At 30.4% G+C, this 143234-nt stretch overlaps 1 protein-coding gene and 1 pseudogene across 6 annotated transcripts; one reads left to right on the forward strand and one right to left on the reverse strand.

The window, feature by feature from the left end:
- The first annotated feature begins 6301 nt into the window (after positions 1–6301).
- On the forward strand, positions 6302–108121 carry LOC142331320 (uncharacterized). 6 transcript variants are annotated; one of them, XM_075377146.1, is made up of 7 exons: positions 6302–6410; positions 22951–23015; positions 49709–49825; positions 86721–86945; positions 93475–93714; positions 97340–97463; positions 107588–108121. In XM_075377146.1, exons 3-5 carry the CDS (start codon positions 49724–49726, stop codon positions 93511–93513), a joined length of 366 nt encoding a protein of 121 aa, XP_075233261.1. In that variant the 5' UTR covers positions 6302–6410; positions 22951–23015; positions 49709–49723; the 3' UTR covers positions 93514–93714; positions 97340–97463; positions 107588–108121. The 6 variants fall into 6 exon arrangements, 4 of the variants coding, with proteins under 4 accessions (XP_075233261.1, XP_075233257.1, XP_075233260.1 ...); XM_075377142.1 differs by having other exon boundaries at positions 22951–23010; XM_075377145.1 differs by having other exon boundaries at positions 6310–6414.
- LOC142331432 (cytochrome b-like) lies at positions 29378–30336 on the reverse strand (annotated as a pseudogene).
- Positions 108122–143234: the final 35113 nt, after the last annotated feature.

Here is a 143234-nt window from a genome sequence, read left to right on the forward strand (position 1 = left end):
AGGCTGCTTTCACTAATCGTATTGTTTTGAATGATCTTGTCTGTTTTCTGAAGAGGATGGTTCATGATGAGTGGAGGAAAAGTGAATGGAATGCTACCACCAGCAATAAACTTCACCCAGTTAAGAACAGTGTCACCGTGGAGCTCTTCCTGCAGGAAAAACTATCGAGGAGAGGTTATTATTTGCCATTTACTAATAGTAGGATACACTAGACTCAATCATGGACATTCATAATGCAGAGCGATGCACCCTTTGGGTCCGCTGCTATTGCTGACTAACGCTACACCACATCCCTTATGACTGTGTCTGTTATCCAGCATTGCATCGGAAATTTAAATTAGGGCTAACCTCAGAAATATTTCAGGAAATAATATGACAATTTTATAGATTACCTTGTAATTTCTTAAGACCTTGCATCTGTGTTCTTATACTTTATTATTGTAGTGTTTTGTATATTTATGTTATTTGGCATGTATATCAGATTGTAATTTTGTTTTGATCTAGATTTTTACTATTGCTATTTCATTGTGATATTGCTGGTTTTAATTATTAATTCTATTTGTTTTATATTATGGTTGTTTAATTTTTAAGTTTTACAGTTGATATTGTTAACTTACAATATTATTATTATTATTATTATAATTATTATTATAATAATAATAATAATAATGTAATTATTATTGTATATTATTATAAATAATGTATATTATAATAATAATAATAATGGTCTCTAATTACAACTCTTCATTGTGTGTCCAAGAATAAAAAAAATCCCTTTTTTAATTTCAAATTTCCTCCTATAACCGGTTTTGTCAGCTATATTCAACTGCTTGTAGCCTCTTTTGATTTTTTAAAAATATTGCTTAAATGGGTATATGCCTTTGAAATTTATCATAGATTCAACAACTGCCTGTATTTTGAACAAACTGAAATGGATTTTTAAAGGCCTTACTTTAAAAAGTCTATCATAATCAGGGTCTTCCTGTTTTTGCATGTCATTGTTATCATTTAGAGGTCTATGTGACACAAGCCAGTCAAAGCAATTTACACTCATAGTCTGACTGACATAAATCTTCAGCTGAGATCCAATAATCCTTGTAGCTAGCAGTTTTATTCCCAATAGTAAACTGATACCTATTAACAACTTTACGTCATACTCTGTAATATGTTTGTAAGTTTTCCACTGTTTAATTTATTTTGTACGTATAAATTAGTTTCATCAGAAATAAAAAGATTAAACAAATCTTCAGAAGGTAATTCATCCCTTTCTTATTATTTTATTTTATCATGGCGGTGACCCACGTTCAGAAATATTTCTGGGGCATTTGTAACATATTTGGTTTTCCCTGAGAGAATTTCTGGAGGGACAACTGATTTTTCAATTGTAGGGCAATTTGAATCTATCATTATCTGTTTGAATTACTTTTTTATCAACAATAACTATATCTGGATCAATTTTGTTATATCTGGAACATTTTTCAGAATTTCATAAAGCTCTTTATCAGTACTGTGATTTCATGGTGAAATCTGCATTTGAAAAAAAAAATGGTAAAGACATTCTGCTAATGATTTATTGAAAAACGTTTTATATATTTTCTATACCTGAAGGAATTTACCAAAACTAAAATCTTTTTCTCATGTTTTAATTATTTATTACTTCATTGCAGAACTGATATAAAAATATTATTTACAAGTTGAAAGATGACTCATATGATTACACAAAAATAAGTATGATAGTGATGTATGGTTGTACATATTATGGACTTCCAAAATAATGATAAAATTTAGTAATATTAGCTAAGTCAAATTTAAAATACTAATACGTTTAAAATAGTACAAAATATTAACTTAAGATAACATAAATAATTAAATGAAGATAAATTACTAATAATGACTGGACCCCCTGTGTTTATTAAACTTATGCTTGTGAGAATAATAATAACATGAAATAATAAAGAAAAAATAAAATCGGTTCAATTTATAAACACAGTGTATTGTAATTTCTTGAGAGCAGCAGTTTGGCCAGTGAAGGCCTTAACTTTGAGTGATGTAAGAGTGTCGGTTTCAAAATATTTGGCCTCCATTTTAAAAATAGTTGTAACTGGTTACCCATATAAAGTACTAAAAATCATTTCTGCCACTGAATTATCAATTTTATTAATTTTCTTTATAAACAAAAGTTTAGATTTATAGTGTAGAAACGACTGGGTGAAATGTATAGAAAATATGGAATATGACACAGACAACGGAGGAGATACAAAAGTTGATGTGGATGCCATGGACTGATTATTCTCGTTATTTGTAATCTTTGAGCATTTTTCTGAACAGCTTGGGTCTCCGGTGGAATCGAAACATTCAGTGATTTCAAAGTGAACGTGGGTATATGGTGGTACAATCCTATGTGTTTTCGCTTTAGGTGTTCTCGTAAATTTGAGGTGTAACTGGATCTTTTGAGTTCATATTTTACATATTACTGTTTGAGAATTGTTCTCAAAAAAATTTCCCAGTAACAGATCGTTTATTCATTAAAAAAATGTAACGGGACGGCTAGTGACTCATAAGCACTGAGGGTCTGCGGATCTACCGGCGTGCCTGTAATGAGTATGTTCATGCCACCGAGGAAGCCAGACTCAAGTTATGGAAAGACTCCATGTGCTAGTTGGAGCGCAACCCCTGGCAGCTCGCAAAATCATGTTACCGGCCAAAGCCATTGCACGTGCTGTCCAGTGTTCGATGCGGGTTTGGTGGTCGTACACTTTAACATCTGTGGCGACACCAGGCGTTCCTCAACACTTTCCAGATGCTCTGGAGGGTGAAACAGAGGTCGGCGTTAGGGCAGGGACTATGCCCTTCCTTGGCGTATCGGCTGTGGATCTCGTAGATACAGACCAAGTGGTTTCTCGAATGGCACTGAAAAAGACACAGGGGATTAACCAACTTGACCCCAATATATTCTACCATCTGCTTCCTGTCATAAGAGAGCGGCTTGCAAGGCTGTTCTCTTGGTGCCTAAGCTGGGGCTGCTTCCCAACTTGTTGGAAAGTGGCTTTGGTGAGGATGCTCTTAAAACCAGGAAAGGATCCTAGTGAGGTCGGCAGTTATCGATCCATCAGCCTCTTGCTTGGAATTAATCGGCAAGTTGCTTGAAAGGCTGTTTGTGGAACTGCTCTGGGAAAGCATTGAAGTGAACTGTTTTCTAAATCGAGGCCAGTATTGCTTCACGAAAGGGGTTGGCATCGAGGATTGCATCTTAAATCCTCCTTCCGAGATGTAAAGCGCCGACTGTAAATATGCTTTAGCAATTTGTAGGCATTTCCTTCCTTGTGTTGGAATGCAATGTTCCCGTAGCCCTGCAGGCCGTGGTACGTGACTATTTGTCTAACCGTACGGCTCTGTTTAAGTATGCGCATCTAGTTGTGGAAAAATCCCGCAGGGTTCCGTTCTCGGTCCCCTTGTGTGGAAGCTGGTATTCGACGGATTTCTGGGATTGACATTTCCAGAAGAGGTTACGGCTCAGGCTTTCCCTGATGACTGTGTCTCCTTTTAGTTCGTGGTAATTCACGACCACGGGTTGAAGACCGGGCGCAGGCGGCCTTGTCAACCGCAGAGGGCTGGATGAACATTTAAAATTTAAAGATTTCTGTGCCCAACACAGAGTTTATGCTTCTCAAGGGTGTAGACAAATTATCGTACAGTCGTAACCTTCACATTAAACATAAAGGCTGTCTAATCAGCCGTGTTAGAGTTCTTAAGTACCTAGGTGTTTTGTTTGATGAAAAGTTACTGTTTAGCAACCACATTAGGCAACTAGCGGCGGACGCCGTCTCAATAATGCACAAACTTAGGAGGATTGCTCGGAAAGACCTCGAAAGCATGGCCTCATACGCGGCGCCAGTTTGGGCGCATAGGTTGGGTATGAATAGAGAGAGCACTTGTCAAAATTAAAGGAGTGCCCAGCGCAGAGCCTTAATTGTATGCACTGGTGTTTTTAAAACAATCTCCTACCAGGGTACCATCATATTGGGAAAGGCTCTTTCACTCGATTTAGTGGTAAAGTTCGGGCAGCTATGGTGGAGATTGCGAAGAGGTCGGGAGCCGAAGTACTTGGATGCGGTTTCGAGCCGGGCCTGTACCGCAGCGGAACTGTGATCACAATGCACCGGATCTAAATTTCGTTCATTTAAACCCGTCTCCCGCCTGCGGAAGAAGCTGCCAGCCCCGTGTTGGAAGCATGGCAGCTGGAATGGCACACTACGACTAAGGAAAGATCGTTGTATAAGTTTATACAGGATCTGGGGAGATGATTTGCCTGGAGCTCGTTTTCAAGAGCAACGGGTGCCCGGGTCCTCACCAACCATGTTAATTTAAACCAATATCTGTTTCGGTTGCTTCTGGCAGCTCATGAGCTATGCGTTTGCGTGGAGGTCCAGTCAAATGAACGCCTGATGTTTGATTGCCTTGCTCTTGTTGGGGGGGTGGCAGAGACCGGGCCACCCTGGAACTTAGAGGTCAACAGGAAAATTGGCCACTCACAAGCGGCGAGAGCCGCATTTTCGGACTGTGTGTAAGTTCCTTGGTTCGGTTGCTACGTTGAACCAACATCAGTAGTTTATCTAAGGGAAAAGACTCCTACCGCACGTTCTGTGAAGCTAACCTAGAGACGTATATGGCTGATCACAAGCCAATTAAAACTCCAAGCGATTTAATATGGTGGACAGGTACTTGCTGGCAAACAGCGACCTAGGCGTTGCAACGAATTGCTGTCTAGACGAAGTAAATTTTAATTTATGAATGTCATATTTATTTTTAGTAGTTGACGGGGTGCGCCTACCCATTTTAGTAAATATATGACACGTGAGGGGTTGAGAAACGTAAGCCGGTGGCGTATGGTACCGTGCTTAGCCCGCTCACGTTGTTAGGTAAACTCTAGGAGCTATTTAGGACACTGGTCGCTAAACTGTTTCGAGGCTCAATAGCCGTTTGTGGCACAGACATTTAGTCTTATGCTTTTGGGCGACCGAATGGGGTGGTGATGGAGAAATACAAAGCAAACCAAAAAACTCGTAAACAACTATAACGGGACAGAGTAACTAACTTACAATTACGAAAAAAAAATTATTTAATTATGTGTCGGACCTAATAAACTACATAGAAAGAGAATTATAAAATAAGAATGAATCCAGTATTTTAAATAGTTACTTAAGATTATTATCGTCCAGCAAAGACTAACAGCAGATTTTACAATTAAACTCGTCGTTTAGTATAAAATGCGTTGCAATAAATATTTATGCAGATAAGTAGAGACTGTGATGGAATATTAATGTGAGTGAATGTCTTATTTGTAATTAATTGTACAATGATGAATAAAGCCGGCATCATCTTTGTTGCGTATGGGTGCGCCTTATTTAATACTTACTTTTCCCGACTAATATTAATCGGAGTAGTCGATTATAAAAATTAATCGCTATAATAGATTAAAGAATTTAGTCGATAGTCTCATGCCTTCTCCTTTTCTATTTAGCCTCGGGAACCACCGTAAGGTATTACTTCAGAAGATATGTGTGAATGTAAGTGAAGTATAGTCTTGTACAATCAGGTCGACCGAGACCATTGTTAGGTATTGCTACATAAGATGAGATATGAACGATTTGTAGCGTATAAAAATGCCATGCCTGACCGGGATCTCCGGATGAAAGGCCAAGACGCTACCACTCGCACCTCAAGGGCCGGCTCCGAGATGATTGATTAATTGAAACCCAACCACCAGAGAGCACTGGTATTCACGATGCCTACCCGACGCTATTATTTGCGTAAGCAGATGTCCTCAACGACGTAAAAAAACCCAAAAACTAAAAACTAATTTCTTATAAAATATTTGAAGTATAAAAAAAATATATGTAAAATTTGGTTCAGTTTGTCGCTATATAGATCTCCGATCATGGACAAATATCTGTAAAGTAATTAAAAATGATTAACGGTTGTTCAATATATTAACGTTAATATTATTTGATTTTTATGTTTAACTACTTTCGTATTTGTATTGTATTACTTTTATGATGAACAAAAAAAACATTATTATTAAATGCAAGCCCATATTTTTTTAATAAAGTAATAGATAACAATTCTTCTAAGAATTTTTTTAAATTTCAGTAAATTCATTTTTTTTTACATTGAACTTTTTTAAATGTTCGTGAAAAAAAACATTTATTTATTAATTCTGATGTGCATTATCTTTTATATATATATATATTTTTTTTTCCCCCCAAACACATCGTATATTGTAGTATAAAACTTTATGTATTGGCATCATTGATCACGGTTACTATTTCTGTGGAGGGATTGTGACAGAATGATATATATAATTTAATTTCTTTCCTATTTTTCATTTGGGTTCTCAATTGTTTATCTCAGTAAGTAAGTAATTTTACACTATAATTAGAAATTAAGTTTAATTTATTTTTTGTAATGAAAAATCGATAATGTGGGCGTAATCCTGTGATGTAAATTCATTTTACGTAAATATTTATTCCATGACGTTGCCTCTCATTGTTCATAATTCAAGTTCACAGAATTTTATAATTCATATTGAATTTTAATACCGATGAGAATCTCCATTCCTTTAAGCAGATGATAATCCTTTTGTGAATGTATCTGCTGCCTGTTTTTCAGACAATGAAGCTTCCCGCTTTCACAAGCATCCTCACATAATGGTCGTATCTAGTTTCGATATGATTTGTATTTATTGTGGAACATCGGTTTTTTTTGTAACTTTAATGGCACTCTGATTAATATGGCTTTGAATTAACATAAAGTGCACAAACTTCCTTTAACTGATGTCAAGTCAAACCAACCATTTGGTTGTCTCTATTGCAGCAACATTCAGCTTTCATAGAAGAGAGTGATGCTCATTTCTGCAATTACTTTACCACACAACTGGTCTGCCACAGTTTTTAACCCTTTGAGGTTCAAACATTTTTTGGAGATTGTTTAAAAAAAATATTACATGCTTATATTATTGTTGGTAAAAAAAACTCTACAGTGCCTAAACCTGAAAATTTCATGATTTTTGACTAGAAATTGATGAATTTTAATCAAATCTGTAAAATTAAGTGTTTTTAGAACTGTCAGTACACAAATCACTATCAGATTGAACATTCCTAAGATCCCGATCAATCTTAATCGTGTTTGAAATTTACTACCCATTTTATGTATTATAGCAAACATCAGAAACAATGATAAACGTACAGTGTTCTCTGCTTATCTATATACTATACCAAAGGCCAATAAATACAGTGTTGTAATATAAATAAAATAAAGCTCCCTTTTCATTCTGAACAACCTATGATTTCACAGCCAACTCAATACAATAACAATTATTTGTTTGTTATATTACACAACAAACATGATTAAATGTTCTATAAAAATAAGAGCATAAACAGTTGTTAAGTTCAAAGTAATTATTTTTGCTTACCATCCGAATATTAATTGCGATGTTATGTTTGACTTTGAACAATAACAAATGTAACCTCTATCAAGTGGACTGTCCTGACACCCAAACATGTGATCAGTACAAACATCATTTGGGTACTGATGAAATTTCATCAGTTCATCTTTCTCGCTCAAAATGAGATGACAAAAAATCAGCTGTTGGTCTTTTTAGCATAAACTGAACCTGATGAAAAACTGTCAAGTGGTCTTTAAAGAATTAAGGAGAGTTCCACTAGTTGATCTTGAAGTCACTTTGCCACTAACATAGTTTACATCACTGTGTGCCTCAATTTTCTACTGGTTGTTTTACTGTATCTAATGCCATCTTCAAAAATAATTTCAAATATCTGAAAATTCCTTTTTACCAAATTCAAATGGTCCTTTATTGCCTGACTGTGCTCTAGATGCAATAATTAAGGCAAATCTTAAGTCTGGTGTGTGTGCCTGAAGCTAAATAATTTAAGTTTCTAACCATTTCCCTATAATGTCCACCGGGAGATTAGAGGAGAGTTTCCAGGTTTACAACCAAATTTAAGTGGTAAAAGTAATGGTTTACAGTTGTCAAAACTATATTTTTGTAAAATTATCTTTGCATGGTCATATCTATTGCATAACTTGTCTATCTGTATAAATTTTTCCGTTAAAGTAATCTTTATCCGAAGATAATTGTCCACTTCGTGTGATTATAATTCAAATTCAGAATTTAACTTTGTTATTATGCTCATGATCTTTGAAGAAGGACTTATAATAAGACTTATCAACATGAAAAACCACAATTTCTTAATGTGATGCATCCAAGGATCATTCTTGCTTTCTTCTAGAACACACTGTTATAAGAAGTATGTTAAGTATTTATACCAACACTTTGAAGCTTGTTTAAGGCCGTAACAACTTTTTCATAGTTTGCAATCTCATATCTTTGTGATCTCATATCCTTGAGGTTATCGCTTGAGTACATGCTTGTTTAGTTGTCCATTGAGCGATGTCTTTACATGAAACAGCGTTATGTTCCATCCTTTTTCCAAGGAGTAAACGAAAAGTTCGTTGGATGTTGGCTATAGCCCTTAGCAATGAGTCTTGCTTTATAATTAATTATGTCATCCAAATCAGTTTTGACAGTAAACACCTATCCACCCTTGGCAATCTTAGCCTTAGTCTGCGGTTAATTAGATTCTAATTTGAATTCCTTTTGAAAGGATTTTGTAAGTCATAGGTAAAGAGGGTTATTCTTTTGTAGTTATTTACTTCTGTATCATTTCCAAATTTGTGTAGTGGATGTATTAATGCATTTTTCCAATCTTGTGGAATTTTTTTGCCTTGTCCATATCTCTTTCAAAAAGTTTTTTCTTTGCTGTTTGCATGGTCCTTTTGTAATTCTGCTGCAATCAAGCCATCACCTGTTACCTTGTTTATCTTCTTGATGAATTTGTCTATTTTTATTTCCTTATGTGTTTTTGATTTGTCAGTTCATATTGCTGAATTTTGGAATTGAAATCTGACCTTAGGTTCCTCGTAGTTTAATAGTTTTTCAAAGTACTTGCTAGAATTTTGTTACTGTCTTTAGCATTTTTAACATTTAAATTTGGGTGTTAATATTTAACAAAAGAAAGGTTTTTGTGATTTTCCCACGCAAAATCTTGCACATTAAAGTCCCCTAATAATAATAATAATATAACAGCCGCTGAACTGTTACTGTGTGTTGTAAGTGAATTAAAGTTGCAATTTATTTTTATTTTTATAAATAGAGTATTATTTTTATAAGAGTACTACGTATGAGGGGACGCTGAAAATTTCCTGGCTTTGCCTAGAAGGAATAGAGCCAGAGTTTTGAAATTATCCGTTTATTCAATATATTCTTCCCTGAGACTGATACACTTAGTACATCGTTGTTGCAGCTTTTCTGGTTTGTGCAAATAAAAGACCTGTGATTGGGCGCAAAACCAGCCTCAGCAGTCTGACATCTTCATTGTCTTCAAAATGTCCAGTATCTTGGTATATTTTTGGCAGATATTCGCCGGTCCTCAAGAATGAGCTCATGAACAGCATGGCATGTTGCAGTGTCAGCTGTGATTTGAGGGTGCTCACTGTGGGGCTCATCTTCAACAGTGAAATGGCCAGTCTTGAAACAGGATATCAAAGTTTTCACAGTGCTGTAGGAAGCACACTTCTCTCCCAGTGTGCTTCACTGACGAAGTGTGTAACTCCACTGACGAGAAACTTGCTTGAAACCCTGCCACCTTGGGTTTTACCTACAACAAAAAAAATGTGTGATTCCTGAACACCTGATTGATATTTGCACATACTAAGATTTCAAACTTTCAGATGAGCCCAAAGTTGTTTTTCTATTTCAACCACAAGGCATCAAAGCCAGGAACTTTTCAGCACCCTCTCGTACACTTTATTATTAAGTAATTTTTGATAAGTAGTTTTATGAAGTTTATGGAGTTTTTCTATAATGTTTATTTCATAATAATGTACTGTATGTTCAAAAATTGTAATGTATTGAGAATTCAAATTATCTACGTCCCGATTTGTTTGAATTTTTAATGTTTAATTAAACATAATTTCTAGTTTTTAATTAAACGTGAATGTCTCTTTTCTTTTTACTTTTTTTTTGAAAGCGTTATGTATTATTTTTTAATTTATGCATTAGGTTGAATCGATTACATTTATTACCAAATGCTGGATTTATAACAAAAGGTCTTCTATAAAATTAAAAAACTAAATAAAATTATTGAAAATAATGAATGCTATAATAAAAGATAATGTTAATTCTTGAATTTAAAAATCATAATCTGTTTACAGATATAAAAAATACTTAATTATTATTCAGAAGGGATGCATTAGTAAAAAAAAAAGATATAGAATTTTAAGTTTCTTAGTTCTAGTTTATAAAACTGGAAATGAAACTCTAATGTCAAAAAGAAAAAGAGGGTTAGTATAAAATATTGAACAAAAGAACTAAAATTTGAAAGGATTCAGAAAAAAATTCTAATTTGCTTTCTAAGCGATTATTACCCTGAGCAATAAATATAATAAGCGCTATTAAGTTTATTCATTTCTTACAACTAATAATGACTTCCAATTAAAAATATAAATACTGTATTTCATTGATTTTTTGTCAGAATTATGAAAAATCATTTTAATATTTGATTTTGTATTTTATTAAAGTAGTACTTCAAAAGAAACTTCTTTAATAACTGGGTCTAAGCCACACCATCAGCCAGGTGAAAATAAATTATAGCGTGTGATTATAACAAAGAATCTTCTATTTGAAAAGTTATATTTTACAAACCAGGAATAAATACTAGTTAATTTGTGATATAATATACATTATACTTGTTTTTTTGTGCGTATTTATTATTGTTGAAGTTTGAAGAGAATCTTTAGGAATTCTGAAAATTACAAATTCATAATTATTATGTAAACATTTAGTCGTACATAGCTGCACAATGTTCAATTAAAATAAAGATGAAAAAGGACTGTAAATCTAACAAGAATTTCCACTACAACTGTTGGCAATCTTGGCCATCACTTCATAATTATACGCAGAAAAAAAGATTTGCACTAATTAGCATAATTTTGCTAGCGTACAAGTATTCTAGACAAACATGGAGAGACTATTTATTTTTAACCAATGACTGAGACCGAGAAGGGTTTCAAAGAGAAGCTTTCTCTTGTGTATACAACTAAAAAGTTTTATTGAAAATAGAAACATTTTTTTTCTAAATTTAACTAATATTGTACTTATGTTTGCAGTAAGATACACTTGTCTCGTACAATAATAAATAATTTAACTGTAATCTGATAAATATTTCTTGCTCGTTGTTTCATTATTCCAATCTTGTGGAATTTTTTTGAGTTTTTCATATCTCTTTCTTAAGTTTTTTCTTTGCTGTTTGCATGATCCTTTTGTAATTCTGCTGCAATCAAGCCATCACCTTGTTTATTTTACTGATGAGTTTGTCCATTTTTATTTCCTTATGTGTTTTTGAATTGTCAGTTCATATTGCTGAATTTTGGAATTGAAATCTTACCTTAGGTTCCTCGTAGTTTAATAGTTTTTCAAAGTACTTGCTAGAATTTTGTTACTGTCTTTAGCATTTTTAACATTTAAATTTGGATGTTAATATTTAACAAAAGAAAGGTTTTTGTGATTTTCCCACGCAAAACCTTGAACATCAAAGTCGCCTTATAATAATAATAATATAACAGTCGCTGAACTGTTAATGAGTAGTTAAAATGAGTAGACCTGGAAATGTAACCATTCTTTATAATGATCCTGATCTGACTTCCACTTTCAGATCACTACATTGATTGGGCACTATGGTCATGGCTTATCGCAGATTATGTATAATAGAAAATGATTTTGTAATCGAACTTACACCACCATTATAACTGGTAGTGTGGCAGCCAGGGTTGATGTGATAGCAGGTGTAAAGAGACCCTTCTCTACTCGCTATACACTTTACTATGTAATGTTGAGAGTAACAAATAGTATTCAGTCTCTTTGTACATCAATTTTTTTTGGATTCAGAACAAACAATTGTTTTTTTGGGTCTTTTTTCAACTAAAAATGTTTTTTTTTTTTTTTTTGGAAGAGGATAAAGTATTATTTTTTCTGGTAGTAAATTGGAATTGATGTGATCTATTCATATTGAGTTAAGGTTATCTAGACAAATTCTTCTGATTTTGGTTTGGTTATCATGCTTAGTAGTAATCCATAATGCAGATAGTGTGTTCAGATATTTTTTTGCTAGAATTAATGATTCATCTATTGTATTTATATTAAAATCACTGCTAATTTTTCCCCTGATTTATTTCAATTTTCAGATATTCTTCTAGTTCTTGAATAAATTCAATTATGTTTCCTGATAGTGGTCTATATATTACTATTAAGTGATGTTTTTTTTTTAACTCTTGATAATTTCAATTTCTATAGATTTTGCTTTTTATAGTTTTGGCTTTTGGATTGTATACCTTACATTCTCTTTTATAAATATTATAATTCCATTTTCTTTTTAATGTTCTCTGTATTGATATTTTATTATATCCATTTACATTATAAACATTACTTTTACATAAATTGACTTCTGATAGACAAATTATGTATTTTTCAATTCTCATTCTTTTTAATTGCATATTTAGTGTACACCAGTTTATATTAAGCGGTTTCTGTTTAATGAGGATTATATTTAGATTAGGCTTGTATTTATTATTTGTACTGTTGTATTTTCCAATTTGTATTATATATTTTTTCATTATTATTTATTAATATTTCATGATCTTGCATTTTCAGATTCATTTTCGTTTGAGTATGTAAATAAATTTTTATAGTGTTATACTTTTTGTCCAATGAAGAAACATCAAAACCAGTATATATAAAATTGTGACTAAGCTTGGTCCTTTTCCGGTGAGTGGGTACCACCTTTTTCAAAAAGTAACAAAGTACCCATATTTTTTTGTTTTTTAATAACCAAATTAACCTCCAAAACATAATTTTTATTAAAATAACCCAATAGCTCTTTAGGGTCACATTCCCTCTTATTGTGATTTTTAGCTCACCACCATAAACTTTCATTACTTTGGGTATATGCATCTGTTTTTGGATCAACAAAGTTTTCACTATGGTTTTCTGTATCACGTTTGTAATTAGTCAAGGTTGCCGAGCAAAAAGAGTGTAGGATAAGTTTGGTTAGATTATATTTATAATTTCTCTACAAATGCCCACTGATTTGAAAGAATTCTGCCTGTATTGTATTTTCTTTTTGAAAATGAGGACTTGTCTATATCTACTGTCATTTGTGTAAGTATATAATTCATACCTTCTAAATCTTCTATACAATCAAATGCTTTTCATAAATCTGATATGATTTTAGTACCTGGTTCAATACATGCTACAACTGTAGACATTAATGTCTCCTTTGTTCTATCAGGAACAGCACGCATGAAACATTTTTTTTGTTTCATGATAAATTTCTCCAAAAACCCGCTATTGTGGTAACATTCAATCTCTATTGTATTTTCTTTTAGAAAACAGAGACTCATCAATACTACAATTGTTCCAGGTCCACCTAGTTTTGTAATAATTTAAAGGCACATATCTCAGTAATAAATATAATAATAATTATTTTAAAAAAATGTTATTTGGTTATTGTTATATAAATGTAAAAATGTTTTTATTATTTTTAAAAACAAAAAGAAAAAGGTTATACCCGCTTACTGAAAAAGGTCCTTAAGCTTTTATTTGCTTTATATAAAAATTATATTTGGATTTAGTTGGATTTGGAGTTGGTTTTACTATATGTTCTTATCAGATGTATAGTTTTGATTTCCAGAAGAATCTTTTTTGTTGATTTGTAAAGTTTTTGATGTAAGTAAATCTTTGGTTTATATATGCATATTTTTTTTGTCGATTCATTTCCATTACCTCTTTTTTGACCGAGATATGATCTATTGTTTCTCATAGTCCTGACCATTCAAAAAGGACTTTTCCTTGAAGAACTAATTGGATTACTTCCCAAAAGAATTTTTTTTATTGATTTGTGAAGCTTTCACGCATAAAAAATATTCTGTTCATCCAGTTTGTTCTCTACATCTGTATTTGTTATAATTGTTTTTCTTTAGTTATAAATTTTAATCCTTGTTTGAGTTATATATGAATTTTACTATGATATTTCCTTCTCTTTATCTTTAATTTATTTTATTGGGCATGTATCTGCTGTAGATTTCCTCTATGTCTTTTCCCCCAACTTGTTCATCATGTTTCTTTTCTATTTTATAAATAATTTGTTGTAGGTTTCTGTTGTTTTGCTTTTTTATGCCTATGATTTCAAAATTAGTTTTTCATTGGTTATATTAGAATATTTTGATTCTATTTGATGTTTCTTGCATTTTTATTTCTTTCTCTTTTTCTTTTTCTTCTAGTTTGGTGAATTGTTTTTTAAATTCATAGATTTCTTTTTTATTAATATTTTTGGGAAAGTTGTTTTTGTATATTAAATTTTTGTTGAAGACTTTTGTTTTGTTATTCTATTTTACTTTTTAATTCTTTAAAGGACTGTTTGGAGTTTGTGTCATGATATTCAGTTTCTTATTTATTAATTTTTCATTGCTGAACAATCTATTGTAACTTAGGGTACACGTAAACCCTCTCGTTATGAACCAGCCGTGTTGTCAGAGGTGAAAAGAAAAAAGAGGTTTAAATTATCACGTGTTCATAATGAGGTAAGGAGTTTGCAGAGAGCTGTTAACTAGAAGAGTTCACTCAGACCTTAGTACCTGGTGATTATGAGGGAAGGTGGTAATTTAGCGAAGATAAGCCTTTTCTTATTGTTCATGAAATAAGTAGTTATGCGTTAGCTCAATAAAAAAAAATCATAACTACCAAAAAAACATTAAAAAAAGTAACCATTATATAAAGAAAATTACATAACGAAGCTGTTTTACTGGTTATCATGTTAGTTATGTTTTTTTGGTGAATGAAATGTTGTGACTTTTCATAAGAAGCTTAATAACCATTACGGTAAATAATTCCATTCATCGTTTTCTTGTGCGTTTTCTTCACTCTTGTGTTTGAGGTTTTAGTGGAAATTCACTTGACTTTCAAATGGGAAGTTTTGCTGAGTATTTACTTACATGAAAAATTTTACAAATACATTCAATGGCTGTTTGAGTAAATTAAAAATTCTTTTGAATGAAAATAAAAGTGCATCTGACAGATTAAAAAACCATATAAAATTGAGGCTAAGGTTCAGGTACATAATCCACCAGATGAACCAGTTATGAAAGTAATTTTTTCAGAACCTCCTCTAAAGAGCCTTTGATGCCGTTTTCTTCTCAGGTGATCTTACTTACCAAACCAGAGAGACCATTTAAAACAACATAAGGGGTGACTGTTTCTCCTTTTTCACATACTTGTAGACAATGAAGCAATTTTTAGGATGGAGAAGAAGATAAAGGGTCGGCCAAAAGTCAAAGTCGGAAATTAATTCTCTTACATAAATAAATTGATTTGCAGTGAAGCATCAAGGATATTTGACAGTATCCTTGAGTTTCTATGATTGTTAAACGATCTGGACCCTATTTGTATATATCTGTAAGAAACCCATTTTCCCCAAGATGATATTTTAAACTAAGAAAGTTTAATATTCATCTGTGAGATCAACCTTCAAGCGTAAGGGTCAGAGGTCACAATCAGAATGAGGCACCCGTTAGATTACTCTCTGCAACATACACTTACCAAACTTTAACTGGAAAGAGGATGACATAATGCAATTAATTGCCCAGCTTCCTCCACCCACTACCCTATTACTAATGGGTAACTAATGCACATAATGCTCTTTGGGGATTAGACTGAATAAATCCCCGAGGAAGAGAGTTGGAAAGGCTCCTTATAAATACTGAAATAGTTATATTAAATAATGGCTCAGGAACTTGTTTTAATGCCAGAAGTTTAATGAAATCCTGCATAGATTTATAGTTGCATCGATTGCATCAAAGTACTCTTTCAAGGTTTTGAAAAAACCTTCACAAAAGTTACCACTTTTGGTGGAAATTCAACCGGTGCTCTAATGAAAATGAATCCCATCTGTAAAAGATGGTTATTCGACAAGGCAGCTTGAACAAGCTTCATTGCTAACACAAACCTCCCAGAAAAAAACTTGAGTTATTGAAATTGATGTCATCACAATAACTGATTTTATATTTGACTCGGCTTTTACAAGACTTATTTACAGAACATCTGGGAGACCCAGGAAACCACCGTGAATGGTGGAATAATGAGATTTGTGAAGCGATCAAAAAAAGAAAAAACATACAATGCTTTCAAGAAATGTCCAACATTAAAAACTTTAGTTGCCTTTAAAAAATACATTATTTGCAAAAAGGTGTAAGAGATTAAAACAAAATGATTGCAACAACATGTGATCCATTAGCAGAAATATGACTGCGGCAGACATTTGAAAGAAAGTGAAGGCTTTCTGTGAGAATACATACTTTCACCCAGGCATGGCCAACATATGGCCCGTGTAATGAATTTATGCAGCCTGTGAAAAATTCTTCAATATTAGCTTTTTTTTTATAAGCAATTAAATAGTGGAAAATACAGAAATTTAAAAAACTTGCCAAGAAATATTTAGTAATATTCAGCTCAAAATATATTTGTGAAGAAACGTATTTTTTAATGAATCTAAATAAAAGTACAACAAATTCTATAATAAAATTTTGTTTACTCGAATCGTTTTTGTATTTAATATTTTTTTAATTTTAATATTCTGTTTGGCCCATAATAAACAGTTTTTTTTCTAATTCAGTCTGGAGGCAAAAACTGTTAGCTACACCTGCTTTAACCAAATACATTGCCTTCAATCTGAAGACATATAGTAGATTCATCAAATGAAATTGCTGAACCATTAGCCAATCAATTTGAAGAATTTAGTAAAATGGTCAACTTTGACCTATGATGACCTATTTCAGACCAGCTGGAATACGGTATCGTGAGTAAGCAATTAAACACGAAGTTGCTTTGCCTGATACTTTAGCAAAAGATTTATATGAAACTTCAGTGTAAATCTATGATGAAAATTACAAAACTATGTCCCACTCTCTATATTTGGTTGCTTACCTTTTCTTACTTAAACATCTATCGTATTTGCATATAATTCAAAGTTAATTATGTTAATATTACAGTTTTTGCTGTCACTGCAAAAGAAATAGCCTTCAATAATGTTATTAAATGTTATCTTTCTGGTAGGATTGTTTTCAAGTAACTAGCCTTCTGTCAAATGCTAAAAAAAATGCAGTGCGTTTTATTACAAGCTAATCACGGAAACGTTTCAAAATATTAATATCGCCTCTTGTTACAAAATCTAGGTATCTCGCATTTTCAGATTTGAATATTTACAAAACCTAACTTGAAAAAACATTTCTGAACCTTAAGATTTTACTGAATAAGTATTGTTTTTGTTGCTGGACTAACAATTCACGAGAGAATTGTTATGAGCCGTACTTCTGATGATTTATCATGCAAATTTATTTTGATTGATTGTATGATGATATATATTTATTAACTCGACCAAGAATGAAAGAAAAAATTTATATATAACGGTTATTAATATCAATAATGGAACTTTTAATATATGACATTTTAGATAACTAAAAATACTTTTTCTTAAATGTAATTTTAAAATGATAAAAAAATTTTTTATTAATATCAAGAATGACAGATGTAATAATAATATTGAACTTTCATGCGACTACAATAATAAAAATGTAACTCTCATTAATAGAAGAGTATTAGTTGAAAAATAACATGTTATAATGAACTTCTTATTTAAGTTAGCTGAAAGCATACAGAAAATTCAAGGTAATCAACAAATTTTTGTGATGAAATTTTTTTACGTGAGCTTTCAAACATGAAAAACTTTGAAAAATAAAATATAATAATATTATGAATAAAAAATTAGAGGTGTATCTTATGAAAATTATGTTTAATTTTGTGAATAGTACTTTGTAAAACTGAGGAAGATGTAACTGTAAAAATGTAAAATAATCTCAAATTTTAGAAAAGTGTTAAATTATATTTTAGTCATCATCGCAGATGACTGTGTACCGTCTTATCATATAATTTGCTTCAATAATTTATGAACGCTTCATTTATTTTTGTAAAATTATAACACAAATAAAGCAATTATGATTAACTAAGACTGTGATTGGATATCCTTTCCAGATTTATTTCACCCGTCGTTCTATTTGTTTGAGAAAATTGTATTAATTTCAAGAGATTGCAGTAAAACAATGTTAGGCCTTTCAACTACAAATCAAAAAGTGTTTTAAGGACATCTAACAATAACAATTCATTGTGCTGCAACTATCAGAATAGAAAAAAATTTCTAAAAATTATACAGCTGAGCAAGCAATTTCAGTTAATGTTACTGCTATTCACGTTTATTTGCTATTCTTGAAATTTGTTATTCTTGTATTTTTACTAATGACCTCATCTGTTTGTATATATGCATTCCACATATCTCCCAAGCATGTCTGATTTAAAGTGTTAGATATAAGCTTATGTAATTTAAGGTATCCCAGATATTCGGGTACTATTTTATCTGCAGAATAATTTGGGTAAGATGATGTGATAATTTTTAATTAAAACTAAGTTTGAACACAATGAAATTACATCCACAGATATTCTGCTTGTATTTCTCTTTTTCTTTACTCATGCAGTACTCAAAACCAAATGAAAATTCAAGGGAAATAAAAAATCCAAACTCAAAGAAAATATTATAAACATATTGTAAACTTTACATTTATATTATTTCACTTCCCAGATTATTGTAAATATAAATTTATTTATCACATTAGAAATAAGTTAAAGTCAATATAAATGTTAACTTCTGCATTACTACAAAAAAAAAACTTCCTAATAAAAATAAGATTTAGTTAATAAACATCTGCAGCATATATTAACAGAAAGTTATTGTTGATTGATATTTTGCTTTAGATACTATTTTGGTTGTGATGGTCCATAGTTTATTTACGTAGTACATAGGTTCTAGCCAACTAGTTCAAACTGAGTTGTTAATTGAAACCCAACCTTCAAAATACAACATTTACAGTATTTGAAGATGAAATTAATGTTGAATTTGAACTTAACACACCAAAATCAATCCATTTCTTATCCTTTCCTTTTGTTTCTTGAAGCTGTTAATTTTTTAGGACCGAGGTAGAAGAATATTCATCCACAAAAATTTCATTCATGGTCTTGCTTTGAAGCAAGACCTCAAAAAAACAAATTGACCTCATTTGCTGCAGGAAAGGTAATATTCTGATTGTACCTCTATAGCTAGTATGAATAGCATTATCTGCTATAAAAACCAATTCCATTATCATTTTCTTGTAGATAGTAGGCGTTTGATGTGAAATGACCCTGTGAAACTAATAAATAAGTATTCTTTAAAACATTAGTTTCTTTTACACCATATGTTACAACTATTAAAAATTTATGAATAAATCACACAAAGAACCAATAAGAAGGTAAAAAGTAGTTTTTGTTTTGCATTGGTAATTCATTTTTTTGATCGGTTTGTTTAAGCAACATTATTTTGCTTGTTATATATAATAAATGCTCTATAAAAGTTTTAAATTAAGCATCATATAATTCTTTTCCATATGAGATAAAAACGTTTGTAAATTTTTGAGCTGAATATTTTTCAAGTCTGTTTAATTTTTTAAGAATGCAGCAGTAATCTACTTCATTATGATGAATGAAGTTTAACTTCGCCATCTTTCTTGACGAAATATATTTTGTTATACAATAGCATGCCTGCCAACTGAAGGAGGTATTCATCATCACAAATTTAAATATATAAATTTTTATTTTATTTTAATTAAACATTTATATATTGTAATTTTAAAAGATTTGATAATTAACAAAATACCTTTAACACTAATTATCCTAGATGGTTCATACAATACTGGTATTGAATTTTATAATCTACATTGCATAAAAAAAAATGTATAAAATGGTGTTTTTAGTCATATACGTATTCATCATTTAGATCATTATTGTTATCAAATATAAACATTCCACCTCTTAAAGAAATATATTGAACTGGTATATCATCCTTATGTTTATCTAAATATTTTTTAATAATGTATGCGATTAAAACTGTTAATGAAGCTTGCATTATTTTCTTCATTTTTATAACATGTAAATGTGTTGAGCTGTATGTAAAATAATCATAAATTAAGGGTACAATTATTGAACCAAAGCTTGTAATGAAACCAACAGCAATCCATGTTATGCACCCAAATACAAAAATGAAGAATATTAATAATATGTAATTTGACAAATATATCCTGAAAAAAAACACAAAAAACAAAGTTATTGAGAATCATACAATTATGTATTATTATTATTATTATTGTTTTTTTACAAACAAATTGTCTCAACATTCACGCTCACAAGTATGCTTTAAAATACCTGTGACTGTTAAGGAGCTGGTTCAACCCATATCCAGTTCCCCATGTCCAGCCATCTCTGATCTCTGGGATCAGTCTGTAGGTCTATCTGCCATTTGTCGATCGATCCCATCTTTTGCCACCTTCAGAGACTTGTTAAATACTTTAATTCATATTTTTAATTTTTATCATTGTAAGAACTCTTAAAATGAGAACCAGTGATGACAAGTTACTTTTACAAAAGCGTTTATATTTCACTGAATACTACTCTACAGTGCACAGAATGTAGATTAACTGGAACTTAATCTCATAATAGTAGTATTGTATTAGTAAAAAAGTGCTTTCATTTTTTTTAATAATGACTTTATCTTACAAAAAAGCTATTCAATTTTATTAAAAAAGCATAGTGATATCTTTAATCATCTGTATAAAAATCCACGTGTTATTTGTTATACATCAACCGAGGCACACTACATACGATACATCACCCTTTTGATGATGTCAAATGGAATGAGATATTTAAAAATTGTGTCGGGGTATAGCTAATGAATAATATATACAATTTGTAGAAGGATAGTTGCTGTTATAATAACAAGAGAAAATTTACAAGATTTAATTTTGAAAGGAATTGGGCATGAATACCTCAGCCTATGATTTTTCTTAACTTGTACATATAATTAATGAAAAAGCAAGTTTAATAAATATAGGTTAAAAATAAGGATTTAGTTAATGATATAGTTGTTCTAGTGGAAATAAAAAATTAATTAAAATAAATTCTGGTAGTATTTTGATACAAAATATAAGTAATGAAATATGACTGACATAAAGGTAGATGTTCAAAAATGTTGAAAAGAGGTGACATATCAGAATTATGAGAATTTTGTTATTTAAATGATAAAATCACAAAGGAATGGGAAAGTAAAGATGATATTAAAAACAGATTAGCACCAACTAAGAGAACCATTTATGCGGCAAATAAATCTGCTTGTACCAAATATAAATGTAGGGATCGGTCAGAAAGGAAAGAAAACTTTAAAATCATTTGTATAACAAGAAAATGATGCAGGTTCATAAAATACATGAACAAATTTAAAGAAGTTGAACTATACCCCTTTGTAAAATGTAGTATTAGATCGATAGGTTTAACGGTAATCTTTCCAAATTTGGTTATTGAGGTTATGTAGAGTATAATAACGGTACGGGAAAATAGACATTAGTATAAATTCACTGACTAACTACCGACTAACCTCCACCCCTGGTGATTCCACCGCCTGGGAAACCGCTAATAAAGCATTACTTCAGGAGGGGGGTAAACGCCCACACACATATTCGGTTTCCACTTGCAAACATCATCCGTACCAAACCTCTACAAGAATACCTAAAGAGAAAAACATTCAGCAAAATAGAACACCTAACAGGTACTAAGACGTACCACACCCATTTATACATTCATACAATCAAGCCGACACAAGACAAGTGCACCACAATCAAGAAGACATGGCCGCAAGATATAACTTATTCGCAAAGTACACTCAAATGTTAATTAAATTTCCATAATCTCACCCAGAGTACATAACACACACACACAAAACTCAAGTACTTACCACTTACCCACGCGACCGTCAACCATAATCATTAAAAACGTGAGCAACGCCCTCAGTTTGGGAAAATTGATAACAGTATAAAATAAAACATTAATAACTCATTCTCAGAGCAGTAGGTTTTTAGAAGTAGTATTATTTGAAAGTATAAAATTTGTTAAATGATATCACATGATGAAGAATGTTATATAAATATTTTTGAGATTAGCAGAGAAGAATAAAAACAGAGAATACCATCTAGTGTAATGCCTAATAAAAAAAGATTCAGAAAAACTAACCGCTTTGCCCTTTTCTTTGCGGCTGGAATAGTTGACAAATTGTCTTTTAATAAGTATTGTCTTATTCCTCTCGTATAATTATAAAAATATTCTTCCTGATTAATATCTTCAATATTAAATGGAAATATTTCTTTATCTTTTTGATCTAATGATTTCCACAAATCTTGAGTATTCTTGTTAGAAAAATCCCATTGTCTTGTAGAGAAATGCGATACTAACTGCGAAAATTTGTCAACATTCTCTGATATTTTTAGCTGCCTGAAAGTATACCAACAAAAATAAAATGAATAACATGTTATTTAATGAATAACATTAAATGAATAACAGTTTTTTTTTCACTAAAAATATTCACCAAGACTGCTATAAATAAATACATGCATAAACATTTAATAAACAATAAACATTGTATTTCTGATATTAACCCAAATTTAGAAGTATTCGAAATTAATAAAGATTACATAAAATGAAATATATTAGAAAAATATTACACGTATAAATACAAACAAAATTTCAATTTGATAGCCATCGACAGTATTAAATACTGCAACATATAGCAGCACGCATGAAAATTAATACGCAATTATTATTTTAGTATTTTTATTTTTATATTTTTATTACAGAATAACTTCAATCATGACTGAGGATGCAGGATCCATGAAGTACTTTAATGAAAAATTAAGGTAAGGTATGTCTTATCTCAATATACTGTACTAGGTGTTTTATTTTTAAAAAAATATTAAATATAATTTTAACAATACAGCGGAATAATATGAATTTTAAAAAGAATAATTTCAGTAAAGTAAATATAGATATCGGTATTTAATTAATTTTTATTTTAGAATTGTTTCTAACTTAATGTTATAATTTAGCATTAGGAAAGTGTATGAAGATAAAAAAAAATTGTAGGTACAAATTTTCTGGATTAAACACTTTGTCTACTCGGCAACTTTTTCAACTAATATCCTCATTTTCTGATTCTTTTATAAAACATTTATCGATAGAGTGTGATTAATTGAAATGTGCTAAAAGTGAAGTACATTTGTGCATTTGAAAGTGAAAGTAAATGAGTGAAAGTACATTTCTACAGCACTAACAGCAGGACTTACAGCAGTAGATGAGTAGAGTGATGTAATTACTGAAGGTCAAATATTCAGAAAGAAGTAATCTTTAAAATGTTATAGAAACTATTCAGGAAAGTTGAGCAGTTCTTATACTTATCCTCTCTCCTTTTCTGTTTAGCTTCTGGAACAACCGTAAGATATTACTTAAGAGGATGAATGAGGACGATGTGTATGAATGTGAATGAAGTGTAGTCTTTTACAGTCTCAGGTCGACCGCTCCTGAGAAGTGTGGTTAATTGAAACTCAACTGCTAAAGAACACCGGTATCCATGATCTATATTCAAATCTGTATAAAAGTAACTAGGATTTGAACCTTAGAACTCTCAACTTCAAAATTAACAGATTTGCGATGATGAGTTAACCACTAGACCAGCCCGGTGGGCACTTACCCTGGGAAAATAAACGTATCTTTACCTTGATATAAATAGTCTGTATCTTTTTTTAAAAGTATAGGCTTTAATTAAACTTTTAAATTATAATTTCAACCATTTTGTCCACCTCTATGATAGAGTGGTAACATTTGGCATGATTCCTTTTCTTAAGTGGATAATAGTAATACTTACAAAAGTGTAATCAAGGAATAAACTCTCGCCAGTCTTGGCTCTAGTTTCCTGTTATAAATTGTCATTAAAAACAAAAGCTTACCTTTTTTCTTTACCAAAGATTTGCGCAATTATATCTATCAGTAATTCTGGTAGATAATGAAGAAAGAACTTAAAAATGCTGAATTTAAATTTGTCCTTTACCAGAATGAGAATGGGAATTGTATAGGCAAAGATGGAAATTGACCACAATCTTTTGCCAAGTTTACAGAAATTATTCCATGTCATTGGATTTTGTGTGCCTTAATTCGTTGGTGGATCTTTAATACTGTCCTTTTTTGTTCTGTAACAAATTTTTTAAAAGTTTTATGGTAGCAATACAGGAAAAATAGTATAAGATTAGCTTATTTCAGTTTGAAAAATATCTCATTAGTATTACAGTAATTATATTTCCTCAAAATTCTAAACTTTTTGAAGTTACAGGAAGTAGTAAACCTGCAGATTCAAACTACAGCTACAGCTACACAAATTCAACTAAGAAATATACTACAAATGGATTCTTATGTATAATGTAAACATAAACAGACTGCAGTAAATAACTGAACACCTTTTTTTCTCATATTAAATTACACTGAAGCTTAAAATTTAGTCATCTTACTTGAAAATTATTCTGAATATCCTATTTAGATTGTACAGGCAATGAAAGTGTACCTAATAGTAGATGAAGGATTAGGTAATTAAATAGTGTCTTTGTAAATACAAAATTTGTTAATGGTACATATGTAAAAAATCTTAATGTAAAATATTAAAGTTTCTGTTTTTCACAAGATTTTGTCATACTGTTCTGAATTCAGAAAGAAATTCATAAGTGTATTTTTACAGCAATGTTAATGGGCTTAATGATAATATTACTCCAAGTAAAAATATTTTACTGTAAACCTTGAAGAAAATCCTTAAAAATACAGCAACATTCTAAAGTAACTTTACTCTTATCTGAGAGCATTTTTTAGGTGATTTTTTTAAAAATAAATATTTAAAGGTTTTTTTTTAATAAATATTTTTCAGTTTTTTAACATCCTATTGTGTTTTCTTTACTAAAGAGTTTCTAACCTAATATAATGTGTTTAACAATCATACATTCACTCTTTCTCAGATTATATTGTCTTGTATAGATTATATGAGAAGACCCAACAACAATCAATCAACAATTTTTATGTGTATACAATGATCAATTGTAATTGATAAGCACTTACTTCTGAAATGTGAGCTGCTACAAAACTGAAGGAACAGAACTTCTGGAGCATTTCTCTACGTGTAATTATTCTGATTTGGTAGGCCAGGTTGTAAGTCTTGCTAGGAACCTAGAATTGTCCTAAAGATTCAGAAGAATAGTAGTACAAAAAAGCTTTTAGGCTGAAATCTGGTTCTCTCAAATTTAATGCGAAAAACAATCTATGACTAAAACTATTTTTATATATTGAGACTCCTTTAGAGAAGTGGTAGTTAAATTTAAAGTACATTTAACTTTATTTGTACCTTCGTTACCCATAAATTATGAACACTGGATTTTCATTAACACAAATTGCAAAAAGAATTTCAGAAAAAGTGCACATTAGATTTGAAAATATGTACTACCTGTTTATTATAACTAATAATTAAAGGTGAAATTAACCAAAAAACAAATATAAATGTAAAAAGTATCCTATTATATATAATAACGCCAACATTTCTGGGTAAAACATAAAGTTTATCTTAAATGGTTGAACGCAATTAAAACAAAGTAAATCAAGAGTATCGTGCAGAAAAAAGACTGAAAATTAAGATTTCCAAACTATAGTTAAAGTAAATAAAGTTAGAGAAAATGTTAGACTTGAATAGACACAATTCAAATCTGATCTTTTGGCAAATTTTTTCCTGAGTGTACAATGAGATATTGCTATCAGCCCAAAATTACTATAGTAAATGATTACAAATTAACAATCAAAATTTACGTTATTCAGATATAAATTACCTATGCGATATTATAAATGCAAAATGAAACAAAAATAAAAACAATATAAAGATTAACATGAAATAACGAATTGCTCTACATTAAAAGTCATAAATAGAGTTTAAAAGCCTGACATTACAGTTAAAATCAAATATTTGAATCCAGATATACAGCCTTAAGAAATTGTAAGACATTAATACTTTGGATATTAACTCCTAATTTAAACTTGGGACGCAATACAGCATAACAGACATAGTCCACAAGGATGTGATATATTGTTAGTTGGTAGTCGCAACAAACATAGACTGGTGCATCGGTCTGATTCATGAGGTGTCCATGAGTAAATTTAGTGTGCCCTATTCACATACCTCCTCTCAACGGTTAATCCTGCATGAGGAATTCTACGATGACATAGTGTTCTTAACTGGACGATGTTTTTTGTAGATGGTAGTTTTCCATTCATTTTATCTTTCAAGATAACAGGCAAGGTCATCAGAAACAATGCGATTAGTTGAAGTAGGCTATCAGATAGATTATATCATGGTTAAGCAAAGATTTAGAAATCAACTCGTTGACTGCAAAACTTACCCTGGAGCAGACATTGATAGCGACCATAATTTGGTGATAATGAAATGTAGATTGGGGTTTAAAAACTTGAAGAAAAGGTGTCAGATGAATCGGTGGAATCAGTGAAATTTATATAATAAATTTTTTTTTTTCTATGTAAATTTGAATTTAAACCAGGATTAGTTACCTTGTTATTCTTAATTAGTAATATTTTTCTAAGGTAGTATATTTTTTATAATTGAAATTTAATAGATCTGGCGGTTTTTAAATCTTTTTAGAGGAACCTGTATTTTGTACCTTTTTTTTCTTGTATATCTCTGTCGTTGAGTGTAATGAAAATTTATTTTCTTTTTCTTTTTAAAGATTTATGTTAGGTCAAGATGCAAGAAGGATTATAAGAATATAGGATCTTATAGGATTATAAGAAATATATTATAGGTCAAGATTATAAGAAGGTTATTATGGGTTACATTAATTTTTGTTTTTTGATTTTTTAATTTGATTAAATTTGAATTTGGATTTAATAGTAATTTTTTTTAATAAATTTTTTGAATTTTGCTCATAATTATGTACATATCGCCCGTCACTCTCATAAATTGAGATAAGTCGTAACAAAGTAGATGTACTGGAAACTGTATCTAGAATCGGACTTCGGTTTATTCTTATTTACAATAAGATTTTCTACTGTTCAATTCAGTTGAGTCTGAATTTTAGTACCTTTTGTATCACGGTTAATTAATTTTTTAAATTTATTTTTTTTTCCCGAATAGTGAAGATCTATCTTAATCTGTATTTTATTGTGGAATAATTATTTATAAGTTTGGGATTGTTTCGATATGAAATTCATTTCTTTTTATATGTGGTTATCTGGTAGATTGATTTAATCGAGAATTTCTTTTTGTTAATTTTTTTTTTTTTCATTTTGAAATTTTATATTAAGGATAAGCTCTTTTTTTTATATATAATTTATTTTTTTTTCTTTTTCTTGTTGGATTAGAATCTTTCATCATTTAAAGTTCGTTGTAGATTAAATTAGGTTTTTTTTATATTTATTTTTTTACTGGATTTTAATTAATTTTTTTATTTTTAATTATGATTAAATTAGTAGATTTAAAAATTTTATTTATGAATTAGGCAAAAAATAATTTCGGCTGTTTATCAAAAACATGTCCTTTTGTAATTTATTTAAGGTTTGGCCTGCTCAATGGTTTAAATAGCCGCAGTATTTTGACTGTGCTAAGGTAGCATAATAATTAGTCTTTTAATTGAGGTCTGGAATGAAGGGTTTGATGAAAATTATACTTTATTTTTAAAATTTAATTTGAATTTTATTTTTAAGTTAAAAAGCTTAAATTTAGGAGAGGGACGATAAGACCCTATAGATCTTTATTTTGTTTAAAATTTTTTTTTTAGTTTATTTTAAAAATTTTTATTAATTAAATTTTGTTGAGTGACAAATAAAATTTTAATCTTTATTTTTTTTTTACATTTTTTTATGTATATTTGATCCTTTATTTTGATTAAAAGATTAAGATACCTTAGGGATAACAGCGTTATAAATCTGGAGAGTTCTTATTGATAGATTTGTTTGCGACCTCGATGTTGGATTAAAAGTTTCTGTGGGGTAGGTTTTACAGTTTTAGGTCTGTTCGACCTTTAAAATTTTACATGATCTGAGTTCAAGCCGGCATGAGCCAGGTTGGTTTCTATCTTCTTTAAATTTATTCTAATTGGTACGAAAGGATTTTTGGTAATATAATAATTTATTTACTAATTTGGCAGATTTAAGTGCTTTATATTTAGAATTTAATAATGTATTTTTACAGTTAGTAGATGTTTATTCTTAGTTCTTTTTTTTTATTTATTTTTATTCTTTTGGGTGTTGCTTTTTTACTTTGTTTGAACGTAGGATTTTAGGTTACATTCAATTTCGTAGGGGTCCTAATAAGGTTGGTTTATTTGGTTTATTACAGCCTTTTAGAGATGCTTTAAAGTTATTTAGAAGGGAATTTTATTTTCTTGTTTTTGGGAATTATTTAATTTATTTTTTGTGCCTATTCTGGGTCTTTCTGTTTCTTTAATCTTTTGGTTAATGTTTCCCTTTAGTTTTAATTTTGTTGGATTTTCTTATTGTCTTTTTTTTTTTGTTGTTCTGGTTTGTCAAAACTGGTATTTTCAGTTGGATGTTTGATTTATTTTTTTTTCTTTTCCTTTATTTATAATTTTTCTTTCTTGTATTTTGGCTGAAACTAATCTTTCTCCATTTGATTTTTCTGAGGGTGAGTCGGAGTTAGTTTCTGGATTTAATGTTGAATATAGATCATTTAGATTCTCTTTATTTTTTTTATCTGACTATAGAAATATAATGTTTATGAGATTTTTTACTTGTTTAGTTTTTTTGGGGGGTGATTGTATAAATTTTTTTTTTTTATTAGGGTTATTTTTCTTATTTATTTTTTTGTATGGGTTCGTGGTTCTTTTCCTCGTTATCGTTATGATAAATTAATATATATGTGTTGAAGGAGTTATTTACCTGTTACTTGAAATTATATATTGGTTTTTATTTTTTTTACGGTTTTTTTGTTTTTCATTATTTTAAGGTGATAAAAAAGTTAATAGTATTTTATACTTTCCTATAATTTCAAGTTATATTGCTTTGAGCTTATTAACTTATAACTTAAAATTTATCTCATATCCTTGCAGACATGAGATAGGTAATAAAAAATGAAAAGTAAATTGTGGTTAAGATTTGTCCTGTGATAATATAAGGTTCTTCTACTGGTCGTGCTCCGATTCATGTGAGTAGAATAAATGTATTTACTATAGTTCAGAATATTACTTTATTTATTGGGTAGAATGATCTTGTTTGAAATTTTATTTTTATTGAGAATGGTATTGATATAATAATTATAATTGATATTGTTAGTGCTACTACTCTTCCTAATTTTCTAGGGATAGATCGTAGAATTGCATATGCGAATAGAAAGTATCATTCGGGTTGAATGTGTGGAGGTGTTCTTAGTGGATTTGCTGGTGTAAAATTTTCTGGATCTATGGTGAGGAATGGATTTAAATTAATTATTATTGTAAAAATTATTATTGTTATTACTATTCCTAAGATATCGTTTGTTGTGAAGTAGGGGTGGAACGGAATTTTGTCAATATTGTTTTTTATACCTAGTGGGTTAGATGATCCGGATTCGTGTAAGAATATTAGGTTTAATATTACTATTGTTGATAAGATGAATGGTAAAATGAAGTGGAATGTGAAGAATCGATTTAGTGTAGGATTGTCTACTGCAAATCCCCCTCATACTCATTGAACTACTCTCCTATGTAAGGAATTGCTGAAATTAAGTTTGTAATTACTGTTGCTCCTCAGAAGGATATTTGACCTCATGGTAATACATATCCTATAAATGCTGTTGCTATTAATGTTAAAAGGATTAACGATCCTGATATTCATGTTTTCTTTAATTTAAATGAACCATAATATATTCCTCGTCCTGTGTGTATAAAAATTAAAATAAAGAATAATGATGCACCATTTGCGTGAATATTTCGGATTATTCATCCGTAATTTACCTCTCGGGTAATATGCACAATTCTTTTAAAAGCTTTATCAATTCTTGATGAGTAATGTATTGCTAGAAATAATCCTGAAATAATTTGAATTATTAAGCATATTCCTAGAAGTGATCCAAAGTTTCATCATAATGAAATATTTGATGGTCTTGGTAAATCAATTAAGAAGGAATTAATTGGTCTTAATTTACGTATTGATTTAAACAAGTTTTTTTAAGTGGTCCTTCAAATGTTCTTACGATGTTATTTACTGAGATTATTGTAATAATTAGGATTAATATTATTGTAATTGTAATATTTATTTTATATATTCTAAAAAATTTTCTTGTTGATTTTTCTTCAATTAGTTCTGTTGTCATTTCCTTTATTTCATTAAATTTAGTAATTATTTCTGTTGTTGGGTCTAAATTTCTTATTATAATAGAAATTAATGTAACTAATATTCAGATTAAGAAAACTTTTGTTCTTGGTTTGAATTTTTCATTTGATGCAATTCTTGATATATATATGAATATAATTATTAGTCCTCCTACTGTTATGAATGTAATAGAATATGATGTAAAGATATCATGATGATTTAATTATTATTGAATTATTTCTGCATATTAGGGCTGTTTGAAAAATTAGTATTGATCCTAGTGATATAGGGTGTTTAAGTATTGGAGATATAATAATATTTGATAAAATTAAATATTTTGTGAAAATTCAGTAAGTATTTTAATATAAAATATTAGTTTTGGATACTAAAGATGATTTTTTCTTTACTGATTTTGTTTAGATAATTTTTTTTTTAAATTATGATTTACAAGATCATTGTTTTTTTTAAACTATCCTAAACTTTACTTATGATAATTATTTATTTTTTTGGTTATTTCTTTAGATTAATTATTTTTTTATTTGTTCGTAGGCATTTTCTTTTGGGACTTGAATATTTATTACTTTATTCTTTTTTTTTTATTTTTGGGTTTATAGGTTATTTTGATTTTGATTATTATTTTTTAGTTATTTATTTGGTGTTTGGGGTTTGTGATGGTGTTTTAGGACTTTCTTTATTGGTTTTTTTTGATTCGTAATTCTAGAAGAGATTATTTAGATAGATTGACCTTATGTTAAAATTTATTTTTTTTTGTTTTCTTTAATCCTTTTTTGTGTCTTAAATAATTGATTTATGTATTTAGTGGGTTTTTTTTTTCTTTGATTTTTTTTGTTTCTATTTCTTATTTTTTTATAATCGATAGGGTTTCATATATTTTTTGTTGCTTAAGTATTTGAATTTTTATTGTTGTCTTGCTATCTGTTTACTTGCATTGTTATTTTGATTTGTTGTCTAAGATTTATATTTTTTTGTTTTCATTTTTTATTATTTTTGGATTTTATTGTAATTGATTTTTTTTATTTTTATTTTTTCTTTGAGTGTAGATTGATTCCTTTATTTTTATTGATTTTTGGAAGAAGGTATCAGCCTGAACGTTTAAGTGCAGGATTTTTTAAAATTTTTTATACTCTTTTTGGTTCTTTCCCCTTTTTATTTAGAATTTTTTATTTAAATAGTTTTTATGGTTATTTTAATTATTTATTTTTTGATTTTTTATTGAATAATTATTTGATGTTTATTATTTTATTTTATTTTTTGATTAAGTTTCCTTTATTTGGATTTCATTTATGGTTGCCTAGGGCTCATGTTGAGGCACCTACCTCAGGTTCTATAATTTTAGCTGGTGTAATATTAAAGCTGGGGGGTTATGGATTTATTCGTTGTTTAGGTTATATTTATTATTTTTTATTTAATTATGGTTATTTTTTTGTTAGTATTTGTTTATTTGGCTGTTTTTTTGTTAGAATATTTTGTATAATTCAAAGAGATTTAAAGGTGCTTGTTGCCTATTCTTCTGTTTGTCACATAAGTTTGGTTATTTGTGGATTATTTACTATGTCTGGTCTTGGGTTTGTTGGTTCATTATCTTTTATAGTTGCTCATGCTTTTGTTTCATCTGGTCTCTTTTTTTTAATCGGTATAATTTATGATCGGTTTGGAAGCCGAAGATTTTTTATTGTTAGGGGGTTACTTAACTATTTACCTTCACTTAGTTTTTTTTTGATTTTTGTTTTGTGTTATAAATATATCTTGTCCTCCCAGATTAAATTTATTTTCTGAGATTTGTTTAATTATTTCTATTTTAAGATGAAGATTTTTTTCAGTTATTTTTTTGATGTTTATTTTATTTTTTTCTGCTTGTTATAGAGTGATGATTTTTTCTTTAACTCAGCATGGTTTATATTCTGGTGATTTAATTTTAATTAATTCTTGTTGTGTTCGTGAATTTTATATTCTTCTTCTCCATTGTTTTCCTATTTTTTATATAATGTTTGACTTTTTGAGTGATTATTTTTTTTTTTTAATTCCTTTTCTATAAGTTTGATTTTTTTTTTGATTGAATTTCTTGTTTTTTTATGTCTTTTGTATTTTTAATTAGAGGTTGTGTTTTATTTTGTAGTCTTGGTTATATAAGGGGTGATTTAAATTTAGTTCGTTTTTATTATTTGGTTTTTTTATTTATTTTAAGTATGTTTTTTTTTATCTTAATACCTGATTTTATTTGTTTATTGCTGGGTTGAGATGGTTTAGGACTGGTGTCTTACTGTTTAGTTATTTATTATCAAAATAGAGTTTCTTTGTATTCTGGCCTTATTACTTTATTAATGAATCATATTGGTGATGTATTTTTAATTTTGTGTTTAGGTTTATTTATTAATTTTGTTTCCTTTCATTATATTTTTTATATTAATTTTTTTAATAATGATTTTATTATTTTGGTTTATTTAGTTTTATTTGCTTCTTTTACTAAATGTGCTCAGTTTCCATTTTGTGTTTGGCTGCCTTCAGCTATAGCAGCTCCTACTCCTGTTTCTTCTTTAGTTCATTCTTCTACTTTAGTAACTTCTGGTGTTTATTTAATTATTCGTTTTAATTATTTTATTTTATTTTGTGATACTTATTTTTTAATAATTATTGCTGTAGCCGTAAATAATATAACAAACTGCATGCGAAAAATCATCTATGTGTTCTTTTGTAGATTGGTTTTCTATGTATGTAGTATGTAAAACATTAGCTATTGGTGAGAGGCTGCTTCAAAACACAATAACCCGCCTAGAATCGTGGTGTAAATCTACTGGATTCACATTTTTTCCGGAAAAAATGAAGTATATTTGTTTTACCCGGTCGAGAGGATATGTTGACCCTCAACTGTATTTACATGGTGAACCAGTTGAGGCGTGCACACGGTTAGATTTCTAGGAATGTGGTTAGATCAACGATCATGTGGTAATACATTTGAGGAAGCTGCAGGTAAAATGTCTAAAATCGTTAGACATGCCTAGGGTTCTATATAATACTCGTTGGGAAGCCGATCAAATATGCATGTTGCACTTGCTACCAAACTGTAGTCCATTCCCGATTAGACAATGGCTGCATGGCTTATTCATCGGCGCGGGCCACCGCACTAAAAACGCTTGATGCAGTCCATCATTCATTCATCCGTCTTGCTACATGTGTTTTTTGCTCAAGCTCCGTGGTAAGTATGCTGGTGGACAGCGGTGAGCCATTTCTTTGTAGCAAATGGAAGCAAATAAATAATACCCTCCTACATGGCTTGCATTAAAGTGCAATCAACTCATCCAACCTTTGATGCAGTGCTCTCTAACCCAAATTTTAATCGATATCAGGAATAGCTGAGATCTACTGCTCTGCTAGTCTTTAGAGCTCAGTTTTTTTTCTTATCTTTCAACATACAATTACCTCCAGTTCTTACTATTACTTAATGTTATTACTCACCTTGGTGGTCTTCTCTAGTAAATTACTGCTTTAATCTTTGTCGATACTGTAAAAAGTACAGAAATCTGGTTATCTTACAAAAAGAATTTTATAATATTGTAAGTAGCTTAAATCCTGATGTAGTTTACATCAATGGTTCTAAACACAAACTTTGTTGGTTGGGCTTTTGTGGTCGGCAATAAAACACATGTTTTGCCTTCCCACCATTACCAGTGTTTTCTTTACAGAGCTGTAAGCTATTAATAAGGCTTTAACTATAATTAACCCAGCATATCAAAACATACTTGTTTGTTTAGATTTCATAAGTACCTTACTGGGGATTAGTGAAATTACTATAAACATCCTGTTTGTAAAATACAGTCCATTATTTCTGAAACGACTGTGTATTACAAGTGTGAGCTTCTGCTGGATCCCCAGCCAGATAGGAATTTCAGGCAATGAGCATACTGATAGTGCGGCAAAAGAGGCTTGTTTACAGTCTCTTTTCACTAATTGGATTGTTTCTGATGATCTTGTCTGTTTTTTGAAGAGGGTGGTTTGTGATAAATGGCAAACCGAATGGAAATGCTACCATCAGCAATAAACTTCGTCTAGTTAAGAATTCTATTTCATCGTGGGAATCTTCAACCAGGAGTTGCCGTCGAGATGAGGTTATTATTTCTTCATGGACATCTCATGACCTGGACCAATGCCACTGTTTGTGTTCGCTGCGACTGCCGTCTAGTGGTACACCGCACTTGTGCATTGTATGTGTTATGCGGTATTGTGTTGGAAATTTAAATTTGTAATGGAAATAACATTCCATAGCTAACATCTGTAATATTTTAGGGGAAAATACAGCGATGTTATCCAATGTCTTGTATTTCTAAAGGCCGTGCATCTATATTTCACATACTTTACTATCCGTATTAAATTTGTCACCCATTTATGAAGTTTATGTGCATATTAATATTGACTTTATTTTGGTTTTATATTGCATTTAGCATACCTCATAGGCGTTTTAGATCTGTTTAATTTTTAAGGTAAATTTTAATATTTAATTTATTTACTATTGTAATTTTATATACAGGTGCTAATAATGACATCTTGTGTATTCAGGGAAAAAATGGAGGAAGTTATGAAAAGATTTCTTTTTTATCTTGTGAAATTTAAATTTTTAAATATTCACCAAACTTGATACCTTATCCAGCAACTGTAAGAAAGATTATTAGATTAGTTTTGTTAAATTCACTGTAAGCAAATTATTGATATACATTTAAATTTCAATTCAGAATTAAATTTAATGTAAATTTATATCATAATTTGCCTGTAACAGTCAATCTTGAAGGTACAGTAAAGAAAGTATAAAATTGTAAGGGGAAATAATTTCTCTGAAAATTTTATTTCAAGTATTTTTTTCTTATCCATATTTTCAAATTAATCAGTAGAAGCAAGGATGACACCTTTTTTCCAGGAGGGATCAAAGAATGTAAAAATTTTTAAAACTTCATAATTTTTTTTTACGTATGAGTAATAGAAAAAACAAATACCAGGGAATATTGTTAAGTCAAAAAGTTCAAATGACAATTTCTGCTAAAACTGATATTTTTTATAGATATTTGAAAAAAAATTACATATAGTGATGAAGGGGGAAAGAGGTACATATACGTCTTACCCCGTTTATCTCTTACCAAATTTAGACAGCAACTCTATTCCATAGATCTTGCTGTGGTATTGTAACGGGTAACTTGCCAGAAGAAGAAAGAGTAAAAATAAAGAACAAAGAATCCAGAAAAAATAAAAAAATAATTCTTTCTAGAAAGAATTTATTGAAAAGCATAGACGGTGCAGACAATAGAAATCATTACATTTGAATAAACGAAAGGGAAGGTTGTATGTTGGTACTGGAGGTCATGCCTTAGGCTCAAAGGCATATATACTGCCAAGGACCAGCAATTTACAGTTCAGTTTCCATTCAGTGTGCAATAAATGCAAAGACAAGCGGTAAACAATATAACTTAAATTTTTGAAACAAGTGGCAATAAATATTAATAGCTGGAATACGGCAAGGGTTAACATAACCTGAAATTTTTTTAATGAAAAAATTATTTTGCAATGAGAATTAAAATGACGCAACCTTATCCTACACTTTGGTCCTTCTGATGCGTATAATCAAAGTTGTTGCCGTGACTTGAGTCTGCTTTGCAGTCTATTTAAACCGTTGTCAGGTGGTTACCTTCCCACGGTTTTGAATTCTTGCCGACTAAGGCTTTAACAGCATCTGTATGAAAAACGTGGAGCGTTCATGATTTGTTCGTTTTCACCGTGTTCCTTGTTGGTATCTAGTGCTTGATTTAGACATGCATCTGCCTCAGAGTGGGCCTTGTAAATCGATCAAGTTTTGTTATACAAAAACTTCTTTGCAGGTGGCGAAGAAGTGCCAACGACTGCCGGTGTAAATACCCTTACCCTGTAACAAGCAATGATTCGTCCAGGTAGGGCGGCAAGCCTTATTTCGGCTAACCCTAGTACTATTTTGACTAATCGCTTTAGCACGACTAAAGCCATTAGTTTTGCATACGCTGTTTTCAGAGCGGGGACCGTAATCACCGTTTTTGTAGTTGCTTGTACTTGCATAAACTATTAAGCAGCGACGAGAGGTACGAAAAATGGAAGAAGACAATCAGACCTCCGGCAGTTGTAACATATGTGAGCTTGCCCGACAAAATCCCAGTGACTCCTCTTGCTGGCTGTTATAGGCGGTTTATAGAACAGTCTCGCGGGAGGCAGTCTTTGTTATAGCCGGAGTCAAACCCTATCTTGGCTAATGAGCGTAAGGAACGCTATATCTCCAAGGTAAATAACTTAATGACGTCAGAACGAAAGCAGGAATTGAAGACCGGGGCCTTGCGTCTTGGCAGGTCAGGTCGCTACACCTGGTGTATTTCCTACAGTGTCTAATTTAGGTGCGATATATCACACGGTTTTTCTCCGGGCGAGTTTGGTGGATTCCACTCGATGGACTGATGATACACTGGACCACGTCCTCTACGTCTGTCCCCGATACGAAGTCGAACGTTCACGAGCTGTTAGGGAACTTGAGAGAATACATTCCTTTCTGGATCTCCGTATTAACCGGATGATCCGCGAGGAGTGGTTGGTTTCCTCCGCGCCCTTGCGGTGTGTAGGTCTGCAGAGGGAGGAGTCGAGGTATTCGACCGTGGTAGGATCTCGGATGGCTAGGGTTCCGGCTTAGGCGTTGGATCGGTTGGAGGTAGGCGTACTGGCATCGTGCCACGCTTATATTGTATTGCTTGTGATTCGATTTGGGGCTCCCGCCGGGATATTTTAACCCGTGCGACCAGGGGTAACCGGTGGCGGTCCTGATCGTGACTCGGTAATGCCAAGCAAGACACCGTGATGGGACCGGATGGAGGTGCGGGGTTTGTCCCCGGCTTCTGCGCGGACCGGAATGAGTTTGCGTTCCCCTCGTTAGGTGACCTAAGTCGGTCGACTTATTTGGGTGCAGGTCTGAATTTCTATGTTGCGTAAAACATAATTTTAATCGGTATAAGTGTAGCACCGATTTAAGTTTAAATTCGTTCGTTTTCTGAGGCATTCACAGTCACGAACGGTGTTGTCAAATCTGGGCTAGACGCGGGGTTCGCGCTTCCACGTTTTCAGTCGGTTTGTAGGTTGGATATGAAGATGTCCGTTTGAGACTTACGTGAAGGCAAAATTTGATATGTAGTTTACCGATTCAAATGTTTACCGAGGTATTTACATCGGTGACATTCCGACTGAGGCCTGAATGATGACAGAGATGTAATCAGTTAGAGAGTCTAAAGACGACCTCCGGTAAAGGGCTCGGAACGGAGGAAGTGGTGTGGCGACCGGTAACGTCACAAACTGGGTGTCTTCACTTTACGGGGTCGGGATGCCCGACAAAATAGTAGATAGATTAGTTTTGCTTATTTTATGTACTTAGGGAAGCGTTGCCGATGACATCGGTTGTAGAGTCTAAAGAATTTTATGGGAAAACTCAGAAGGAGGCCTGGAGTCACAGCTTGAATTAAGGAAAAATATTCACACAAAATTAATGTACTGGCTTCTAGGTCAGCCGGTCATAGGTTTAATCATCCCTGACAAGGGTTCGCCTATCATTTTAAATATATTATCTTAATAAAATATTCATCGCCAATCTGTGGCTCAGCCGATTGTTATTTTTATCATTTTTATCTTAGGCTTGTCACCCGTTGACAATCAGCACGTTACCAGTTACTGACAAGCTGTTTGTCGCCTCTGGGTGACCGGCGAAAGGTAAAAAGCCGTGGCTCAGCGTTGGACTGGTGATACGCTGCGGCCGAAGAATTATCTTACCTGAATTGCGGCTTTCTATCTTTCAAGCCGTGCCGGCTAACAACAGCTTGTCAGGGCGCCCAACTGGAAACATCCTGCTTGTCACCCGTTGGCGGCCTCGTCTCAGCGAGACGAGGCTCAATGAGCACCAGTCTCTCAACTGGTGCTCAGCCACCCGTTGGCGTGTCATGGTTCCATGGCACAAACCACCCAGTGACAAGCCTCGAGGACGTACTGTACATCTTTACTTTTCTTGTGCTTAATGAATTTTATTTTAGTCACACTTTTTGAACTGTTGTTATGAAACAGTATTTATAATTATTTTATTGTTACTTTAATTTTATTTACTTTGAATTATTATTTTTATATACAGAGTACAGTTTTTACCGGTATCCACATGAAGTAATTGATCATTTCAGTTGTGCTTACCGATCTAGTCCAAAGTTTTCAGTATTTCGATAGATACACAGTAAAAAGAGTACGTAGGTAGGAATACAGAATCGATGGCCGATCCCGTTGCCGGATCTTTGTCAAATGAAATCTTGAGAATTTCCTTTTCCCTCGGTGGGTGTCCACCCTAATTATTTTTTACAGTTTAAATATTAATTATTTTTATTTTACTTAATTAGTTTAATTTTCAAAGGTCGGTAGCACCGTCGAGGACTCATCCCAGTTTTGATATTTTTTTAATGTAATTTTTTCCCGTTCACAATTTTCATAATTAATTAAATTTAAGTTTTAATTTTCATCAATCAGACGCGTTTATATACTGTAAGGTAGACTTCATAAGGAAACTACCTATTATAACGGGTACCGTGATTCGACTAACGGAAAATTTCGACGTATCTTCCCGTTTCACATCCTCGAGGCCTAAAAACCGCCGTCAGTTATACATTTATATATATTTAACTTTCTTACGGATACGATAACTGCCGTAATTTTTCGCCAGTCACTTTCAAATCGATACGTGAAATATAACGACCCAAAATCTCGGTCCAGTTCGTTAATGGACAAAATCGAACCACGGGCTACCTTTCGAAAAACAAAATTTCGCTATAATTTTCTTATTAAGTAAGATATCGAATTCGTTTGAAGTTCCTACTATTCTTTGGATGAGAGTCTAAAACTTATTTAAGAAAAGTTTATTGATACCACCGACCACCAACCATCGACCCAGGGGGTGGAAGAAATCGAGTTCGAAGACAAAAAAAAATCATTCCTTCCGTAATAGGCACAGTATCGAATCGGTTTAAAGTGGTCGTTAGTTCTCCAAACATTACGTAAAACGTTTTGATATGACCAACCGACAAGGAATGGTGCTGGAATTGTAAGAATATGGGGCTTGTCGTATGCTAAACATGCAACCATTGTTGTATTGAATAAATTTGAAGTTTTTCTTAACTTTAAGGTGGAAATCTTTTTTATCCCCATTAATAAGGCTTTAACATAAAGTACTATGATCTGTGTTTAAACAATCTATAATCGAGTTCATCTAAGTCGATATTTTAGATAAATGAAAGTTTATTTAAATCGTTATTATATGTATTCTGTTAGGAACCGAGTATCTTTAATCGATTGCTCGATCGATTAAAGATCGAGCAGTAACATTTATTGCTTAATCTGTGCTATCGTAGTAAAGAGCATTTGTATGTGGGTCTGCGTGTGTGTCCCGCTTATCTTACCGGAAAATACCGATCACCAGCGGAAAATCCCGAATCGTTAGTACATGTCTCGTGGTGGTCAGGTGTATACTTGTTATATTATTATACATCGATATTATCGCATATATATAGATGTTTTGGAAAAATATAGTACTTTTTTACCAGATATGAATTTTCGGAAGAAAATCGCAAATATCTCGAAAACGTTCGGTCCTAGCGCTCTGAAAAATTTTCTCAACCCCGCTGGACAAACCTATCCGTTCTCAGCGGTTCCCGTCAGACGATAATATTTTCAAGCGCCCCCGGGCCGCCATTCGGAAATCGTGGAGGGGATGCGATGGGTGCCACCGTAATATCTCGGCAACCGCTCGTCCTATTTTTACGATTCAAACGGCGTAAGTATCAGCAGGTCGAGCGCTAACCGTTTAACTCATCGGGTACACTGTTGATCGACCGGATCTTGGTTATCCGGAAATTAATTCGTTTAGCCCTATGTTTTGATCGCACTCACCCACCGTAAAACATACCGATCCGATCTTTCGCTAAATACGCTCAAACCTGTGCGCTAATGAAGCTGTAAAGTATAAACTTATAAAGACTAAGAAGTAGAAAATAAAAAATATTTTAAAGTACCACTCCTAAATTAAACGCACTAAAATGTAAAAAATAATTTAGGGCGGTATCTCAGAATGGATTTGACAACCTTTAATGGTGATATTTAAGTTACGTGAAAGTCATACCTTCAGATTCAAAATTTGATTTTTTTGGCCTAAAGAGTGAAGTCCAAACACGCATAAGAAAAAATTTAAGAGTGGTGGTTTTAAATATTTTTTTACAATTTTTTATGTAATTGTTTTTGTTCATAAAGTAATAACCCAAGACGTAGGCACCGGGAATGTACTGATCACTACCGGAAAATCACGATTCGTTAGTATCAATTTCTAATTTAACTTTCATTATATCAATATTCATCATTCAAAAAAAATAATATATTTACACAAGAGGTAATCGATTTTTAATAATCTACCTAATAATCCAATTCCGAGACGCCACCCGCCAGGGCAACCCGTTTGGAGGGCGTGCCTTACGCACGACTCTGCAGCTAGTATATTCGCTAAACTGGGACGACGGAAGCAAAGAAGAATTATAATCATAGAGTCCTTCTTAAAAAAAATATATATTATAGTTCGAATAAAATCGTGTGCGCGCGCACGCACGCATCTGTGCATCAGTATTACGGTTCTTGTACAAAATTGAAAGAGCATTTGAAATGCAGTTATAAGTGTTATATACAGAGTGATATTTAAGTATGGAAACAGATTTATGTTGCATACCTGAGAGGTCTTTGGAGTGAGAAAGAAATGAGGTTCACCGCAGTTAAAAAAATCTGCATTATGGTGGGTTTTTATTTTTTTCCGCCATAATGAAAAAAAAATTATTTATTTAATTTCACCTTCGTATTTAAAAAAGGGCGTTAAAAGACCAACGCCGTTGGTCTGTTAACGCCTTCGTTATTGAGTTATAAGCTATCAAATTGAGTTATAAGCTATCAAGCTGGAACGATGGAAAAATCGTGTTAACAATAAAACGCGCTGCATGAGCAATTTTATTGCTCATTCTTCGTTCCATTCATAACGCAGAAAATATCGATGCTATAATATCGTAATAATAAACAATAAGTGATTATTAACAACAAATTGTATCGCCGATATTTTCTAAATAAAATTTAACTTCCGCTGTTAATATCAGTTGATATTTGTTACTTATCGTAAATGAAATAAATCAGCTGGAAATAATAAAAAAAATTATGTGGACACCACATAACTTCCTTGTGCGCCTACTAAACTACATATATACATTTTTTCGTTCATTATTTGTCCGTTTTCGCCGAGTTCCTTCTTGGTATCTGGTGTTTGATTTATTCATGCATCTACTTCAGAGAGGGTGTTGTAAAGAGGTCGATTTTTGTTTTTACAAGGCACGTGGTGAAGAAGTGGTAACGACGGCTAGTGTAATTACCCTTCAAAGAGCGATGGTTCACCGAGGTAGGGCGGCGAGTTCTACCTAGGCTTGCCCTAGGACTATCTGGACTAATCGCCGTAGCAGAACTAAAGCGAATAGTCCTGCATACGCTCTTTTCAGAGCGGAAACCGAAATCGGTGTTTTCGTAATTGCTTCCACTTGCGTAAACTATCCATCAGCGGCTAAGAGGTGAGACATGTGACAAGTATAATCAGACCTCTGGGCTGCTTGTATCTCGCTGCGAACAGTTGTTACATGTGTGCCTTTCACGACAAAGTAGTAGTCAGGGAGTAAGTAGATAGATTAGTTTAGCTTACAAAATTTACTTAGGGAAGCATTGGCGAAGAGGTCGGTTTGTAACAGCCAGAAGTCATATTCATAAACAGGAAGGAAATCTCCACAAAAACAATTAAGAAAATTAGAAAGGAATTTCTGGTTACCTTTTGGGAAACTTGAAAATTAGGAACATAAAGTATAGTAGGAAAAGTCTGGTTGTCGTAGCGGATGACAAAGAGACAGAGTCGTTTCAGAATCTGTCGTTAGTAAAACGCTGGACGACATCAGAAACGTAAAAGGAGGCCTCGAGTCATTGTCTATGATGAGGGATTGACCCACTTCCGAAAGCGAATCTGAGCAAAGAGAGAAGGGTATGTTTTTGTTAGAGGCTTATTAAATTTGTAAATATGTTTCTTGATTTTTAAGTAAATCAAGAGGGCTTTGAGTAAATTGAATTGTAGGGCAAAATAGTCGTTGGCAGAATAGTTTTGTTGGCGGGATGATAATATTTTTGGCGATTAAAGACTCAAAAATGATTTGAGTGCGTAGTCTAATTGAAGCTAGATATAGGGAGAATTTTTGTGTGAAACCTTCGGTGTTAGGGAAGACGCGGACCTAATATACCATACCACCCCCTTTAATAAAAAATATTATGTCTGGAAATTAATGTATGACCAAATTCATTTTACATTTACCAAATTTCAAGGATAATTTATGGAATTTATATTTAACAATGTTAACCGATATTAATTAACAAGTTAATACCTTCTTCTACCTTAGAGAATATAATATTACAAAATTTTTTTCTTACTTTTCATAACTGAAAAAATATATACCGGTGCAAAAAGCAAAAGTTCTGTAAATATTATTCAAAAAAATTTTTGTTAATTTTCAACTAGATCGGCAATTCTGATGACGTAATTTGTTTTTAATAAATAATATTTTAATACAGGTTAAAGTAAAAAAATCATTTTGAAATTAGTTTCTTCTTTTTATTTCAAATTCAAATATATATTTTAAAGCTATTATATATTGAAAATTATTAAGTTACGTCAGGAGAGATTCATTAGAAGGATTAAACAACTGTAATACCATTGACCGATCGGAAACGCAGAAAAGTAATTAACTTGTTATTCAATTCTTGTAACAAAATTGTTGTTTCTCTTTCTTTTAACGTCGGACGGAGCAGATACATCACGAGGTAGTCGCTCGCTCGCGTAAACAACTTGATATGATTGACCAATCAGAAACGCAGAAAAGCAATGTAGTTATTTTGAATCGTGTAACGTCGTACGAAGTAAAAGACATCTCTCAGTCTCGCTGGAACCGTTAAGTGTGTACATTTCGTTTGTGTGGCAACTTGAACAATCTTCTAGAAGGAAAAACCACACAATTTAGGACATTATTTTAAAGTGAGGGACATTTATTTTATTGTATACAACATAGATTTTTTTTATTTTTATATATAAGTTTATTAAATATTTTTTTCTTAATTTATAGTTTAATGGAAATTAAAATTTAACGTGGTTTTTTAAAGTACGTTGTTGCACAGTTTATTTTATAACTTAACAGAAAAATGTTATTGATTTGATGAAATGTAACTTACGGGATTTTTCTATTATTTTCAATATTAAAAATAGAAGATTTTTCAAAGAAATCAGTTACTCAGAGAGTTTTTAATCATAATGAATTTACTTGTATTTTCCATATTTTCTTTTTTTCCCTTTTGCACTTGTGCAGATGTATGCATTACCATCCAGACCTCTTAATTACCCCCTTTAAGATTCTCTTAAGAATGCATTTTCACAGCATAATATCGGCAATCCCAATTGGAATTAAAAAAACAAAAGTCTATAATCTATATTATTGAAAAAAAGGTAAAGTTACTAATGAATAGCAAATGGAAAAAAGTTGTGATTGATGACAATCCAAGTGAAAAAGGGGGTATTTATTAATGCAAATACTAAATGTAATATTGAAGTTACCTTTATCTGTAGGATTATAGAAAAAAATTAAATCTTATTATTCAGTAATCCGTAAGGAGATATTTTTTTATCAACAATATAAAATATAATTACAATTTAATTCTATATGTGAACAGTGGGAGGTGTAAAATGATTAATAGCAGGTGACAGGTACCGATTAAATCGCAAATTCTAATCTCGTATAAAAAAAGAGAATGTGCTCGATTTCAGTTTTACATGGTTTTGGAAAATGGTTTATAAAAAACATACATTTATAGAAAAATAAACTAATAATTTCAGTGGATAACCACCAGGCAAGATATGGCATATACTCTAGAAGACTAAAACCAGGGTTTTATGTATATAGTTTGCTCATATGAAAGGTTTAATGTAGTATATTTTTACGTTTAACATTCCTGTAAAAATTATCAATAGTAATAGTGATGGGTCTTTTAAATAGAACTAAAATGATCCCTGACGGATATACTGTAATAGTTCCTTGATGGTTCTCTGCAGAAGACCAGAATACTTTCAAATACTGTTTGATGGTGTCAAAAATAGATTTATATAATGTTAGTTGGTTAGAATGAGATGGAATTTTAGTTAAAGTGACTATCAACCGCAGTTTCAATTGTGGATTGAATAAAAAGTAAGTACTGTAAATGTCTAACAGAATTTTTAAAATGCAGCAAAATATTTAAAAAAAAACACATCTAGAATTGGGCATGGTGATTTTAACAAATATTGGGTGCTGAATTCAAAACTTATAAAATTTTGTGTAATACATTGCATTTTTAGTTACATACGATTTATTTACCAATAAATGCGTAATCATGTCATACCAATATTTCAAAAAAGTTATTATTTTTGTGTATTCATTTATAATTTGTTTAAATCAGCTCAGTTTTTGTTATTCAAATACAGATGAATTGAAATATATTCAATACAGTTTTTAAACGATTAAATCATTGGAACTAAATTTTTAAAATAAGTTGACAATTGTTTTCTTGCTTGTAAGATGTTTTATCAGTTTCTCTAAATAAAAACCAACAATAGTCATCAATCATTCTAGCATCCCATCTTCCTTGGTAGTGATGCTGACAAAAACAGTCTCCCTGCTCATCACTAGAGCACAAATTTTCAGGAAAAAAGTCTAGGTGAGACTGTAGGAAATGAATTTTTAATGACATCCTACATACTAAATATTTGTAGTTTTTAAACAGTTTATTAACCATAAACATAGTTTTCATCTTTTCTGTTGCCTAAAAACACCAACTATGTCTCTGAAGGACTTCCTGTTATTTATCATGCATTAGCTTGTCGTATCCTGTTGAACCGTTCAGTTACTGAGCACGATATAAAAATAACATGAGGCACCCAGAGTCCCTGATCCCTGAGTGCGCAATCAAAATTAACAGGCAGTTTTTATCGATTCATAAATAAGTTTTTCTTTGAGATTTATGCAAACATTTACCTCTAATGTAACAATAATGTCTGGATGATTTGAGTAGCCACAAACTTTTACAGAGGCTATGTAGCAAATAAAAATTAGGAAAAAAATCTTCAGTATTATAAAGAATTTATGAAAATATAGCAAAACACTAACAACTGTGTGAACACAACACACAGTATAGACAATTGAAGCTAGACTGAATAAAATTTTAAGCTCTGTAATGGCAACAACAGATGTTTGTATGATATCATCATACATGTCTCTTTTCATGATACAATGTACACATACTTTATTTATTTTTTCTTTATTAAGCATGTGTGCATACTATTTAAAAGTAAAAATACAGAAACTATTCTGAATATTAATGAGTAGTTGATCAAAATGTAGTTAATCACAATGTAGTGATGAATATAAAGTGCAAAAGAGGCAAGAGGTACAATTGCTTTCTATTTCATTAAGAATAATGATTTTTACATATGCGACCAGTCCCAGTAAATTATTTTACAATTATTGAGGCTTTTACAATTATTGTTAACCATATAGAATCTGGAAGTTATTTTTTCAGCAAGTTGCATTTTGTTAACTGTTATGAAAACTTGCTTCATGCTAGCAGATGTATACAGTGAATTTTTTGTGCTGAAGAAATAATTCAAAATTTTCAACTACAAATCTTAAATTATTTGGTAATTTTATGGCATTAACTGAGTTTAACTTTTAATCAAATAGTTATGAAAAATCATTATTTCAAATTAAAGGTAATTGTTGACAGAAAATTTTGAAATATTGTTTTCTCTTTTCAGTTGCAATTTTCTAAAATGGTACTTAATAATTTTATTTAAATAATTTTTGGTAACATGCTCAAAACTACGTGTAAATACTTGTCTATACAAGTATTATTATACAGTTATTAAATTTAATTATTACCTTTTCTTTTAATTTTCATAAGTATTAAGTTTTTTTTGTTCAGAGAGATCCAAAAGTTGCACACATCAGAATTAAAATGTATATAAATAATATTACAGTTAAAAAAGCTGTATCGGCTACCACGGGCATTAACAACAAGAAAGCTAAACACCATTATGATTTGTATTGATTACATGATGCTTGCAATATTGCTTTGTTTATTGCTTGGTAAACATGTTGTTTTTTTGGGAGCAACAAGTTTTCAATGTTTAACATTATCTTCCCAGTCATTTTTATGCACATATTGTAGACAACTTTCATTAGAAATATCTGGATGTAGCAGTGCCTAAAAATTTGACCATAACGAGATTATCACCTGTTTTAGAGAGTATGGAACAGTTGCAGATGAGAAGAGAATCGGGAGACCAGCCATTTTGACTGACGCTAAATCAGCTTGGGTTAAGAATGCGATGCAGCATTCACCTTTAAAAAGCTTGAAGAGACAGACTATCAGTGCACTCTCAGATTTCATATGCAAATGCTCAGCTAACAAAGAAGCAGTTACACTGTCATGCATGTCATGTTCACAGTGTTCAAGAATTGAAGGAGCCGAATAAAGAAGTGCGTAGTCTACTGTACGTTGTTTTAGTCATTTGTTGACAACTATGGAATTGTAGAGCTTGAACATTTTTTCTTCACTGATGAGGTGTGGTTTCACCTTAGTAACTATGTTAACAGTCAAAACAGTAGAATTTGGTCAACTGAAATTCCACTTGTGTTATATGAAAATCCCTTACGCTATCAGAAATGGGAGTATGGTGAGCGTATCACATCATCAAATAGTGGCTCATCTTTTTTGAAACTACAATGAACAGTGTTGTATACATCAGTACACAGTTTATTGTGCTTCTTGAAGATTATGAGTGTGATTGTTGGTTCCAGCAGGACAGTGCTACATGTCACACATCTAATGAAACCGTACATTTCTTGTGCGAGTTTTTTGTATGAGTGCAACATTTCTAAAGGATTATGACCCCATGTTCACCCGATTTGACATCCCTACATTTCTTCCTGTGGGGTTACTTAAAGGAAAGGTCTATAATAACAGGTCACATACATTCAAGGAACTAAAGATGAACATAATAACAGAAATTAATTATCAGTATACATGTGTTTCACAAAGTGACCTCAAAACATGGTAAAAAGCATTTATATACATTACTAAATGGGGCAGCCACTTTGAGCATATGTTGTGAAAATAAATAATTTTTTAAATATTATTACTTAATGTCTTTTTTTTTATTACTTTGATGTGTATGACTTTTGGATCTCTCTGTAATATTCCTCAATATCTATTAATTATAATTGTTCCAACAATTGAAATGACATCTTGTTTTAGATTTGTTTTTTTTGCTTGATGACTTAATTTACCACAGAAGTTTATAGAGAATTTTCAATGTGGGAATATGGAAATGGAATCTTGTAACTTATGAAAAATACCATGCCTGACTGATATTTGAACCAGGAATCTCTGGATGAAAATACACTACCATGGAGATTGATTTAAATTTTTTTTTGTAATTTCTTTTTGAATATTTTGTAGTTTTCATATTTATTTATTATTGCTATTTATATTTAATCTGAGTTTTATATTTATATTATGTTCTTTCATTTGAGCTCAAAGTGCCCAAATTATATTAATTACTATAGCTTTAAATCATAAATAAAATCAGTCAACATAAATCATAACAAGTTATGTATTAAAAATTTCAAATAGTTTTGAATTTGTATCTATAACCTTTAAATAAAATAAAAAATACAGTTTTTATTAAAAAAAAAAACATATTTTTAACAGTTTTATGTAATAAATCTTTATTTATTGTGGTATGTTTTCTACTATGATCTACTATATGCTTGTTTCAGCAGTATAATTTTTTTACTCTAGCTTGTAACTATTGTATTTCATTATTCTCTCTTATACATCATTGTTTTGTCCAACCGTTGTTGTAAGTGGCATGCAAAGTTTATATTGTCAACATGTACTGTATTGTTATTTTTTTTTTTGTTTTTTCATGTATATAAGAGTTTTGTGGATTTCACATTGTTTTTTTTCTCTTTGTACAGGCAGTCATTTTCAACTCTCTCATCTCTTTTTTTCTTTCCTGTCCTCATTTTTCTCTCCATCACTTCTCTTACCTTCTCTTTATCCTTCTTTCTTATTTTTTCTTCCAATATGCCATTGGAGGATGTAGATAAAAAAATTATATATATTTTCTTTGACTATTGTTCTGTGGTTTATCTCTATCTATCTGTTGAATTATGTAATAAAATACACAGAACTGTATATTATTTCATTTTTTTTTTCTTTGATCTTCAAAGGATGAGATGAGATAATTCCACCTGATTGAACAAATTAAGGTGGCTGAAATTAACTAACCTTAGATCATAATTTCATTTATGCAAATATATTATTAATTGTACAACAGGTTAGAGCCGACTACATTCATGTAATCATTTTTTTACTCTATTTAACAAAATAGAGTAGAAACAGCAATGTATCGTTTTATTCTATTTAACAAAATTCAATTTAGGAGCCTATCTTAAACGTTACGTTTGTCTTCACTTATTTTTTTTAAGATTTCTGATTCAATTTTTCAACTCCTAATTTTTTTTCTAGTCATTCTGATTGTGGAATTCTCTCTTATACTTATTTATTCTCTCCTCTTACAGTTTAAATCTAGAGCTTTATCAGTGTTATTTTTCTTCCTATTTCAATCTTCTTCAAGTAAAAAAAACTTTGGTTATTGCCGTCCCCTTTTTATTGTGGTGAAAAGAAAAAATAAGGAAGAGTTATACTCTCTGCCAATTTAATGAATTAAATGTGTTTTTTAATTATGTAGTGATTTGATTTTTTTATAACTGAACTATGTGACTGTGTTTTATACGCGGTCAGTGCTTGCTTCATTCACCCTTCCTGTGTAGCCAGGGGGCTCTATCCCTGACTGCTATACCTCAGAAGTCACCTTGGTTTGGTAGTTTTACGATGGCACCTTTAGAAATTGAAATTTCATTTGAAGGATTCACTGATTTGATTTATAAAGTATTTTCTTTTGTTTTGTTTTAGGTTGAAAATGTGAGGATGTTAGATTGTTATAATATGAGGAAACCTTCACAAGGAACCTTATATCTTACTGCTACTCATCTTATATTTGTGGATCCTGAAAACAAGAAAGAGACATGGGTATGTATGAACGTAATATATTTACTAAAAGTTATAATAGCAACTGGCCTTTTATTGCTGGTACTTATGTGTGATATTTTAAAATAAACTGAAGTTTTTTTGGAAAAAGGTTCATCAGAGTAAATAATTTTAAATTATACTTCTTTTATTTAAGTATATGCCTTGTTGGATATTTATGTCATCCATTGATCTCTCACCTAAAACCAATTCCTTCATCTCTTCTTCAATCACCCGAAACCTATCTTCCCTCTTGGTACATATTCCGTAATAATTTTTAGAATTCAGTCTGCATCCATTCTTCTTATGTATAGAGCTGTTGTTATTTATAATCATTAATTTTAGCATTTAAATTAAAAATGTTCAGTACTTGCTTGTATACTCATTACACATTCTGTTCAACTTTGGATATTCTACAACTGCTTTCAAGAACCTCATCTCTCTGTTTTACAATGTTTGCCTGTGCGCCGATCTTATTGTCCATGTCTTGGACAATAAACAACCTGGAACTGACATTACCTGATAAATTTCAGGAGGATTTCTCATCTTATTTTATTTTTAAGCATGTTTCACTGCGCTACTCATTCTGTTGACTCGTTTGGTCTTATTTTTTATTTTAACCTTACTGTGATAAGATTTGTTACATCCAAGAAAGTTAAAACAGTTGACGTACTCAACAGAATAATCATCAATTACAATCTTTGATCTAGGGGTCATTGCTCTTGTAAAAGCCAAAACTTTGCTCTTTGTCACTGAAAATGTAAATTAAAATCTTTAAAAAAACATTACAAAATACCAGTGTGCAGACCTGACATGACATGACAACAGTATTGTTATATGAACTACTATGCTATTGTTGAAGTTAATAGACGTTGAATAACAGTCATAGATGAAATTTAATTTCCTATTTTTTTATCCATTTATATCTATTATTTGTTATCTATAGTTATTTATTATTATTTTTTATTGTTATTTATTTATTATTATTATTTTATCTATTGTTATTTTTATTATTTCTTTTTTGTTATTTGTTATCTGTGAGATGCTCTACTTTATGTAGAGCATCTCGGAAATTTTACTGAGTCTCATTCACCTAACCCTAGAAAAGCTTTTGTTAAAACACAAGAAAATTTCATTGTACCCTAAACCAAAATAGACAAAAGATATCCTGTTAATTGATAGTGCCCCATCTCCCAGTGATCAATTTTAACTACATATTGGAAACCCTTTTTGGTAAAAAAATTATTTTGTGAATAACCCCTTCCAGTGAATTGTTTTTATTTAGTAGCGATCAATAATTTTATTGGTTTAAGGTAAATTAATATTTCAGAAGTGATCTATTGAAAATTAGTGCTACTGATTTAAAGGAAATTCATTTTATTATTATAGTCATTAATCAAATTGATGTTAACAACTGGAAACAGTTATTTCCATTCTAACAGTTGTGTGAGCTTTATGTCGGTCTTGTCACAATATGTTAAATTTGTTAATTAATAAATAGATAGTTTTTGCTAATTCTAAACGAAGTTTCTAAAAAGTTCAACATCTCATTAGCTTTATTAGCAACAAATCCTTCTTTCTTTAATGTACTTGTAATTTAAAACTTTTTAAATGCAGGAAAAGTTTACTTTTTATAGCTTTTGTTTTGAACTGTTAATATTAAATAAATAATTAGATTTCTGTCTTAAGTTAACTTGTTTATCATTCGTTTTTGTTACAATATTATAGCTTTTATGTTAGTTATTCTTATCTTTCTTATATACTTTCAACCTTTGTTAATGCCACCTTTTTGTCTCTTTTCTTCACCTTTTTTTGTCATAATATTTCATTACGCTCCTTGAAGTTGTAGAATATTCAGCCAAATTTTATTCTCTCCGCTCTTCGTTGGCATCTCCTTATCTTCTCTTATCTCTTTACTTCTCTTTCCACATATTCTATTCAGGTTTTTAAATCCATTCTTTGCCTCTCTTTGTTTACTATTCATCCAGTCTCTTCTTCAGTATTCATTTCGACATACTCGTATCATTCATTCCTTCCATACGATCATATAATCTAAGTTGTCTGTTTTCTAAGAAGTCCACCACCGGGTTCTGCTTTAGTTATCTTCTCATGCTAACAATCATGTTGATGCGATCTTTTTATGTCTTTCAATCAATTCCTAGATATTGGAGCTCTGTTCTTATTAATTAGCTGTCTTTAACACAAGTTTCTGCTCCATTCTTGGTAGGGAGGAGGCATCAACTATTCTCTTCCCTCTTTATCAGCGTTTCCTTATCTTCTCTTACCTCTTTACTTCTCTTTCCATATATCCCGTTCAAGAATTTTTTAAATCCATTATTTGCCTCAACATCTTTAAAAACATCAACATATTTATATCACCAGTGCTATACATTTGTTAAAGCATATTACACTTAATACAATGGTGATATAATACATATTAACACCTTTAATACTTCAAATTTGGTGCGTGCCTCCATGTGGTTTGGCTGGATAGTTCTTTTTGTAGAGAAAAAAAAGACCAAGAGAGCGAACTAAAATGGAATTCCTCCGGTAACTGGTAGTGCCGGTTGTATAGCTGATGCCAGAATTGTACAACTTCTAACTGTCGTCCTTTTTCAGGAGTTCTAAACTTCTGTGCAGTTAAGAAACAATAAAAATGGAAAGTTCATTTTTGAAGAATACTACCAAAGATGGTTCTAATCCATCATGTCTTAAGAATGTGTGACCGGCCATCTCGGATTATGCGGGGTCAGATACAAAAAAGTCTTGTTTAAGACTTGAGATGTGTTTTGTTCATTAGAGTTCTTAGTTAGTAGTACATGGATGTGAATGTTGCTGTTGGCATTCATATTGGTGGCATCCTGGCCTAGGTTAAGACTGGAAGCTGTCATAACCGAGGTATTAAAAATGACCCCCAGTAAAGCCCATAAGGGCTAGGTACAGAGGAGGTGGTGTGGCGACTGTAACTGTCACATGGAGGGTGTTGGTCTCTACTAGTTTAGGATGTCCCTCTTAATTTAAATATGGAAAAGAAGCTTTAGTGATTTCAAATAAAGTAATTTAAAAACAAGAAAACTAATGACAATTTATATGTATTTTTTTGTTATGAAAGAGTGGGAATAAAAAATTATGTTCATTAGCCCGATGGAAAGTTGGTAGCGTATGAAAAGACCCTGTTCCTGACCGGGATTCAAATCCAGGACCTCGTCATGAAAAGCCGAGAAGGGTATTTTTTCAGAACACTGTATGGAACTTCAGTTGATATTAACAAAACCTTTGTTAATTAGATGAGCTCCTTAAGGTTCATATTATATTAATTTTATTTGGATCAATTGCTAAGAGATCAGTTAGATCAATTTTTAATTGTCACTCAAAAATATCAACGTTTTATGAAACCGAACTAGTGTTCTTGGTGGTGATGTATAAGAACCAGCTTAAGCATAGGTTTGGCTATTAAGGCTTTACCCTTTAAAATACTACTCTTTATTTAACTGGCATTGACTGATAAGGTCACTAGTCACTGACTAATTAATTCCAACAACGTGCAGTGAAACTGCACCTAGCATTGTGTTTAACTTTGATTATCTACAGACACTAGTTTCGTAAACATAACTTGGTTACTAGTATTTCACCATCTACATTCAGTTACTATTGCTATACTACTGCTATAAACAGCAGATAAACTGCTGTTTATCGTCTTACCTGTTTTCTGTTTCTTGTATCTTTTAACATTATACTGTCGCATGTTCATGGCTCGATCAGGATATTGAGAAATTAACAATTTGAGAATGTTTATATAATTACAATTTATTAGTTTAACAGTATAGAACATAAATAAAATAAGACCAATCAACAATAACAAACATTAATTTTTTTTGTCTTCAGTCATTTGACTGGTTTGATGCAGCTCTCCAAGATTCCCTATCTAGTGCTAGTCGTTTCGTTTCAGTATACCCTCTACATCCTACATCCCTAACAATTTGTTTTACATATTCCAAACGTGGCCTGCCTACATAATTTTTTCCTTCTACCTGTCCTTCCAACATTAAAGCGACTATTCCAGGATGCCTTAGTATGTGGCCTATAAGTCTGTCTCTTCTTTTAACTATATTTTTCAAAATGCTTCTTTCTTCATCTATTTGCCGCAATACCTCTTCATTTGTCACTTTATCCACCCATCTGATTTTTAACATTCTCCGATAGACCACATTTCAAAAGCTTCTAATCTTTTCTTCTCAGATACTCCGATTGTCCAAGTTTCACTTCCATATAAAGTGACACTCCAAACATACACTTTCAAAAATCTTTTCCTGACATTTAAATTAATTTTTGATGTAAACAAATTATATTTCTTACTGAAGGCTCGTTTAGCTTGTGCTATTTGGCATTTTATATCGCTCCTGCTTCGTCCATCTTTAGTAATTCTACTTCCCAAATAACAAAATTCTTCTACCTCCATAATCTTTTCTCCTCCTATTTTCACATTCATTGGTCCATCTTTGTTATTTCTAATACATTTCATTACTTTTGTTTTGTATTTGTTTATTTTCATGTGATAGTTCTTGCGTAGGACTTTATCTATGCCATTCATTGTTTCTTCTAAATTCTTTTTACTCTCGGCTAGAATTACTATATCATCAGCAAATCGTAGCATCTTTATCTTTTCATCTTGTACTGTTACTCCGAATCTAAATTGTTCTTTAACATCATTAACTGCTAGTTCCATGTAAAGATTAAAAAGTAACGGAGATAGGGAGCATCCTTGTCGAACTCCCTTTCTTATTACGGCTTCTTTCTTATGTTCTTCAATTATTACTGTTGCTGTTTGGTTCCTGTACATGTTAGCAATTGTTCTTCTATCTCTGTATTTGAACCCTAATTTTTTTAAAATGCTGAACATTCTGTATCTGTATTCTTCACATTTATCTGCCCCTGCTTTCTTTGGTATCATGACTATAACACTTTTTTTGAAGTCTGACGGAAATTCCCCTTTTTCATAAATATTACACACCAGTTGGTATAATCTATCAATTGCTTCCTCACCTGCACTGCGCAGTAATTCTACAGGTATTCTGTCTATTCCAGGAGCCTTTCTGCCATTTAAAACTTTTAATGCTCTCTTAAATTCAGATCTCAGTATTGTTTCTCCCATTTCATCCTCCTCAACTTCCTCTTCTTCCTCTGTAACACCATTTTCTAATTCATTTTCTCCGTATAACTCTTCAATATATTCCACCCATCTATCGACTTTACCTTTCGTATTATATATTGGTGTACCATCTTTGTTTAACACATTATTAGATTTTAATTTATGTATCCCAAAATTTTCCTTAACTTTCCTGTATGCTCCGTCTATTTTACCAATGTTCATTTCTCTTTCCACTTCTGAACACTTTTCTTTAATCCACTCTTCTTTCGCCAGTTTGCACTTCCTGTTTATAGCATTTCTTAATTGCTGATAGTTCCTTTTGCTTTCTTCATCACTAGCATTCTTATATTTTCATCCATCAGCTGCAATATATCGTCTGAAACCCAAGCTTTTCTACCAGTTCTCTTTATTCCGCCTAAGTTTGCTTCTGCTGATTTAAGAATTTCCTTTTTAACATTCTCCCATTCTTCTTCTACATTTTTTACCTTATCTTTTTTCTCATACCTCTTGCGATGTCCTCAAAAATCGTCTTTACCTCCTCTTCCTCAAGCTTCTCCAAATTCCACCGATTCATCTGACACCTTTTCTTCAGCCATTTAAACCCCAATCTACATTTCATTATCACCAAATTATGGTCGCTATCAATGCTCCAGGGTAAGTTTTGCAGTCAATGAGTTGATTTCTAAATCTTTGCTTAACCATGATATAATCTATCTGATACCTTGGAGTATCGCCTAACTTTTTCCAAGTGTATATTCTTCTATTATGATTTTTAAATTGGGTGTTGGCAATTACTAAATTATACTTCGTGCAAAACTCTATAAGTCGGTCCCCTCTTTCATTCCTTTTGCCCAGCCCGTATTCACCCACTATATTTCCTTCCTTGCCTTTTCCAATGCTTGCATTCCAATCTCCAACTATAATTAAATTTTCATCTCCTTTTACGTGTTTATTTGCTTCATCAATCTCTTCGTATACACACTCTACCTCATCATCATCATGGGCGCTTGTAGGCATATAGACGTTAACAATCGTTGTCAGTTTAGGTTTTGATTTTATCCTTATTACAATGATTCTATCGCTATGCGTTTTGAAATACTCTATTCTCTTCCCTATCTTCTTGTTCATTATGAAACCTACTCCTGCCTGCTCATTATTTGAAGCTGAGTTAATTATTCCTAAATCACCTGACCAAAAGTCGCCTTCCTCTTCCCACCGAACCTCACTAATTCCTACTACATCCACATTTATCCTATCCATTTCCCTTTTTAAATTTTCTAGTCTACCAACCTTTTTTAAACTTCTAACATTCCACGGTCCGACTCGTAGAATGTTATTTTTTAATTTTCTGGTGACCCCTTCCTTAGTAGTTCCCACCCGGAGATCCGAACGGGGAACTAGTTTACCTCCGGAATATTTTACCAAGGAAAGGCGCCTCCATCATTGCTATATGAAAATGCAGAGAGCCACATTTTCTTGGAAAAAAAGCAGCTGTAGTTTTCCATTGCTTTCAGCTGCGCAGTACTCAGAGGATTGAGTGATGTTGATATGGCCATATAAGTCATTCTGACTCACGCCCTTAACAACTACTGAAAGAGCTGCTGCCCTCTTTCAGGAATCATTCCTTAGTCTGGCTCTCAACAGATAACTCTCCGATATGGTTGCACCTTCGGTCCAGCTAATCTGTATCCCTGAGCACTCAAGCCCCCTCACCAACGGCAAGGTCTCATGATTCATAGAGGAGGTGAATTCATTTATCATAAAGTAATTTTAAGTCATTGTAAGCCTCTTATGTTGAAAATAAATAAGTAGATAAAATTAATTTATTACTATTATTCTGTTTTTTATTTACATTAAGTGTTGTAATTACTTAAATTGTTGAATATTAGCTTGTAATATCAGTTTACTTGCTTTTTTACAATTTCACATTAACAGTTAATTTATTTGAGTAGTGGTCCTCAACAAGCTACATTATAACATTAATGTTTTCTTTTTTGAAATAAATAATGATATTTATATTTACTAATCAGAATGTGTATTGATGAATAAATATTAGGTCCTATTAAGTCATAAATAGGCTATAGTAACAGACTAACCTGGATGGTTAGTGAAGAGGTTAAACTAGTCATCGCAAAATCAGCTGATTTTCGAAGTCGAGAGTCCTATGGTTCAAGTCCTTGTAAAGGTAGTTGCTTGTATATGGATTTGAATGCTAGACTGTGGATACCAGTGGTTTTTGGTGGTTGGGTTTCAGTTAACCACACATCTCAGGAGTGGTCGTCCTGAGTCTGTTCAAGGATACACATTTACCGGTACATTTACAATTATACGCCAGACTGCGTACACACGCCTTGGCAGTTTAAATATGTATTGTATGAAAAAAAATTAATTCCACAAACTCTTTCTTTAAAATGATATTTTAATTTTAAGCATGAAAATGCATAAGGAGGAAGTTAATTGTGAAAGGTCCTTTATTTTGCAGTTAGACCAACTATGGAACACATAAAATGTCATTTCTTCTTGTTTCTTTTTCTTTTCTCCCAATATTCTTTCATTCTTTTTGCGTATTTAGTTTTTCCCCTTCCTACTATTTAACTGTGGTGCGATTCTTTTCCTGCCCCACTGTTTACACTCAACTTCAAGTATTTTTATCTGAATAGTTTTCTATCTTTCATTTCCTGTTCTTGAATTTTTAAGTTCTATAATTCTTTCTTCATTTGTGATAGATACCCGTGGTTGATCTTTTCTTCCCAAAGTTTAATGTATATGTATTTAGTCTGTTTGTTGATTCTGTACTTCTGACCCAAGAATCTCAGCTTCTTCTTTTTACCACTTTTTCAGTATTCTCTATTCTCTATTTCTTCATAGAATTTTCGGTTGGATTTCAGTTTGTATCCTTAATGTTTCACTTCTGTATAGTACTAGTATTCTCACCAGGTTAAGATCGGTTTGGCTCTTTTTGAGTTCTTTTTATTGTAGATATCTTCGGCCAGGAAACATGATTTATCCAATTTGCTTGTTCCCAATTCTGTTGGCACTCAATCTATACTATTGTACTCTATTGTTTCCCCTAAGATATTTAAAACTAGACACCATTTTAAGATTTCTTTCTTTTGTGCTAATTTTCTTTTTGGAGTAGTTTTTGATACTGGGCATTATTTCTGATTTTTTAAAGGATATCTGTAGACCTGCTCTCTCACCCTCCTGTTTTAGACCCTTTTTTCTTCTGCAGTTTTATTGGTTTTTTTTTTGAGGTTTCAATTAAACTATCTTTTTTATCATTAGTATTTCAGCAAATTCACAACTTTGCCCCCATTTTAAAACAATTTTCTGAAAAATAAAAAATTTAATATATATGATTAATAACTTGATAAAAACGTGTAATACTTTAAATTAAGTTGCTTATGATATAAGGTTATTAAGAAAATTTTTGCTGTGTTACTTTTTGAAAAATCCATATCATATCATTCATACATCTTCAAAATTCAACATCTTCATCTTCTAAATATCTGTCTACCAGATAATTTTGCAATAGAACAAAAATATGAAATTAACTTGGGATTATGTCAGGGCTTTGTAGTAGATGTTGAAATGTTTTAATTGGCTTCATAAATTTTTTCCAGAGTGATTCAAGCCATATGGATCTGACATTATTAAGTTGGAGTATTATTCCTCTAGTCAGCAGGTTTGGACAGACTTTTTTTTCAAATACAGTTCAAAGCAACACCTGAACTTTACAATATGATTTACGTTATTTATATACCACCAGCATCTTCAAAGAATACCAGAACATTATATCCTTACCAGCTGAGAATTAAACCTTGAATTTCTTAAACAAAGGTGAAAAATGATTACCACTGGATTGAATCATTCAGTTTGATAGTGGAAATACTCATTATTCATCCAATAATAATTCTGTTTAATAATGACTTTTGCCATTATTTTATCAATTATTTTTACAAACCTAATATATGTAGACTTAAAACACTAAAAAAACTTATTTAGAATGTTTTTTAACTCACTCTAAAAGTATGAATTGACTTGTTATTACTCTTACCAGCAATTCCACTACACTACGGTCCTTCGCTGTTATCCAAAAATTCTACAGCACTGTAAAATCACTTCACTATTCTCAAAACTTTGTTTTTTAAGAAAAAAGTCTAATAACTTAATTAATCCGTGACCAAAACTCAAAATATTTCACACATATGTCCGTTAACCATACCACTAAAGATTCCAATGTCCAAATCCAATAAAATATCCAAAAATACCAGTCAAAAAGCATAAAAACGCAGAGCTAAGAACACACGTCTGTACTCAGTGCCGTCCAGAACTCTACTCTATCCTTATTCATCCTGTAAAGTAATAACTGAACGGTAATTCCCGGAGGCTAAACAGGAAAAAGAAAGTGAAAAATTGATTGAAGTGTTTGTAGTATTGCTTTTAATTTGAAGTCTGTTTTATTATTTTAAAGATAATTATTTTATTTATGTTCTCATAATGCATTCTAAGAAATAAAGTTGCAAAATAATTTTTTATACAACTTTCATTAAAACTTTATTTTGGAATTTTGATCGGTAACAAAGATTACATCCAATTTTTTCCATTATTGTATTTTACAACTTTTTATCTTATAATAAATCTTTGCGAAGATTTTGAAGCTATGAAAATAAAAAAAAAAATCAGTTCGTAAGATTTTTTTTTTGTAATTAACTTATCAAATTTTTTGAGTGTGGGTTCCTTCTTTCCATCCTCCAGGAATTTTTTTTTTTATTTACTCTCAGGGGATGTAATTTATTTAATTATTTTACCTGACTAAGAATTAAAATAAATAATATTAAAATTTTTTTTTTAACTAAGGATCTGTTCCTGGTAACGTATAAGAATATTAACTTGTAGCAGGCCTTACAAGATAATTGAAAATTATATATTAGTATTCATGTGGTTGTATACATCAAGATTTTACATACACTCTCGCGCACGCTTGCACGGGAGTATAACAGAGTAGCAATTTTATTACAATATATCTATGTTGCGCTGAAAATAGTTAAGTTAGATATTTTAATTAAAGGAAAGCGTGTCAGACCGGAACGGCTGACTGAATCGAGTAAATCCATTGTCGTTTATGTCACGGTCACTGAACAATATTAAATATACGGTGCAATGAGAAGCACTTACTATTCACTCGTGATGCATTTGCTAATAGTCCTGAACAACAATCGTTTTTACTCTCCCTCCCACCCACTATCAAATACAATTATATTTCCCTTAATATATTCAGAGATTAGTTTGTTTTTTTTTTTTAATTTTCCACGTTAATTACTTAATTTCAAAAATTGTATTTTAGAAAAACTTTTTTGTTTCAAGGAAAAATAAAAATTCATTACAATCATTTTTAGTAGACTCATATTTTATGTTGTTTATTTAACCTCAGGACCACCGTAGTGTATTACTTCAGAGGAGGAGATGAATGAGAATTTTTGTAGCGTGTGAAAATTCCATGCCTGACCTGGATTCGAACCCGGAATCTTCGGATGAAAGGCGGAGACGTTACCACTGACGCCACGGAGGCCGATATTTTGTGTTAAACTAAACAAACTTAACTTCTATTTCATCGGATTTTAGATTTTACTTATTACTCGGAAGAGAATCCTTACTCAAATTTTAACAGAAAATAAAATAAATTTTATGAAATGTTATTTGTTTTAATTCTTAACCTTTTGAAAAATTAATTCGCAGTATGTAAATTACAAAAAAAAATCTCCTCAAGATATGGAAAAACCACCTACTTTTAAAATTTCAAAAATGTTAGTTTAAAAGTTATACGTAACAATTTGATTAGTTCTAATTTTAGTCGCTTGAAACTATTTGCTTAAATAAATAATTTTTAATATCGATGATTATTAGTACTGTTAAATCTTTTATCAAATATTAACACGTGTTGCTAAAATTTCAGTCGTTTAAATTCTAATGTCTTAAAAATAAACTAGCCGGTCTAGCCAGGGGGCTCTACCCCCTGGACCCCGACACGTTCGTATTGTCATATTTGTGAGAATATAAAGTATTTTATAAAAATATTCTAAGAAAATAAATATTAGTGAGTAGAGATTATTTTTCTGAACACATCTTGGTGTTTTTTTTTTTTACTTTTAAGGCCGCAAAGGACCGACCACTTTAGTCAGAATAATTCAAGTCTTTTTTGCCGATCTTTTGGCCTTTAAGTTCTTAGCTTTTACTTTCTCCCAATATTTAGTCGTTCTTAATGATCTTGCTTTACGATCCTCTTCTGAATAAACCCTTTTTGTATAATTAAAAGTTCTTACTTTAAAGTCGGTATTCGGATCTTTAATAACAAATTTTAATTTTTCGGATTTATTAAGTAAATCTTCGTAAGTCAAATTTAATTCTTGCATGACTTCTTTAATTTCTTTGATCCATAATGGCGGATTTTTTAAAGACCAAAATCGATCGATAATTCTCTTAGTAATCCTATCCTGCGGTAATCTTAACGAGTGTGCTCAGAAAGAAATTCCCTTCATTTTCATTGTATCGATTAAGGATTTCAAGTTTTCTTACAGAAATTTGTTAGGCGATAATTCTGCGTTCAACTTTAAGCAAAGGTTCGGTCCTATTTTTCTGATTTAATGTAAATAAAGTCTCGCTCGCGTAAGTAATTACCGGTTTAACCACAGTTTTGTAATGTCTAATTTTAGTGTTAATCGAGAGCGATTTTTTGTTGTAAGTATTTTTTGTTACTTGTGGCACTTTAAATAATTTATTAAGTCCTTCAGTCCGATTTTGTTTTTCGTTACGATTACAAGTAATGATCTCTTCAAGATATTTAAATTTTTCTATTTTGTTTACGTTAATATTCACAGAATTAATAACTAAAGGATCTATAGCCATCATTTTAGTCTTTTCGTAAGAAATTTTAAGTCTAATTTTATTCGCAAGTTCTTCTATACTTGTTATTTGTATTCTGGCTTCTGCGATTCTATTAGCTAATAAAGCTAAGTCGTCGGCAAATCCTAGGCGATTTAAATTTAAGTTATCTCTTTTGTATCCTATGTGAATATTTTTTGGATTAATTTTAAACCGTTCGCGCATCAGAAATTCTAGTGCACAATTAAATAATAAAGGTGAAAGTCCGTCGCCTTGTCTCAGTCCAGATTTTATGTAAAAAGGTTTGGTGTTTTTATATTTAAAATAATGTGAAAAAGTGAGTAGATATAAAATTTAATACTTTTTAATAGAAATACAATGTTTAACGCTAGCTATATTGATAATAGGGAGTTGGCTTGTTGTGTACGTGTGAGGTTGTGTTAGTTGCCAGTCCAGCTGCTACTACTGGCGCAGACCGTACCACGTGGTGCGCCGGCCGGATGCGCGTCAACGACTCTGCCGCTTAACTAATAATCCCTTTCTTTTATTAATGAAACAAGTATACCCCTGACCACCACGAGACATGTACTAATGTATCGGGATTTTCCGTTAATGATCGGTACATTTCGGTGCAAGGGAGACGGCTTTTTACTCACCGGGTTGGTCTAATGGTGAACGCGTCTTGGCAAATCAGCTGATTTCAAAGGCAGTTACTAGGAGGTTACTTTTATACGGATTTGAGTACTAGATCGTAGATACCGGTGTTCTTTGTCGGTTGGGGTTCAATTAACCACACATCTCAAAATAGACCCCTGTACAAGACTACACCTCCCTTACACTCATACATATCATTCTCTTTTATCCTCTGAAGTAATACATGACGGTGATTCCTGGAGGCTATACAGGAAAAAATGTTAAGAGGGACGGACACACACACATACAAATGCCCTTTAGTAGGGTAGGATTAAGCTCCTTTTTCAAGTTCATTAAAACAGGTGTTTCCTTTGATGTGTACAATAAATTACAAAATGTAAATAATGATTATAAAGTAAAATAAATACTCTATTAAAAAGCAAAAGCTTTATTTTTTTATTGAACGTACAGATAATATAAAAATAAAACACTGTTTAAAAATTTAATTTAATTTTATATGAGTATGTACTGTACATAAATTGAGCTAGCTACAAGAAACAAAATTACGTCACTCGCATACCAATTAATTCGTTCATATTTCAGGAACAGGTCACCCTTTCTTTCCCTGTTTAGCCTCCGGTAATTACCGTTCAGATAATACTTCAGAGGATGAATGAGGATGATATGTATGAGTTTAAATGAAGTGTTGTCTTGTACAGTCTCAGTTCGATCGTTCCTGAGATATGTGATTAATTAAAATCCAACCACCAAAGAACACCGGTATCCACGATCTAGTATTCAAATCCGTGCAAAAATAATGACTTTACTAGAACTTGAACGCTGTAACTCTCCACTTCCAAATCAGCTGATTTGGGAAGACGAGTTCACCACTAGACCAATCTGGTGGGTTTAGGAACAGGTCACCTTATATTAGATACATCTAACGTACATGATTTACTTGCAAAGGAATATGAGTTACGAGTTTGAGTGGTTTAAACGTTTTTTAAACTAACTTTCCGCTTTCGATTGGGATTGTTTAAAAGTATACTTAACAATTTTTAGACGCGGTTCCTTTTAATTTATATATAGCGTGTCCCACGAAGAGGTATACGCTTTTGATTTAGTATCACTCGCCCATTACCCCACCGAGTCTATTAAAAATTTCAGCCTTCTAGGATTTATTTAAACAAAATGGCGGTTTTCAAATTAAAACATCAATTTCAGATAAACCATTATTTTATTCTTTACAAAATAGCTGATAAAAATGACTAAAAACAGGTGAAGTATTGTTAAACAGCTGTTCAAATTGAATAAAACAAGGTAATAATTAGTTATAACTACAACTAAAATTATCTAACTGTTTTCAATTATTCTACTTTCTAGTTTAAAATTTATTCTGAAAACTTTATAGATATTTTCTATTTCTCTTAAACTACTTACCTTATACTACTACTCTATATAATCGCCACATGAATTAAGACATTTATCGTAGCCATGCACCACCTTCAAGATCATACCTTCTTCGTATTTTTCTGCCGCCAGTCCATTTAGCCACTGATTAACAGCATTTTTAAGTTCATGGTCACTCGCGAATTCCTTACCGCTCAAAAATTCTTTCAATTTCCCAAACAAATGGTTGCTAAGTCCATCAGGAGCTAAGACTACATGGTGGGTGATTGTAAATTTCCCATCATAATGTTCTCAGTAAATTACGTGTCGGACCCGCAACATGTGGACATGCATTATCGTGCAGCAGGACGACGCTGTCGGTCAGCCGCCCACATCGCCGATTTTAAACGGCGCGCCGTAACTTAGGTAGAGGTTCGCGGTAAACTTCTGGATTTATAGTCGTTCCACGTGGCACGAAATCAATCAGCAGTATGCCAAACCGATATCAAAAGACTACGGCATCAGTTTGCTTCCAAATGGCTGTGGCTTGACCTTTATCGGTCTGGTTGGTGATTGTGGATGACGCCATTCACTTGAATGCCGTTTTCTCTCTGGCGTGTAATACGAAATCCGTGTTTCATTGCCGGTTACAACCGAATTATGGAACTCGTCACGTTTCTCTGTGTAGCGCATCAAAAATTCCAAAGCAGATCCCATTCGGATTTTTTTGTAACGTTCCGTTAAGACGTGCGGAACTCAACGTGCACAAACCTTTCTGAAGCCTAAACGGTCATGAATAATGCAGCCGATAAACAGCTCTTGAAACATCAGGAAAAAAAGGGCCAGGTCGGAAATTGTTGAATAAAATCAAAAAAGATCGGTATTGTCCGATCTTTTTTGATTTTATCATCGACGCGTTTCAACAAGTCCTCGGTGATTATCGAGGGCCTCCTCGAACGTTCTTCATCATGCAGATTAATTCTATAATTTCTAAACCTTTCACACCATTTTCGCACGTTTCTTTCATTCATTATATTATCACCGTACACAGTAATCAACTGCCTATGAATTTCATCCGGTTTAAGGTTTTGATGGTTTAAAAAACGTATCACCACGTATTTCACATTCGGCGGCAACATCGATTTTCCTATTCATTTTATAACGTAATAACTTACACTTAATCAAAGATACTGCAACGCGACAACTTACAGACATCAGTGCAGCGTATACATTACTAGCGTGGACATGAACGACGCATGTTCGTTAACCTTAAGGAGAGAAATTTCCCAGCGGTCTTTACTTTAGAGATATCCCTCTTATATACCGGTGAGATTTCTGAGGTTTGTACTGCGGTACAAACCTGGTTACTGTGTTTAGTGCTACAACATTTCGGGTGTCATATGAAAACTACAGTTAAAATTTCCTTATAATTGGTGAAAATCAGTACGTTTCTGACTGCGCAATAGTGAGGATGTCGGAAGCGAAAAGTCAGTTTTCCTGCGCAGAACTGCAACAGAATTAACTTACTTTATTTTCTGTGTAGCCTCCAGAACCACCTTAAGGTATCACTTCTGATCATGATGTCTATGAATATAAATGAAGAGTATTGTTGTATAATCTCAGATCGACCGTTTCTACCCACCGGGTTGGTCTAGTGGTTAACGCGTCTTCCCAAATCAGCTGATCTGGAAGTCGAGAGTTACAGCGTTCAAGTCCTAGTAAAGCCAGTTATTTTTACACGGATTTGAATACCAGATCGTGGATAACGGTGTTCTTTGGTGGTCGGGTTTCAATTAACCACACATCTCACAAATGGTCGAACTGAGAATGTACAAGACTACACTTCATTTACACTCATACATATCATCCTCATTCATCCTCTGAAGAATTATGTAAACGGTAGTTACCGGAGGCTAAACAGGAAAAAGAAAGAAAAAAAGGTCGACCGTTTCTAAAATCTGCTGTTAATTGAAATCCAACCATCAAAGAACACCGGTACCCACAAACTGTTATTCAAATCCGTATAAAAGTAACTTTATTAGGATTTGAATTTTTGAACTGTCGACTTTGAAATCGGCTAATTTGCAATAACGAGTTCACCGCTAGCCCAACCCGGTGTGTAGCATTAATATACTGTACAGAATTTAATTTTTTACGTATCTTTTAGTATATTCTTTAGCCGTTAGAAGCACAAATCTTTTTTTCTTTTTTTTGTTTAACCTGCGGAACCACCGTTAGGTATTGCTTCAGAGAATGAGATGAATGATTTTTAGCGCGTGAAAACGCCTGCCTGACCGTGATTCGAACTTGGGATCTCCGGATGAAAGGCCGAGACGCCACTCGCGCCAAGGAGGCCGGCTAGAAGCACAAATATATAAATTTATTTAATATTAGTGTCTTATTTTCCATTTCAAAACATTTCATAGGTCAACGTACATAAAAATTAACGTTCAATTTAAAATAAAAGTGAAAAATGTCTAAATATTCATTAATGATTTTAGTATACTTATAGTATTATATCTTATATTTTTAAAATCACATCGGTAATACAAGTGAAAAGGACCTGCTAATTGAATAATATAAAAATTTATTTACTCGTATAATCACTGTTTCCTATTTTACTCTAGTAACAGATATATATATATACTAATTTGATCTTTTACTCTCTCCGGTTATTTTATCGGTTATTATTCATATAAACCATCTAAAATGCAAGGAATATTCATAATGCCTTTCTACGAAAGTATTGAAATAAAGTAGAGCTGAATATCAGCTAGATTCCGGTAAAGCCGATCTTAATGATGTACTTTTCAGTGAAAAAGAAAATGAAAAACCTTTTCACTTTTTATTTTCTTTAATAAGCGTATTCGTTTTTTCTTAAAAATATTTATATTATTTTTTGTGAGATTACGTGTGTTTATTGTTACATTCAGTTATATACGAGGTCTGTAAATAAAGTAATAAGACTGGTTTAGAAGAACTTTTAATTTACAATCCGATTATACATGGACCCTATCGCTTTCGAAATAGTTCACTCGGGAAGCCACACAACACTTCAAATGGTTTTCCCGCTTTTCATAGCAGCGTTGGAACTCAGAATTCGGAATATCTTTCAAACGGTCGATTACATGTTTTTTTAATATTTTCTAATGTTCCAAAACGGTGTCCTTTAAGGTGTTTTTTTTAAAGTCGCGAACAGGAAAAAGTCGCAGGGACTCAAGTCAGGTGAATAAGATGGTTGAGGAACTACAGGACTATTTTTCTTTGCTAAAAACTCATTAATTGAGAGTGCAGTGTGACAAGGTGCATTGTCACGATGCAGAATCGAGTTGTCTTTGATGGCTTGTCTCACGCGGGCAACTCTTTTTCAAGAATTTCTCGGTAAAGATATTTATTTACGGTTTGTCCTGTAGGCAATAATTCCTTATGGACAATGCCGTTACTATAAAAGAAAAAAATAGCACGGTTTTGATTTGATTCGTGATGCTGCATCATGACAATGCACCTTGTCACACTGTACTCTCAATTAATGCGTTTTTGGCAAAGAAAAATATTCCTGTAGTTTCTCAATCGCCTTATTCATCTGACTTGAGTCCTCGTAACATTTTGCTGTTCTCGATTTTAAAAAAATCAACTCAAAAGACACCGTTTTTAGACAGTAGAAAATAAAAAAAATGTAACCGACCGACTAAAGGATATTCCGGTTTCTGAGTTCCAACACTGCTATGAAAAGCGGTAAAACGGTTTTAAGCGTTGCGTGGCTTCCCAAGGGAACTATTTTGAAGGTGATAACTATGTATAATCGGATTGAAAATAAAAGTTTTTTTGAACCGGTCTCATTGCTTTATTTACAGACCTCGTATAAATCATTTTCCTGTTATTTGATATGATTTTATTATAAATCAATTAGTTACCGTAACAAAATAATAAAATAAAATAAGGGTGTTTTATTTTATAGTATGTGGATGTTTTATATATACAAAACGATGTTTATAATTTAAGGGAAGAATGTGGGGGAGGTTGTTTATCTTCTTTTATTTTAATTCAGAAGTACTGACCCAGACAAGGTTATATTTTTAGCTTAAGTAATTTAATGATGTATGTAGAAATATATATATATATATATATATATTATAAGTAAAATGTATGTGTAAACGTGTGTATGTATATGTGTTCATTTTGCTTTCTATTGTTAAAAGAGTAGGAATTGTAATGATTATACATGGCTTTGTCTGATAATAGTAATAATAACTATTATTATTATTGTCGAATCACACTTCGTATATAGCGCGGTTCCGGTTAACGCTGTGGTGGGGATTTACTGACGACAAAGTTTCCCCGTTCTTCCGGTTTTAATTTAAATTATTATATCAAAGCGGTGTACCACAGAAAGCACCATCATACCCTATATAATACTACTGGCTAGCTAGTTACAGTTTTACAGTTTGATATATGCACGTACAGTGTTGCTACCGTTCCTTGCACATTTTAAACGGATGATATTCGAACTACATATTTCATATCGAATTACTATATAGTACAGTTGTCAAAATATAATTTCTAGAATAATTTTTGGTCGTCTTGTGTAATAATTTTTATTTTTATGATACAAAACATATATATATATATATATATATATATATTATTAAATTAATTTTATAATTTACTCCTTTTTTTTTGTAACAAGTTTCATTTCGTCCTTTATTCTTTTATCTTTGTGAAATTATTTATTTTTATCAGTTACAATTTTTTTTTTAGTCTCCAGAATTATCGTTAGGTACTGCTTCAGAGAATGAGATGAAATTTTAGTTATGCTATGTTTTGACCGGGATTCGAACCCGGGACATTTTGGATGAAAGGGTGAGATTCTACCGCTCGTAACATAGAGGCCGGCTTAGCACCAAACTCTTTCCAAGTTCATTCGTAATATCGGCGAGATAAGTTTTAATCTACATCTCTTTAAGTTTTTAAAATTGAAATACGAGTATTTATATTTTCTAGGTCCTTATCTATTTCTAGATATGAGATGTGTAAATAAACGCGTAATTATATTTTTGAGCGGTCGGATTTTTAGTTCAGATTAATTTAATTTTTAGATTTCTATAAATCCCTAACGGATATTTCATCGGTTTTTGAACTATAATTAAGCAAAGCGTTTGGACTGTTTCTTCTTCTTGATATGTGGCTGGCGTTTCGATCGGATCGACTCCTAACCACGTACGCTGCTGCGGGTGCCAATGGTTGTCTGATTTCAGTAAAAAGACGCTTTCATTCGTGGCGATCCACGGCCGTTTTTCTGGTCTCGTTTTTTTATATTATCATCGATTTGCTTGATCTACGTTTTCTTTAGAGTCGTTCGTCGGATTTTCCAACGGTCGGATCGTTCGTGCCGTGGACCGTTTAAGAATTTAAAATAATAAATGGCCGACCTTTGGTCAAACGAAAGGTGTAACTGCTTCATTTACCGTTCCTAACGACCTGACATCCACAGTAGAAATTACAACAAGAATATCAAGAAATAAGCAGACATTTAATAAGAAGGAAAGACTGCCTTGTAAATAGTCAAACTTGACGTTAAGGAAAAGATTAATGACGTAATTTAACGACGGGTATGGCGTAGAATGATAAGTGTCAGATAGCAAAACCGTATAACAAATGAAGAAGTGTTAAAGAGAATCGGGGAGAACAGGAAAATACTAAATGTTATTCGATATAGGAAAAGGAACCGGCTAGGATATTGTACGAGATGTTTATTAGCGGATGCGATAGAAGGCTTGGTGAATGAAAGCAAAGAAAAGGAGGGAAATGATTTCAAATGAACGGATGGGATTATGGGAAAAGGAAAATATGCGGAAACAAAGCGTTTAACAAAGGATAGCAGCAGCCGTAACAAGACCTGTCCTAATGGCAGAACACTATGAATGAATTGTTCCTAAAGATTTCTGTAGGATTAGCAAAACCTTGATAAAAATCGTAGGCAAATTATTATATCTCCAACTGGAAGTTACCAAATCCATTTTTTTTTTTTTTTACCTCCGGGACCAACGTTAGGTATCGCTTCAGAGGATGAGATGAATGATTTTTAGCGCGTGTAAAAAACCATGTCTGACCGGGATCCGAACCCGGGACCTCCGGATGAAAGGCCGAGACGCTATTACTCACGCCAAGGAGGCTGGCTACCAGATTTATTTGATTTTATAACTCATACAAGAATAGTTTACCAAAAATTTTGAAAAAATAATTTTATACAGTCAAAAAAGGTGAGAAATTCAGCTTGTTTAAAACATTTGAAAAATAGATGTAGTTTTTGAACTTTTATTACATTTTTAAGTTTTTTTTCCAAATTTAACAGCTTTGTCATCAATTTAAAAAAAAACCTTACTGTTTAAAGTGTTTAATTACGAACATTTATGAAATTATTATTTTACAAATACAATATGAATCTGTTTAATTATAGAATAAACCTTCTCAACATTCTCTCTCTATATCTCTCTCTCTCTCTCTCTCTCTCCCTCCCTCACTTTCTCTCTCTCGAACTCTCTCTCTCTCGCTCCCTCTCTCACACTCTCTCCCTCTGTCTCTCTTCATCATTATCTGTTGTCCCCTTTCAGCCTTCTTCATTCTCATTTCATTCTTGCTATCTCATCCCTCTTTTTACTCCCCTGCGGTTAATTTAGAAAACGTCACCTTATATTATGTCACTGTAACCGACAACCTGTAGTTTAACATTAACAACGAACGAATTTATGGAAAATAATATTTATTACGATTAATCTTGTTTTATTAAAATAGACCTCATTCTATCCGTGCCCTTTTTATAGATTATGTCGATAATATTTTTGGAATCTATTTTTTTTATATTTTCCTTTGTTTCGGCTGTTATAACATATATAACAGAAGATTTATAAAAATCTATCGATAAAAAAATCGGAAGATTATGTTTGTATAAGATTTTTTTTTTAATTACTAATTTTTAATTTTTGAAAAACTCCAATTTATCCGATCGATACATTTTTTCTTTTATTTTTTTTAATTAGGAAGGCTTCAGCTCCCTGAGCATTAAATTGTGTGCTGTACGATCGCACAAAATTGTGATAATTTTTATTTATAATTCTTGCATTTAATTCTATCCTTCTGCATTTGTTGCTTTTACGGTAATATATTTTTACGTATTACAAATTTTGTTCTTTCTCAAAGATGATTTTTTCAACAGCTGTTTTTCAATGAATTTTTACATGATATTTTGCTTTTTTAATTTCTTGTACGAATTAAAGGAAGTATTGTGATCGCGAAAAATTTAGATTTTCAGATTTCAACGGAAATATCAATTTTGACCATCCGTGAATCCATTTTGACTAGTTTCGGCGTGATCGTACGTACGTAAGTATGTATCTCGCATAACTCAAAAACGATTAGCCGTAGTATGTTGAAATTTTGGATTTAGGACTGTTATAACATCTAGTTGTTCACCTTCCCTTTTGATTGCAATCGACTGAACCAAAAGTGTCCGAAAAAGCCCAAAATTTAAAACAAAATCTGAATTTTGGACTTTTTCTTGATCGCAGTTAATCAAGTTTAATAAAAACTTTTCAGTGATATATCATAAGCGATACTTATTTTCATCGGTTCCACAGTTAAACCAAATAAAAATTTAATTAATGAAATATTTGGATCTTACAAGTGGAAGGAACATCGGTTCAAATCCGACTTCATGTCATATTTTTTAACTTTTTTTTTTTAATTTAAATATGTTGATTTATTAATAATTATTAACCTGTGATTCTAAAAAAAAATGTACAATAAATAATAGCAATAAAAAGAAAATATGAAAAATATCGGAGGTTATTAGTGAAATAACACTTTATGGACTTTTAAAAATGCGTATATAAAAATTAATAGACATTATTATATATGTGTATATGTAATAGATTTAGTTAAACATCTGATTATTTAATATTAATTGAAAATTATAATTTAGAGGCGTATTATTTTTGGATTTTCTAGTTTAATTTCTGTTTAATTTTATTTAATTATTCTGGAATTTCTGTTTAATATTTTCATTTTTTTTCTTTGTCGCCAATCATTTAATCGCTCTTTGGATCGATATAATTTTTCTGATCTTAATTTGCGTATACGTTCTCTATTTTTCTCTCTCTGTATTCATCATTCTCTCTTACTCTTTTTATTCTTTCCTTGATCTTAACGTTTTCTTCCTCTTTATATTTATCATCTTATCTTTTTATTCTTTCGTCGGTTTTAACATTTTCTTCTCTTTATATTTATCATCTTCTCTTAATTTTTTTATTCTTCCCTTGTTCTTCACATTTTCTTCCTCTTAATATTCATCTTCTTGTCGTTTTTTTTTAGATGTATTTTTGTATATTATCTTTCTTTTTCCTGTATGATTGTTTCTTTTTCATTTTTGATTATTCACCAAATAATCCGATAATTAAAACTGAATATTTTACACGGTTAAGTAGAAATTAACATTTGTAACCGGTATACAAGAGTTCACTAAACGGAATAGTTTAATTATTATTAACTTTTAATTATACGCCGCATCAGAAATCTGAAACCTTTGTTAATCAGCAACTCATGAAGAAACGAATAATACTGATGTAGTAGTAAGAGCAATAAAGGTACTTTCGCTCTATCCTAATATTTCATGTAAAATTACTGAATTAATAATTATATAAATATTTGATGTTAATAAAAACTAATATATCAGCAATCGTATAACTGTCCACTTTATTAAAGAAATGGAAAGCTAGTATCTCACTGTCAAATTAAATAAGTTTTAATGAGTGCAGCAAAAAATGTGTATTTAATAGATAATATTTAAATAAATGATTTTAAATTTTAATTTAATAGACGTACAGGGAAGTCAGCAAATTTTTTTATTGCATGTTTGGCTCAGTATATCATTTCTACCATATTTTTTTTTAATACAACAATATCTGTATTCACAGGACTTAAATCTCAAAAATATTTATTTATTTTCCTAATGTATACGTTATGTAATCTCTTCAGTTAGTGTACAGTAAACAACCCACCCACGATTCAATGATATGAGATTATATATATATATATGACGTGTAGTCTTGTACAAATCATTACTGAGACTTGTGGTTAATTGAACACTAACCATCAACGTACACCAATAAATCCGAGACATCACCGATGACATCAAATTATCTCTGAATTACTATACGGTATTCACTGTCTAGTATTCAAATCCATAATAAAAGCGACTAACTTTTACTAGGATTTGAACTTCAGAAACTTTGACTTAGCGTTTGAACCTTTGTTAGGATTGAAATTCGTATTCTGAAGCTCAAATTTTTGTAAACGTTAGTCGCTTTTATACGGATTTGAGAACTAGACGGTGGATACCGGTGTACTTTGGTGGTTGGGGGTTAGATTAATCACACGTCTCAGGAATGGTCGGCCAAAGTCTGTACAAAACAATACCTCATTTACATGTCATATATATCATCCTCGTCTCATCGGGGCGTGGGGTTGCTTATTGTTTACTAGTTGAACAGATTGTAACGTAAACGTTATAGAAATTTCAAAAATAAGAAAAAAAATAGATAGAAAGAAAGAATTTCGGAAGTGATGATACCCGGTTATTTTAATTTAATATTATTTTAATTCGGGCTTGTTAAGTATAAATGTTATTTTAAGTAAAAATTTTCTTTAAAATAACCGAATTTAAATCATTTTTTAACTTTCCAATTACTGCGTATTTATTTCTTTTATTTTTTAAACTAACGGGTTCGTATTGTTATATATCTCGGGACGAATCGTTTTTGATTTTCTTACCCTAAGATAAATCCTATTACACCCCACGGCACGATCTTAGTCTTCATCATTCTTTACTATTCTTTTTTACTAGATTAACTATAATCTTTTTAATACCCCGCTTGTATCACCCTCGCTTTTTCGTTTTTAAACTTCTTTCTTTTGTCCTTTATTTCTTTTTATTTTAACAATATCCCTGAAATTTTCACTTCGATTCCAACAATGTAGAAAAGAAATCGACTATATTGTATTGTGTTCATTCAATTTAGTTGTGTTTTTCTTCTTTCTTTTATAAATCTAGAAAATTCAATCTCGAATTTTCTTGTAATTTAAATCGTTTCTTCTTGTTTACATTCCTTCTATTTATAAATTTAAAATCATTCGTTTGAAAATTAATCGTAAATTACATAATTTCATGCATATTTTATGAGAAAAATATTATCTTAATTTAAAAATTAACGGGTTTTTCCTGGTATGTATGATACTGTAAAAATCATTCGCGTTTCGTTTTTCTACTTAGCCTCCGGAACCACCGTAAGGTATTATTTCAGAGGATGATATGTATATGAAGTGTATTCTTGTAAAATCTCAGATCGACCGTTCTTGAGATGTGTGGTTAATCGAAACCCAACCGCCAAAGAACACCGGTATCCACGATCTAGCATTCAAATCCGTATAAAAGTACTTCTCTTTACTAGGATTTGAACGTTAGAACTCTCGACTTCCAAATCGGCTGATTTGCGATGACGAGTTAACCGCTAGACTAGCCCCGTGATTAACGAAGTGTATAACTAATTTTCAGGTCGTGTTCTATCGGTTAAAATAAAGAAAGGTCATATAAATATAGATTTTGAAACGATTCGTTAGCGAGTGTCGTCTAGCAAATATTTTCGCCCTGGTTTTACCCGGTTTAATTAAAATTAACCAAACTATAATTCTTGGTCCCTAAATTGAAGTTTAAATTTAGTTGTTTTGTACGAAGCTGACCTGAAATATTGAAAAATGTTGGTTACAAAACTGTATTTTTAGTAGTTTTTGAGAAGTCTGAAGTATTAGACGAAAGATTGAGTTCGAAAAATTAACCATTTTATATTTGGATTAAAGCAGCTTTGTTGATATGGCGGAATGATAGCGCCTCGGTCTTTCATCCGGAGGTCCCAGATTTGAATACCGGTAAGGCGCGGCATACTTCATACTCTACAAAATTCTGTTTCCATATTTCCACGTTCAAACTTTTCAAAGCTTCTGTCATGAATTAATTCATCGATTAAAAATATATATATATATATTAAACCAGAAAAATTGACTGGTATATTATTTAATCAATAAATATTAAAAATTCAAAAACATTACTGCCGAAAACAAGCAATGCTGGCAAACCTTGCTCTTTGATATAGGATAATTTATAAAGCGTACGGGTGACAATTTCGTATACAGTATTAGTGTATAGTATAATTTTTATTTTATTTTTTAAACGTATTTAAACATATATAGTTTTTTTATAGCCTATGACATTCCCGGTAACGTATGGTTTCCAACGCGGGATCATACATCTAAATCGGTTCAGCCATTGAGCTACAACGGTGGAACAAACTACATACATACACCCTAAATACATTACACTCCATTGTCGGCAGTCGAGTACCAATTCTAAGAAGAACATGAAAGAACATTATTATGAAATAACCCCTATAATTTATCTCATTTGACTCGGGCAAATATTTTTTTCTTCTCTATAAAACAAGAATGAATTTCTTTATCGTCTTTAATATAGTCCGTGCCATAGTGTTTAGTTCAATTGAATCTCTTTTCCCCTTCTTCATCCTGAATCTATATTGTTCTTTCATAATGAAGGATTAATTCACGATCGATTATTATTAATAAATTATTTATTTAAAATAAAATATGTGAAGATATTAAATAATAAAAAAGAGTGAAAAAAAGTTATAAAACATTAATATAAGTTATTTCTACACATAATACGCGTTAGAATAAATTATAAAAATCAGTTTGTTTTATCGGCATCATTTAAAAACATATCAACATAATAAAATTTCTAGATCTGCAAAAAAATCTTTTAATTTAAAAAAAAAAAAACAATAAATTACCGAGATATCAATAAAAGCATAATAAAGCTTCTTTCTTTACGCTGAAGTATTGTTCTGGACAACATAAAAACAATTCTTTGATAAGAATGGATACTTATTATTTTTTAAAGTGATTCTTTTTATTTTTATTAAAATTAATGCATTTATAAATACATAGATAAGTTAGAAATCTTAATTAATAAGTAAGTGTCTATATGAATCCTGTTATATATATTTTTTTGAAAGTGACAGGCAGTTCGTTAAAATTCTTACGTTTATAGAATCTAACAGACAGGTTTATTTTTATTCTTTTACCGATTTTCTTTGTTTTTTTTATTTAATAAAAACCTTTTTACAAGACTACCCAGAAAGGATTGCAACGTATTTAGGGTGTATGAATATATATTTGTTCCACCGTAGAAGCTCAACGGCTGAACCGATTTAGATGTATGATCCCGCGTTGGAATCCTTACGTTATCGGGAGTGTCATAGGCTATATATATATATATATATATATATATATATATATATAAATTAAAAAAATTACAATGAAATTGTAAACGGTACGGTAAGAGTCTCGCAGATATCATTTCTCCAGCTCAAAAGACAAAAATTTCTGTAGTATAAATAAAACTGTTTTTAACAAAACGATAAAGATATCAAAAAAGGTAAGACACTAACATTTCTCTTATCAAAATCTGTTATTAATTTAGAATTCTCTTTAAAAAAGAATACATGGTAAATATATTTAACAGACAATGAATATACAATAACTGATAATAAACAATGTTTAAGCGTTCCATATAATAAGCAAAAGATAATAATAAAAATTTGTTACATAATTCTTACCGGCCCGATTCGTAAAATAGACAGAACGATTATTTTAACCATCCTTTTTTTATTTTTAAGAGCAAGTAAGAAGCGAGTAATCTTACCCACCGGGTTAGTCTAGTGGTAAACTCGTCGACGTAAATCAGCTGATTTCAAAGTTGAAGTTCTCAGGTTCAAATCCCAATAAAGGTAGTTACTTTTATTCGGATTTGAATACTAGATCGTAGTTACCGGTGTTCTTTGGTAGTCGGGTTTCAATTAACCACACGTCTCAGGAGTAGTCGATCTGAGTTTGTTGAAGACTTTACCGGTACAGTTACATTACAGTGGTAACTCGCTAATGACTTTAATTGTTGATGCTACTGTAAATAAAAGTATTAAAAAAGTAATTAATTATTTTTATATATTTTAAATATTTTTGTATTAATTTGCTTAATGTTAAAATTTATAAATATTTTGTATCATTATATCACCTGCGACATTAAATAGAATATTGTATAAAAAAAATGTATTTTTTTATTTTAATTACAGTAACATCATCTCTTTTTCTATTACATTAATACGGGTTTATTTACATATCCAAACACTTTAAACTTAATTTTTTTATGTAAATTCAAATTCAAAATAAGCCCTGGTATCAAAAATCTTTTCATTACTGTAAAATTAAGCAACGTTAACTTTATCTATTTATTTTCTGCCAAATTTTCATGTTTTTTCAATGCAGATTTCGGATTCCTTTTTCGCTTTCATTTGAAATTCCACATTATCTAACATCATAATTAATATTTTCATAATTTTGTATTAATTCTGTTATTTTTTTGAAAGCATTTTTACTTTTTTTAATAAGTAGAATCAAATCAAAATGTAAACAATAATACCAAAGTAGTGCTATCACTTCTATCTAGCGGTCATTTGTATAACTAATATGTGATTGTGGTTACACAAAGGAATTATTCCTATTATTTTATAAAGAATTTGTTTTTAAATACGAATAAAAATCTTTATCTTAAAAAAAAAATCGAAATTAAAAGAAAATAATTTCATAAAAAAACCTTTTTTTATAATTCTGATCTTAAAATCCTAAAAGATGTTAAAAAGAATCAGTAAAAGTAAAAACTATCTCTTTCTCACATTAATATTATTATTTTATTTATTTATTTTTAGTTTTTTATGAGATGACGATCGTCAAATGCTTTGATCATTTTGCCCTTTGAGAATAGAAAATTGTAGCGTATGAAAAATCCCATGCCCGATAGGGATTTGAACCCAGGACTCCGGTTGATAGGTTGAGACGCTATCATTCCGTCACGCAGATCGGCTGATGAAATCTGTAATTAGCTCGAATGAACGTGTTACGGAATACTCGTGTGTTTAATAAGCAAATTACCGTCACTTGTTGAGGAACGTGTATTGATTTCAGTTTGTAAGAATTAGAATCGTTTGTCGTGATTGGTTATATTTTATTCTGTTTACGCAAAATTATTCACTGTTATAAAGGAACAAAGTTTCAATGTATTTTCAATAAAATCTAATTGAATTTGAACAAAACAGTAAAGGTATCTTAATGTTTTCTTTACTCGTATATATTTGTTACCCAGTCAATTTTTTTTTATACATAAATTATTAGATTTTACATAAATATGTATAACTTCATTTTTTTTCCGGTAAACGTATACGCTTTCGAAACATGAAGTAGGATACAGTAGAAAAAGTCATCAATTTGACATTTAACAAAGAATGAAACTATGCAATAAAATTTCACGTAATCTTGCTACTAATTTAAATATATATTACTGCATTCTATGCAACAGCAAAACCGCGTTTGATGATAACACATTCTTGCCCCCTTGCTGCTTCACAGCGTTATTATACATTTAAAAAAATCTGAGGTGGATATCACATGACTTTCTTGTACGCCTATTAAATTACATATAAAAATTTTTTTGCTGCACCTCATTTAAACTTATTTCATTTGAAGGTGAGATACGATCCTCCAGTTCTTTAATAATGTGGACAGTTTCACAATTGCTAAAATATTAGTTTTTATTAATATCAAATATTTATACAATTATTAATTCAACAACCTTACCTGAAATACTAGAATAGAGTAAAAGTTCCTTTAGTACTCTTTAAATAAATGTAAGTTTACAAAATGAAAACAAAAACGATTAATCAGATGTTTCATAAAATCTGATTTAGAAAATGAATATGTGAGATACGAAATTTACGACAGGATTTTGTGAAGACGAAATATTTGATAGCTTTGTATTAGTAGATACCCGGCTACTTTAAGTAGCCGGGTATCTACTAACACAATCTGATAATAGAGTAATAGATAATATAGTTTCTGATAACAGAGATAAAATACGAAAAAGGAAAACAGAAGTTTGAATAAGAGATAACTGAGGCATTAAGTTATAAGAAATATGTTGAAGTTAAAGATTAGCAGAGAAAAAGCCAAGTAGAATAACTTCATCTATCTTCTTTGCGGAGTAGTAACATCTCGACCTTTCATCCGGAGGTCCCGGTTCGAATCCCTGTAAGGCATGGCATTTTTCACACGCTACAAAATTCAATATCATCTATCGGTATCTTTAAGGGAGCGTAATCCTGTTGTTACTGTAAAAATAAATAAATAATTTATTAAAAAAAAGCCGGCAAAAGAAAAAGTTAAAAAAAGAAGAAGGATTCTGATTCGGACCTATGTGCCTTCCCCTTTTAAGATCCAAATATTTTATTATTTAAAATTTCATTTGACCATAACTCTGGAACCGATGAAAATAAGTACCACTTGTGATATATCATTGAAAATTTCTCGATGAGGGCTTATTACTGCAATTAAGAAAAGTCCAAAATCCAAAAAATTGGATTTTGGGCTTTTTTAGATACTTTTGGTCGATTGCAATCAAAAAGAGAGGTACACAACTAGATGTTATAACAGTCCTAAATTCAAAATCTCAACACCCTACGGCTAATCGTTTTTGAGTTATGTGAGATACATACATACATATCATATATACCTACATGTCACCCCGAAACTAGTCAAAATGGATTCATTCCATTTTGACTATATGAGTGATATTTAAAATAAATACAAAATGGTATTAATTAAACGGTGATATTTAAACTGGTAGTGGATTAACGGAGTAGAATACAGTTAAGTTAATTTTATTGGGTAAAATAATGAATCGCAACTAAGCTTGAATTACAGTAACAAAAAGCAATGACATACTGTTGACTAACGAATCGTGAATCTTTACTATACGATTAATACCATCTAGTGGTGACTTACAAAACTGAGATGTGATCTGGACATAGTGATAATGTCTGCAGGGTATGTAACAAAATTTAACCCGCAGTTGTTTAGGTTTGATGTCCAATAACTTTGTTAAATTGCCAATAAACAAATAAAATTTTGCAAACAAAAGTTTTTAGAGAATTTTTATTCTGAGAAAATCAATGTAAGTAATGTTAACTGAACCCGAGAAAGAAACTTGCTTACAAATTAAAAATAAAACAGACAAATATTTATATACTCAATGGGCAACTAAAATATAATGCACACTGGGTTGTAAAATGAAGAAACCTCAAATGCCTGTGTGCATAACTGGGATGTAACATACATTATGTTTGTTACCTGGCTGTTATGTATTCACATTGAATACATTTTAATTAATAACTTTAGAATCCGCACACCGTATAACTTTTTCATAACAAAAGATTTGATACATCGTTTATATTTACACATATATTAACTTTTAAGTTGCTAATACAACCAACACATGTTGTCTCTGGTGAATCTTTAGAGAATAAAAAAAAAAACAAAATCCATTAATAATGTGTTAAAAAGAAAATAACAATGTGTTTAAGTTAAGGGCTCTACAAAATATAGAAGAAATATTTACATGATTACTTGATTTCATGTTTGACTTTACTGCCCGTCAAAATATTGGGCAATTTTTATTTAAACGTTTATTGACATAATTAGATAAGAAACAATAACATATAAATAAATCTTGAATTGAATAAGTTTTATAAACATATAAATTAATTAAACAAATAGAAACTTGTATAAGTTCTATGAGTAAATAAATCAATAGATTTGAACTGAATAAGTACGTAAAATAGATCTTACAATAAAGTACCTTGAACAAGTAGATTCCTTAAATAAATAGACGCATAATTAAGTAAAAAGTAAATTAAATAAAGTAATTAAGACACCTGATTAAGTAAATATTTTTAAGAAATAAATACCTTAAATAAATAGTTTCCTTGTTTAGACAGATACCTTGATTGTAAGTACTTGTTCAATTCTTTAAGACTGGCGATAAGCATAGTTTGTGTATTGATCTACAAAGTATTTCAGAATACGTTTTGACATTTGCAAAACATACTAAATCATCTGATCCTAAAAATGTTTTTACTGTTAAGCCATGTTTTTCCTGTAAAGGAGGAGTATTTTCATCTGATATAAGTACTTTTTCCTTCACAAGTGTTCCTCTTAGGAGTTTTGTCATTTGTTACATTGTAATTAGTTTAAATAATCCTTAGACCATTTATTCCAAATGGATTGGATATATTTTTACATTAGTTGTCTATGGCCTAAACGATTTATAGAAATTTCAATGAAATCAGGTTCAGGAATTGAGGTAAGAGGAGATCAAATAAGAAAATTTTCAGATGTTAGTGCTTGTGGATCTCTTGAATCAAAAGATACAACATATAATGGGCATGAATTTAAACAAGCTTCGATTTACGTAAGTACAGTGTATAATTCTTAAAAATTAAGAATAGATTGTCCTATTTCATGATAAAGATGAAACTTAACACTTTTTATGCCACTTTCTGACAATGCACTGAAATGCGAGGGTGAAGCAGGGATGAATGTCCAATTTATACCTTGCGATGTGGCAAAGGACTAAACATTGTATTGAAAGTCCTTTGATTTAAATATTATAAACAATGAATGGATTTTGTTTGTAGCCTTAAAGTTTGTTCCATTATCGGAAGATTTTTGATTTGGTATACCTCCATGAGAAATGAAGCGCTTCAATGCGGCAATGGATACTTCTGATGTTAAGTTGGATATTAATTCCAAATGTATAGCCTTACTTGAAAGACATATGAATAAGCATACATAAGTCTTCGATATGGTCTTTTATCTGCCTACAATGCTGAGTCATTAATGGACACTGTAATTGACAACGAAACAAGAGAACGGTTTAGACGGAGTAACTCAAACAGATGTTAATTGTCCAAGTTGTTGATTTAATCTTTTAGCACTGAAACGAAAGCATTTTATATATTTTTTAATAATGAATTTTAGTACATGATCATATCAATGATATTCCAGAATCAGCCATATAAAGAATTGTGAACTAATTGAATGCCACAATGTAAAAGATGCAGATATTCACTTTTGATTTTCATTTCATGAAATATTTAAATATTAATGTGAGTTAGTGAATATTAAATGTGTGTGAAATATTAAATATTAATATTTAATATTAGTGTGAGTTAGGATGTAAGATAAATCAATTTTTATTGTTATATGATAGCTTGAAATTCTAAAGGTGATCCCCTACAAGAAGTATGCCTGATGAATCTATAAATGGATCAAGAGAGAATAATTTACTTTGTTTTGAAATCTGTTGCCCAGATTGAATGCCACTGATTTCTGAAATAGAGTACTTTAATTGTGATAATCATATGAGAATATTAAGAGTATTATTTAATTCCTTAGTGGATAATCAATCAATGATTCTTTCAGAGTAATCTGATTTAGGATCCTGAAACAAAAACTAAAGGTTCGAATTAATCTAGATAATGACAAAAGATCTTTAGTAATTGAGTAATGTAGGACCAAACAAGAATTGAATTCCTTTACATTCTTCTGTATCATACTCAGGTGCCTTCACCGGAGTAAAGTCATCAGATAAAAAATTATTATTTGCCCAGTATATTGAATCTTGTAAGAACCAAAAAGGACCATGCCACCGTAAATTAAATTCAGAGAAACAACCTCAAGGTAGGATATCAGCAGGATTGTTAGATGAGAATTGATATGGTGCCATCTGGCCGTAAAGTTAAACTGTAGAATTTTTTAAATCCTATCAGTAACAAATACCTTCTACCTTGATGATTCATAATGAATACAATGAAGTGCAATCATGGAGTTGGAATACAAAGTAATTTCGTAGATATTTAAAGGTGTAATCACTTGATTAGTCAAATGTACTAGTAGTAAACAAATACAAACTCGAGTTTTTGTAGAGAGAACTGTTTATGTAATGTAACTGTAGTCTTTGAACAGAGTAGATTGGATGAAATTTTTCATTAGAATAAATAATTCTGACATTTATACAACGCGCATAACTTCTAAATGATGCATCACCATATTCAAGAATTTTTAAAGATTTAATAAAACTTTTTATTTGATCTATTAATGAAAGTGTTGCTGACTAATCTTAATTGACTGTATAGATCTTTCCATTGTAACAATAAATTATCAGGTAAGCTGTCATCCCAATGACATTTAATTTACCATAATTGTTGCATTCAATGTTTAAACAAGAATACTACCAGCCCAAACAAGCCTAATGGGTCATAAATTTCAGTAACAACAGAATATTACTTTTAGTCAGTATGTTCAGTAAATTCAAATATCCTTTTGTCAGAATGATTGTTACATAAAATACCTAATGCATTACACTTTCACTTTTTTTTTTTTTTAATACTAAGAGCACATATATAATTTTAATTATCGTCCTGCATGAAGATAGCAATCCTGTGCCATTTTCTCTACTATCAACAAGGTGGTTTCTCGCAGAAATAGCCTTTGAGAGTCACTGCATTTTCTTGTAGAAAATGTGTTTCCTAGAAGCACATTACTAAAGGTTCTTGGGCACGTACAATACCCTAACATCCTCAGTCAGGGAAAGACCCCAGACATTCCACTGAATAATGTTCATAGATGGAAGTAACTATATATATATAAAATTACAGATATATAAGATTTATTTATAGATGATTCTGATTTTCTGTTGTAAATAGCACTGTGTACAGATTATTTGTCAAATATTATTCGATTTTTCTTTCTTGTGTTTATAACTTTTACAAAGTGCTTGGCTTTTTCGGGAATATCATTCCCTACCATATCGTCGAAGAGACCTCATGATGGTGATGCAGATTTTGAAGCCTGGGATAAAGACATTGATGTTTTGATAGATCTCTTTAAAGGGATGTTTTAGTTTGCTGTGAAGGTGGAGTAATGGGGATTTTATTTGGTGGTATAGCGATTAAAGTGGTTTTTGGCAAACCTCCATCAATCTTTTCACTAACAATACCTTTTTTCTTGCCTGAACTCTTACTTAGCAGGTTTCATACTGTTTATTACCTGCATTTGCAAGGGCAATTTAGATAATGATAAAAAAGCTACAATCGCTTTACATTTCTTTACTTCATCAAGTTTACTTTTGAAGGTATGGTAAATAATAATTTATTCTAATTAGTTTTATAATGTAAAATATAAAATAAAAAAATATATTTTTTTTTAAGCCATCATTTAATGATTCTTGATTGTATGATAATTTTTAAAAAATATTTATTCAACTTGCAAATAAACATGCATTTTTAGTCATTATCTAAAGATGGTTTATATTTATTACTTTTGGTTTTTATTAATACTTTTGTCTTTTTAATTCTTTTTCTTATACCATTTATCAGAGTTCTTATCATATGAGTTTATCAAAGTTATCAGTGTTGAGTCATCTGATAAAGGATTAAAGGAGCAGAAAGAAATTTATATGTTTTCAAAGTAGGCTTTGTACTGTAATTAGAATTTAATAGAGAACTGAAAACAAAAATAGTGAAATACAATTGATGGTATACAATTCAATTACTATTTTATGTAGGAGAAGTAAGACTGAATACTGAATAAGCTTTACACAAAATTTATTTATTAATACTTAATACGTATGCAAAAGTATGGAAGGATCTTCATAAGGTGGCTTTTGGGTTCTATGGATTTAAGGTTCTTACTTAAATAAATGTTTAATAGGGTCATAATACACAAGAAAAACAAATTATCCAAAAGGTTTAATATGTACATGGTAGGAAAAATTCCAATAATAGTATGAACTGAATAGATAGTAAAGTATTTTTAAACAAATTATTTAAGTAATATTTAATAATTCAAAATGGGGAAAAGTAATTAAGACTATTTTTCTTCATCACTGTTTGACCATTTTGAAGCAGCTGCATCCAAATATAGTCATTGTAATTGATCTTCAAGACTTTACTCCTTTGATATACATTTGTATTCCTCAGACATTAAATTTGAGATATTTACTGATGTTAAGAGACCCCTTGCCAACCCAAGCCTTCATTTGATTAAGATTGAAACTAATGATTTCTGATTATATAAATGATAACTAACTATTTTCTGACTTTAAAAAAAAAAAAAAATATATATATATATATACTGTTTCAACCATTCTTTTTCAAAACTTTTTAAAGTTTTGAAAAAGATTATTTTCAAAATTAATAAAGATCTCAATCATGCCAAGGCCTCCTGCTGCCACCCCTTCTACAGTTCTCTTCAATTATAAAGTTCTAATGAACCTTGAAATTAGCATACAATTAATATTTGAAAAAAGTAATTACTGGAGTTTACATTTATAAAATTAAACTTATTTTTATACAAGTATTTTCATCAACATGTCTTATTGTTTTAAAAAATCCTGATGTGCACAAGCCCATTATTTTTGTCAGTTATGTTTTTTATCACTCAACCACAGTACCAATTTTAATAAAATTTATGTGAATAATTACTCATAAAGCTGATTAAAATATTCCATTACTTCTCCTTCCTCTTTCTTTCCTGATATGTATGTTGCAATCTGTTCAATTAGTGAAGAATAAGCAACCCCCCCCCCCTCCATGGCCCAATGAGATGAGAATGATATGTATGACATGTAAATGAGGTGTAGTATTGGACAAACTCAGGCCAACCATTGCTGAGACATGTGGTTAATTGAACCCCAACCATCAAAGTATACTTGTATCCACTGTTTAGAATTAAAATCTGTATAAAAGCAACAAACGTTTTCTAGGATTTGAAACTCATAACCTTCTGATTTCAAAAATCAGCTGTTAAACAACCAATTTGCAACTAGTTAACCACTAGACCAGCCTGGTGGCTCTGCAACTTTTAACATGAAATATTTGTGGGTAGGCATTCTTCTAATTGTCATTGTTCAAGTGATTCTTCAATTTCATAATAAAAATTAAAAAGTTGTACCTTGTGTCTATTTGGAATTTTTAATTTTTTTTTAAGACCAATATAATTTGCAGCTTCTAAGGTGATGTTAAAGAAATGATCTCTGCCTGGATAAACCTGGTTTTTATGTTTCAAACTTTCTTTTACAGCTCTGATGATAAAGGTACCTTCAAAAATATTTAGGCAACTAACAAAGGTTTGTTTTTTATTTATAGATTAAATTTATAGGTGCAGGATAGGATTCCAATATATTTTTCTATATGCACATATAATAAATATAAAATAAAAATATGTAGGCCTATTTATTTTGCTATAATTTTTATATTTAATATTTTTTTATATACATTTTACTTAATAAAGTAATGAAAAGTCAAAAATTCCTGACTGAACATATTTTTCCTTCATTCTTTATGTTTGTAAATGTTCATCACGCATATTAATAACAATCTGTGAAATATATTATGATTATGATTACTGTTAGCCTACAGACATTTTATACTATCCATATGATTATATCAGTTTGTTGATTAATTAAATTAATTTAGTTGTATATTAATTCTGGATTTATTTGTAATATTTTCTATTAAACATTACAAAACAAACAAACATTATTTGATTTATTGTTATTTTCATCTCAATTATTAATAATCTTTATTATCAATAAGTGAATATTTTGTACAAGTGAGTTTTTTGTTTTTTTTGTGTATTAGTGACTAATTACAACATATACATTTATACAGTTTTATATATATGTATATATATATAAATTTAGATTTTCATTTTTTTAATAATTATTATTTATTAAAATTAAACCTTTAATTAATTTCAATGTTTTTATTTTAGTTTCCGCTGAGTTCTGAAATAGAAGTTAGCTCAGTAGCTGTTGGGCATATCATAAAACTACCTTACAATAGTGAAATTAAGAACAGTTCTTTGAGTTATGAAATTAAAACTACCATTTATCAAATACCACCGCCTCAGAAAATAAAAATTCCACCATTATGGATATATGTTCTCTCTGTTTTTACTGTTGGAATAATCATCGCATTGGTTTATTTATTATATAAAGTTTGTATACATTATTTTACATCTTATCCAATTTGAAATTTGATTCAAATTAAATATTGTTGACATTCAATTTCTTTTTTGTAGTGATGGATTAGGCATATGAACAAAATCCTTACAACTGTGCCAAATATTTTTGCCGTATAAACACTAAGCATGTGTTTTTTTTTATAGTCATCAAAATTTTTTTACATAAATTAGTACTTTTAATAATCAGTGTATGAGATTTAAAACAGCTTCGGACCTAAGATGCAAATAACAAAAATAGGTCTGTTCACGTTTAGGCTTTGACATTTAAATTTACGTAAATTACTATTGACACAATTGTTTTTGCAGTATACAGTAATTAAATACCATAGACTATTTTTGAGTATACACACAGATTTATTTAATTCTTTCATATCATTTAGGGTATACTATTTGCACAAATTTTTTTTATAGTCAGCATCTGTTGAATTTTTGTTTGTAATTTGCAAATGAAACTGTCTCAGTACTACTCACTTTAGCATTGTTTCTTTATATATAAATAATATTTCTCATTTTTCCTACTGTAATGAATTATGTAAATCTCTGTACGTTGTAGCTTTTATTTAATTTATAAGTGGATGGAACATAATTTATTCATAACAGCATCTGTGAGTAAATTCTCTTAGTATGTATTTGTCTGATTAACAGTTTTATAATACTATGATCTAAATAAAGAACTATATTTTTATCATATTTCAAACATATCACTTAATGAATAGTATTAAATCCATCTTTTACACCATTACCTGTGTAGTACATAAAAAAATCAATTATATTCAAGTTTTATCACATAGAAAGCACTTTTATTAAAAAAAAAAAAAAACTAAAGTGAAATAACACTGATAGTAAAAAAAACAACATTTTTTTAATGTTTCTCTAAATGTGATACCATTTCTTGAATTACTTTTTTTCGTACATTACAGATCTGTAAATACAATTTTTCTATCACGCTTAGTTTTAAGTGAATTACACTTCAAAAAAAATTAAGGAAAAATATAGTTAAAATCTTTGCATGGCCATACCTGTGTTAGAATGATTTCACTGATGCTTTTCTTTTATAAATAGCCATCCTAAATTAATTTCCAACAGTAATCAGCTAGCATGTAAGTATTCCATTTCCCTTTATATAGTGGCTTTCCATCACCGAAATGTCTTGGTGGAAATGTTCACAGTGTTCGTCACTTATGTCTGAGGTGGTCTGGCAAAAAATCCAGATGTGAGTGGAGGAAATGTATTTTCAAAGACATATTACATCCCATAGCTTGGATGTCCTATTCGCAAAGAAAACACATGTACGTAGTATAGCCTAATTGCATGTCTAACAAAATAGCAATAACTTTCAAATCATCACATATGTACCAGCTATGTTTTTATAATATATTTTTTCAAGAATGTCTTTCATCACATCATATGTCTTTCAAATTAATACCATAAGCAATTGATATCGAAGGATATTTGTTACCGTTATGTAGTAGAACCACTTTTAAACTATACTATGAAAAGAAGTCAGTCCTTAGGTTTATAAACTTGTCCAAAATACAACATAAGCTCATCAATGTTGGTGCAATAAACCAAATTATTTTCATCAATAAAGTACTGAAAAAGTTCTTTTTGTTGGCTTCGAAAGTCTGAAATTTTTGTATTTTTTTGAAGTAAATTCCAACCTTGCAGTTTTGATCATAATAGTTCAGCTTAATTTTTGAAAAATTTAAATCCATAACCAAGTCATTTAATTTACCTTGTGATATAAGATGTGGCTTATTGGCAGATAATTCAAAATCAAAATCATTGTTGTCTTCTTCAGTACTGCCTGATTCTTCATTGCTGCTTTCGAAACACATATTCACAGGTGGCTCAGGAACTGGAATAATTTCACTGTGAAGTACAGGCCTGATTGCAGATTGCATTGAAGGATATTTTACAGTATGTTTAGATTTTTTAGAAATTCCAGACACATTATTAAACTAAAGTAACAATCGGTTACATGATCCTTTGGTTCACGCCAAACCTTAGGTACACCAAATGGCAAAGCCTTCCGTGTACCTTTCAGCTATCCACTTAAATATACAAAGCAATTAGTGTATAACACATGAGGAGCCCACATCTTGTCCTGATCGCCAATTTTACACTGAAAGTACAAATGATATGCTTTTTTAATTAAAATTGTAATGTTTTTTCTATTCGATTTTATGGTAAACTTACCACATATATAACAAAAGGCATTCACATCATTTACACAATTTCTAGGCATTATGACACTGCACTGTTAACAAACTTAAGACAACAATAAGACTGAACAAAATCAATTCATTCTTAAATCCAGTGCTTAATACAAAAAACACAGCTGTGATTTCAGCTACATGTTTTGACCTGCACAGACATGATTAATCTTACCCATGAAGGCTCGCTCTTCAGTATTAGATATGTCATATATGTGACTATGATATGATTTAATTCTTTGTCTAGTATTGTTTATTTATAGCTTACAAATTATGTTAACAAAGTTAAACAATAAAAAATGAGCTAACAAAATACAATATAGAAGCTTAATATGCTATCTATACATGAAAAATGAAAAACATCCTTTAATTAAAATTTTAATTTTTTTCAAAAATAGTGGGTAGTAGGAAGATTCTGAGTTCGTATTCATTTTCAGCATCAAAACACAGATTAAAATCATGTATCGCGTGTTAGGAAACAAAAATTATGTTTATCAGTGAAATCATTTGGTAATTACAAAAGCAGAAATAGTAGACTTCTTCTTGCAATCTACTCTTAAGGGGCCTTGTTTGCCACAGTTCCAACAGACTGGTTGACCCTTGTTCTTTGAAGCTACAGTAGGCAATCTTCAGTCTCCCTTTGTAGTCGTTCCAATAACTGGCGCCTTCACGGAAGTCTTACCGACCCAATAAGAAGGCAATTCTTGATATCGGCGTCCTGTAGCCTGTCGATGAAGGTGTGTGCTGCCTCCTATTGAATGTATGCCGGTCGGAGCTCGTTGCTGTTCGATAACGGAAGCGAATTCCTGCAGCGTCTCGGTCTTCTGGACTCGTCCCCGTAGTTCATACCTGTGGAAAGCCGCCAAGTTGAGCTGTCTGAAGCAACCCTTCAGTGGTGCGATGACTTTGTTATAGCCAGTGGTGGATGGTACACCCTGAAGAACTTCCGCTGTCTGGCCCTAAAGTGCCTGAAGATAGAAAAATAACTTCCGAAAGTGCTAGAACATAATAATTAATTACATTGGTTGGTAAGAGGAATTATAATTTATACATTTTTATATTGTGTATATACCAACGGGTCATGCTAAATAAAATTGTTCTAAAACGAAACTTAACTCATCTTTCCTGGAATATTTATACTGCTATCCTCTTTATCTGTAGAACTAGATCCAAGTTGAAACGTGAGAATGATTAACAGAGTCCTTACATTTTTCCACAAATTCCTATCCTGGTCTGGTAATTCTTCTCATAGTAATCCTTTTACCTTTAGTAAAAGGATTTTTTTGGCCTCTTTCTGGATTCTTCCATTATTATATTTTCAACTACTTTCTTCTTAATTGGCAGGAATCCGTTACTCAGGTTCATTATACCGGTCTTGTTACACTATTATTATTTTTTTACTATATTTAATGTATTAGAATATTACATCCATGTTATAATTTTACTGAATTATAATCAGCGGTAGGTTTATTTTATGAAAAGTTAGGAGTGTATCTTACAGTTGTATAACCTTTCAATGTTTGACTAATTTCCTCTCACCATATTTATTGAAAATAACTCTCCCATAAACATTGAACATTGTCCTCAAAGGTAAAGATTAAGTTAAATTAGATTAAAAAATTATAGAGATTATAATGTTTATGTTATCGTTTGTCAACTGCCAAATTGGATATCAAGAAACTTTTTATGATGCGAACATATGAAAAAAAATAGTAATGGTGTTACATTGCTATCATTACCACTAATGAAGGATGGATTGCTCCTTTTACTATTAAAACTAATATTACAGTTCTGCCTGATTAATAAAATTATCACAGTCAGCTATTCTCTTAGGATCTGTCTAGCACAGGATATCAGATAACTCATAGCTTAATTTCTTACTATTTTTACTTTATATCATAAAAATATCTTTATCGCTAAAAATAAATTTTAATCCAAATGAAGGATCATGATATAACTGTCTGAAGTACTAACTGCAGAATTCAACAATTAGAGATATGATTTACATTGTCCTATCACATAATATTTATAACAATCAATTTTTGCTACTATATGAGGATTTACAGGTGGTGTTAATTTTGTTCTGTTTGTTTCTTCCTCAATGGCAGTTCTCAGCCACCCACATTATCAACTGATACAGCTCTCTGAACTTCTACAGTACTTGTGTAATCGCCACATATGACAGGATTTCTATGAGAATTTTGCTGATTAAAACAGACTTCATATGAACTTTTTCCTGGACGTCAGAATGATCATTAATGATTCCTTTAACATTTGATATATTCCAGCATTGTTTTCTTATACCTGTAAAAAGAGATATTGATTAAATTTATTCCCATAAAACTAACAAATTAAAATAAGAATGAAAATAAATGTACCACCAAATACCTTCTGAACTCTAATCATATCTATAACTCTAGTCATATCTCAAATCATCAAATTTTCATTAATAAAGATTTTAACTGAATTCAGGTCATTGATCAATCGATCAACACATACAGTAAATAATTTTGTGTTGACCAAAAGTGATATAGCAGCATGTTTCATTTAATCCAGTTTTGCCCCGCACAAGTCAATTGAATTTTAAAAAGGATAAAGTAACTTATTTTCTAACATTATGTTTATACTGACCACTTACTCTGATATCTTAAAATTCAAAATCAGGTGCAGTGTTCACTATTTTTTAGAAATTTATTTTTGCCACATCTTATATGAAATTTTAAACTTTCAGAGGCTTTATCTTGTTTTTAAAAGAGTGAATTCCATCACTTTGACACCTAAGATCTATTTAAATATAGATTTATTAAACAGAGATTAAAGCCTACTGAATTCTGAAAAGAATTTTTTTTGTGAAATCTTCAGGGATAGTTGTTCCACTCTCTGTAACAATTTTATTTTATAAATAATGCTGTTGAAAGGTTTAAGAAAAAATCTTTCTTCAAAAGCAGAAAAAATTCAGTAAATTTGTTACTTCTTTTTCTGGAGAGTAAATTTTTACTACTTTCTCTGGAGAATTGATAGAAGAGGTTCTGATGTTTTTTTTTTCTAAAAACTAAATTACGTTTATGCTTAAGTAGAAAATAAACAGCCATGATATTAATCTGTTTTATAAAAAAGATTTTTTTATAAACTCTAGCCACTTAAATGGCTAGCTTGGTAAAAAGCAGAGCAGAGAGACTGGTCGTAATCCTTTCTCTACAAATCTGGTGAGGACTATTACTGCCTAATCACATCCTGCTCCCCACCAGAAAAATATTTGAAAATAGGAGTACCCAAAATAAGAAAAGTGGAAGAAACAAATTTGAGTTGCGGTAACCAAGGATTCCAGAGTTTCAGATCAGAGATGTAATGGCATAGTGCGAATATGTGTAAAGATTATATACAGGTATGTGCATGAAAAGAATTAATAACTAACCTGATTTCTATGCTACACTAGAATCACTGAAAAAATAAAATTATGTGTTAGTGTGAATGGTGGAAATCACAATCGTTGAACTGCTTTATGAATGTCACAAAAACAGTACTAAGTTCAACTTTCATTTGACTTTGTTTCCTTTTTGATATTTATAGTATTGCAAATTTATGCCATAAAAAAAAAGAAATGCTTTCAATAAACAATTGTAACTACACTTTCCTGGTCAGAAGTGACAAACAAAATTAATATAAACGCAGTATAAAATGTAAAATATTAATTATATATAAGCTAAAAGCAAAAAATTAAATTAAAGCTATAGAACAGTGCACATTCAAAAACGTGATTACTTGCAAAAGATATGTATGATCTACCTCAGGATCAATTGCCTCAATGATCTAGTTCAGTTATAATGCTATATATATATTTTTTTAATATGAATATGTTTATTAGGACATCAGTAAAACTAATTAATTTTCTTCAATTTGCCTCTAATGTTCTGAGAATGTATCAACTTAAAATAAAATCGGTTTAATGTAATGTATAATGTTTAATTGTTTGTTTAATCATTCACTAAATTTTATTTAAAGATTTTAGATGAACTTCTTAAAAACGAAATAATGCTACGTTCAAGTATGTTTTTACCATTGAAGGAAAAAATTCCACTTTACCCACTTAAAAAGCATTGTGATTTTGAAAGTACATTCATTTATTCTGAAAATTTTTAGTACCGACCTTGAATAGCCTGTTAATTATAGTTTAATAATAATTACTTATTTCCCTAACTGATATAATAATACAGAATCTTATCAGTGTTGAATTAATATTGATGCAGTGACCAATTATGATTAACTACTTAGTGAAAATATTTCAGGTAAATATGAATCCCTTCTATATTAACATCGATGATTAAAGTTACGACCATCTAAATGACGATCACAAAGTTCTCTGTTTGAAGAAAGAATTTTGTCGAAATGTTAATTTAGTTTTTATTGTTACTTTTATTATGGTGATATATCTACAGCAGAAGATAAAGCTTTAAAAAGGATAAATAATATAGTAGAAGTGTTACCTAAACATCCAGAAGGAACAGTGGTATTTTTACACGGAGTAGGTGAGTTATAAGATTTTCGTTTATACTGCACACATATATTCAGCGGTAGAACTTAAATTAGATTCCTTAGTACTTACAAAACAAATCACATTTAGCAGTTTACAATATATTATAAACTTACAATTTAGTTTTCTTGTTAGCGGTGGTTGATTAAAATTACCAAAATACCATACGTGTAAAAACGGGTTTATCGGTAGTGTATAATGTTTTCTGTTAAATCTTTTATTAAATTCTACTTAAAGATTTGAAATAAACATGTTAAAAATAAAAGAAGACTGTTACACTCAAGTATGTTTTGCTACTGAAGTAAAAAATTCCACTTTACTCAGCTAAAGTTATGTATAAAGAGTATATTTAATATAAAATTTGTAATATATTTAATGTAAATTTCGTAAAAGCTAAGATCTTTGGGAGAGCCGAAAAAATAAATTTATCTAATGATATTTCAAAAATTAAAATATCATTCAGTCGCTGAAATAATGAATGCATTATCAACACGAATAATTCAATTACTCGCTGCTAGAGCTGTACGCAGAAGCTGACTCACTTAAGTCAGAGATGAGTAAATCTGTGTTAAAAATATTAGTAGTAAGTAAATTTAGTGAATCTAAGTACTTAGACTTAGTAACAAAAAGTACTTAGTACTTTTTTTTAATTGACATTGCAAATAAAAAATTGATAAGAGATATTTCTTTAAGATTTTATTTTTTGATACAAAAATAATGAATTACCAGTACGTGATTTAAGAAGGAAAAGACGTGTTAAAAGTAGTTGTTAATTAATTATTCGTTTACTGCTTATAGGTTTAAAAATATTAACAATTAATATATGGAAATTGTTCTTCCAATAGATTTTTTTGAAGCTATGCAACGCCATCAATGTAGTTACCGGTGGCATTATTGTAAATAACTTTTGTATTAAAAACGGTTTGGGAACCCTGTTTAGTACATAGTCAAACAACATATTTATGTTGCGTTTGTATCTTCACCGTATCGTTTTGATAAATGTTTGTAGTCTGCGTATTGTTGAAGTGTGTTTTTACATGCTCATCTCATCCTCTGAAGTAATACCTAACGGTGGTTTCGGAGGTTAAAAAAAAAGTATAAAATGTTGATCTTTGTAGCTTAGTGGTCCTCTGTCTTTCATCTGGAAGGTTCAAAATTTGAATATATCAGCATAGCATTTTTCATACGCTACATAATTCATATGTCATAAAATGACAGTAATTGGACCTGCTGCTTCGTAGAAAATTAATAAATAAAATTTGCCACACTGTTCCATTAATCATCCAGACAGTTTCTACTTCATTTGTGGTGAGGTAATATTAATCTCTCAGAGCAGAAATATAACTTCACAGATAAAAGAATCATATGAACATATGATTGATGTTATATATTTATAATCATATCATATATTTTGGATGTAAAATAGGTATCAGGACAGGTCCTGGCTCTTCATATTTGTTGCAGTACATATGTAAGACAGTTGACTGGTTGATTAAATTGTTCTTATCACATGATATTTGCAATTTCAATGCTTTGGAGAGAACTAAAGGATCATTTCACTTCCAGAATTGTTATTTTTGAATAATGAAAATATCAGGGACAACAGCTAAGACTAGACATTCTATTAAATATTCTAATATTCTCTCTACTATAAGACTAATGTCTTACAGTCTAGAACCTTTCCAATTCTAGAACCACCAAAAACATGGGATCATATGAAGATGAAGCTGTTGATGTCAGACTATTCAAAATGGATATTTCTCTTGAAATCTGGAAACCAATATATTTCGCGATTACAATACTTCCTTTACTTCATACAAGGAAGTAAAAAGTGAATATATTATATTCATTCATTATAAAAAAAAGTTTTATGTTTATTTTATAGTATCATTTTATAGTATCACATTTTCGCTATTTTTCAACTTTTTACAAATTTTGAAATTTGTGATTTGCGAAAATTCCTGACGTGATGCCAAAAAAATGAAGGTTATTTTTGAATTCAGTGCTAAAAAATACATAGAAAGCAATTATCAAAAGTTAAAATATCCCACAACCCAAATTTTGTATGTTTGTGTTTAGAGGTAATGCACCTCTGCAGTTTTGTGTGTGTGTGTGTGTATGTATATATATATATATATGTGTGTGTGTGTGTGTGTGTGTGTGTGTGTGTATGTATATATACATATATATATATATGTGTGTGTGTGTGTTATTATTTTATAGAAATCTATTTGTATCAATGAAGAGATCTCTGCTAAACCAAAAAATGAAAATGACAACATCAAAAGCAGTAGTGTTAATTAACTGTTTTTAACAAATAATATTATAATTTTCTACTTGCATGTAACTTACTAATTAATTTACTAACACTGACCTAAATACAATAAAATAATATTTTATCTTAAATGTTATAAAACTATTAAATTAAAATTTTGAAATTTAGTAACATAAAGTAAAGAAAAAATATTATAATCCCTGTTTTAGGGATATTTTTTATTTACTATTTATCATAACAAAATTTATTTGTGTTTTTTTAAACGCGAGTTTTAATTTTGCATTTATTATTTGAAAAAAACTGCTGATTTAGCATTCTCTGTTTGATGAAGAGTGATAGTTTAGTCTCACCCGATGTTAGGTGTTATGGTGTTTTCCTTTTACTATTGGTTTTCATTATATAGAAGTATTCTTAATTTTTGCGGAGGAAATATGAAATTAAATACTTTTTATATAATCGAACTGGATATGTGATTGAAGTTGTAGATGTTTATTTAGAATAAATAAGATGGAATTACAAACCATTAAAATGTATAGTTTCATTCTGTATGAATTGTATAAAAATGTTTTAGATTTGTCTCCTATCTGTGTTTGCATTTGCAAGTAATTGGCATAGTTTGACCATGTTAAATAAATGTACCAGCTCTTTTATACATTATTTGAGATACATCCTGTATAAAATACCAACTGATTCAACGTAAAAAAAGGAACAACCATTACAAATAATTAATTTTTAATCTTATTAAAGAAATATTTCTGTTTTTTATCTCACATATACTGGTTATTTTCCATTTCTTTTTTTTCTCTTTTATTACCTCAGTTAATGATTGTAATCATTTTTCTAGTCATATGAAATGCATAACACTTTTTTTAGGTCTTCATTTAAGAGCATTAGTGAAATGTCATGCAGCATTAAAACTAAAGAAGGTAAATGTATGCTTAATAGGCTGATTTGATATGCTATATAAGACTAGACTACCTGTAGGAGTAAGTTTTTCTCCCTATTTTGAACTCAAATTTTTACAAGTGCAATCAAATATTTACAACCTTCAGAGCAATGTATACATCTACTTTTTAATAACTCATTCTCTAATTCTCTACTAAAATTCAAAATTTCCTTCACCCATCTAAAAATTAAAAAACACCTTTTGTTTTCAATTCTTCCACAATTAAACTATTAAGTTTTAGTTAAGAATTCCATTAGTACAAAAAACATTGATAATATGTAACACCAGTCCCCGTTTGATATTTATTCATCAAACGGGGACTGCCACATCAGCAAGTTTTCTTTTATTTCTCAATGACTTTAAATTGGAAGTGAAATTTAAGTGTAACTTTTATTTTAGGCGATACCAGACTGGGCTTAAAAGATGGATCGATGCCTTAATGGGTAAAACTGAACTACTTTATAAATTACACGTAATATTTCCCACATCTGCTGAAATTTACAGTAAAAAACAAAGAAGAAAGGTAATCCATCTTAATACATAAAAATGTCTATTTATTTGTTTTGTCTACTTGTAGGAATGTTTGTCAAATTAAAGGAATAAATCATAAAAAATTATTTTCTTAAATAGCTTTATAAATAACCAGCTTTTATTTTTGTGTATAACTTATATATAAATAATATATTATTAATTATTCTTATAATTATTGTTTTATTAAGTAATCTTTTATTATTTATTATTGTTTTATTTTTATTTATATTTCTTAATATTTAGTCTGTGATATGATAAAATATGTTATTAATGCCATTTGTTGTTTTATTATGTCTTTACCACTTTAGTTCTCTATTAATTCTTACAACAGAATATTTATTTAGTAGTAAATTAAATGGTTATTGAAATAAATCTGAATATAGAAAACGAGATGTTAAAAAAATAAGTCTTCTAAAGAAACATAAGATTTTTTAAATTCTACTGTAATTTAAAGATGGATATTTTAGTGGGTAAATTGGTCAATTTATCTTGGCGAAGACTTTAATCTTATCAAATTGTTTATAGCATCTGACTTTATTTTGGGAATGTTTTTAACTACAGATTTTATTGACAATCCATATTATTTGCATCGGCGCAGATAATATGGATTTTAAACACTTCCCTGCAAACTACATTGGTGGTTTTACATTCAGGTGCAAAAATGACCACAGACAATCTCAAACATGCCTCCTAAAACTGTCCATGAGCGTTAAAATAGTTCACTAAAATAATATATAAGACACCATAATTTATTGTTAAGAAACTGCGTAAAGTTCATCTTAGGATAAACTTCAAAAATTAATGCAAAAATCTATCCGACTGTAGTCAACTCGCATAAATCTCCATAAGTATAAAGTTTTACTGTGTCATCAAAATACATCAATACACCCATAGTTTCCACCATTACTGTCGGTACATTATAGAGGATTCGATCCAGTAATTATTTATTTGTTAGCACACTTCATACGCAGTACTTGCGTGCAAAAATTCGTACAATAGCAGCTGAAAAGACACGCTCCCATTGCCTACAACTTTAGGAATTTGTGGGTATTACAAGGTGCTACCCAAAAGTTCGAGCAACACGAATGAAGACTAATAATGACTTTAAGCATTATTAGTCTGTAATTATAATTATTACAAATTAATGTCCGTAATAATTATTCTGGGGGATAATGACCCCCTCCCCGGAAAGCATCATGTCCACAGATTGATTAGAGACGATATTGTCGATAGTAATAGTGATATCTCAGGGAATGAAAGTGAATCTGATAATGTGGGTTTCCTAACGGAGAATATACCATGGCAAACTCTATCGATTTGTGCACACCAGAAAATAGTTTGCAAACCCTTGGTGTTTTTGGTTTTTAATAATGATCTAAGAACACTTTCTAATCAGTTTAATCATCTTCCTGTGGAAGAGGCCAGTGAGCAAACTAATCGGTAGGAGAAGGTTAAACCTTCACCAATTGTATTGTGTAGTGTCACTGACGCATGGAAACATTATGAATTGTTAAAAACAATCGTGACCAAATCCGAGTACAGTATGTGTGTAATTTATAAAAAAAACAACTGAGAATAATGCTTATACAAGGATTATTCAATCCCTCGGAGAACGCAACCTTATAGGACATGCTTTTACCAGAAAAGACGAGAGGTCGTTCTGGATAGTACTACAGAATTTACACTTCTTGAGTCCAGTTCATGTGATCAAGGAGGGAATTGAAGATCAAGCCCAGATGGTTTGAAGCATCAACACCGCCATTGAATTACAAAGGAACAGATACTAATTTTTTTTATTTACCTAAAATTTCAAATTTGTAAAAAAAAATGTTCAGTTTGAGATATATTGACAACTGCAGTGCTAGGTTTGAAGAACCTAGGTGCCCTGGGATAACCTACCGGGTTGGTTTAGTGGTGAAAACGTCTTCCAAAATCAGCAGATTAGGAAGTCAAGAATTCCAGTGTTCAAGTCCTAGTGAAGGCAATTACTTTTATAGGGATTTGAATACTAGATCGCGGACACCGGTGTTCTTGGTGGTTGGGTTTCAATTAACCACATATCTTAGAAATGATCAAACTGATACTGTACAAGACTACACTCATACATACCAGAACGGTAATTCCCGGAGGCTAAACAGGAAAAAAGAGGTCTCCTGGGATTGACCAATTTGTGTGATGTCAGCATTATGGACAGAATAAAAATAATTGTTCTAGATCAGCTTTTCTCAACCTGGAGGTCACGAGATTAGTCTACAACTTTACATGTAAACAGTAATGAAATCATTTTATGAGAAAGAAAAATCCTTTATTGTAAACATTTTATTTACATTTATAAGTACTTGTGTAAAAATAATAAATTAATGAACGGTCACATTTGTTTTTCATTGAAACAATGGAGAAACTTTAAGTGGATCTATGATAGAAACAAACAAAAGCAAATAGTTTTCAAATGATAAAAGACGTTTCCTAACGTCAACGCAAACTTAAGACGAAAAAACCCTTTTTAAAAAGGTAAGACGTGATGAAAGGGATTAATGCTTTCCATATTCACTTTGATGAGCAAGCTAAAACATTTATAAATCTTCAGATGTGAATTAATTGTAGTTGTAACGTTTTATCGGTAGACATTTACATGAACTGGTCGTGAATCTCCAAATGGTAACTTAGCAGTTGTAACAGCTAATAAATAAATTCAGTACCAATCTTCCAGAAATCATTTTTATCTTCTGGGAAACACTCGCCCACTGAATTTTTAGCTCAGGCAAATGCATCTTCATGCTATTCAAACTGTGGTGAATAATAATGTCTTCTCAGTATAATCAAAATTGTTATTTTGAAGACAAGTAATCCAGACATCAAGCCTCTTAATGAAAGCATGAACTATGTTATTAATAAAATGTCTTTAACACGTCCATGCAAATTCACATTCAAGTCCGTTAAATGTGTAAATACATCAGCTAAGTAGCTAATAGCAACATACTCGTTATTCTGTAAAATATTGAGAATGGCGTTTGTTTATCCTTGAAAAATATTAATTTATTAATATCTTACAAATTCAACAAACGGGTTAACACTTTCCTTCGCGATAACCGTATGACTTCTATATTGAAAAGAAGAGATTTTTTTTCTTTTCGCCGATTACATAGCATAGTTATCAAACACTTTATTCTGTAACGGTCAACTTTTAATAAAAGTAACCATTTTACAGCGTTAATCTGTTTGAGAATTTCCAGCATATTTTTATGGATAAGAGCATATCTGGGAAGGAAGCAATGCATCCATTCCGCCTTTGATATAAGACGGATTTTGGATTTGGTATCAGGAGACATGGAAGGCTCGGATCGGTATTGGTCTGGGACGAACAGGAAGTCAGGAAATTTACAAAAAGTGATCCCCTTATAATTGTATTTGTGAAGACTGAATATTTTTCGTGTTCGAGTATCGATACGCCGACTCGCCCCATCGCCCCCAAACGTCCTTGGGGAAGCATCATAGTGGTCTTCTCTGAGATAAACGACTTCTTTTGTTGTGACCCTTAAACAATATAGGATGCTGTAACAAGAAAACATCCAACCCCCTACACACGGCGATCTCGCCAAGTTCAACCAGAGCAATGTAAGCACCCTACCCATTTAATTTCCGAATTTTAACTATCTAAGGGTATTCAATTGTAATACATTACGATAGCCCCCTTAAAACATGCACTATTATTACTATTTACAGAGTACTTACGGTACTTCCGAAGACGTCTGCAGTAAACACTTGTCGGGCCCACCGACTACGTTGAATATTGCTCTCGTTTATGTTTCTCATCATCAAAATGGAAGCACATTAACACCGGATTTCCCACCGTTCAACTGTGTGTCGAAACTGGCAGCGCTTGTAGCAACGTTGAACGTCTTCAAATTCTTTGCCCTATACGAAGAAAATTCAGTAAACAACCTGCCCCCAGATATTCAATAAAAAGAACTTCAGTCAAATTGTACTGGAAGACAAATAATTTTTGGTAAACATGTGTTCTGCAGAAATTCATTTTTATTATCTATATATCAGTGTTTGTTTAACTTTTTTATAAGCGGAACCCTTTTTAATGCCCACCCTTTTTTGCGGAACCCCCTGGTTTGCTTCAATAGTATGGTTTTAATGCGATTTTTTATAAATGGATTATTTGCAAAAACAATGAGAAAATTATTTTGAACAATATTTATTTGCTTCAAATAATAATTTTAACATTAATCCAAAAATTCTTAAAATATCTAAAAAATAAGTTATTTAATCAGAATTTAAATTTTAATGAAATGAGTGGTACTGCATTTTATTATCGCAGATATACTTAATATTAGGTTTTATAAATGAAAGTTGAATTCTCATGTCAGGTTTGGCATTCATTCTGTGGCGATATTTATTTTTTGTCGACACAAGCTGAGAACCTCGTTTTGCACATATATATAATTGCAAATGGTAAAAGTGGCAACATGGCCTTTTTTGACAAATGAGGATATTGATCTTTGAATATCAACTGCACCAGAATTCTATTAATATCATTAATTAAAATTTTTCTTGCAATATTGACTCAGAGGTCATTTCAATAAAAGTTTTGTACTCTTCTGCTGACATAGTTGTTGAAGGTTTTGCATTGACAATAAACCACAATGAATTTTGATATTTAATGAAGCTTTAAAAAGTATTTTTCAAATGAAAAATACTTTTTAAAGCTTCACTCAAACCTTTCAGGTTCCGAATAATTTCTTTAATATATGTTTCTTCTATTTGAACACCTTCTTGTGAAAAACCTTTTATTGTTGGGAAGCAATAAAAATTGTTGGAGCTCACACAAATTGTCCAAAATTCAATCTTTTTTTTAAAAGCAAGAATCTTTTCGTGGGTAGTAACTTCATTTACTTGTTTTCCCTGAACGATTAAATTAAGTTCATCAATTTTTGTAAAAATATCACTTAAATAGGCAATTTTAAACAGCCAATTTCTATCAAATAATTGATTTTTCAATTCAAAATTGTGGTCTAAATAAAGGCAAGCACCTTTAGCTCAAAAATACGGGTTAGTATCTTTTCTCGAGATAACCATCTTTTAGTTGTAAAAGAAGAGATGAAAGTACACTTCCCATATCCTACATAGTATTTTGAATAAACAATTATTTAGTAGCCAAGATTTTATGAAATTAATCATTTTGACCTCATCAAAAGCAATTCTATGACTGGGAGACAATTTTTTTACAACTGCGCTCTTTCGCAACAAGTGTGGAATATTTTAACAAATATGGATCATGCAGTGGCTACTAGAACAGTTCTGGGGATATTTTTAATAAGCTGTACAGCCCCATTAATGATGCCACTCATGGCCTTTTACTCCATAGGTACAGATATCAATACAGTTGTCCCATGGTATTTGATTCTCTTCAAGAAAAGAATTTGAGGAGATCAAATATTTCCACTCCAGTAGTATGTGTGGTAGAGATTTACAGAACAGAAGATCCCCCAATAATGCATTTTCGTGCTCATATCTTACGATTACAATTAAAACTGCGAGTCCAGCTATGTCTGTAGATTCATCCATTTGTAATGAAAATTTGCAAGATTTCAGACGAAAAGTAAGTTCATTCTTTAAAATGGCTGCTAAATCTCTGATGTGCCGAGCTACTGTCATTCAAAATTGGGATCTTAGCAATTTCTTTTGTTGATTTAACATCTGACATACATTTTACTATCTCCATAGCGGAAGGCTTAATAAGATTTTTCGCAATTGAGAAAGCTTCACCGTGTTGAGCTATCCGATAGCTGACTAAGAAGCCTCAGTTGCTTTTTCATTTACCATTTTCGTAATTCCATAAAACTTTTTAATTTTAAAAGTTCTTCACTTTTTTGAATGAAGAATTCAACATCTTTTTCTTTTAATTCGCTATGAACAGATTTCAAATGCCGACGCATTTTAGCTGGAACTATTTGGGAGAACTTGCTGTATATATACACAATGAGGATTGCCACAAATCCTAAAGACATAACTTACATCATACTTCCTGAGCTTTTTAGTAACTGCCTGGATTGATTACTTGTAGAAGCAATAACTGGCGTAACTTCTTTTGAGGTCATTTTATTTATAGCACTCTCGTTATAACCAACGTTATCTTTAACAAAAGACTTAGTTGTTGAGTCCGAAGTAGAAGAGTCAAGTTCTACAGTAAAACGCTATAGTGACCTCCTTTCCATCTTGTAACAAAATGTTGAAAATGATTTTAAAGCAAAAAATTGTGTGGCAGGTAGCTTTTAAATCAGAATAAAGTTTATATGGTTACTAACATTGATTATATGATTAACTACGGAATATAAAACACAAACACATTATTAATACAATTTATGGGTTTTAAAACTTCAAAGACAAAACCAATAAAGTTTATCAATAAGTAAATATTTAAAATAAAAAAAATATGACACATCGACAAGTGACTATTTCATTTATTTCGTTATAAATGCAATTGAATTTGACTGGACTTACGACAGATGGCATTAATTAAATTCTTAATTATCATGGGTGAAAACTATTTATTGACAGAAAATGAAAACATTTCATCATCTTTAGCTCTGTTACACTAACTATACTTTATCAATGAAAACATTACCTGAACCCCATTGTTGGCGATAGTGTTTTCATTTTGAGGTTGTGTCAAACGCAAAGACGATATTGTGATTGTTTTTGCAGTGCTTATGGTTTTATTCATTTATTTTCACAACCATGCTAATGATTGCATATTAAAATCACAGATGGGTAAGTTAATGTATACATACTTGCGTGAACACGTTAATATATTTATGGATACACCTATTGATTTTAAAGATTACTGTGTAAATTACCATATTTAAATAATGTCCACAATAATGCAGGCAACCATGCACACCTAAACGCCTGATGTGAAGACAGGATTTTGGCGTGATGTTACATAAAAAATCGTACTACATAAACTAGTGGAAGCGATGGTTATTTGGGATTCTATTTTTTAATTTCAGGGGGGGTTAATTTTTATAGTTTTGTTTTGAATGTTAAGAAAAAAAGCAAGTAAGTTTCACGGGACCCCAGGGTTGTGTGGAACACAGTTTAAGAAACACTGATCTATATAATTCTAGGGAGATCCCCTACACAGAAGAGAATTAAAACAAACTAAATTTATTTAATACTAATTTCAACTTGTCATGTTGATATCATAAACACTTAAAACGACTTATTTCTCACCTTCAATACTTCTCTAAACAGAAACAGACTGACTTCAAATCAGCATGCTGGCTATAAGAAAACAAAACCACTCTCAATATAACAAAAAGGAAAAATTACATTTTGATGAAAATAATGTTGAGAAACAATAAATACAAACTGCTACCAAGCATAAGCTGGCTCTTTGAGATCCTGATAAGATAGTAAACTACCCTGATCTACTCATCAAAACAGATTGTTTTTCTCATCTTCCATCCAAGGTTATAATTTTCATTATCGATTCTGCAAATGAATTTCTAATCCTACTAGGTTTTTTACTTTCAGGATAACAGGATTTGATGATTAGTTAGTGCATCATTGTTGTGTGTAGAAGGTAGTTTTTGAGAAATCTGGGGTGAAATACAATAAATAGGTGTAAATATAATATGTATATAAATACATTCTTGCAGAAAATATATGAAACTATTAAAAAAATTTGATAAAGGTAAACAATGAATTATGAAAATATGTTTTCATATCTGTCAGTATTATTATAAAGGAAAATTGACTAACAAACAGAAGTTGATAATTTAATAATAATTTATCTAAAATAATAATTTACATCAGTTTCAGTTTGAAGATACAAATTAAAACTATCAATTTTAACAGTTTTATTGTTTTTAATTCTCTGATTACAGAAAAACATGCGTACTGTACTTGAAAATTATGGTATCTTATTGATTGTGCTATGGTTAGAAAAAAAGAAAACTTTATTATATAAATAAAATTTACATGGAATTTATCTACATTATTAGTGCACATAAATCATTAATTTAAAATATACTAAAATGTTTCATATTAGCTGTGCATAATAAAGGCAAATTTTGAAAACTCTTGCTTACCATGGTTGGATAAAGAATGTTCATTTTTATCTGTTGTATTGAATCAGTTCTCCCAGTTTAGATATATAATTCTGAAATTCTCATTGCTTTTTAATTAGCTCAAATTTATTTTTATATTTATATTTTTATAAAAAGGTACATATGCCTTCTATCATACAGAACGATCAACTCAACACGGCCATCATTGGGGTTACATTTTTTATGAGAAACTTTAAAAGGGGAATCTACCCTAGATTTTTCCTTAAATTAAAAATACAGTATTATTATTTTTTAAATTAATTTCCAATATGGCTGCCAATCTCATTTTATCAATTTTACCCCATATTTTTATTCTACGTCTGCCTAGAAAATATTACTTCAACACATTTTAATTCTTGGATATTTTCTCTGAACACAGCTGTTATGGGGCAATGGGCTGACAATTGTAAAATTAAATATGGTGGCCATCTACCTATATTATTTTAATTGAAAACCTAATGCATTGGTACCTGGTTGTTAAACATTATTCTCAAAGTTCATAAATTAAGTAAAGTTGAAAATAAAGTAAAGTAAGATTAAAAGAATTTTACCTTGAACCAGTGTTTTAGTTTTATCTATTATGAAGGAAGAATTACAACAGAATTGCAGTGTCAGTTACAACAAATTTTCAAAATTGCCACCATTAGTAAAAATGCAGGCAGTTCCCCTCCTGAAAACATCGTTATCAGCTTTAGAAAATGTGTTGTAACAAATATAGTAAAAAATTTTGACCACCTTAGCTGTTATTTCTTCCACTGAAGTATACAGAGATGTGTACAATTGGTCTTTCACATATCCTCAGAGAATGTAATCTAATGAAAAAAGGTCTGGACTTCTCACTGGCCAAGCAATTATTTTGGAAATAAACTTTTAAAACCTCTTTAACCTCACCGTAGTTGTGTGCTGGAGCTCAGTCTTGTTGGAAATACATTTGCATTCAACAATCTGAAGACAAGTCATTAATAGGTGGCAGTAGAAAGTTTTCCAACAATTGACGCTCGAGAGCGTAGAAAACCAAAGCCAAAATTTGATTATTGATAACGGCGCACTAGCAGTTTATGGAAAATCTCACTTTATTGTGTCCTTCTGTGACAATCAATGCATTTTCTTTTGACATATAATGATGTACAATTCTTTATACCAATAAAGTATTTATTAATTTCTTGACAATTCAAACAACCATTGAATAAGGGCAACACTAACCATCAGTGATTGTACTGTTAAATTCGAGAAATCTTTCAACAGTGCAAAAAACATCTGATAATTATTTACCATTAAAATTGCATTTATTAGTTTATTATTGTCAGGCCATAGCTCTGTAACGGCTGCATTTACAGAAAAATACCAAAGAATAAAAATGTTTTAAAATAATATTTCCATCCAAAAATGCAATAAAAACATAGGGTTTACATTAGAAATAATATGGTTTACCACCATACTGGAAAAAGGACAATGATTTCAAAAATGGTAATATTGTATTTTTAATGAAGGGAAAAATCTGGGGAGGTTTCTCATTTAAAGTTTCTCATAAAACTTACAGTTTCTGAGATCCCTACTTTGGCCATCTTGAGTTGATCACTCTGTGTAACAACTATACAGAGATAAAGCAATGTATATAATATTTTTTTTATAAAGGATGGAGGTATATTAACCTTTTGCTTTATATGAGCTGTCCCAGTCTTCTGATGCTGTAAATCACCTGAGTACAAGAAGCACCAGTCCTTCTAATGAAAAAAATCAATGAGTCATTCGTATAACTAAATATCACCTGCATTTCAGTGGTTTGGGATACTGATAGCAAACAGCATATTCCATTCAACGAAACATTGGGAAATCACTTCATCCTTTAGTTTCTCAAGTTAGTTTGATTTGGATTTTAGATTCCTAAGAATAATTAACTGTTACATATTTTATGATACTTAAATTACTCATAAATGTAACTGTTTATACACATTTATTGATGATTAATAAATAAGTAAATAATTATCTGTTTCAGGTTCAATTTATATTTAAAGCTGCTGTTGGTTATGGGTATACCTTGGGCATCACAACCATTAAAATTAATTTTACCCAGCTTAGATCTGCTATGGCAAGCCATATTTTTCTTTAATTTACTCCAAGGTGTACTGATATTTATTATATTTATATGTAAAAAACGAATACTTTATGCTATCAATACTAAGCTATGGCCATCAAAAATTATCTTTACATATAATGAAAGCTCTTCAAAAAACAGTAAAACCAACAAAACATCAAGTTCAGGAGTCATGCAAAGTCAATATGCAAATAAAACTGATGAAAAGGAACAAAATTATGAAATGATTGAATTAAATATTAAACTGAAGAGTAAATGACATAAACCACAACAGTTTAATGCAGATTATATCTAAAATGACATAAGGTATAATAGGTATACCTTATTAACATAAGGTATATGAGATAAGGATAATTACCATGTATCAAAGACTGTAAAAATATATATATTTTAAATAGAATTTCAAATTATTAAATAAAAATTTGTGAATTTAAATTTATCTACCTTTTTCTCTCAAAAACCTTTTCAGCTAATTATTATCAGTTCTTTTGCCAGAAGATAGCATTGTTGCAAACAGCAGCAATCTTAGAAGATTAGAAAAATGTAATAAAAAAATACATTGTACTCGGCATAAGTTGTTTGTTCAACATATTACTTCTGTTAAGTATTGTACAGTTGTCAATTTCAAATAACATATTTATAGTAGATTAGATACCTCTATTTTTTATTTCTTATTATTTATAAGAGTGAGTACATCACTCTAATAAAGATTATTTATTTCCGAAATATTTTTTTTCTTGTGGGTTTTGAGTATCGACTTTAGTCATTAGTCCTTTTCACAAACAAAAAAAAAATTAAAAACTTACAACTCTGATATTAAGAACTATCAACTATTAAAATATTCTTTATACTAAAATAGAAGATCTATCATAATTTTTATTAGCATATTTTAAAAAATCTTTGTAATCATTAGATAAAGATTCCTCAACTTTAACAGTATAATGAAAAAATAAATTTTATGACTAAGTATTACATATGTTTTCTTACATAATTGTTAATAATAAGGTAGATCTATATTGTTTTTGTAGTTATGGAAGTTTTTCTTATTAATATTTGTGATAATTCTCACTAGAGAACTGCTTCAAAAATTACATTTTTTATAAGTATTTTTGGTGCATGACTATCAACAATATTATTAATATGTAGTTGCAATTCCTAACCAAAAATTTCTATATCTGTGATTAATATCAAATCCCAGTCAGGCATTGCATTTTTCATCTGCTACCAAATTCAATTTCTATGTTTCATGTGCAAACTTCAATATTATGTGGAAATATAAAAACTAAATATTATTTACAATCAAATTCTCATTTAGTAAATTTTGAATGTTACAAAATTAATATTTTTATATCTGGTAAGAATTAATGAGGTATAAATTAAAATTCAAAATCTTAGGTAACATTATCTCTAAGGTAAACGATATTTATCATGATAAAAAATTTCACCATAACCAATATTAACACTAATGTCAGTGAGATTAGAAAAAACAAACTCATGAGAATTACCACGAGAGTTTTAACAAATTATTTGATTTAAAAAATTACAATTTGTAGAAAAATCTGTAAGGTGAGTAGAAACATATTTTGATAATATTTAGCAAAACCTGGCATTTAAAGTCACCTAATAATAATTTAACAGTGGCTGTCCTATATGTGTATGCTAAGCGAATTACAGATACAATTTATTTTTATTTTATAAATTATACAAAAAATCATAAACATCTTTACTTTGTAGCATTCATTTTTTTACTTTTAATTACAGCAAGTAGATATACTACACCTGGAAGAGGTACACCTCATACACTTGTGTTTAAGTAAATAAACCCGTTAGTGAGACGATAGACACAGAACAATGTAGATAATAACAAGAACACTTGTAACACTAACAATTAATAAAAGAGTAAAGAACTGAAGTAAAATAATAATGATAGCATCGGTGATAATAATTGCAATCTGTCATCCAGTACTCCCCAGTCTAGAACATAGAAGTATTTCAACCTTAATTATCCTCGCCGTTGGTATTTAATGCTGTACTATTTCTCAAACTCACGTATTCGTGAATCTCATCGTCCTGCACCATGCCGCTTCTGAAATTGTAACAGTTACCTTGTTTTGGAAGCTTTGTATGAAATTGTTACTTTTGTTGTTGTTCCTACATAATATAGATCAGTTCAAAGGGAAACTTTGTATATCAAAATTTTATTAGACGATGTTAGGGTAAATTTCTCCTCATTAGCCGATTCTATATTTCTTGTTGAGTTGTTTTCTTTTCTCCTTCACATGATATTTCCAGGTCAAACACCAATCTAGGTGTAATCCATGATACCGTACTCGCTCTGATTGTGTGCTCAAATCACCATCCAGATTCGCACTAGGACAGTCACCTCTTCTGAGTGTGATGTGCTTTGATTTATTCTGATTAACTTTCTTTTATTAATTAACATCTTTAGTCATGCACAGATCTAATGTTGATTGCAAACCCTCGAGACTAGTCCAAGGTCTTCATCAACGGCAAGGATAGCTGTGTCATCAGTGAATGAGGCAACAAGCAATTTTCCAGGATTGGAAGGTCTGCAGTGAATATTGAATACAACACAGGACCCACTACTGAGCCTGAACACCCAACCTGATGTAAGAGAATCTTCATAACTTATCAGAATATCTGATCTGTGAGAAATATCTCAAGATAATTTTGTAAGACAAGGTAGATTGAGGAAATTTTAATTTTAATCTATAGAGAGAGCGGGCAACCAGACCTTGTCAAAAGTCTGTTGGATATTTAAGAGGCCACTGAGCAGAATTTTCTTTCTTCTAGGTATTTCTTCATAGACTGACTTCATATTTATGTATATATATATATATATATATATATATATATATATATATATATATATATATATATATACACACACACACAGTAATAAAATTAACAAGAGGCAAATCCTGTTTGTTACAATATTCAATAATAATAAATACTTACATGACCCGTATAAAATTCCACCCATTCTTCTACCTTCACAGCGTTTAAATCATTTATTTTAAGTTCATTGATTTTTATTTTAAGATTAATCTGCAGTGAAACTTCATCATTTACTGAGATCTCAGAGAATAAAAATTTAGGGGTAAGTATACCACCATTAAAATTATTTGTGGTAAAACTACTAACATATACAGTTTCATCTTAGTTGTTCAAATACGGCATTTTCAACCTCAGTAATTTTCATCTTCACTATTACTTATAATACTTTTATGTCTTACTTTACGTCTTTAAGGAATACTTTCCTTTTTGGAATACTTTATGACTTTTATGTTTTATCACTATTCGACTAAAACCTTATTTTAAATAATAATTTAATTTGTTTTAAACTCAATATACGCACTGAATTCACAAAAAAAAATCAATCTAACATAAACTCTCATAACTACACGTGAGGTTATAACAGCTGTATTCACAAAGTAGCCAGTTGGAAACTGGTTCTATTTTTAAAAAAATTGTAATTTTTAAGAAGTAAAATCAGATATTAATTAATAGATAATATACTAGAAATGTATTTTTAGCCTATAATAATTTGTCTGAGCAATAAATAATTTTCAACCTCTATGGCATTATGAACTGCAACAAGTACTATTAAAAAAATTTAAAAATTACTTCACATATTCTAAATTAAAAAAAAACTGAATTGAAAATTTCATTATCAGAAAATGTTTTTGCAGTTTCAGTATTTATTGTCCTTTTTACTTGTTCAGTATTTTTTACACTTGTAAGTATTTATATATATTAGATACTAGTTAACTTGGCACTCTCTGTTACATCTCTCGGTTTTCTTATTGTTCGATCCATTTTCAACTGACAATGTCGGTCGAAATCTTTTTGTTTTTTCAAGTGGACCAACATCCAGCTAAGAATTATTAATTGGGACTGACATACGGTTCCCAAGAGTACCAGCAAAATACCGGTCCACTCCTGCAGAGGGCGTGTGTACTGGAACTATGGTTACATACAACTGGGTTCACCCTGGTACCCCTTGCTCTAATACGTTCAAGCATCCACCCATCGTCGTCATAGTTTTCACCTTGCGTTTCGGTTAAGTTTTGTAAGGTGTCGCAACACCACCGAGTGTGAGTGTAAGATGTTGTTCTGCGGCTGTGTAAGGGTATATGTTGTAATTTCTTTAATGTTCATGGTGCGGTGTACGTACATGATGTAAAAGGTTCAGCAGCTCAGGGTTGCAGGAAGAAAATCTGCCAAGGCTAGGAGCAGTGGGACACCAACCACCAAAGTCTTAAAGAGTAAGATTCCCTGTCAGGGTTTAATAAGCCCTTGGAAAAAAAGCAGAGAAATAAATTTGCTCCAGTAAAGCCAACAGCCAGGTAAGAAAATTAATAAAACCGAGAAAACCAATGAAGCAGGGAGAGACTTTGGTGTAAATGAAATATTTCATATGCAGCTGCATTGTATTGCAAGTTGTCACAGGAATCGTACAGATTCATTAGCATATATATTAACCAAATTAGATCAAATTGGTAAAAAGTTAGAAACTCTGGCCAATGAGGAGAGTCAAAATATTGTTTAGCAAAATGTAATAAAGCAGTTATAAGAGCAAGAAAACTCTAAAAATAATCACCAAAAAAAATAAATCACCAGAAAACTTGTCACTGTGAATAGGTTTTACTAGTTTACTGTTCATGAGCAGACAACCCATAAGATACCGACAATTAAATTTTCAATTAATAGCATCTGGAAAATTTCAAGTATTAGAGATCCATTTTAATCCATCGACAGAAAGATTGATTATCTGAAAATTAAAAAAAAAGAATGCCATTGACTGAAAGAAGAGGCATGGTAAGACAAGATGGAAAAGTAGGGTTAGAAATTATTTTCAATCCTGACGATAAAACTTCTGGGTATTTTAATGACATTTTATATCAAAACTTGATGGAAAAATTAAAATTATGATGGATGGGTAGAGCTACTATAGTTCAGTTTCATCACAAATTGAATACAAACTTAGGTAATGATTAGTATATAATTGATAAGAATAAAAGGGGATTTATAAGTCTAATTTTCTGGAAAGAGTATCTTTGTTACCTCTTAACAGAAGGTTATTCCATGAATTAAATGGTACTCTGCGTTTTTTGTGTTGTACTAGTGAGGATGAAGATATCAGCACTTTAAGGGTAGGAAGTTATTTTTCGGGAAAGTAAATTTAATGGATGAAGTCTATTAATTTTCTGAATGATGGTAGCTGGATTAATTTAATATGGCGCATAAGAGTTGCACTTGCCTATAAGAACAATATTATTATTGTTAAGTTTTTCTACTGAAATTTCAAAATAATCTTCATTAAATGTAATCATTTAGTTACGTGAAATAATCTTATAATATTGATGAGGGGGGGCCATTATGTATGTATCACTACAACTTGATAAACTATGACAAACTGCATATAAAATGACTACTAATTATGTCAGGAACCTGAGGATGCCGGTACACAAACAGAATTACGTAAACAAGATTTACTCAAGTCAAAAAATAATATCAAGAAATATGTTTTTCTGTATTATATAATTGTATAACAATCAATCATTAATAGCTTGCGTTAAATTTGCTGATAGTATTACTACAGCATACATAACAGTATCTTAATTATATCCGATTAGATATTCCACAAATTTTCACTACACCTTTGTCTTTGGGAATCAGATCGTTGAATATATACTGTTAATTTTATACATATAATACAATAGGTTTTTGTCATCTCTAGATTTTGAAAGTTATATAGTATAAAATTAATTTACAAAAGGATATATAGCACTGTTACCTATACAGGTTTAATAAGAAATATAAATTTACGTCTTATAACTACTAATAATTCTTAATATTGACTCAAAATATTATGCAAACTCTTGATACAGTTGAATGATTAAGTCACCTTAATTATAGAAAGTGAATTCAAGCTGTAAATTAAAGAAAGAAGTCTGTCCTTGTTTCTGTCTCTCTCTTCCCCTCTGTGTCTTTCTCTCTCTCTCTCTTCCCCTCTGTTTCACTCTATCTGTAGTTTGTCTCTCTCACAATCACTCTTTCTATTTCTCATTCTTTCTTCCTCTTCCTCTGGCTCACTGTCTGTCTTTGTCTGTAACTTTGTCTCTGTAACTGTCTGTTTTTTCTCTTCACAGTCTTTCTATATCTCTTATTCTTTCTCTCTCTCTTCGTCTGTCTGTCTTTTTCTCTCTGTCTTTCTTTCTCACTCTTTCCACCTCCCCCATTATTTCTCTCTTTCTCCCTTTGTCAGTCTCTCTCTCTCCCTCTCCCTTTGTCACTGTCTCTCTCTCTCTCTCTCTCTCTCTGTCTTTATTTCTCCCTCTCCCTTTGTCTCTCAGACTGTCTGTCTCTCTCTCTCTCTCTCTCATTCTCTTTCAATCTCTTTCTCTGTTTCTGTCTTTCTCTTTCTCTTCCTCTGTCTATCTGTCTTTCTCTTATTGTCTCTCTCTCTCTCTCTTATTCTGGCTGTCTTTCTCTCTCTCACTCTCTCTCTCCCTCTCACTCTCTCTCTCTCCCTCTGACTGTCTGTCTCTCTCTTAATCCGTCTATCTATCATTCTGTCTCTATGTCTGATGCCACTTTCAAAGGCTGACAGCTTTAGCTAAGATCACAATTTCCACTTTAAAAGCAATCAAACTGCTTTCTTGTTGTCAAAGTAAAACACTTGAAGGCAAATAAAACCAGTTTAAGGCAGTTTCAAACATAACTGGCAATCGCATAACAATTTAGAGAAAAAAATAGCTTGTCCCTATTAATTTGTACATTATAAGTATATCTAAATTTTACGTTAAAATAGAATAATTTCAAATCGATAAGCATTTGTATCAAAACCGTTCTAATTATAAGAACATATCTTTTGTTATTTAGAAGAATTATGTTATCCAAGTCCATGCGGTGCTAACACGCAGTGCAATGTAGTGAATGGAGTGCCAACCTGTACTTGTCTACCGGGATATTTCGGTTCTCCATTACAAGGGTGCCGGCACGAGTGCATGCGAATCGGATTACGATTGTGGATCATCTCAGTCTTGCCAAAATCATCGTTGTGCCTATGTTTGTTCTACAGGAGCTTGTGCGACTACAGCAAATTGTGAAGCAGGAAATCACCGTGCTATCTGCACATGCCCTCCTGTGAGTTGATAAATATTATTGAAATTATTTCAGAAAGGATTCTAAATATGTCACTGTTTTATGCAATATCATAGTGTTGAAGATCTTACTTTCTTTGGCTTGATACACAATACTACTGTACTACTATATTAAATGGATAGAAAATAACCGAGTTATGGGAGAAAATCGATGTTGTAATTTTGCGTCTGTTTTCATGTCCTCCGCTTTACGTTCGGTTCAGTTAATTGTTTTTATTTATAGTTAATTCTAGTATGTATCAAATTAAGTAATAATTTACTCGCATAATAATTATGACATAAAATTACAACATCGATTTTCTCCCATAACTCTGCTATTTGTTAACAGATTTAAAAAAATAAAATGTCATTTTGTTCAAAATAAAAGACTTAATATTTTAGCAAATAACATATATTTTGATAAAATATATATTTATGGAGATATAACGGATTTAAAAATAAACATGGCCGCCATTTTGTAATTTACGAAGGTATTTAATTCCTGATTTTTTGCTAATTGTAAAACTTTATTACCGATACGCTTACCAAATATTAATGTGATTCCTCTATCCGAACTTGAGATATAAATTTTTATATAACAATAACAAAATTGCGGATAGTGGGAGAATGAAGGAGAAATCCTAAGGATATTTGGATTTTCCTAAGGATATTCTTTGTTTAAATTTACAAGTAGAATTCGAAAAAGTATAGCCAGCCCAGTATTTTAGAAACACTCTGTATACACATATGTAATCGTCCCTATTAAATTACATATACACATTTTTAAAAGTACATAAAATTTTATTTCATTAATAACTTCTGTTATTTTTTTTAATGTTATTAAAGAATTATTATTTATCGTACAAACTTTTTTACAATCAGAGGTTAATAATTATCAATAAATCAATATATTTAAATTTAAAAAAAAAATATATATATATATACGATGTAGGACTCGAACCGCTGTCCCTTCCCTTTGTAAGATCCAATTATTTCATTAATTAAACTTTTATTTGGCTATAACTCTGAAACCGCTGAAAATAAGTACCGCTTATAATATCGTTGAAAAGCTCTCAAGGAGAGCTTATTACTACAGTTAAGAAAAACTCAAAAATTCTGATTTTGTGGGTTTTTGAACACTTTTGGTTCAGTTGATTGCAATTAAAAGGGGAGGTGCACAACAAGATTTTACAACAGTTCTAAATCCAAAATTTAAACGTGCTACGGCTAATCCTTTTTTAGTTATGCGAGATACGTACGTACAGACGTCACGCTGAAACTAGTAAAAATGGATTCAAGAATGGTTAAAATGGATATTTCCGTTGAAATCTGAAAACCGAAATTTTTTTCGAACAGTATTTCCCTTCGTACAAGGAAATAAAAATACATTTACAAATTAAAGGTATCTGAAAGTTGTTTAATGGTATTAAAGAGCTCTTTAAATTTTAAATAACCGATTTAAATCTTTTCTTATCGATGTAAAACCGGTGAGGACTTTTAATCTTTAAATCCCTCATTAAATTTCTACGACATGAAAAATACACTTAAAAATTAAACCTCTTTGAAAGTTGATTTAATATTTAAATACCGCGTAACTATGTTTAGTTCTTTATTTAAATACCTCCTTTTCTTTTTTAATTTGATTTATTGTTTTGTTTCGTAGAATTTAATTCTTTGAAAAAGATTTTTTTTTAAATTTTACAATTATTTTTATTATTGATTTTTTTTGTATTATTTTTTCACATCACAACTTTAAATTTGTAGTAGCGTTATTTATTAAAGACAAGTTTCAATGAGATAATAATTATTTATATTCTTTCAAAAGGATGATCGATAAAGATCGGTTAGAAATTTTACTTATTGTCAGAAAAAGATTGAAAAAATAATTACAAAATTAGTTTTGACGATAAATCTAACTTTGGCAAAAAAGCAAAAGATTTCAACTACCATATCTCATCCCCTATTTTTATAACATAGAAACTGAATTAATCGCTTTTCCAATGTTTCAGGTTAAGTCAATATTCATCATTTCAAAGAGAGCCAATAATATTAGTGATTTTCTTGATGAATCAATGTTAGGTATATTTCATAAGAAAGTTACCTATTGTAAGGGGTACCGTGATTAGAATTCCGGAAAATGTCAATATATCTTCGCGTTTCACATCCCCCAGACCCAAAACCATCGTCAGTTCAAAAGTTTATATATATACTTTCTTGTGGACACGATAACTGCCGTAACTTTGCGACAATCACTTTCAAATTGATATATAAAATATTAACGATTCAAAATCTCGGCACAGTTTGTTAACGGTCAAAATCGGACGATGGGGATGGAAATGGGGCGGCTTTTTCGAAAAAACAAAATATCGGTATTAGTTTCCTATTAAATAAAACATCGAATTCGTTTAATGTTTCTACTATTCTTTGGATGGCCTAAAACTTAACTAAGTAAACATTTTTATATCACCAACCATTGGTCCAGGGGGGTGTAAAAAATGGGGTTTCTAAAACAAACAAAAAAACATACCACCCTTAATAGGCACAGTATTGAATCGTTTTAAACTGGTCGTTAGTCCTCTAAACATTACCTAAAAATTTTGTCTGAAACAATTTTTGATATGACCAACCCTTATGACAAGGGATGACCAAAATATTGCTGGAACTGTAAGAAGATGGGGCTTGTCATATGCTAAACATGCAAACGTTGACGTATTGAGTAAATTTGGAGTTTTTCTTAACTTTAAGGTGGAAATCTTTTTTATCCCCTACATAGCACCGGTGAAATCTACATCCGTCTTCCGGCATGCCGAAAGGGATTTCTTATTTTATTGGCGGTCTCTTTTAAATGTATTAAAAATATATAAATTTTGAAAAATAAACGGTAGTATTATCGGTTGTGTTTGTGTCTGTATTTTATTTATTTATTAATTATTTTTACTCTAAATAAAGGATGAATAAAATACCGAATTTACCATTAACACTTATTAGAAACATAAGAATTAACAGTTTAATTTCTTTCCAATTACATTATAATATAAAATTATTTATCCAAGGTAATAAATATCGTTTTAGATACACCTGAAATAAATATTTATATAATATAATCTAATGGAAAGTTGTATTTATATATCGATAGTATGTAAAAGTTATAAAAATTCCTCACGTAAGATTTTTTAAATTATTGGGCATAGAGAATTAAGATTGTCAAAATGCACCTACTATAAAACGGTCTACGTTTTACTTCCTTGTACAAAGAAAAGGAATACAACAAGTATTGTGATCGCGTAAAATTTCGATTTTCATATTTCAACTGAAATATCCATTTTCAACATCCTAGAATCCATTTTTAGTAGTTTCGGCGTGACGTATGCGCGCATGTATCTTGTATAACTTAAAAATGATTAGAGTAGGATGTTGAAATTTTGGATTAAGGGCTGTTGTAACATCTAGTTGTGCATCTTCCCTTTTGATTGCAGTCGACTAACCAAAAAAGCTCAAAATTAATTTTTTTTGTTTTTGTTTTTTTTTAAAGTTTACAAAAATTAGAATTCAATTTATACAGTAAATCGTACCTACCAGTTTATAACAAATATTCAAAACCTCCCTTCTGTACTGCTTTTGTAGCTCTTTGTAGTACTTCAGGGCCATTCTTAAGTTTCTCAGCAGCATCCATAATGCAAACAATTAATTCCTCACGAAAATGTATTTTGTTTTATATATATTTCTCATCTGTCCCTAGATGCAAAAATCTAAAGGTGTTATAACAAATGTTCTTGGTGCCCAGAAATGTGGACCTCCATGACTGATTTCTCAGTGAAATGATTGATACATTATCCTTTAGGTTTATTTATTTTATCTTTTTTTTTATGCTAGTATTTGAATGACTATTTATTTATCTTTGCAGATTTCATCAAGACAGAGGGAGTACAACACTTATAATTTAAGATCTGATAATATGATCATCGGGTTCAAAAATTAAGGAGCCAAATCTTCCAATAACATCCATTTAGTTATTTCATATGGCAGTCATAAACTTCATGATGATAAACTTTATAACTAAATTTTATGATAGCTATATCATTATATTGATCGATATTACTGTGAAGTCAAGTAACAAACTTTTAAAAATTAAAAGCGTCAAGAACCATAAAACAATAAAAGTAAATGAATTACAGTCAAACTAAAAGAGAATGATGTGAAGTTAAAGCAAAATTAAGTAGGAACAAGTTTACAAGTTATTACAAAAGTATATTCTATAGAAAGCCAAACAAATAAATTAAAAAAATAGAAATAATAAAGTCAATAGAGTTAATTTATTAGAAGGAACGTGGAAGACAAAAGATGCAGTGAATGTTATCAAGTTAAATACATTCAACAGAAACTGGCTGAGGAAGATCGATTGAAAGATACTGAAGTATAGGAATGACAATAATTAAAGGAAACGGATGTAACCAAAAGTAAGGAAAATTTTAGAGAAAACAAAGCTGATATGAAATAGCAAAAGTGCATACGATAGCGTTTAGGGTGGAAGAAACATAGCAAATGACTATACAGAGTGTAAAGTTACAGTGCTGGTAGAGAAAATGAACCGATTTTGAAAAATCGAAATTTGATTAAGTATAGAGAGACTTGAACAAGGAGCAAGAACTGAAATGTACAATCACAGTAACTATGTTGTGTATGCAAAAGACATGAGACCTGTGTTGGCTGTGTAAGATGAGTCTGGTGAAGTACCATCAAGAATTTCAATAAAGTGTTTTTTTTCTATAAAACTCCTGGTTTCTTGTTCTATGTACAAGAAACCAGGAGCATCAGGATGTATAACAGTTTTAGTGATTAGATATTGTAAATAACTAATTAATATATAATTCTTATCATCTGTATTTCTGTTATTTTAACTCTTCTATGTGCTTCAATTTTTATACAGCTTCATTCCTGATGACCTAATATAATCATATGGAAAATCATTAGGAAATTATTTTAATATAAAATTATTAGTAAATAATTATAAAATGAATACAGAAAATCAATGTTTCAAGTAAAATGAAAAACATAATAATGTATGGTTTTGAATCATGTTTTGTTTCATTATTAAATATATTGTAATATTTTTAATTCTTATTTGGAAATATTGTGGAGAAATTATTCATTAAGATTATAATACTTAGTTTTATATTATGTAAAATTAATTTTTCTTTCGCCATATATTATTAATTAGTGTTAAATATTTTTAATATTGTTAATTATTGTTAATTAAATATTGTTAATTAAATATTGTTAATTATTGTTAATTAATTTTAAAAGTTAAAATTGTTGATTATTTTAAAAATAATATTGTTATTATTTTGTTAAATAATATTGTTAATTATTGTTTATTATTTTGTTAATTATTGTTCATATTTTAAAAATAATGTTAATGTTAATTGTTAATTATTGTTAATATTGTTAATATTTTTATTGTTAATAAAACAATATTGTTAATTATTTTTAAAAGTACAATATTTTTTTATATTTATTTGATTAATATCTTTTGGATTTTGTTGTATGTTAAATTTATATTAAGAAATATTTTATTACTGAAAAACATTTATTAACTTTTATACTCTTTATTTCTGTAAATATGTTAATTGTTATTTCTTCTACAAAAGAAAAACTAAAAATATTTAAAGTGTTAATTACAAATATTTTGAAGAAAAACTTTCACGTTGCCCAACAAATATATTTTAAGGTACTAAAATTTAATTTCTTGTATATTAAAACAAGGGTTTGTTCTTATTTGTACATATAATCATAAATGTGTAAAGACAATTGTAAATGTTTGATGGTCACTAATGTAGGGCTCCTTCCTGACAAGAATATGTTCAAAAAATATGAGATTTTTCCTTCTTAATTGATTTTATTTCAGAACATAATATAATTGGAAGAACTTAAATTATTTCTGATTGTAACTTTTATTTTTTTTGTACAATGGTTGTTTTAAAATATTTTTGATTTCTGACCAAGGTTTTACCATGGTTTCCCTTGGTTGTAAGGCAAATGCCAGAACAATTCATTTTGCTTCCATGGTTTGTGGTTAAATTTTTTTACGAGTGCATATTATAATTTAATCAGAATAATAAAACAATATTTGTTTTGTTATAACACAAATTTGTGTTCAAAAATATTTAATAATAATAATAATAATGAACATGTTATAAAACCATACAGGTAATTATTTAAGTGTATTTATTCAACTTTACCTTGTATACCTTTATTTATTTAGAGTTTTTCTTTTTGAGTAGGTACTCAAAATATAATATAGCGCAAATAATTATACTTATCTCCATTGCCTATTACATCTAAAATTAAATGAGGGGCAGAGCTTTTTCATCATTTCAACACGGTTGTGAGAACACCAAACAACTTTGTTCGACGTTGCCATTGCATGTATAGTACAGTAGCACCACATGAAACATTAATGACTGTGTTGTTTACTTAAAATGTTACCGATAATTATCAATTTTCTAATCTTTTAACAATAATAACTGTTTATAGTAAGAAAACCAGGTTCATATACTATTCCTATAGTTTAACCTTTACAGGCACTAATGTGTTTTATTCCATAATATTAAAAAATTGATTGCGATTAATAAATGCATTTAAACCAAACCCAAATGAAAGATATATCTTCATTTTGTAAGCTATTTTAATTAAAATGAAAATATTACAAAGGTAAATTTAATGTAAGTGAATTTATAATGTAGATGTTCGTCACCAGAAGCATGCTGTATAAATTATGTTTTAAAATATTCACAACATTAATACTTAAATTGTTAGAAAATAAATTTTTTAACAACCCACTTATGTAATTTTGATCACAACTTCTAAATAAAAACAACTTCTCCAGCAAAAATTATGAAAATGGATATTACAGCTAATAACTGATTTAGATTGTATATTAACCCTACAATGCATGAATTTTCAAATTTATAAAAATTTGTAATTTATCGGAAAAATAGTTAAAAAATTAAAAATTGGGTTTTTAAATTATTTAGAATTTTTTTTTATATGGCTCATAAACAGCTACTTTATGTATTTTGAACCATCTATTAGGTTCTAAATTATTTATATGTTGTTTATACTGTTAAATTTTATTACAAAAATATTTTCTAATGCTAAATCATATAAAAAACTATCATTTTCAACAATGTAATTAAAAATATGCAATTTTAATAAATTTGAAAAAATAAAAAACAAAATATAAATATGCAAATAAAATGTTAGATATTTTTAAAAGATGAATTTCAAATTATTTTTATTTTTAATTATTTTTTAGTTTTTAACAGATTTTCGATGCCTATAATCAGACTTTAAGAAAAAACACGTTTAAAAAAATTAATACTCTATTTTTGATAAGCCACAAGCTAATTTTTTTAAATGATTTATATTGACAATTTTTAACATTATAATACTATCCTTTAGCCAACACAATAATTATTCTCTAATCACTTTACATTATCTTCACAAATAAACAGTCTAATTATGTTCATCAGTACGACATTTCATAAAACAATTATTTTTGTTATTGAAACACAAATAAAGTAAACACTGTACACTTCACTCTTGTAAACCCTTTACAATTTGGAATTTTACATTTTAATTTTTTTATATGTACAGACCCCAGTGTTCATATTTATCCTAACGAACATCAGCTGGAGTATCAGTTTACGATTTTAATTTTTTCTTTGCTGGAACTAGTATGACCTCTAGTCGATGTTGTATTTATACCAATTTTACATAATAATTAAGCTATCTCCCGTCTGAAAGCAAATGATGACAGGGTTTTTTGTTTACTACTGGTACCTGTATTTTCTAAAACTCTCCTGTATAACAAAATATTTACAACTGTTTTATCGATTTTATGATAGAACAAACTATAGTACCATTTTCTTCTTTTCTTCACAATTCATTCTCACCCATTTGAACTATTCATTAAGTCCACTCCACCCACGTGTTTATGTCACAATCATGTTTGGACAAGGTACCTATTCATGGGACTTTGTTTTTCTATTATAATGCATAACATTCTTCACAGGTTGGGTTCCTACAAATGATTAAAACATTGTGAAAACTTTGTTATCTCTCCAATCTAAATTGGAGACTCCAGTTCCATCAAGGCACCAACAAATTCAACAATAGTTTCCCTTGGCTGTTTTTTCAGCTCTTCATCTGAAAGAAGAATGCAGTTAGTTATCAGGTTACGATGCACCATTCCCAAGGACAGAATATCCCAAAATTTTTTAATTGGATGTAGGGATTCTAAATAAAACATGATTATAAATTGTATTTTTTACTCTTAAAAAGTAGATTTTCTGAAAAATATAAAATATTTTGACAATATGAAATAGTAAATTATAATTAATTGTAGGCTTCAAATGGAGAAGTCTCTTTACGTGTTTCACATGTATGAAATTTTCAAAAATGTTGTTTGATAGAAAGAGTCTTGAGTTCTTATTCGTTTTTAGCATCAGAAAACAGATGAAAAAAATGTATTGCATGTTAGGAAACTAAAATTATGTTTATCAGGGTATTTAATATTAATATGTATACTCGTATTTAAATGATTACTATTTATTCTAATATGATTAATGTGCTATTCACTAATGAGTGGTAAATATATTTTTGTAAATATTTTGTTGGATATATATATATATGTGTGATTTATTTATTTATTAATGAACAAATTATTTATGAATGTATGCCTTTTTTTTAGAATTATTTTAACAGGCCTATCAATATTGAAATGAATCTTAAAATATCATTCAGCAATTTAACAAAATATTTTTATGAAACGCAGATTCAGAATTCACTGTTGCAACTAAAAAAGATGAAACCTCTCCTCAGCTCCTAGAAATACGTCCTTGTATTACTATTATTTCTCATGTATGGGTTATATCATATAGAAAAAATTTTATTGTTATTTGTTTATTTTTAAATTTATTAATATACTTTATCGTTGCGTTTTATTAAGCAGAAAGATGAGTGCTTTTATCAGAAGAAAATTTCCAAAGTTGCTGATTTTTTTGTATGGCGAAAATTGTGAGAAGTATGCTTGTGAGAGACAATCGAACCTTTTCAGACAAAATTTGTTAAATATATTTTAGAAAATCTTGTGAATGACTAAAAATGACAAAAGAATGCAGTGATTTTTATATTTAATTCAGAACACCGCTAATAATATAAAGATAAATCCGAAAAAGGTTTCCTATAGAATAACTGAAAAAAACGATTGCCTTTAAATAAGTCCGGTTGAAAAATTTTAATGACAGTTTTTTAAAGGGTTAATGAATGCATTATACAACATATAGGTTCTTGATAACTTTCTGGTTAAAAAGGACTTTTGCAGGGATTTTCATTTATTGCCAGTTACCACGTCTTAATATATAGTAAAATCTTTTCAAAAACTAAATATACAAAATGGTAAAAACCCTTAAATTTTCATTACTGTTTAACAGTGTACTTAAACAACATAAATGCCGAGCAAACGGATTATTATTTCAAATTTGTAGACTGTGTCAATTTCAGGGTCTTTTATTGTACTTATCTTTGAGTGTGTGTGTGTGTTCGCGCGCAAATGTATGTGGGGGGAGGCGCGATTTTTATTGAGAAATTTAGTTTTATTTAATTAGAAATTAAATTATTAGATCGTATTTCCATTTTATTTCCCAATCTTGCGTAAAAAATTACGCTCGTGGTTCCTTGCTTTATTGATTCCTTTCAATGGTTATTACTTCCTTGTACGAAGTAGGGAAAGTATTGTGATCGCGAAAAAATTCGGTTTTCAGATTTAACGGAAATATTCATTTTGACCATCTCTGAATCAATTTTGACTAGTACGTTCGTCTGTTGATACGACTGAAAATTTGTTACAGATATATTTAAAACATTCACCTTCTTTTGGTAAGGCTTTGACAGATTGCTTCATCCAACTTAACTTGATATGTAGAGATGGAAGAAGAACTTTCTTCAGGTATATGAGAACTTTTCAGAGCACATTTTTGGTTCCCCAGTTTCTAATAAAGCTCTATTTGATCAATCTTTCCTTATCTAACAATTTTCTCTGTCTTTGCTACCCCATTCACACATAAAACAAGGAAACTTTGTTTATCCTCCTTGCTGTTGTAAGAGCATCGATATTATTTTGAGAATGCCGCACATAATTCTTAACACACACATAATTATTTAATTTTATTGAGAATGAATTCCAAATTATTGTAATCCTCTTTTAGATGGACAGAATATCCGACTGGTATTGACAGACGTATTCTCATTGTGAGGAAAGATAACTTTGAAGCTTCTTTTGGATGAATCTATGAACACTCTCCAATCAGTACTTTTGTATGGAATGTTAAATCAATTAAAAGTTCACTACATCAGTGCAAAAGATTAATTCTCCTTCTTCCAAAAAATATAGCCGAAAATCCTTTTTTCTGTACATGAACCAGGAAAACAAGGTGCTGACTGCTAGCATGTTCTTCTCTTTTAGCATCAAACCAAGGAATTCTGAATTTTCTTTGATCAGATATAAGTCTCAAACTAAATCGTTTAGTTCAGACTGTGAATAAAGCTCTGGTGCGCAGCTATCTCCAGGTTTGTACTCCTCAATATTATCTTCATTTAAATCACTTATGGAACCATCTATTTCAGGTTAATTTTCTGGTGGAATTGGCACTGGTACGTCTAGACCATAAGGAACTGGGTGTAAAGCAAATGGCAAATTTGGATAGATGATTTTTTTTTTTTATTCTTCAAATTAAAGCTGTGAACACCAATCGAACAGAAGTAACAATCATTGGTGTGATTTCATGGCTCTTACCATACCATTGGAACTCGAAATATGAATGCTTCTAGTTCACTCTTTGAACACCATCTAAGTCCTCAAACCCGTGGGTAGCAAACATAGTGGGATGCCCAAGTTTCTTGTTTAAAAACCATTACAATTAATTTCAGGATCAAACTTTGTAAATCACCTGTTACAGGTTCAAAACTAATGAAGAAAGATATTAACCATAACAGGAAACTTAACATATAGCATGTTATTGTAATTGTAAATATGATGGAACAGAATGGAATTTAAAATTGCACTAAATTTGACAAATGCAACATATACAAATTGACATCATGCGGACTAAATAAACTATTTGACTACATATTAAGGGGTTTCCAGACCACTTTTAAGATAGGTAACATCATAACAGTGATGACTTTATTTAACTTTTTAGACTTTTATTTTCTTTTATTTAAATTCATTTTATTACCTTCTATGATGTCAAAGATTTATTTTTTGTTTTCAGTTCACTAAGCTCAAAAAAGGAACTAATTAATGTCAACATGCAAATTCTGTATTTATCATCAACAGAATTATTAATTAACATTTATTTTACACTACCATTTGTAAATTTTCAACTCTTTATTTTCCACAAAAACAAGTTTTTTAAGTGTAACTAAAACGGTTATAATAAAATGTTTAGTAGAATTTGTTTGATCTGTACTGTCTCTTAATAAATTACAAGTTGAGTTACAAAACAGAGTTATTCTTCTGATAATTGTTCTTACTCAACCAATCTTATATTAATCAGTCCAAGACAGTTCCAAATTGAATGAGATTAATTTATATTAGTAAAGTGATATTAATGTTTGATAAAAAGTAAATTTTCTTTTTTTTTAAATTAGATTTTTGTTATTTTTTCTTTTGTGATTCCTAGTTCGATTCTTGCCAAGACCTAGTATCCTTTCATCTGTCATTTAAATCCTTGAGTTTGTGTGTAGTATGTTAGGCTGACATAAAATACAATAAATAAAATATTGTATTTTATTTATTGATTTTTTGAACAATGTTTCAATGTTTCAACAATGTTTTCAACAATGTTTCGGCAATGTTTGATGAAACATTTAATAAAAAAATGTTTCATCTTAAAATTTAATTTTTTTGTTACAAGTTTTAAAGAGTGTATGATATTCAAGAAGTAACGATTAAAATTCATCAAATTTTATTGTTTAAAAGCTAATTAAATGTATAAATAATATACAATGAATGTATCGCCAATAAATTTCTTTTATTATATATATGCCTTTAATACTGCAGCATATTACAGACATAAAATATATTGTAAGCTCTTCTGACCAAGGTTTTACCATGGTTTCCCTTGGTCCAGTAGGGTAAATGCCAGAACAATTAGTTTTCCTTTCCGTGGCTTAAATAAATTTCCTTATATTTTAAACAATAAAATATTATTAAATACTTAAATAATTATTTTTTGTGTATTTGATTGCCTTAATCCTCAACTGTTAGTTGTTAATGTATTACTGTTTTATGTATATTTCTGTTGTTTAATAGAAAAATGAACTCAAATTATTGTCAGATTGATATAAAATCTTTATAATAAACTATGATGCTGCTCTGATCAAAATTTTACCGTGGTTTCCCTTGATCTATCCAGCTAAATGCTGGAAGAATTCCCTTTTTATCAGTGTAGTATATATTAGAAAAATGGAATTAAGTTACGGTGCTGAAAATATATAACTATATATGTATAATTAACTGTAAATTGTGTGATGTTGCTATTATTATTATTTTATGTTACTCTTATTATTGTTTATTATTATTATTATATTTTTTTTAATTTTTTTATCAAAGTTTTACCATGGTTTCCCTTGATCTATCCAGCCAAATGCCTGCACAGTTCCTTTTTTATCCATGAAGTAGTATATCTATGCACTTCAAATGTGATGTGTATAATGTATTATTAAATACAAATTAGAAGAAATGGTTTATTAATCTATATTTATTGGAATAAATACTAGAACACAAACGTCTGCTTATCATTTGCACAACTACCATCTGATGAATCCAGCTGTATCCTGTTTATACCACATTCAAATTTATTGGAGTATTCTGTTGTTTTATTTATAGAGTGAATACTTTGTTCCAGTTTGTGGGTTTAGAAAATTTTTCATATAATTTACCTTCTAATAAATGTATTTTCTAATAAATTTTGCTTTGACATGGTCACTAAAAAATGCTCTTTATTTTCGTTTTAGAAGTTGCTAATGAGTTATTATTGGTCATTTAAATCATTTAAACCAATGATTCTCTACTTTTTTAGCTCCACAACCTCCAAAAAGTTAAAAAAAAAAAAAAAAATATATATAATGAATATTTTGCAACCCCCCAACCACAACTCAATGAAACCTAGTTAAAAATATTTTACCTGTGTTGATGTGATGTATATACCTGTGAACATGCATGTATATAGTGTATAAACATGAGCAAATTAGAGTTTCCAACTTTATGTTTACATGCTCCTTGTAATTTATCTATAGTATATCTTATTTCTATAGAATACCTACCAATGACGTATTATGAAGGCTGTAAACAGTATAGGATTCTTGGTACTTTGGTTACGAATCCTTCGCGACAAGCAGATAATGTAGTTCCTCCTACGACAAGAATTGAGAGTTATTTAATGTTCTTTCTTAGGTCTAAAAATATTTAATCACTTACCAAGGGAATTTAAATCCATAGAAGAGTAAAAGGTTTTCACCATCAATTTATGATTGGTTGTTGTCGATTGAAGATGTAGAGAGTTCTATTAATTGGTTGGCCTGCCATTCTGGGTGAAATTGATGACTAAAAGTTTCATATTTTTATTTTCTTTCTTTTTCTTTAAATTTTATCTAGGATTAATTTCATTTTCAATTTTATCACTGTATTCTTTTATGTATATATAATCTTGTCACTAGCTGAAATTTTAGTACTGCAATACTTGTATCGTATAATTAATTTTGAAATCCAGACTTGACAATAATTCAACAATTGATTAGTTTATTATTTTACTCACCGAAAATATTTGGATAGTAACCTCCAATAGAGTTATTACTATAGGGGTTATCTAGTTCCACAAGATTATGTGATAATTGTTTACTTTTATTATTTTACTTTTTTATTTTATATTGTTTAGTTGTATGTCTACTAAGCTTATGTATTAAGAATTTTTTAACTGTAAATAATTTTATTTTCACTTATAATCTATTTATTCTGTGGAATTAAGATTATTATTTAACATATGTGTAACATTCCTTCTTGGAGATTTAGTAGTAATTAATGTATTACTGGTATGGCAAAACTTATTACGACGATTTATACACATACAAGAAAGTTATTTATTAATTACTGGCAATACACAAAAAGTAATATCTACAATTCAGTGCATTTATCTGTATTCAGTTCATTATTTCAAATATTCAAATTCTTAATTTCAACAAGTAAAATCATACTATGCAATGCCACGCTGGTTACAGAGAATTTCTGATAATGTTATAGATTTTTCATTATTTGTAATTAGTTTCTTATAACATTACTTAAAATTGGTATTTACATAAAAACATTTTAATTGTATATTGTTACAAAAATAAAACTTTTTTTAATTTCAATTCTGAAGTTTTCAAAAGCAAATTTTATAAAGTTAAATATGTTCTTCATCACCGGCATTCTTATATTTTCTACGTTCATCCATCAACTGCAATATATCCTCCGATAACCAAGGTTTTCTATCAGTTGTCTTTGTTCCACTTAAGTTCACTTCTGCTGATTTAAGAATTTCCTTTTTAACATTCTCCCATTCTTCTTCTACATTTTCTACCATATCAGTTTTACTCAGACCTCTTGCAATGTCCTCCTCAAAATTCTTCTTTACCTGCTCTTCCTCAAGAATCTCTAAATTCCACCGATTCATTTGACACCTTTTCTTCTGGTTTTTAAACCCCAATCTACATTTCATCATCACTAAATTATGGTCACTATCAATGTCAGCTCCTGGATATGCTTTGCAATCGTCAAGTTGATTTCTAAATCTTTGTTTTACCATGATATAATCTATCTGATAACTTGCAGTACTACCAGGCTTTTCCCGTGTATGTATTCTGTTATGATTTTTAAACTGGGTATTGGCAATTACTAAATTATACTTCCTGTAAATCTCAATAAGTTGTTTTCCTCTCTTTCATTCGTATACACACTGAATCTCATCATAATGGGCACTTACTTGTAGGCACATAGACATTAACAATTGTTGTCGGATTAGGTTTTGATTTTATCCTGATTACAATGATTGTATCGCTAAGCTTTCTGAAATGCTCTATTCTCGTCCCTATCTTCTTGTTCATTATGAAGCCTAATTTTGCCTGCCCTTTATTTGAGGCTGAGTTAATTACTCCAAAATCACCTACAAAAGGTGTTTTCCTCTTCTCACCGAACCTCGCTAATCCGTATTCCAACTACATTCAACCTACCTATTTCCCTCTTTAAATTTTCTAACCTACCAATCTTTTTACCCTACTTTCTTACTGAACTTTTTTATTATTTTTTTGGATATTTTGGACAGCACTTTTTACAATGATATATACAATTGGCAGATATTTTAATTATTTGTAATGTTAGCAAAGAAAATTTATTTTCTCAAAAATTTTATATTAATCATTATTTTATTAAGAAATGAAATATATAGCAACATATTGTATTTCTGTTTTTGACTCACCTATTCCTATTAGTACACAAAATATGAGAAGAGTATAGAACAACAATCATTTCTACTGAAAAAAAAAAACAAATTGCTATCATCCAATTACACTGATAAACACAATTTTTGTTTCCTAACTTGTGATACATGATTTTAATCTGTTTTTTGATATTACAATGGATATGAACTCAGAATTTTTATATATCACCTACAATTTTTGAAAAAAATTTAAATTTTAATTAAAAGATTTTTTTCATTTTTCAACGTGTAGTTAGCATTTTAAGCTCCTATAGTGTATTTTGTTAGCTCATTTTTTATTGTTTAACTTTGTTGACATAATTTTTAAGCCAAAAAGAATTAAATCATATAATAATCACATATTATGACATCATACATATCTAATACTGAAAAGTGAGCCGTCATGGACAAGATTAATAAGTCTGTGCTGGTAAAATATGTAGCTGAAAGCACTGTTGTATTGTTTGTATTAAGCATTGGATTTAGGAATGAATTAATTTTGTTCAGTCTTATTGCTGTCTTAAATTTGTTAACAGTGCAGTGTCATAATGACTCAAAATTGTGTAAATGATGTGGATGTCTTTTTTTTATGTATGTGGTGAGTTTACTGTAAAATTAAATTGAAAAAACATTCCACCTTTAATTAAAAAAGCATATCATTTGTATTTTCAGTGTAAAATTGATCAGGATACAACATGGGCTCCTTATATAGTATGCACTAATTGTTCTGTATATTTAAGAGGATGGCTGGAAAGTATATGGAAGGCTTTGCCATTTGGTGTACCTATGGCTTGACGTGAACCAAAGGATCATGTAACTGATTTTACTTTTGCATTGATCAATGCATTCACTGATCTGCCCTTTAGCTACATTTAATATGTATTATTGTATTCAGTTATTCTTCAGATGAGGAACTACACTGACATGAACAGTAACATCTACAAATATTATACATAAAACATGTAATCATTAATAAAGAATATACTCAAAATATGACTAATTGTGTTCTTAATTAATATTCGTGAATCAGTGTTATGATGTAAAAAAGTTGGGTTATGTGATTCAACATTTTTCATTTCTGGTCCTCCAGCCAACCTATATGGGAAGATTTATTGTGACACTCTTTAATTTCAGATTGTACTTAAAGTCATATCATTTAAAACTTCAATAATACAGTAAGAGCAATTGATAACATTGCTGTCTATGCATGGGAATTGGTTTGTAACAATGGCTATCTTTACATCTTTAAGTAAATTATTTTAATTAATTTTATATTTAATTACTATTGTTTTGATTTATGGGACTTATTGTATTTATATTGCTATTGATGTATATTACTAACTTAAGGTTTTGAGTCACTATAACAATTACCAAGATATGAAATTAAATATCAGAAATAAAATAGTCAATTTACCAAAAAGGGTAAACAAAATACAACCTATAAATTACATAAAAAATATAAAATTAAATCATCTTAAAAATAATAATTTAATGTTTAATAATGTTAAAGGTTATGTAATGTTAAATATGTACCTTGACTATATATTCAACTTATAAGTAAACTGCTGACGTATCAAATTTGAAACTACCTGCAATATCTGAGCTTAAATTAAAAGATCTCGGTGATAAAATTTAACTTATTAAGCATATACAGGATCATTACAAAACAGATTTTTACTTAGGAAATGTATAAAAACATCACATCATGAAACTGAATGAATTTGACGATGGACTAAGAACAGCGTTTATTTCACTGGCAGGTCAATGAATGCATTAATAAAATTTATAATTAAAGATCTGACATCAAGGTTTGAAGCAATTATCAGTTTATCTGTATAGTACAGCTGAATTTAATTCTTACAATTGACTAATGATCTGTTTTCTAATTTCAGTTTTTATTTGTATTTATGATTTCATTCCATTTAATTATTTAAATATATTTATTCATGACAAATAAATAGATAGAAATTCTTCTGACATTTGTATTATATTGATACCAAAAAAGATTGTGATTTATCGTAAAAGGATAATGTTAAAAATAGTATAAAATGCAATATTGAAACTGCATTTCGGTTACAGGAGACATATTATCACTAGAGGAATTGATAGAGGTTCAATGTCTTTTACAGCGCATTATCTTTATTTCTGTTGTTTCACTTGGTAAATTTACAGACTGGTCAGCTACCACCTTTCTCAAGTAATTCCTTATCAACATTTTCTGCTTATGTAATAGTCTTAATAAACTAATAATTCGTTATGACAGAAAGAGGTCTGAGGCTTTGATTAACTGTAAAATGATTCATTATGGCGGGCAGAGTTTGAGGCTTTGATTAACTGTACAATGATTCATTATGGCGGGCAGAGTTTGAGGCTTTGATTAAATTGTACATCACATCCATTCCCATTTTATGATTCATGGAAGAGTGCAATTAAAGATTCAATTATTGCTTAATAGGACAGACAATCTTGTCTTCAACAATACACCCACCATTGTACCAACAGAAGCCAGTTTCTACTTCCGTCCTACACTTTCGATTTAAATAAATAACACAATTACAGAATCACTATCGTTAAAATACTCTTTTATGGAATGTTTACTTATGTTTCATTTGACCCATTGATGTATTGTATACATCAATCGTGTTTTACTTCTCCTAACCTTTGTGTTAGACATTTGATATTAATCGTGAAGAATTCTCTGAAATGATACCCAGATTTATTGGGTTCCTGACAAGTTTGTAACAGTTGTGGTCTAAAGGTCTACTTCTTATCTTTGTTACCAATCATAAGAGATTGAATTAAATGATAGTACGTAATAACCTATTTTTTGAAGTTCATATGATATTTGAAACAATATTTTATTAGATTTGGTATTTATGGTTCTGTATTATCATGTAATTTCATTTGTTTGTACTCAATATATGTTTATTGATATTTTTTTTAAATATTGTATTAATGTATATTTTAAAACGCATACTTCCAATGATGCAATTGTAATCTTCATTTTCATATTGCTTCCATACTCTTATATAATATAGACTGCTGTACGACATACAGATACAAATACATACATCATAAACATACATACAAAATACAATGCAAACATATAGAGTATTTCCTACACAGGCTAAAGAATACTTTGGTTGTATTGAGGCACCAAGATGGTACTCAACATTTGCTTGAGGTTAGAGTCCCAAGCTTTTGTACATCTTGAAGGCCCCACGAACAACACTGTCAAAGAAATGCTAGAGTTATGTGACTCTAGGTACAATCTCCGTTGGCACCATGATTTCTCTGGGCGATGGATACACCTCGACGCATAAGGCTCCACAAACAACATTACTAAAAGAATAGTAGATCTTTGTGATTGTAGATACAACCAATCTATAGGTTTAGCCTACCCTAGAAAATGTATACTAATTTTCATTGGCATCAGATTGTCCTGGCCAATGAAGACATGTTAACACGTAAGGCATCACGAACAACATAATAAAGAAATCCTACATTCGTGCAATGCTAGGGTACATACCGATTAAGATAAATTATATAAACTGATTTATATATGAGTTTTATGATTTATTTACAATTGACTGTAACTTTATGACTCATTGTATAATTAAATAATTGAATGTAATTGCAATTTATATGTTTTAAACTTATGATTTATTATATAATTACATAACTTTTACATAGTATTTGTGAGAGTTTGCAATTTGGTCTAAACATGAATTTAGGAATTGATTTCCATTATGATATTGTGGTAGTATGCACTTGGTAAATTTTTATTATATTGATAAATATATGTACAAATATATTATTTCAATTGTTATCACTTGCAAATTTTGATAGTAGTACAATTGAGAAAAAAATCATTGTAAGATTGTTTGGCGGGCAGTATGGTCAGTCCTGAATGTTTTCCTTTCCTCTTTATTTTCAATATTAAGATGCTTACTCTTCTTTTCTATAGATATAAACAAGTTTGTTATGTTGCTGGTATGGTTACCCAGCTATTTATCTTTAGCTATGTTTAATATGTATTATTGTATTCAGTTATTCTTTAGATAAGAACTACACTGACATGAACAGTAATATCTACAAATATTACACATAAAACATGTAATCATTAATAAAGAATATACTTGAAATATGACTAATTGTGTTCTTAATTAATATCCGTGAATCAATGTTATGATGTAAAAGAGTTGAGTTATGCGATTCAACAGCACATGTCACTTATTAGTGAGTGACATGTACTCCAGACACCCTGTTATAAGTGAGATTCAAGGAATTATTTCTCAAATGACTCAACAAAAGACAACTGTGAGCTTCTGTTGGATCCCAAGCCATATTGTAATTTCAGGCAATGAGCACTCAAAAGAAGCTTTTTTCCAGCCTCTTTTCACAAATTGCGTTAACAATCTGGTTATTAATGAGAGGGTTATTCATCTTCGTTATCAACAAGAGGGTGATTCATGCTACCATTCCAGTAATAAATAATAAATAAACTTTATTCAGTTAAGAAACTCTGTTACTGTGGAGCTCTCATGCAGAAATTATCAGCGAGAGGAGGTTATTATTTGCCATTTGTAAATAGAGCATAATAGGCTCAGATGCATCTGTTTATGCTTGCTGCGATTCACCACATCCTTGAGGATTGTATTTATGTGGCATTGCATTGCAAGTTTAAATTACAGGCTGTCATGCGAAGTATGTTGGAGAACAATGAGACATGTTACCTAATCTTTTAAGATTTCTCAGGGCCATCTGTTTATCTTCAAATATTTGAGTACCGAGTAGAATAGTGGAGGTAATTTTATTGTTAATTTAATTTTTAATATTTTCTTACAAAGTAAACAAATATTGTGTCTGGGCATTGATAACAATACTTTGTTTTGTGCCCAGGAAAAATGTTTAGGATACATACAGGTGCTTCCTCTCTAGTAGTCAGAAATACTTTTACCACTTTTTGTGTAAAAAAAAAATATTGTAATTTATAAATAATTTTAAACATCATCTAATATTTCACAAACAAAAGGAATGAGTTATTTCTCATAATTTATCTTTATTATATAAGATAAAATTATTATAAGATGTTATTAATACATATTAATTATATATTATTTTATACAAAAATAATAATTAATATATTATAAATTAATATATGATGTTAATATAGCATAAACTAAAGTTATATCCCATAACTAGTACCTAGTAGTCCAGCTTTGATTAAATCAAAGTTTACTAATCTTGGCTTGTCAAAGGAGAGGGTCATTAACCAAGAGCCCAAGATATTTTACCCACCTTTCTTCTCTACCGGTAGCTTTAAATAAAATAACAGGAGCTTAATTTTTTAAAATATCAACTCAACTTGACCCCTACCCAGATCTTATTGAGTTAAATGTTTATTGCTGGTTCATATAGAAGCAGTATATTAGTTTTGATGACTTTTGATGTTTACAATTGATATTGTCATTGGAGTGTTGTTCACACACTAAAAGGTTAGGTAATGTAAAGTTAGTGTGCAATCTCCTGTAATGTTAATGTAGAATATTGTATATTTGTTAAACATGTTTTACCTAATATTTTAAGAGCAGTAATAGCTGTTTATTATGCATTAGAAGGGAGAAGAAATTAACATTTTCTTTCTAACCTCCTCTACAGTAAGTTTGTTTTTAAAACCTAACATCCTTAGCAAGTATTTGGTTTTCTGCAATCGTGGATAACATAATATAATCAAGAATAATATTTTCCATTATACTTCTCAATTGAAGTATAACTGAAAAAAAAAATTAATGAGACTTTAGTAAATCTAGAAAAATTATTTTACCATCCTTTCATATCAAACTGAGATTAATAAAATAATCTGTAAAACCTATGAAGGACAGAGATTACAACTATGGATGTTTATTTATTTATTATTTTTTTTTACTTCAGTATTTATTCACTAACTGCTCGGAAAAAAAATCACAAAAATGTGTATTTCTATGAATATAAAATATTAACACTCGGATGTTATTTTGCTGAATCGGTTACATTTTATCGTCCGATGACTCCTCAAAAGTGACCAGCATTATTCTGTTGTCGAGTTCCATTAACAATATATCCCAGTCTGGGGAGCATTTTTTAAATAAATAGGTAAAATCGGTTTAAAACAGCAATATTATATCGCCTTGTTTTGCAACGGCCACATTAATTTGCTGTTATATCTGCCCCAGATTTTACTGTAGTTGCAATACATCTAAAATACCTCAGATACTAAATGTAACGGTCAGAACTGTTTTCTCTGAAAGTAATAATGTTCACTATATGAAGCTTTTACACGGATGAATATTATCTGCTTATTGGTGGGCTTCTTATGTCGATTTGCAATCGTATAGTCGGTTCGGTAAATAAGGGGAAGTGAAACCATTTATTTCCAGTCTTTACTTTTCCTTATAAGCCTAGTATGAGAACTTGTTATTCTTAAGTTGGCTGCATTGTTTTCAGAAGCGACTTGTGAGTCGTGTCATGTCAGATACCATTATATAAATGAATTTATCAAATTTATGAATTTTTCACCTCTACCTCAAGAGTGATCTGCATCAAGTTAAACAGTATAAGTGTGACTGGGGTACATATTTTTGCATGGTAGAATTTTTAACAAAAATAAAGAGAATTATAGCATTATAATGCTGTAATTTACATCCTTGGTTCAGAACATCAAGCATTCGTATCTAATTCAAAGAATTAGGGCTTGATACAGCTACCCTTTTTACTGGTTTTCCATCACAGTCCTATGTTAAAGAACAATTGCCATGAGAGCTTGAGCGTTACAAATAATCCAGTCTACAATAATTACATTAACATTATTAAAAATATCAGCTATTAAAAAATACAAACACCTTAAATTACAGTTATATTCAGCTTCTCGCATTCAGTCTATGCGAGAACCTATTTATTAAATGTCTCTGCTATTACCATTTCATCCTTACTTCACACCCTTCTGTTTCCAGGATGCTCTGCCTGGACGTTCCAGGTGATTGAACAATCGGTTAGTTGTAAAGGATGTAGTTTATATTATTACCTTCAGATGCGGTTTACATTTATTTTACCTTCAATATTTGTAATTAAAAAATATGTGCTCTTAAGAATAAGAATAATCTGATCTGATACTATTTATTCTAATATTATGACACGGTGCAATCGATCAACAAAAACAGTGTTGTACCTTGTGAACTAACTCCTATAATTGCTCTCTGTTCACCAGATGAAATATCCACCGCCTTATCCTTTTCTGGATATATTGGTACTTAGTATTTACATGACCAAAGTAGCACTGTCTCATTGATATGTGACCACAGAAAGACCCGCTTCAAATGTTTTCCGAGGGACATTCAAATTTCATGTGGGTGAACAGAATGTAATTAATTATAGGTTGGTTCACAGTGGTACAACTGATGTTTGTTATTCTAATAATTTGTTGCTGTTAAAGATTTTTTGAGAGTCCTTCACTTTTTTGTTTAGCTGTACTGTAAAGGTACAAAACTGAGAACCCACTTAATAGCGGTTTTGTTGGATAACAAATTTGAATATTTGCTCTTTTTTTCTTTTGCAACAGAATTTATTTTATTATTAAATAAAGAAAGTAATTTTGTGATAATTTATGAATGCTGTTACAAAGTACAGGCCTCCACTACAGCTGGTAGTAAAGCAGCTCTGATTCCATGTATTTTTTATCAATTATATTTTTAAGAGTAATTTCATTATTACATACATGATTCATTGTTCAAAATAATAACTTAATAAATTCATTATTGAGATAGCCAATTTCCTTAAGATTTTATTAGATTTATTGATTTGATGTAGTTTTTTTTCATTAAGTGAAAATCCAACAAATTAGTCAGTACTTTCATTACTTGTTCTACTAAAAGATTTTTCACTTGATTGTGTGATCCCAAGTAAAATTGATTTAATCAATTTCAACTAATTTTCTATAAATCTAAAGATTTTTATATGTTGAAAGAAAATATCCCCATATATATAAATATACAGATGAAATGGTAGTTTTCTCAACCAGAAACGAAGAAAGTGAATTACACTTGCTAAAATAATTTTATTAAATTGAGATACTGTTCTGTTGCAGAGGTAGGTGGATTATTATAATTTAATAAGGATATTTTTGATGTTATGTGTATATTAGAAAGTATAATTCTTCCATTCTGCCAATGCTTGGTGATGGTTTACAGGGCTATAGAATGAAGTATGTGATCGCTATTAATTTTGTTTGTATGTTATGAAAATAACAGAAAAAAAATTACATAATGAGAGTTAAGTCTTAAAACATATGGTCGTTTTCAAGACCCGTAAATTATTTCATTATTATGAATCGGTTTGCAAAAACGCTCTTTTAGTTTTTTTGGGACAGTTTTGAAAGGAAACAGAATTATATAGTATTTAGTCTAGCATCACTTTTGTGCAAGTCAACATATTTTTAAAAGATGGCGAGAAATAAACAAGAACTGCCACAAATTAAAACTTGTTATCTTTCAATAAATAATAATGAATCGATTCATCAGTGTATGCTAATTTATTTAAATAAAAACAGATATAGAAGAATACCGATTATCCAGCTGAGTGTAATAAACACATTGTAATTAAAATAATTCTTTACTGTAATCAGAACGAGAGTAGATAGTAAAGGACCGGTTACTGTCATATTGATTACTGTCATATTGGTTACTGTCAAGTGTGATTTGCTAGTTCTCTACAGAAACTTTTGTCTCCATAGAGACTTGGAAGTTTATAAAACAAGTCGATTACTACAGAAGAAAAATTAGAGGCTATTTATTTCATCATTGTTGGACTGGGGACAATTGAAGAGGCTTTGGATCCAACTCGGAACAGAAATTGAAAGATCGATTTTGCAAAGGTTGGTAAGTAAGTAAGTGATACACAAAATAGAGCCATCAAACAAACAAATGTGAAAAAATGTAAATTCTACTTTTGCTGTTAAACCAAATTTGAAATAAAGTAGCTCGCTATCAGGTCCGATTCTATGCCGATGCTTTGGAATTTTTAAATATGGGAGAAGAGAAATTTACATTTAATCAGGGTTGGCTTGATCGACTGAAGTCCTAGACAATTAGTAAGATTTTGTCAGTGAAAACACTACAAAATTATGAAATTTTGATGCTGAAATCTTGAAATTTCAATAAAGGTTTTCAAATGTGATGAAACCGGTTTAAATTACAAAATACTATCATCAAAACTCTGTTTTTAAAGAAGAAAAGTTAGCTCTTGGCTACAGTGAAGCAAAAAGAGGTTTAACCATCACGCTTACCGTTCAAATAAATTGGGGTTTAGTAAGTTTGTTCTCATTGATGAAGCCTAACACCAGAGAGCTTTTAAAAACATTAACTAGCTTCCCGTGAAGTATACTAAAAAAAAACTGTACAGATGGATTTACAAAATGGTTTTATGAAGATCTTTTTTTTTGAATGTGTGAGATAATCTGCTATATAAATCATTCATGATGGATAATTTTGTCAGATAAAATTAAGTCGGTTAGTGGGAATATTCATGCTCTTTTCAATGTTTTAAATGTAAAAGATATACTTTAATAACTGCCAGAATTTTGGGAAGCTGTCAAAACCGATGAATGACAGTTTAAAGTCGGGATAATACATTAGCTCAACATCAACAAGAAACTGAGCGAGTCAGAAAGTCATCAAAACCTCTTTTATGGCTTGCAGTAATCTACAAACTATTGAGGGTCAACTGAAAAAGCCATTAAAAGGAGTAAGATTCTTCATTGACACTATGGTGGCTGCGTAATGTTGCAGCATAGAAGTATGGAATAATGGCAGAACAAGGTCATAAAGGACTTCTTTCAACGTTTAAAATGATTTATAAAGTTATTTAATGTAAAATAATAAATTTTTGTTACTTTTATTTAGAGTAATTTTTACTTTTACTTTCAAATATTCACTTAAATGTCATACTCTATTAACTATATATATATATATGATTTTCTTAAAAATGCTATTTTATTGGCCTAATAGAATATTTTAAAATATAAGTATAAGTTGTGGAAATGTTAAGCATAGATTTATTTTTAAACCAGAATTAATGGGGTCAAACTGTATTACCTGAGCGTTTAGTTATCCAAGGTATGGTCCGTTTATATAAACTTGACTGAGCAATGTTCTACTGCAGTTTAAACAATAATGCCATAAATTAATTAAAATGATTTTAAAAAAATAATATGAAGATGCTACAAAAAAAAACATCAAATAATTTTCACTTTCCAATTTGTTATTAAGCATCAGGATAAATCTATAAAATAAGAAAAGGTGTCAAACATAAATTCATTGAGTAAGGGTTTCTTATGAACATAGAAGGAAGCTTTGAAGAATGAAAAATTGGAAGAATTTTGTTGGATTTATCCAAGAATTCTTGGAACCACTGGTCACGTTGGAATTTTGCTCTACAAAATTATTATTAAACATAAAAGAACCTTGAAAAATAATCTTAATACATCACTCAATCCACTGCATGAAAGGGGAAGATGAAAATCTCAATTAGTTCATAATTATTAGGCGGTGCAGCCCCCTGTAATACTTAAATTTAAAAATAGATGCATAATGGAAAAGATTAAATTGCCATTAAATTAAATTACATTGTTCTTGTTCACCATGATCAAAACCGATTAGAAATTAGGGTGGTATGATTTCTGCAAGGAGCATATTCCATGCATATATTTGTTTGGTACTTAGTGGAAATCATATTTGTGAAAAAGTATACCTTTTCAGTTCACTCGTCTCAAAATTCATAGAACCATAGCTAACCTGAATTGTACTCTTATCTTGAGGTTCCACTACTCCAAAACTGTTTTTGCATCAATGGAGTGAATCTAGTGAAAAAAATTATAGGAATTGATCATTTAAGATGTAAGGTAAAATGAGAACAAAATAACAGACTTAGAATCAAATCACTGGTTAGTGAGAGGCCTAATACCCTAATTATTTTTTAAGATACAAAATATATCAAACTTAATAAAGGAGGCCTTGGAAAATAAATAACATACGAATCTGTTTTGTTTAACACCGCTTGAAACTAAAAGGAATTACAAATTAGGGATATGACATTCTCAGGTGGTACTGGCAACTCAAGTTTTTTTTTTTTGAGAAATGAAAAACCAAAAACTTCTAGGCATACATGTCTTGGCATTCTTGAACCTGATTACCTTATCAAGCTGTGTTAATTTTGAGGGGAGGGGGAGCCCACCAAAACTGATTTACCACCTAAGGATAAAACTTGAAATACATTTGAACCTCTATATATAACGAACTTTGATATTACAAATTGTTTTTCTGCACTGTGACATTTTAATAAGACTAAGTATAAATTTACCTCTATTTAACGTATTCATACCTCTATATAACAAAATGGTGACATACTGCATATTAACATGATACAGTATGTAGTAACATCAGTAACTTTTATGAAATGTTTTTTAACAGCGGCACTAAATTTAATATTTTGGACATCTCTGTGAGTTTAAGATAGTTATTCTTTTAATTTCTGCACTGAAATTATAAATGTATACAAACACAAAGTATTCTTGACAATAGTCAAGAATGACAAGTTATTTTTACTGAAATGGTAAAGCAAAAATTTCCAAGATTCTCTTGTAAGCCATTAACAATAAAATCATAACTAAAAATTTAAACATGTGTTCTGCAGTTACTGTCTGCCTACGTATTAAAGTAGCAGAATTTCCTGAAATCCATTAACTAATGCAGAGCACTAACATTACTGTGCAAACCTTTATTCGTTTATCTAAACGAGACATTTGTCTACATTACATAGACATAACAAAAAAAATACTTAGAAAACATTTACTGCATAATCTCTCTATTGTTCAGTGCATACATATGAGGGCAGTTCAGAATGTTTGCGACCTAAGGAAAATAACAAAATTTCTTACCAAATTTTTTTTATTTTTCAACATAGTCACCTTTTAAAGTAATAAACTTAGTCCATCGTTTTTCCAGCTTATTTATTCCTTCATAAAATACAATTTCTCAAGCTCTGCAAACTAGGCATCTGTCTCGGCTATGACTTTGTAATTTAAGGCAAATCTTCACCCACCAAGCCATTTCTTCAGATTCAGGAACGGGAAATAATCACTCTGAGCTAAATGTGGTGCATGTGGAAGCAATTTGAAGCGCAGTTTGTGAATTTTAGCAGCAACAACAGAAAATGTGATCGCAGGTTCATTGTCAAGGTAAAAAAGTACTTTTCTCGCCTAAATGTGAACGTTTGGTCTTTTAATGGCCTCCTTCAATCGCTTCAACAATGATGCATAATATTCTCCGGTGATTGTTTTTTTTCTTTTTCCAAGTAGTAAATGACATTACACCATGAACATCCCAAAAAACAGTGGCAACGACTTTCCCGCAGGTCCAATACTTTTTGCCTTCCATCGGTTTCGACCCACTGTTTAGACTGTTGCTTTGTCTCAGAGCAGTAATAATGAATCCGCTTTTCATCAGCAGTAATGAAACATTGCAAAAATTCAGTCGAGTTACGGTTGAACATGTCCAAACACTGCTGAGAAATGTTCATTTATCTGCGTTTCTGATCAACCGTTAAAAACGCGGCACCTATTGTGCCGATAGCTATCTATATCCAAATGCTCGTGTAAGATGCGAGTACGGTCTACTGATTTTTTGCAAACTCTTGTATCTTCAACCGTCAATCTTTTATATCCGCATTGTGGATTTTTGCAATGCTTTCATCGGTCAAGGTGGTTGCAAGGCA

This window comes from Lycorma delicatula, chromosome 10 (genome assembly GCF_047948215.1).
Source record: "Lycorma delicatula isolate Av1 chromosome 10, ASM4794821v1, whole genome shotgun sequence".
Lineage (NCBI taxonomy): Eukaryota > Metazoa > Arthropoda > Insecta > Hemiptera > Fulgoridae > Lycorma > Lycorma delicatula.

Excerpts from the sequence above, each read along its gene's own strand:
- LOC142331320 (XM_075377146.1), top strand. The coding sequence starts at position 49,724 with ATGTTAGATTGTTATAATATGAGGAAACCTTCACAAGGAACCTTATAT. Across the intron at positions 49,826-86,720 it reads AAAACAAGAAAGAGACATGG|TTTCCGCTGAGTTCTGAAAT; the intron begins GTATGTATGAAC and ends TTTTTATTTTAG. Across the intron at positions 86,946-93,474 it reads TGGTTTATTTATTATATAAA|GTAAATATGAATCCCTTCTA; the intron begins GTTTGTATACAT and ends AAAATATTTCAG.